Genomic DNA, 127,517 nt, shown 5'->3' on the forward strand with positions numbered 1-127,517 from the left:
ACAACGCAATGCAATGGAAACGTTCCGTCGCTACATTATTCTATGCCAAAAGGTATTTTGTCCATTGCGTTTTTGAACTGACTTCGAATTGCATTGGTAACTGCAAATATACATATGTGAAAGTCACGTGATTAATACTGAAGTACGATACCAACAGAGATGCTCAACACTGTTATGTGCATGCACGAGCATCTTTGAAAAGTACACAGGACTTGAAAGAGAAAGGGAGGGAGAGAGAGAGAGAGAGATATTGAGTGGGTGGGTATTGGTGTGTTTGTGTGTGTGTGTGTGTGTGTGTGTGTGTGTGTGTGTGTGTGTGTGCGTGCGTGTGCGTGTGTGTGTGCGTGTATGTGTGTGTGTGTGTGTGTGTGTGTGTGTGTGTGTGTGTGTGTGTGTGTGTGTGTGTGTGTGTGTGTGTGTGTGTGTGTGTGTGTGCGAGAGAGAGAGAGACTCGGAGAGAGCATAATTATGACTGTGTGGTATTGTGCTTTTCTGCATGTTTGTACATGTAACGACATGTATGTGTGTATGTGTAGGGTTTACCGGGTGTTAGCGGCCGTCGTGAGTTCCCTTCGGGAACGGACACGATAATTATTTACTTTATTTTTATTTTTTATGTGTGGTACAAGATTTTATTTCGCTACCGCATTGTACATTGTAGGTTATACATTATAGCTGCTTTTCGGGTTTATTTCTAACCACTAGTAATGTCGGATTCGCTTCTGATGAGGTGTGGTTAAAGAGTTCAAGGCATTGTGGATACGGCCTAGGGCACAGGCAGTGATAATGACTGTAGCCGCAGGTTCACATTCCAAACCTATGGACATTTGAGGCTAGAACTGGTCCAACAGTTTGTAAGTAACCTTTAGCCATGTACTGGCTCTCAATTGCAACGCACCGAGTCTATCTCATGTGTCCTAGGCCCTGGCGTGGACAATGGTAGCTGTTGGCCCTGGTAGCCTCAAGGCGCAATACGATGGTTAACCTCGTTGACGAAGCTTGCAGTAACAAATAAGGGCTAAGTGCTTGTCGCTCAGTATGCTATCGCTGAACTGCCTCCAGATCGCCAAGAACAGCCCTGGCATGTTGACACGGGCGTCTAACTTTAGAGTCGGCGAGCTGCTATTTTTAGCCACCGGACAGCAAAAATAGCTACTGGAGTAGTAACAATAGACCAGCACTTGACCGAATTGGAGTAGGGGATAGCCCAAAACAGTCGCTCTGCTTCAGGACTTTGCCACAGCGATGGTCCACACAGCCCACCCACTCTGAACACAGTATGCATGCAACGCACTTGGACTGAAGATTGACTTAGACTTATAATTATTATACATGTAGTTCGACCTAGAGCACTCCGAACGACCCATGCCTGACAGACGCCTTCAAAGTATCTTCTGACGGACTTGGTGTCGCAGCTTCTGACGTCAGCAGGACACTCAACACCTAGTGGTGGCTGATTAATCTCTCGGCTCATCTCTTGAAAGCCAATCATCGTTCCTCCTCCCTTTTTTCCTGTCCGGAGTGTCTGTCTTCACTTGATATTCACCTACACTATAGCACTAACTACAGCTGTGCAGTAGTTACACAACGAGAACAGTACCCAACTGGGGAAACGTCTCTTGCAACTAATTACCTACATGTACTACATGTACTACTAGTACTACGCCACCACTGGCATACTGCACTTGAATTGCCATGTCATCCACGGGCGAGGTACTTGTATTCGTTTACAAAAAAAGTATGCCGCACACATGCCAAAATAGACGTCCCTGCAAGGGTGTGGAAATGCAGCTCTATGCACAAGCAGTCTGTTCACAACAGTCCGTCCGGGTTCCCATTGACTACAGCCTGGCCCACGTAACCCGCAGCACATGCATGTACGTACAGTGCTCGGCCAGGCTCATACCCGGTACCCGGTACCCATAGCTTGTCAGAGGCTGGGAGCATCGTTGGGAAACTGGAACGTTGGGAAAATGGCAAACTATCCGACCGTTGCAGGTGTCCAGTTCGCTCCAAGAGGGGAATGTGCTGAATTGTTACAAATGACGTAGGCTGGTAAGTATCTAGTGCCAATTTCGAAGAGAAGAAAATGTTTCCTAGGATGAGAAAATGGAAAACTTCTAATGAGCCAATTCTAGAATGTACTGTCGTCCTCAATCACTCAGCTTCGTGGTCAGAACACTTCTCCAAAGCTTGTGGAGAGATATGAGAGAAATGCCTGCCTGCCGAATTCCAGAAGCTGCACAAACACACTTGAAACATGAGCGATCTTGGGAAAGCTTCAGACAGATATCCTTTCCCATTTCGTGAAATAGACTTTGGAGAGACGTTAGCTTTAGAAGATTTTGCACACTGTTCCCAATTGCCTCACCGCAGCTGTTGAAGGTACCTACCCAACACCCACTCATTGTCTACCCAGCACACAGCAACTGTGCATGGAGGGACTAGACGGCGAATCTACACGAAAACCGCTTATACCATTCACCGTCTGTCGGGTTGCTCAGGTCTAAGGCACATGTTGAGCGTTTGACTTTTATGGGTGACTAAGTTGATTCTCTGCATAGTAGCCCTTGGCCCTTGGGTCGGCCTTACCTGCATCTATTTGGCCATAATCAGATGGTCCTTGTGACGTCAAAGAATACCAGCCCCAGTTCAAAAATAGCCCAACATATTATCGGAGAATGTACGCCCAATTGGACTCAGAATTCTTGTCCAGGTATCGCAGAAATAATACCAGATCACATGCTGTGAGTAAAAGGGAGCCAAGAAAGGTGGGTTGAGTTCCACCAGTCAAACAGCACGGGGAAAACGGTCGCTGTCAAACATGTACATATACATCATCGAGACGAGATAACCCTGGCCTGGAACACAGTTGCACACCAACACTCGTGTCGGAATTAGTCTCGACCGTAGAGGTATTGCATGGCTGAAGTTATGATGATGTATGTGAACATACAATAGTGCAATTGATCTAGCTCCATGTGTTATTAGTGCCTGATCGTATGATCCTACAGTGTAATTCCATGGTCATATTGCAATCCATGCGTAGCTATGTTACTTTCCGCGCACCGTGTGTAGACCTATCCAATGGACCCAGCGCAACAGTCCGGAGTATAATGTTAATGTACGTACATAACTGCACAATGACTGTTGCAGACGCCAGGAGCGCCATTGCTTCCAGTCATCCTTACAGAATACTTCAAAGTTGTCTGTTGATACGCCTTGTAGTTTGCTTTGCACCGCAGGGCGAGCCACACTAGTCCACATATCGCCAAACAACAGCGAAGGATGTCGGTTGAGCTGCGGTTAGCGATAATTATTATTATCAATGTGCGGGTGAAAGCCTCTAGCTCTACTATGCCTCCATGGCTCTACTATGCCTCTATGGCTCTACTAGCCTCTATGGCTCTACTAGCCTCTATGGCTCTACTAGCCTCTATGGCTCTACTAGCCTCTATGGCTCTACTAGCCTCTATGGCTCTACTAGCCTCTATGGCTCTACTAGCCTCTATGGCTCTACTAGCCTCTATGGCTCTACTAGCCGTTATGGCTCTACTAGCCTCTATGGCTCTACTAGCCTCTATGGCTCTACTAGCCTCTATGGCTCTACTAGCCTCTATGGCTCTACTAGCCGTTATGGCTCTACTAGCCTCTATGGCTCTACTAGCCTCTATGGCTCTACTAGCCGTTATGGCTCTACTACTAGCCTCTATGGCTCTACTAGCCTCTATGGCTCTACTAGCCTCTATGGCTCTACTAGCCGTTATGGCTCTACTACTAGCCTCTATGGCTCTACTAGCCTCTAGCGTCAGTTACACATCTACATGTACATGTATGTCTCTAGGGCATGGCCGTTGAGTGTTTTCGTGTAGTGCTTCGAAATAAATATCACGTTCAGTTACCTGAGGGTTAGAGGATGTTATGAACACAGAGCAGGAATGAAACAGACGCCAACACCCAGACGCCGACTTGATGAAACGGTTTGAAGTGTTGACTAAACCTTTCCTAAAGGGCAATAAAGAGATTCTTCTCCCAGCCGGCCAGAGGTTGCCTGATAATCATCGCTCGGTTGATCAAACTTGGTACATCAATCATATAAGTCGTGTAGTTGGTGTGCTGAATGAGGTCGACCAGAGAGCGTGCATGTTGAGGGGATTTTCGATCATGACCAGGCTGAAAGCTGCTGCTAAGCCTCCTGACTATCAATGTTGTGTTACCGGATTAGGCCACAACCAGGGAGTCGTAAAATACCGGTATTTACGACTCCCTGGCCGCAACCACACTACGTAAAAATCACAGTACAAAATTTCTTGCATATCTCAGTACAAGTCGGTACGCAACCACACTACACTTTTCAGTCTGCATAGGTAACGTTTTCACGCGACCAGCACGTGACGTTGTCGTACCAAAGCGTGTGCCATGCGCTGGAAAAGACCGGGAAATTCAAAAACAATGCTGATGCTGATGCTATGTACGACGACCAGGTACAAAACAAATTTGTACACAGGAGATGGAGCGCGAAAACGACGAAAACGACAAACGTGGCTTTCTACAGGGGTGCGCCAGTTGCTGAAAACCTACAAAGCGCATTTTGCATTTAGCACGCGTCGCCATGACGTTTTCTACTGTAATGCCGTTTGTACGTGATTTTGTACCTAGTGTGGTTGCAGCCTAAGCATGTACGGTATCACTATGGGAGTAACGAATTACAATGTAGCTTCGGTTACCTTCATACCAACCAGGGAGTCGTATAGTCTATACGACTCCCTGGTACCAACCTCGTATGCATACAGGATCTATACACGAAGGTCGTAAAGAGCCCAGATTTAGACTTCAACAGTCACGGTACATGTCCGACTAGTTATTCAGTCTCCGAACAGCTAGCGATTTCGACCTTGTTTTGTTTCATCAGTGGAGCTCAAAGTCACTGGCTCAACTGATCACAACCAAGCCTGGTGAACAACAAACGTACGGTATTTCTAAACCAGCTCTAAGCATCAGGGTTAGAGTGCTCCAACTGGGAGAGGCGCAATGAGCATTGATGATAAGGAGGCGAAACCGCCTGTTTGTGGTGCAACGTTAAATAAACTTCTACAACAACTACAACAACAACATTGGACGGGAGCAGGACTAGTTGTGTCCATAATCTTCTAAAAACCTGCCAGCATGGGTTACTGCACTGGCTCCAAGAGCGAAGGTAAATCATCCGTCATGACTTACATGTACGTCATGACTTAGGTTAAACCCCATGTACATGTAGCTGTGGGAGGTGCCATAACTTGCCCCCCCCCCCCCTGGCCTAAGGTGGCTTTGTGGTGAATCAGGAATGCAATGCACCAACACAACTTGTGGTTGAGTATTAAGCCCCCCCCCCCCCCCCCCCACACACACACATATCGACGTACCATGCAATTCTGACTGACGTCGCCATTCACTGAGCAGCAGCATTTCAGCTCCATCACAACTACATGTACAGTACATGTACATGTAGTTGTGAATTTGTGATCATGCACATGTCCCACCATAGGCCACCACAGGCGATACCGCGATTGCAGAAGTGCATGCTGAGCGGTGGCGTAAGTACACTGGCCTGGCTAAGTGGACTCAACGAATTGTTATACTCTGACTCAGTCGGAGTGACACACTCTGCATGTGGCCAACAAACTAAGTTACGACATGCTTTCTGTACGTTTCCACTCGACCTAGTTCAGTCTTTGGCTGGACCTGCATGACCACAGGCACCGATCTAGAACTAGTACAATATGTAGGAGTTGAACTCGGATGGTCAGCTAATTTAATTATGGTAACTAAGAAAGGACCCTCGTGACTCGTAACATTTTGTCCTTCTCTCTTTTTCTAACATGTAGGAGTCTACACGTACATGTATGGCAATTAGCACCAAAGCATGCACCTGCATACGCGCGCACGCACACACACAGTGACACACACAGTGACACACACATACACACACACACACAATGACACACACACACACACCACGTACCGCCACCACAACGTATAATATACGTCCGCCGCAAGAGAAGCACGCAAATCTGCAAATGCACTGAAGGTGCACCCACAGATTTTCTCTTATACATGTAGCAACGATAGCCGGGACAAGATCTGAATGAGACAGATCAAGACTAGCGCCAGATATCTGCCCAATCCACACAACCTGCGAAGCCATGTGAACCGACCACCAATGCACACCTAGTGCTCAGTGCATGGTCTTCACCGCACGGAGTACATGTAAGTACATGGGCATAGACCGGTCAAGACAGTTACCTACTCTGAGTCTGAGCCTGAGCAGACCTTACACTTACAGCATGCTGCTTTGATAGAAGCAGACACTACTTTCGTAGATGCACTGTACGTTGAAGTGAAATTGGAGTTACTTTACCAACCAGCCTCGGCTGCTGTGTACTGGGAACCCAGAACCAACAGACATACCAACAACCTCAGCTCTGAAAGCTATAATAGTAACAACACACTGAATCATGGAGCCAAAACTAGTCCAACTTCCAAATGCTTTGGTCAGAAGGTAGCCTTCCGACAGGTTGGCAATTTGGCACACACACACACATATTATGTACATGTACATGTAAATACACACACTGTGACACACTTGTACCTGTTGCTCACTGCCAAAACTGGTCACGTGGGTCTCCCCGGGTCGGGAGAGGGGAGAGAGACTCAAAAGGAACCCTGGAAAGATGACTCAATTGGCTATTGAACCGCCCAACAGCCGGCTAGCCGACACCCCCTGAAATCCCCAAACTCTGGGTACACTTGGAAATGATCCCACTTATGGGCTCACCACGCCTCAGTAAGTGGGCGAGGACAAGGTGCAGAAAAAGGATTGACGGCCTCAGGGTATCCGTCCCGGCATCCCCACCACCCCCACTGCAGGTACCCCTGCACCCAATGAAAGGTAATGCTTGCTACTACATGTAGTAGTAGTAGTACCCATATCGTGTGGATGGCTAATGATTGGAGTTCACCTGATTATCAGCTTGTTGGTTTCAGGGTTCAGAAATGGTTACATAGACAGTCATGTACTTTCTATTTTGAAATGTACATACAATACATGTACACCTGTTAAGTTACTTAACCATGGACTGCTTCTGGCTACATTAACTCTTGTGTCATCAATGGTGCTAGTGACACACACACACACACACACACACACACACACACACACACACACACACACACACACACACACACACACACTGTTACGGTATGTCGACCATCCCGGTGGGGTAACCTGGAACTGAGACTGGAAAGATTCAGTCGCTGGAATGCCGGTGATTCTGAAGCACTCCTGCCGTGTACAGTACAGTTTAGGACGATAGCCTAGTTTACAGTTGTAGGTGGCTCTCACCGCTGATGTCCGTGTCGACGTCGACTCAAGGACACAATACAGTACAGTACAGTAATATCAACTGTTCCGAATGATAATGTGCTTGTGGTACACAGACACGTGAAAGTCTTTAGCGTTTGGCAAGCTGTCCGGATAACGTTAGTCAGTCCCTCCAGGGCACGGAAGTCAACACAATAGCTCGGAGAAGAGAGGATAACCAGGAAAGAGGGGGTACAGCGTGATCAGACATGTAGGTACCGGTAGTACCAAGTGATGAACAAGGAACTCGAGAAAAGTAGGATACTATCAGGTCTTTTGTGTTGTAAGTGAAACAACACGTTTGTTTATTTTTTATGCACATACATATTATGTAGGTTTCATTGAAGTTGTCAAGACCTAGACACACCAAGCCAGCAGAAGCCACTATTGTCAGACCCCCATCAACCTAACATGCTAGTATTTTACAGGTGTTCCCCTCAATCTCCAGCAGGTATGCTGTCGAACATGATTGCCAACCTTGCTTTCTACTTCTAGCTTGGTAGAAAGTCAACCCACATATAATTCGAATAAATTGGACCGTGTCCAGTATGATCTGATGACGGAGATACATGTACATGTACCCAATGCTGTAGACAGCAAGCTCTTTCGGCCATAAAGGCCTCATCAGTACAGCTACGAGCTTTAAGCAAGCCGAACTACCAGCCACGGTGCAAAGGAGAGACCACAGACATTTTAAAGATAGCTCGTCGCTCTAGCGCCACTGGCCCAGAAGTCTAACTACCAATACCGACACCCGAACATCAGCGAACATCTCGCGTAATCCCAGCATCCTGGTGGAATTAGTCTTTCCTATGCATCTACTGGAGTAGAGGAAAGAGATATTTTACATGAGTACTTCTTTGTTTGCTCCTCGCCAGAGTGTAGCATGCAGCAGAGAGAGAGAGAGAGAGAGAGAGAGAGAGAGAGAGAGAGAGAGAGAGAGAGAGAGAGAGAGAGAGAGAGAGAGAGAGAGAGAGAGAGAGAGAGAGAGAGAGAGAGAGAGAGAGAGAGAGAGAGAGAGAGAGAGAGAGAGAGAGAGAGAGAGAGAGAGAGAGAGAGAGAGAGAGAGAAGAGAGGGAGAGAGCTTGTGTGGGCAGGCTTGTGTCCGCCATTCTGTCACGTGTATACTTTCTCTCTTTGCCACCATATTATTCTTCTTTGTTTGTCACAGCAACGCATGAACCTGCTGGACCCATATTGCTCTCCTACGAACCAACATTGTATTGATATTGTATGTTCAGTGTTGATAACACCTGGGGGATCTGGATCGGAGCAGTACTGTACATACTGTACACTGCACCTCTGAACCAGAGCGTTGAGTGGGTAACCACATTAGAGCGACATGCTGATACTAGTAATTTCATCATGTAATGCTTGGCATATTGCTGTTGACAGTTTACTCTTGTTATGCGTGTCCGTCGCTAATAATTGAGTTACAGAACATCCCCAGTGAAGTTAATTTGGTTATAGACTTGTGGTTCATTCATACCTGCACAAAGTCATAGTAATTCGCGTTCAGGGTATCAAGAGTATGTACAGGTCGTTGCTGTGCAAATGGTTGTCGAACATCATCATCAGTTCACTGCTGCAAGACAAGCAGTTCCAACAGTTCACATACCATTGCGTATTTCAACTACATTATTATGATCGATCATACATGTAGGTTCGATAGAGTACAACTGTTTACTGTACAGCGTACTGCTGAACAAGCGAAACCGACGAATTCACGACTGCCCAACGGCCATCATACTGCAAATGTGAAGGAATAGAATAATACAATCATGTACACGTTTCATAATACACCAAGTAGTGCCCTCGCTCAGCTTGAGTCTCCTCATCACGACCACAAGCACGCGTTAGTTAGGTGTCGGAAGTAACATAGCTTATAAGTCTCACTCAGCTGAGTACATGCAAATATGTTTGGTCATTTGTTCCTACACAGCCTTCACGTTGTCGACTAATTGACTTTGTAGGGCTTGAATATTTCGGCGCTATCCGATCGCATGGTGGACTAATATTATGCGATTGCGAATGTAGTCTACTAGTACATGCAGCGTTGCACGTGCCCCGCAGGATAGAGACTCCAGTACATGCGGCAGCATGATCACCACGGGCCGCGGGAAACTAACCATCATGCCCATACACAACATCTGGCAAGAACTTAACTGTACGATCTTCGAGTACATTACATGTATTATGGTTGAATGTTGAGTACTAGTATTGGATGCTCGGACCACAAGTTACAACACAAGGCCCTTGGGGGGGGGGGGGGGGGGGGGGGGTACATGCATGCTCTGAAAACAAGGTTAAACATGGCCCGAGACATCCATTTTGCCTTCGACGTTTTCTAGCATAAGCACCTTCATGTGTAGATGGCATCGGGCATCTATTCTTTGTGGGGTGTTCTCGATCTGCAGTAGACAATGCAACTAGTGCACAGTACAATTATACATGTAGTAACCGTACTGCACAACACGTCAACAGCACACTGGGTACCCCGGGTGCATCCTTTTGTGAAAATAATGTGCTCATCCACACGTGATATACATTGTACGTCAGTGATTGTTGTGTTTGGCACAAATCCTCTGAGTGCTTCCATGTCAACATTCTAAAATTGTAATCATAGTACTGAATAGCTGGTCAGTCTATTAAGAGGTGCATGACACACCACGCCAACATATTAACTTAGGCACTACAGAGTTTCCGCTTTCTCCCACCGAGTGTGTATTTCGTCTGCATAATAGCGATATTCTACTATTATCACTTGCCTGCAGGCTCTTCAGGGCATAGTACAGTACAATGTTTGTTCAGTAGTGCATGGTTAAACGGTTAGCTCGAGTGGGCTATCAACGTGATTATTTCGATATCCTAACTGACGATGTTTGGATCTAACAGTAACACAACATGCTCGTCTCCGCACCTAGCTAACACCACACACAACCTGAGGTGAACGTGACAGTTGTCCATTGCCCACGCCGAGTCTTTACGTTCTAAGGCCCTTTGAGCCTCTCTGATGATACCGTCAAGACAAGACTCAAGTCAAGAGGGCTAGAGGGCTAGGCTATTCACAAGCAAAACAAACAGGAGTACTGGTACACACTTTCAGAGCACACGCCCCCTCCACAGTTTCGCAAGAGGTTCCATGAGCATGGGCCATGTTTTCACACCATCCATTAACTTACTTGTACATGTACCGGTTAGAAGTGGCTTGCTCTATTAGTATTAAAACTAAGGTATCATGTGCGTTTTTGTGCATCGTATTTACACGTTATTTGCATGACCTGAAAACGACAAACATTGTACCGTTTTAGAGTGCATGGGACTATGGCCGTATATCTTTGTACAGTACGAGTACTGGATGATGTGCTGTTTTCCTTTACTCTTTACTAGACTTTAGCACTAAACTCCACACCTTGAGACACAGTGGACGACAATCAGCATGACGTCAGTTGGGACGCAGCCGTGAGCGCTAGGCGTGGGGAATCGTCTGGAGGTGGGAGTTGAGCCACATGTCGAGTAGAAAAATGAACAATTAGCACCATCCTAACCCTATGATTGGGATGAGCCGAATTCATGAAAAGGTATGAATGGCACTGAAGCGAAGATAAACAGCCCACTCCTGGTAATAAGAGAGGCTCAGAGGTGGAACGTCTTAGCACAATCATGTACTACAAACAAATCATCCCAAGAGGGTAGGCTACATCGCACTGCGTTGCCAATATGAAAGGATGTACCCGAGGTTGACATACACGTAATACTAATAACATGCTAACTCTCTCAAGGACTGAGTGTCCAGCGCTCGCGTGATTCTGTGTCAGCCACTTTCCTCAGACAGCCATGCTGGCGGGATGGTAGTACGGAGGGAGGTGCTATCCGAAGTTGAACACATTATACTGATGTGGCTATCTCAGCCCAAGGAAAGGAAGATGGCCACGATAGGGTCGAACACAAACTTTACTCTAGTGGTATTCATCAAGCCACATAGGGGTATCCCGGGTATGGGTTCAGTTACCATCAAGTTGTAGATTCAATCCCGAATTGAATAAGAAGGAACGTTATTATAATTATTATGTAGCAATTACATGTACATGACTGTACTACAGTTGTAAGACCTTCAAGAAATTCACCTCTTGCTGCGTGAAGTAGTTCTCGGCACAGCGCAGAAACTTGAGGAAGTACGGAATGGAATGTGTTCTCTGGTTTCATGTTTCACAGCCTCTTTTACGGGTAAAGTAAACACATTTGAATGAATATTTTTCCCAAGTGTTCCACACTGAAATGTTAACTCAAAGTTCTAAAAACAAAAACAAAACAAAAGACAAAAACCATGTGTTCTCCGGTATGCAGGAGAGTGCAGCCTTGAGGTGCTGCATGCTTGCTGCGATGAGCCGGCGGTATGCTAAGACCTCTGCCCACTTCCGAATTCCAGACTCTTGCCCTTGGCCCCGTGCAATCCTACTCTGCACTGGGAATTCCGCCACTCCGTACAGTACAGCGACTAGTTGCTGTATTTAGTATTTACATAATCGACGTGCAGACTTGATTGCCGTGATGCACACTCTCAAAGCAATACTAGTACAGGTACAAATGCAATCAATTCCACAACAAGTGCATGGCGTAGAATGATTAAAAAAATGCGGCATATTTTACTACCCTCAGAACAGTGACAAGGATACCAGGGAGCACTACACATACCACCAAGAGTATAATACTCTTGATACAACATGTAGACATCCCTGATAGATACCTCCCTCTTCCAATCTGGTCTTGGACATCTTCCGTACATAGCCGGTGTATTAAAGGCCGATCTTACAAAAGCCCTTCCCCAATTCAAACCGTCATTATAGAGAAACAGTCGTGTCAGTCAATTTTTCTTCCGGCTTTTCCCGTTTCAACTTACTCACACTTCTGAATATATCATGATAGATTGTGTAGCATTCATTCATCAATTCATTCATCAAAATAATTGAGGGGAATTGAAAAGATCGTCATGTTGGATTCTAAAGGCTGATTGGTATCTGAAGAATTTCCCCATTCATCGAAGAAACTGTGTGCCTGAGAGTCAACACTTTCCGGCACCAGCCATTTAAACCCCAGGTGGTAGATTGTCGCAACTGCCGAAACCCGCGCTTTACCTTCAAGTGAGGTACATCAGTCACTCAGTGAATGGCAGATGATCATGAAGCCAGGTCATTCAGGCAGAATTGGCTGTCGTCCAAGGGTCCCCACCTGCTCCTCGGCCAAGTAAACAGCCCCTGATCATGTGCATGTAAATGTGATCGAGGTATATAATAATTGGACTCGGATGGAGAGACTCGGATGGAGAGCCAAGGAACTGCTTTTATGTCCACTAACACCACCAGTTACTTGACAATCAGCTCATGCGATAACATTGCACAACACTGACCGACAGTACTGACGAGTGACGTTCTACAACTTACTACATGTAACTGGCTATCAGCTCTAGCACGTCTTGGATGCGCACTCCAACACTGCAACTGGCAACAGTAGGCAACAGCCTTCCAACTAACTTGGAAGGTTCTAAGTTAGTTACATGTACTAGTGTATGAAAACATAGGAGTGGAAGGTGAGCGCAACCAAGACAAGCACAAGCTGAAAGTCTCAGCTGTGAAGGACGTTGGCGGATGTTCATGCATGTCGATGACGATACTGGCAAGACCACTCGACTATACGGTCAAGCCACGATTCAAGGACGCATATCAAAATACCACACAACTTGCGTGGCTCTAAAGATGCAAAGATCAAATGGAGGGAAAGCGATGCGAACATGAACCATGAAAAACCGAACGCCTCAGTTAAAGGGCAAGCATTACATGCACAAGACGGATTCAGGATTTATCCTCGTCCTAGCTACAAATTGTAGGTAAGGACACGGTCACACAATGCCATCATAAGTTAGTAACTCTAGCTGAGCTCTGTTGAGGACGCCTAGACTAGTCTGTAGACATGTCGGTTTGCTGTCTGTAGACTTTGCATGCTTTGCATCGTTCAATCAAGAGGTTATACATGTACATGTACATGTAGACTAACTGTAGGAGCGCATGTAGGCTAGGGTGCCCCTGCTGTCTGTACCATACTAATATTATAATAATTACCTGTATAGTGGCTATGGCTTTAATACACTGTTGGCTATGGAATGTGTGGTGGAGTCATTTTGCATGTACAATGTACATTGTATGATCGGTTGACAGCATGTTACAAGGCGGATGACGCACTGTATTGAAAACAGTGTTCCTGGCTTAGACCATCGTGAGAAGGCATCATCGCCTGTCCGCTTGACGAAGTAATAAAGAATACCATAATATTATCATACCATCACCGGTTGGCAGAGCCCCGGTCTTGCGACCATTTGAACCGTATGGGGTCTAGTGCACAGTACGCTACATACTTGGACCATAGGCATACTCCTCTAGGCTCTAATTGGATAAGACAAGATGTGACCATCCGCGAGGCAATATTGTCACCATTGCGGTGACAATCGGTGTTGTCCCAGCTTCACAAGGACCAGCCCTTTGTTCAGCTCTGCAAATGCCATCGAAGACCGATAGGCAGCACTCCAATAGACCTGGCGTAAGGAAGATCTACACACCATCAATTGTGCTTTTTAGCCTTCAACTAACCACGTAACTCGTTTCGTCTGTATGTATCGCTTGTAATGGCATCGTAGCCTTCTGAGTGCCAAGAGAATGATGCTCTCTGATCTGATCTGATCTCGCGCGCTGTGTGTGTGTGTGAGTTTGACAACACACAGATGAATGGTCGTCATCGCCCTCACACCACCAGTGCCAGTTGTCACCCAGTGCCACGCTGGCAGCTCGTCTAGACTATGGCCCAGTACCGGGTACAGCGGACTGAAGCTACATGTAGGTGGCACTGGCAGTGTGTGACAGCGACGAGGCACGTCTCAGGCTCTCTCTCTCTGCGGGTAGTAGGAGCAGCAGCAGCAGAAGCACGAACACCGTGTGGCCGCGTGGCAGTGTGTGTGCCACTGAGCTGCTGTTTTGATGCGTGTGTTGTCGGCTTGTCTGTCATCGGTTCTCTATCGACCAGTTCAGCTAATCTAAATGGCCGGATTGAAAGCCTGCCTGTTGCGGACTCGGCTTGTCAGCTCTGTTTTCAGTAGTTTGATACCTAGCGCATACGGGAATAGGACTGCAAACTACTCCGCGGAATAAGCGTGCCCTCTAGCTACACGTAGCTAACTCTCCGCTTTCCCTCAAATATTTGGAAGCATTTTTCGAATGCGAATACGCTCGGTCGAGTGCTCCTCTCAGTACTGCAGTGCCAAGCAGTTGCCATAACAGCGGAACGCGTGAGGTCAAAGGCCAACTGTTGAACTTTCATACTTCCTGAGCGGCGAGGTAACCCCGACGTGTGGTCGTGTCTCTCACAACAAGGAGCGCTTGTACTTGTAGCTGCGCACGAGACCAGGAAGTGTGTTACTGCCTTCGTAGGTTCAGTAAACCCTCCCAAAAGAGATGAGGCTGGATTCAACTTCCCTGCGATCAATCGTCTTCCTCGCAGCGGAGGTTGCAGTGGTCCTGTTAGCCATCTCGGAGATCGCTAGCGCTATCACTGGTGCTACACTTACGACCGCAAGTGAGGCATCACGCCGCCGTTGTCCCAAGGAGTGTAAGCAATGGCTGAACAAACGAATTACCGTAAGTTTTAGCAGGGAAATTACAGTGCAAATGGTCGTTTGGTACCGGTTGTAACCAATGTTTCTTATACGACATTTCGGTGATGCCGTTCATTAGCTGTGTTCTGTTTGCCCTGCTGTCACGTTTGTCTGTGGTACGGATACTGTCTGACAATGACTAGAGTTGATGTTGTTGTCGGCCCTGCTGGCAGTGGGCACGACTCAATGCGAACTGGTCTTCTTGTGCACCCAGAGATCTCTATCGGACTTCTCGGCAACGCTGGACACCAGCCTGCGCGGCCCACCCGGACCTACCGGCCAGGTACGAACGCACACCTAACCAGCATACGCCGAGTTACGGCAGTGCCTATCGGCTGTTACAATACTAGTTTACGTAGGCACAACATTCTGGGAATATGTGACTGTTTATCACTGTCTAAAAGTTAAACCTTATGTGCACGCATATCAGCTACCAGGCAATAACATTAGAACCAGTAAGCCTTATGCCAGTTGAACAGATCCACGAAATTTCGCAGAATCCCGTAAACCCGGTTGTGTGTTGAATGTGCAGGACCCTATTGTGTTTTCTGCTATTTCCACTAAGAAATGGGCCCTGAAGGCATTTCATACGAAAACCTTTTTTTCTGACAAAGATCTAGCTAGTCAATAGTTCTAACCAAAGTGAAGAAGCTTGAAAAGCGATTGCTTGCCATTTAATTATGAGGCTAAAATTGGTCAAATGCGCATACATTGCACACAATGAACACCCAACAGGGTCTATGGGATTCTACCGGGTTTCGTGGATCTGTACAACTGGCATAAGGTCTGTTTTGTCGGGCTGTCTTTGTTGCCTGGTTATCCAGACACAGACGCGGTTGTTGGGCATTTGATCCGTCAACGTTTACAACCATTCGCTGCGCACACCTTGCAGCATACCTTTCACATGGATGGATAGTTAACCAATTTGCACACTAAATTGGCTTACTAAATCAATATGATAGGCTGTACCACAGCAAAACGCTTCAGTCTTGCAACAGATCTCCGATACACTGGAGCACAGTGTTGAATAAACCCATTTCTACAATGACAAACAAGGCTTTTGTGTCTTGACAGGTTGAAGAATCACTGTGTGGAGACCTCTTCTAGCCTGAGAACATGCGTGTAATGTAATGAGGTGTCCCACATCCATGGCCATAGGCCATGCGCGTGTGTGTGTGCCGGGGGGGGGGGGGGGGGGGGCAGGGGCAGATTCAACTACAACTAAAGACTGAGTACTGTGCAACATGGCTGCATGACCCACAATGAAGTTTTGTATTGTATGCAGCACTTTTATTAGTTTTACTTGGGCATTCCCAACAGACGCTAAGTTCGTACATACCCACGGTATGCAATGTGTTCAAGGCATAAATGGCTGACTAAGAATGTAGTCTGAAGTTAGAAAGGATCCAGCGCAGTCCCTGACCACCTGTCGGCTCTTCAGTGGCCGCTTTGAACAGTCCCGGTGTCAACTACATGTATTTGCCTTCACAAGGTGTACCTTTAAAAAAAGGGCATATACAATAGGCGCCGGACTTGAAGCATGGAAATGTGAAAAAGAGCACTGACGTATTCACTTTCCGTTGTGGACATTGGTCAAACAGAAAATCACCTTGCATAGAAGTCTGTTTGAATAGATGCATGACCTGAACATGGGCCTACTCAGGCCATGAGCACTGTTTATTTTTTTGCAACTACGCTTTGTCTTGAGTGTGATGTATTATTTTGCGATCGGAACAGGTTGGGTCGCGAGGACCGATGGGATTTCCTGGCGCACAGGGACCTAGAGGCTGGCAGGGAGAACGAGGCATTGCGGTGAGTGGCACATAGTATGCATGCATGGCGAGTGAGGTGGCATTACCACAGACAGCTGCACAAGTTCGTGCATCAACCCTTAAGATATGATCACTCATCTGTTTACGGTCCAATGCCGCTATGATCTTCTACGGTGTGAGTGAGTGGTAAGAGGTGTAAGACTTTCCTACAGATAGTCAGCAGTCCATATAGTGTCCCGTATGTAGATAAACTTTGACCAATGCTATGAGTTCTCAGGGTGAGTAGACAAATACATGTTGGCTTCAGTAAATGTGTGATCTAGTGCATGACTATGCAGCCTCTTCTCGTCGTTTTGTACATTGAAATCCACTGCACCAGGGTCGATCAGGCCGCCCCGGAGCAGATGGATTCCCAGGATACAACGGCGCTCCTGGTACCATCGGACCGGTATGTTGGCACCATCTGTCAGCTAGTCGCATGCCCTGTGTGATCATCCATGTACTGTGTGTAGACATCCATGTACACTATAGTGTCTCAACACGAAATGGAAATACAATGGTCCTGCCATGAGCATAACCAATCACATTGAATTTTCTAGACTAATGTTGTATTCCTCTCAAATCTCGACATCCAGGGGATTTCCGAGGTGGCTTTAAGGAGACCAACCGCAGTGCTTCTAACCAGCAATACCTTTTTAAGGTTACATGCATGTGAAGTCAATGTTTGATTGGAATAGGTGTAGTCAGTGGATCATCTCTCTCTCTCTCTCTCTCTCTCTCTCTCTCTCTCTCTCTCTCTCTCTCTCTCTCTCTCTCTCTCTCTCTCTCTCTCTCTCTCTTTCTCTTACTTTCTTTCTTTCTTTCTTTCTCTCTGACTCTCTGTCTCTTTGGCTGTCTCATTCTGTTGTCTCATTCTGTCCATCTGCCTGTCTCTCTGTCCCTCTGTCTCACTGTTTGCTTATCTGTCTCTCTGCCTGTCTCTCTGTCTGTCTGTCTGGGAGATAGTTGACGACCTAAACGATGACAAACCGGCACTTGATCCCATCAAGAAAGTAGCACATAATTACGAAAAAAAGTTACAGGACCACTGCGTAGAAGGACAGAAGTGATCACAATTGAGTTGACGTTTCGACCATACTGGTCTTCTTCAGAAACCCCCTCTGAACTTCTAATGTCTGTCTGTCTGTCTGTCTGTATGTCTGTCTGTCTGTCTGTCTCTCTCTCTCTCTCTCTCTCTCTTTCAGTCTGTTTGTCTGTCTGTCTGTCTGTCTGTCTGTTTCTCTCTCTCTCTTTCTTTCTCTCTCTCTCTCTCTCTCTCTCTCTCTCTCTCTCTCTCTCTCTCTCTCTCTCTCTCTCTCTCTCTCTCTCTCTCTCTCTCTCTCTCTCTCTCTCTCTCTCTCTCTCTCTATGTCTGTCTATCTCACTGTAATCCTGCGATCATTGTGCCTATTATTAGATTCTGTTTCTCCGAATGGAACTGTCATTTTCTGTTTCGGCTATGTCTGGACTTCCCGCTGCATGCGTTGTGTTCTGCTCTGTAGCCGGGCCAGCGAGGTCAGCGTGGTGAAAAAGGCAATTCTGGTGATAAAGGAGATCTTGTAAGAGTACTGTCAAAGCTCTTTAGGACGAACACCAACTTAATTAAGGGACCGATGGTGTTTGTAGTCAATAACAGGAGTTCTTCTTATCCATATTTCATACCCAGTGATTACACAGCAATTCAGGGGCCAATAGAACTTGGAATGCCAGTTCTTCTAAAGCGAACGTTTGTCTTATCTGTGTTCTTGCTAACGAGGTTGCACTGTAGTTGCAATACATTGACATGCAACATCAATGAGCTACTGGTACACGTGTCTAACCCAACAGATTGGTTGCGTTTTGAAGTGACCTTGGCATATTGTCCTTTCCACCCTTTACTGGTGTCACTCGCGATACTGTCTTTTCCACTGGTACATCACCTGGTCACTGTCCATTGTCCGCCATCCCCTAGACCTATGACTTTCATTCAACTTACAAAAGAGCCCCTTGAAGGTACCACGCCACCCTCGACACTGACCAGCAACGTGTCATCGAGCTTGCCTCTGAGAAGGGTGCATCGAGCTGGCTGACGTGCAGGCCTCTGGCGCGCCATGGCTTCTCCCTCAGCAAGGGTGAATTTCGGGATGGTGTATACCTCCGCTACAACTGGCTGCCAGCCCGCCTGCCATCGGATTGCCCTTGTGGTGCCAAGTTCACCACCTGTCATGCCCTTCCATGCCCCACAGGTGGGTTCCCTTCCATCCGCCACAATGAGGAGCGCGACATCACCGCAACTTTGCTGAAGAAGGTGGCGTACAATGTGGCAGTGGAGCCTCACCTCCAGCCGGTAACCGGAGAGCAATTTTGCCTTCGCTCCGCCAATGTTCAGGAACAGGCCCGCCTGGATGTCGCTGCCAGTGGCCTTTGGGGTGGCCGATTTGAGCGCACGTTTATTGATGTCAGGTTGTTGAACCCGTGTGCGTCCTCTAATCGAGCCATTTCACTGGCCTCCACCTACACTCGGCAGGAGAAGGAGAAGCACAGGGCTTATGAGCAACGTGTGCGTGATATCGAACGCTGATGCATCGTTTGTTCCAGCAGTCTTTGCCACAACGGGTGGGATGAGTCGGCATTGCAATGCACTCTACAACAGGATTGCCTGCCTGCTTGCTGATAAAACCAGCGAGCCTTCCAGCACCGTCATGGCATGGGTCCGCTGTAGACTCAGCTTTGCCCTCCTCCGTGCTAGTGTGATGTGCCTCCGTGGATCCCGCACTCTGTGCGCCCCTGTTGGCTCCAACTCCCTGCCTCGCTTGTTGCAGCTGAGGCAGTGATCCCAGGACACCAATCATTTACTTTTATTATCAGGCTGTTTTCGGTTTGTTATGATTTCTTGGTTTTCCATATTAGACTGTTTTCGCGGCCATTTTAGCTCTCTCGACTGTGTTAGCTCGTTTTCTTCTGGTACTTGAAGGTACCATTCTGTGTAATCATTGTTGAGATGCTTGCGTGCATTGTGGTTGACGAGGTGGCCGAGTGGTTAAGGCGATGGACTGCTAATCCATTGGGCTCTGCCCGCGTGGGTTCGAATCCCATCTTCGTCGTGACATTTTTTTCTTTTTCCTCATCTGATGTATTTTTGTGTATCAGAAAGCGAGAAAATTCACTTTGAAACTCGTACTCTCCTCCATCATGCAATGTCAAACCCAGACTGTCTTCTAAGGGTGCGTTCTTATATTCTCTTGCTTCTAGAAGAAGGAGAAAAGAGAAGTCGAAGAAACTGGGATTATTCAAGAACGGGTCTCAAAGAATTCGGAGATATTTTGCACATGTCAAGCAAAATGAAGCGCCAAAGGGGCCGCGATCTTGAGTGATGAATGTAGTATGCACGTGTGCGTATGCGGCGAAAAGGTAAATGCGTACACTCATGATGAACACGTGGCTTTTAGTCGTAGTTCGCATGCGCTGATCCCAAACCGCGGGAATCTCCAAGTTTCAACCACCTCTGAAGCTTGGAGAGCTTTGGAGAGCCTCCTAAAAGTCGGAGAGGATATAAGAACCAGGGAGTAATACAATAATTATATGGTATTGTACTACTCCCTGATAAGAACAGCTCTCGTACTTTTCGGAGAGTCTCCAACTTTTCCGAGAGGATTTAAGAACGCACCCTAAGATTGATCTGCTCAAGCACACAAACTACATGTACACCGTTTGCTTTTTCCTCACAACTGCAGGGTGACATTGGACCACTGGGACCAAAGGGGATGAAAGGCGAACGAGGCAAGCCCGGGCAAGCGTTCTCACTACCGCATTGCAGAGAAGGCCAATATCTTTCATCCAATGGAGCCTATCTCATCTGCCTGGACTTTCCCCGTAAGCTCGATTTCACATCGGAATGTGATCTCGTGGCCAACCTTTCTATTTAAAGGATTTGCAAACTCCACTACAACTATCTGGACTCTACTATTCTAGAAAAGTAATGTTGTGATTGCCGGGGCGGATTGGAAGCATTCAGTCATGATTTCTTTTGTTCCATATAATGAAATACTTCCATTGCAGGGTGTATTGCCGGCATGGATGCATCATGTGTCAGTTTTTCCTGTGCTTGTTCGACAGATCGTGACCGTGTTTAAAAAAAGTAGCCTTGTGAGAGTTAGCTGGTGCCAAGGTGTCCATCCCATATGCGGCACTGAGCTCTGCTGGGTCCAGCGTATTAGTGGTCACGAGCTTTCATGATGGCCTTTGCCATTGTGACACAAAGCATACAAACTTGAAAGGAAGGCTACGCAATTGCCATTCCATACTTTTTTCGTGTTTACTTGTTCAAGATTGGCATACATCTGTGGATGGTTCTTTTTGTTCTTCTTTTCTTGTACAAGTAAGAGAGAGAGAGAGAGAGAGAGAGAGAGAGAGAGAGAGAGAGAGAGAGAGAGAGAGAGAGAGAGAGAGAGAGAGAGAGAGAGAGAGAGAGAGAGAGAGAGAGAGAGAGAGAGAGAGAGAGAGAGAGAGAGGGAGGGAGGGAGGGAGGGAGGGAGGGAGGGACCCGGAGGGAGGGATAAATGAAATTCTCTTTGTTCCAGGAAAGTAAGATAATGATGATGGTTGAGTGGTAATGGCGCATTCTGGACTGTTGACTGCTTTTCTGGCTCAGATCGACCTTGTGATTGTCCACCTCAAGCACAACCAGATACATCACCTGAACAAGACCGTGAGAGTCAAGCAAAGGGCGATGCACTCGTGACGGATGTGCAGCCTACTAATCAGGCTGATGTAGCTGTTCTGCCATCGGTCCAGCCCGCCAACAATCCATCTCACAGTCCTGGTATGATCCTGAGTAATGCCACCACAGATATGGGCATGTTGGGAGCAGTTTGACTTGCCGCACAAACAATATGTGGCTTGGATCATCATAATGAATGTACTAATGTTCTGAATGCTCGGTGTGAGCATACTAAACGCAAATCCTATCATAGGCCTCGACACAGCATTAGTATTTGTTTTATCGTATCAAGGCTCCCACTGTAATCTTTCTAAAATTCCTCCAGCTATTGTCAGCCGATAGCGGCGAGGCCCAAGAACTGAACCAATGCACTGAAATGTACTGTACATGTACACGCATGCATGGATGCTAGGCTAGACTAGAGGCTGTGTAGTTTGACATTTTAATGCTTTGGATCCGGATGTTGGATCTCCCTTTACACACCGAACACCTTACACGTGTTTGTAACTTGTACACCCATCACCATTCACCAGACTCAAGGAGTGGATTCCCAAGCAAGTAGCACGGGACAATTACTGCTTGCCTATAGACTTGCCCAGCCTTCTCCTTCAGTTATTTGAATCAGAGCTCGGAGACACCAGTAAACAGCATTCAGCTAGCAGCAGTGTCCATCCAAGAACATTGCCATTTTCTCTATTTTTGGGCAATTTTTTGAGTATTTTTGCGTATTTTCCGATCAAAGTCAAAAATCCCCGGTATGCCGGTAGTTACCCTAGTTTTCAGGTAGTACAGGGAAAACCCGGCGGTATGGTTGGCAAGTACATGCATGACATTGGCTCTGTCAGTTTGTGTCTTGTGTGTTAGCTACATCGCATGATGCCAGTGTTCATCAATACTGGAATAGAGTATGATGTGGACATGCGACTCCATTGCCCGGACTAAAATTTTCCACGGGCTGTAGACTGGTAGCCGACGGTTTGAAACTTTGAATCCTACAGGCACTAGTTTGAACATTTTCTTGCTTTGCTTGCGAAGTATTTAGACTAGGATAGGGTTATTGCCTTCAACAGTGTTGATGGTTTGAAAATAGTATCGGGCATGTATGCACGTTCTGAAGATGTAGGTCTTTGGATTGCCTAATCCAGACAGAAATGGGTTCGAGTGATCCCGCCACATTGTAGTAGCTGGGGCACTGGACGTTTCCAGATCAGAATTTTCCCCTGAGTGTTAGCGGTCGGCATGAGCCAGATGCACAGTGACCCACCGGGAGGGGAAGGTTGCCTTGACCTCGAAAGGCCATGTCTGTCGGTGGGCCTCAGAAGTCAATACGTGACGACAACACTGATGGTTCCAGTACGAAAGTCAGGAGCTGCTTGCATTCCGCTCGTTCCAGCACTGGGCAGACACCCAGCAGGGTTGTTGCAGTTCATGTGTGACTCCGAGGTAGCCAGCAATACTTGTCTGGTCAACAAGCATACCGGTGCAAGTAATGATTATGACTGTCTAGCAGTGGAGGTCGAGACTCGAGGTGCGCCTGTCGTCCAGCTCCACACTTGCCGCGTCTTGGCCTTGGTGCTGAGGACGCGGCCTTTGGCAGCGAGTAGCTTACCGGTATTTGTAGCGATATCCCACACAGCCACGCTCGAGTGTACGTACCGGTACTGCCGGGCCAGCTACCGTTTTGTATTTGTATTTTTCTCCACAGGCTTTGGCCTAAAGGGAGTCTCCGTCAACGGATGAAGAAGAAGCCGAAGCGAAAGTAAAAAATTAAAAGGGAAAGGATAGAAAGATACGGGGGGGGGGGGAGCAATTATTTAAGTTAACACAGTGCTCTATGACAGCGCTACTCTACGTGGAATGATAACGGAGGGCTCATAACGGGTGGTAGCAAAGTGGGTGCGGACAAGAGAGAGAAAACATTTTGGGCTGGGTACAGTACGAATGGCAGCTGGGAGGAAGTTCCATGTGGCAGTGGTTGCAAAGAAAAAAGGGGCACCGTTGTGTGTGCTGGCTCTAGCAGGCAGTTGCAGGTGTCTGGTGCTGTGTGACATTGTATTGCCCATGTCCTCCAGGGTCGTCATCTGGCTATGGATACGGTGGTGGAGCTCAAGAAGGCACTGAATGTGCCTTCGCCATGCGAGGCTGGGCCACCGTTGCGAGACTTCTCGTGTAGGCGGCAAACAGCACCGCTCGCGTAAGCTGATTTCCTCTCTAGCTCTGGTAGTTTTCGCCTTTTGCGGTGACCACACTCTGGCGTAGTGCACGCATGTAGTCCGCGAACCAGTCCAGTTGGGTAGAGGAGACATCAAGTTAGTTGGAAGAGGTCGTGGAGCAAGGTCTGGTGTTGGACACAGTCGAATGCTTTGCTCATGCCTATGAGTACAGCGTCAGTGTGCAGGTGCTGATCTGCCGCTTCGTAGAAATCGATCCACTGCTACTAAGACGGCATCCTCTGTCGAGTGGTGTGTTCGGCGAGCAAACCGCTCGGCAGGAAAGAGGTCATGTTCGGTCAGGAGCGCACAGAGCCTTTTGTGCACAGTCCGTTCCAAGATCTTTGAAGCCGAAACCGGAAGCAAAGATTTAGATCGGTAGTTCTTTGCAGTCTCGGGGTCTCCCGCCTTGAAAACGGGGTGGATACGGGCCAATTTCAGCATCGTCGGAACCATTCCCATGGCTAGTGACGCGTTCATTGCAATGGTCAGTAGGAAAGTACAAGCAAATGTACACACTATACCTATTTCCTGCTTACAAGTATACATGTAGTTCAGAGCCCTAGTACAACTCATCACCCCACATAGTAATCTCAGACTCGAACCAGGAACCCTCGCTTATGGCTAGGCCCCCGTGTAATATGCCGGCATTTTTTTGAGCATTTTCGGTACAATCCGCGAACCCAGCACTTTGGGCTCGTGATGCAGCATTTTGGGGGAAACGGAGCACTTGGCCGTTGTGTATCAAAATAGAGAGAAGAAAAATTTCCCAAACACATGTACCTGGTTCAGTGATGTGTGTGTGTGTGTGGGGGGGGGGGGGGGGCATTCTGCTGCATTTTTTTTTTTTTTTTTAAATTTCGGCCAGTCGGCTACTATCATTTTCGTCTTGGGGGCTAGACAAGGGGAAGTAGCCATGTCGGGGCGTGAGCCCGCCTTTCGGCACCGGGAGTTGCAGCTCGCTCGACTTGACTCTGAGTGCAGAGGACCCACACCTTGATCTGGTGAGCTGCGTCGTGGGGATTTTGCAGTCAGATGCACATATTATGTGCGACTGCGGGGCTCGAACCCGCGACCTCTCGGGTCGCAGGCAAGTGCAGTACCCAATGTACCCAATGTACTACCGGGGAGCCCCCGCTGCATAGTAAAGTTCCCGGGGGTACAAACACTGATGAGGGGTGAATTCCCCGAAACACTGTGCATTGAGCAGGGAGTGGTGCTTTCTTGCAGGTTTGCCGAGTCGAAGGTTCGATGGACTTCTCGTGTGCTCTGGATGGCAGTCGTGAGTCAGTCCAGTGTCAAGTAAAGTCGGCGGAATAGCGCGAGCTCCAGTGTGGGGAGCAAACCCTTTCTTACAAATAATCGCCGAAGTCGCAACCACTACTTCGTACTGTTGTGCCCAGCGCGGGCTTGCGACTAGTTGGTTTGGAGGTGACAGCGTTGCGAATGACCGAGGGTCCTCAACGTCTGGTCTCACCGTCCAGGAGCGACACTGACTCACGCTGCTATCTGGTGTTCACGAGGTGTTTGTCGCGCTGGAAATGGAGCGTCTCTGTAAGTTTGTATCCCTGGTGATGTTTGTGCCTGGACAGCACTATATAAGTGGTGCTCTTCAGGCACAATCTTCCTCAGCCTACTCAAGCTCAACTGATGAGGGGTGAATTCCCCGAAACACTGTGTATTGAGCAGGGAGTGGTGCTTTCTTGCAGGTTTGCCGAGTCGAAGGTTCGATGGACTTCTCGTGTACTCTGGATGGCAGTCGTGAGTCAGTCCAGTGTCAAGTAAAGTCGGCGGAATAGCGCGAGCTCCAGTGTGGGGAGCAAACCCTTTCTTACAAATAATCGCCGAAGTCGCAACCACTACTTCGTACTGTTGTGCCCAGCGCGGGCTTGCGACTAGTTGGTTTGGAGGTGACAGCGTTGCGAATGACCGAGGGTCCTCAACGTCTGGTCTCACCGTCCAGGAGCGACACTGACTCACGCTGCTATCTGGTGTTCACGAGGTGTTTGTCGCGCTGGAAATGGAGCGTCACTAAGTTTGTATCCCTGGTGATGTTTGTGCCTGGACAGCACTATATAAGTGGTGCTCTTCAGGCACAATCTTCCTCAGCCTACTCAAGCTCAACTGATGAGGGGTGAATTCCCCGAAACACTGTGTATTGAGCAGGGAGTGGTGCTTTCTTGTAGGTTTGCCGAGTCGAAGGTTCGATGGACTTCTCGTGTGCTCTGGATGGCAGTCGTGAGTCAGTCCAGTGTCAAGTAAAGTCGGCGGAATAGCGCGAGCTCCAGTGTGGGGAGCAAACCCTTTCTTACAAATAATCGCCGAAGTCGCAACCACTACTTCGTACAAACACTGCATAGTAAAGTTCCCCGGGGGTCCAATCACTATTCCGGTGCATAGTACTTTTCCCCCGGGGGCCAAGCGCTAGGGGGGAATAGTACTACTAGTATGTGACACCCTCACTGATTACCATGATTGTAATGATGTGTACCATTCATGATTGCCATATACATGTACCGTACTGGCAATATATGTTGCCGCGTAACGCGTAACGCAGGGGGGTGCGGCGTAACGCGCGACCAGGCTAGTGCGACAAATTTTCGTTGCGTTCGTAACGCGCGTCCGGCGGGGTGCGGCGATCTTTTCATTGCAAAAAAGGCTGAAACTGTGAAAGCACGTGTACCGCGTGGTGAAAACTTCAAAACTGGACGCAGCAGGAAGTCCTGCAATAGCAAAAAAAGGACTGCGGCAATATAGAAACCTGTGTAACGGCTCCTGTGCGACTTTGCATGTAACGCCCTGCGTGCGGCAAACAAGTGCCAATGTAACGCTTCATCATGGCCTCACTAGATCACTGCGGCAACATAATTATATTGCCAGTACGGTAGTGTACCATGATCACTGCACTGGTGGCCCGGTTTGGACCAGGGAGTAGTACAATACCGGTATTGTACTACTCCCTGGTTTGGACTGTAGGCTGTAGCCGAGAAACACTTTGCCGGCGGCCTGCGCACTTCGACACGCCGAAGTACACTTCGTAGACGAACATTTCACGGAGGGCATCTGGGGAGGGGAGGATACTACAACAGTACAAGACAAGTCTATAGCTGTAACGAGTTACCAGGTGTCGAAGTGCGCAGGCCGCCGGCAAAGTGTTTCTAGGCGACAGTCCAAATTTTTGTAGACTGTTGTGTTTTGTGAACTCTTGTATCGTGTTTTTTTTGTCTTTGAGTTTGAGTTCATATTCAGTTTCTTTTAGCTGTTTGGCTCATGTAGCTTTCTTCATTGTGCTGTTGTTCCTACAACAGTCTGATAGAGGTTTGGGTGTGGACGGCCGAGGTGCCTGTGGTTGGCGCCCGAGGGGGATTTTGTATAGCGATTCCTCCTCGCGATTGCCATGTCGGCCAGTCTTGTTCAGGTCAGTACTATTGATTTTTGTGAAGTATTTTGCCTGGAATCATTCCTGATCTCGTTACTTTTGAGTTATCCATCTGTGGTTCCTACGACTTTGGAGATGGATAGAATGGAATGTGTAGTCGCAATAATCAGCACACGAATACTTACCTCTTCATCTTGTCCAGATAGTCATCCCGAGTGTTGTGAGCTGAACTGGAAATGAAAACTCCCCTATCATATGAGTCCTCGAATACAGTAGTGTAACAGTTACAATATAACAATGCATTTCCAGTAGCTGAGCTTTCCGTCTCGGCGAAACGATTTCACGTCATGAGTATGATAACAGCTCGGTTTTTAATTTGAGCATGTATGTCGCTGCGAGCTTTGGAGCATTTCTTTGGCATAGTGGTCGTGAGCAACGACAAGCTTTCATAACACCAGACCACTTCATGAGTAACACGTATGATCACAGGTGTGAGTGCTTGATGAGCACGACTATCTAGTGATCCGTGTAGGCAAGTAGGCACTTGCGTCAACTTCTTCCTACAAAAACTCTTTTTGTGGAACAAGCCAATTCTAAGCTATAACTAAACAAAGTCATACACGTACAGTGTACCAAGTGTCCATTTGGATGCACACTTTGACCCAATCCTTTTATGATACTGTTTTCACGCACCGTATTTACCGAGTACAAGCCGCACTTTGAACACTCTAAATCCACCGCAAAAAAAAACCCGGTGCGGCTTATACTCCGGTGGTAAATGAACGGGGGCGCGAAGTATAGAGCTTTTTCAAGGACGCCTTTCCCGCCGCCGCCCCGGCGATCTCCCCGAGATAGTGGTGAACAGGTCGCATGTCATCAAAGTGCATTGAAAAGTATGCGAAATGTGACAGGTTCGTCTCCACCTGCACCAGCGCTTGGAGCGATTCTGAAGCTTGTTCTTTTTTGCCCAAGCCATGGAAGAGCCTCTTGGCAACTGCTCTGACTCAACACGAGTGTCGGACATCAAGTGGAGCGCCATTCTACAGCTTCTTTCACCTCCACGCATTCATTTCCCATACAAAGTGAACGTGAACTGGGCTTCGCCTGTTCACCAGCGATTCAAAAATTTCTCGCACATGACCCCAAAATGTGACCGTTTGTACAACCTTGAAAAAGCTCTATAGTGTGGTAGCCTGTGTGGCTGGCAAACAAATGCAACAGCGCGCCGCAACAGCCGTAATGTGTGACTACGTATATGCGCATGTCCAACGCACATCGGATATTCGTGCTGGGATATTCGTGCAAGGAAATTTTGCTACGAGTCACTTGTCTTTCTCTCTCGCTCATGGTTGTTAATTCTTCTGTCGATATTCAAAGCTGAATTATGGCGCCGTCGAAGCGTTGCAGCTATGATACTCACTTCAAGCTGCTTGTCGTTGTAGCTGCCGTGGAAGTAGGCAGTCGAGCTGCTGGCCGTAGATTTGAAGCCGCATAACAATCTGAAGGAAGATGGTCTTGACGCACGTACACACACGTACACACACGTACACACGTACACACATTTATTTATTTAAAAAAATGTCAAATTACGGATGCGGCTTATACTCTGAGTACATGATGAATGCCTATATGTCGGGACAAAAACACGGGGTGTGGCTTATACTCCGGAAAATACGGTATAGTATAGGCAAAATTGGCCGGTAAAACTCGCCTTCAGGAATACAGTAACGTCACTTTCAGTTCATCTCCTAGTGCTAGCCCCATGCATTGGCCTGTGCTACTTCATTCATGAGGGGAATCCCCTGGCCTTTACTGTAGTTTAGTTCCGTATTAGAAGCCCAACTATTCAATATGCATTCAGAAGGAACGTATCACTTCCTACATCGAGCAATGTTTGCGTTCGTTCGTGCTTGCCTGTGTGGTGTGTGTATGTGTGCGTGCGTGTGTGTGTCTCTCTCTTTGTGTGATTCCCTTCTACAGCTGCTGACCAGCCGCTCGGCATTATGCACATTGGGACAGTCAACACCACGTGTCCAGCCGTGAGTTTTGTCATGTCTATCTGTGAAATCTGCTGCTCACTCCCACAATGTAGGAAGCTACTGAAGTATATGCTCGCTTCTCTTGGCATGGTCAGCTTCAAAGTTAGCTAACTGTGATTTTCTGTTTCGCTTGCTCTTGGCATCCAGAACGGTTTCCATTTCCAGTAACTGCCTTGAAGATTGATGTATTGTATCATTTTCGTATGATGTGGAGGTGATCTTCCTCGTGAATCTGTTTACCAAGTAGTGCACTATTGTGGTGGGGACATATGAAGAATTGCTGTGTGTGTGTTTTTGTTTTGTTTTTGTTTTTTTTGTGCTGGCAATATGGACACACGCTGTGCTTGCAGTGTTGCGGCCTTGGGACACAGTCTAGTTGGGCAGGTCCGTCACAAGCCTCACAAAGTCATGATACATGGTACCAAGAAGACGGCGCCAGTGCGAGGCATGAGGGCGAGATTGTTCAAAGCAAAGCTGCCAATGCGTACTGAACTTCATCAGGTGCTGGATGTTATAAAGCCGCTTAAGAACCTACATCCGGATGAGCTTGCCAAATTAAAGGACGAAAATCGCTTTCTGCCTCGCTCCGCGGAGGCTGCTATTCCTCTGAAGCCGCTGGAAGAGGGAGAAGTTGGCTTGACTGAACCAGCTGCTCGCGCCGATTTCTTGATCGACCATACCCTTGTAAGTGCTGTTGGATCATGCCCGGGTCACTTAGCGGTGACAGTCTTTACTAATAGAGTTCTCTTTGGTGCCCTGTCGAATCTGAATTGGTATTTACTAGACACCGACATCTGAGAGCGAGAGACGAAGAGAGACAGAGACAGACAGGGAGAGGCAGATGGAGAGGGAGGGAGAGAGACAGACAGGCAGACAGACACAGACAGAGGTCCAAGTGGAATTTGTTGAATAATGTTACTATTCATGCGTGAGTCTTGACACTAGATAGTTGGTGGGGGGGGGGGGGGACTTGTGGGTATTACCCCACACGCAAATAGCTGAAGAGTGGAGATTCTAGGACTTCGCCAAGCATAGCATACCGATACATGTATCCATGTACGTGGTGACTCAATTGAGTATAGACTGTACTGAAGTAGTATTTGAAACATAAGAACGCTCAAGGCTATGAGACCGATCCCCCAATTCTTCGGCACTAGACAGTACTATACCAATCTTGGCTATGCAGGGTAACTTGTGATGCAGCTGTTACTGGCTTTTATCGTGTCTTTTAGGTCACACCAGGCTTGAAGTTTCGCGCCGTGGTAGCGCACATATAGGCGCATGTGCAGGCGCATGTGCCTGTATTTGGATATAAGCGCACTCTCACTTATAAGCACTCTTATAGGCGAAGCACTACCAAAATTCTCACTTTGACAAAATCACAGATAAAAGCCTGCAAGCAGCATACAGGAACCATGAAACTGACTGACACTACGAGACCTAGTCAAACACAACGACTCTGGCAAACGAACTCTGACCGCACATGCGCGTTTAGGTGAAAAACATTTCATTTTTGAAAATTGGATTTTTGTTGGTTCACAAGGTAAATTCTGGCTGTCACAACTGGCAAATGACTGTACATACTAGGTACACATGTACATCGTTTCTAAGGTAACAACTTCAAAATTTAACGAATTTAGTAGTCCTACAGTATCTTATCCGTCATGTTTTGGCAGCTGCAGGGTCTAGTTATGGGTGGATTTTCACCCAAATGTAGCTCACACCCACTGTCCACTGCACGAAATACAGAGTCCGCGAATTATGGTGCAGTATGTGGGTGCGTGTGTGTGTGTGTGTATGTGTGTGTGTGTGTGTGCATGTGTGTGCATGTTCTTGGCCATGTACTGCATGTAGATTAATCAAAGGCTTAGAAAGCCACATATACTGAAGGACTCGCCGACGCTAGCGAAGTTTTCTGGTCTCCGTGTCCGGGTAAGTGAAATTCAGTGGAGTTCTAATGTCTTAAAAGCAAATAGAAAGTTTATTAGAAACTAGTCCTTGGGTCACTGAGTTGAATGTCCTTGGCCTGCTGACGCTGTGATGCACTGTTCCGAAAACAACTGGGCGCCGAAACTAGCCTTTTGCACTTGGGTTGTGTGTATGGAATTCGGGGTGGGGGCTTGTCTCAGTGCCGTCATCACCGGAGTCTGTCGCTCTGTGCAATGTACGAGTTTGATTGGGAAATCTAGCAAACGACTCGGACCAAGACCATTTGGCTCAGCATCCTTGACCTTGACTCTACAGACCCTGGAGATGTCATCGTTAGGGAAGATCCCCGCTGAAATGTATGTCCCCTACTCCCTAGTTTCATGCATCGGAGCAGCCTGCAGGGCTAGAGGATATTTGTCTTGTCAAAGCATAGAGGACTATGTGTAGTAGTGAGTAAGGTACCGTTTATCCGGCCCCTGTTGCCAAGCTGTGAAACAACTTTTGTGTATACGGCGAAATACTATGTTGAACCTGTTGAACCGACGCATGCACTGCTGTACACAACACATGCCAGTGCCTGTATGCCTGTGGATCCAGTGCTACAAGTCTGACCTTTTGCGTTGTTGTACATCGTACCCTCCCCGTGCCGAAAAAAAAACAGCTGGGAAACGACACAGCGTGGGGGGGTCAATGGTAATTTACGTTACACTGCAATAGTTGTAACACAGCAGAACCTCTGTTGTGTGGACCTCTCTCTCTCTCAACTGGGCAAGGTCTCCACAGTCGAATCTTGAAATGTTAATTGTATTCCTTTTTACAGTGGTCAGCAGAACTGCATGTGCTAGTGTTTCTCTTTGTGAAAAAGAAATCCTGTGGTGCACTGAAGCTGCACCTTCTAGTCTTCTAACGCTCTTGCCGGTTCAATTTCTGCAAAGAGATGTGGCGTTGGGGCTATTTAGATATTATGTGACGAAATTCGAGGGTTGGGAGCCCTTTGCGGTTATCTGCTGAGCCTTTCTTTTCGGTTTTTCTGTATTGCGTGTGTGTGTGGGGGGGGGGTGTTATGCTATGCAGGCCACTGGAAGTGACAAGATCGTCTTGGAGACGTTCATAAAGGACGTCCGGCGATTTGCAACCATTATCGGTGTTCCCCGACAAGGCATGTAAGTACATGTACAGTGCGTGTGTGTGCGTGTGTGTGCGTGTGTGTGTGCGCGCGTGTGTGTGTGTGTGTGCGTGCATGCGTGCGTGCGTATTGGGTGGCTCCTGTGACCTGTATGGGTGCATGTGTGTATGTGCACGTGATTGTGTGTATGTGCACGTGCTTGCGTGCATCCATGTACGAAATTCGGTTAATTGGATGTGCCGCTCTAGATTTTCATCCTAATAGCATAGTGATAGATGTGTGTGCACGACGTCCTGTAAATCGACTTGTTTCTCCGATGAGAGTGTGGGTTCCTGTGCGGTGGTCCCATGCTATGCTACGCTGAACCACCAGGCAGATACCAATGTAGTGAAGCTGCTGTCATTCCATTCTGCCTTTCAAACCTCCAATACGTTCACCTGTGGTAACTATACTAGTAAACGTGCATGGGAGTATCATTTTCCATGGTGCTGTGCATTATGGATGATTGGATGTTTTGCCTGGAGAATGGGTGTTTGGTTTGCAGTACAAGGCTTCCCTCCTGTATGCTGTTCTCAATGCAGGCTTGGCTTACCTGACCAGGAGAAGGAGGTCCGAGTTCTGAAAACTCGAATCAGTGGAAAGCGCGAAACAAGGGTCGTGGCCTACAACCTTGACGTCTTCACTAGAACGATACAGGTGGGTCAGTCCGTGAGCAACGACAGTGCGTGAGCATGGTAGCGGATGCGGTTGTTGCACACTCTTGGGGTTATCTTCTCTTGACTGTACCTGTGCATGAACAGCCTGTGTAACCGCATATACCAACGGGTTCATACCCACCTGCAGTCAGCGCCCAGACGGCCGGTTATCTGGCAGGGGAGTCGGACACAGCGCGGTGCATGGACTTGGTGTTTTGTTAAAGGGGAAGTTAAGGCAAAAATCAAAATTTCACCAGTTGTAGTTTTCGGTCACGTGCTCCTGCGTACGCCAGTCACCTGGTCACCGTGCCTGCAGGGTACAACTTACTAGCCTGTTTGACCTTTTTTGGGTGCAGTCCTGTCACTCGAGTTGAACCTTGGTGTGAAAGTTGTCGCCTGCTGGCGTGGTGACCAGGTGATTTGGGCAACCAGGAGCACGTGACCGCTTGTTCAACCATGTTCGATTGGGAATAAAGGAGGAACGCTGCATCGCAGCTTTTTCGGACCAAAACCAGTCGACTCAGCGTCCAAAAGACTACAACATATGGGCCAATCGCGGTCATCCGTGCGTTTATAAGAACGAAATGGCGCTTTTAGTGACATTTTGCATACAAATCCCCATCTAGTAGGGCGCAGTCACCCAGTTTCGGTGGAAGTGCGCAAGTTCGATTGGGATTCAAGTAGGAAGGGAGCGTCTCAGCTTTCTCGGACCAAGACCATTCGACTCAGCACCCCGAAGACTACAACTGGTGAAATTTTAATTTTTGCCTTAACTTCCCCTTTAACTGATATTCCCTATGCTGTTGCATGGAAAAGAATTCATTGTTATTACCTGACGATGGTCAAGTGCCGAAACGTTGTAAAAATAACGGAACTGTTGCATGGACTTGGTGTTTTGTTAAAGGGGAAGTTAAGGCAAAAATCAAAATTTCACCAGTTGTAGTTTTCGGTCACGTGCTCCTGCGTACGCCAGTCACCTGGTCACCGTGCCTGCAGGGTACAACTTACTAGCCTGTTTGACCTTTTTTGGGTGCAGTCCTGTCACTCGAGTTGAGCCTTGGTGTGAAAGTTGTCGCCTGCTGGCGTGGTGACCAGGTGATTTGGGCAACCAGGAGCACGTGACCGCTTGTTCAACCATGTTCGATTGGGAATAAAGGAGGAACGCTGCATCGCAGCTTTTTCGGACCAAAACCAGTCGACTCAGCGTCCAAAAGACTACAACATATGGGCCAATCGCGGTCATCCGTGCGTTTATAAGAACGAAATGGCGCTTTTAGTGACATTTTGCATACAAATCCCCATCTAGTAGGGCGCAGTCACCCAGTTTCGGTGGAAGTGCGCAAGTTCGATTGGGATTCAAGTAGGAAGGGAGCGTCTCAGCTTTCTCGGACCAAGACCATTCGACTCAGCACCCCGAAGACTACAACTGGTGAAATTTTAATTTTTGCCTTAACTTCCCCTTTAACTGATATTCCCTATGCTGTTGCATGGAAAAGAATTCATTGTTATTACCTGACGATGGTCAAGTGCCGAAACGTTGTAAAAATAACGGAACTGTTGCATGGACTTGGTGTTTTGTTAACTGATATTCCCTATGCTGTTGCATGGACTTGATGTTTTATGCTGTACTGATCACCTTCCTGCGTACCAACTCGTTGTGCCTGCAGTTACCGAGCTTCCCTGGCTTTTATACGGACATTCTCACCATGATGTTGATGAAGTATGCCCCGGCTGGCATTGACATCGTCATAGAAGTGGTGAGCAGAGGATGTTGGTTTTGTGTGTGCGTCTGCTGCGTGTGTGTGTGCGCGTGCGCGCATTGCATGTGTGTGTGTGTGTGTGTGTACGCGCGCATTACGTGTGTGTGTTTAGGAGCGTTGTTTGCATGTGTGTGTGTATTTGTTTGGGGGGGGGGGGTATCAGTTTTTTCAAGAGTACATGAAAACCAGAGTGTGCAGCTCCGATGGGTGGCTGTCACGGCGGAATTCCATGATTACATCATTTTAGTGATGTAGTGCGTACAAGCAGGATTCAAGCAGGTCTCTTTCTGCACAACTGCAGCTCAGTTGTACGCACTACGCCATTTCCCGCCTCAGATCTGCGCCAAATATGATGTAGTCACGGAATTCCGCCGTGACAGACACTCATAGCAGAAAAGGTCCCAAGCTGCACACTCTGCTTTTCATGTACTCTTAGTTTTTTTTACATGCTGGTTTTGCCATACTTGTCTTGATGTACCGTCCATAAAGTAATCACACGATGAATTTTGCTTTCTCTCTCTCTCTCTCTCTCTCTCTCTCTCTCTCTCTCTCTCTCTCTCTCTCTCTCTCTCTCTCTCTCTCTCTCTCCTCTCTGTTCTTAGAAATCAACTGGTGCTGTAGGTGCAGCGTTTGCTACCAAGGACATGAGAAGCACAGCTGCCAAGATGGCCAAGAAGGCAATGAAGGGCAGTGGCAAGATGAGAGTCATGTAGCTGCAGCACTAGGGCACAAACTCACCGTCGTTATGCCCAGCTGGCGCTCCGTGTTTGCCGCCTCTTGTGTATGGACACAAGCAGCAGAGGGTCACAGTGACCTTCTCTATGTGAGGTGCTGCTGTGCTTGACCCATTGGAGCAGCTTGCCAGCTTAAACCTATTGGAGCGGCGTGCCAGCTTTCTGTCTCTCATCTCCCTAGCAGTGCGATACCGTGTGATCGTGTCGTTATCGGCTGGACCTCGAGTACATTTTGCCTGCATGCTCATGCGCTGCTCGACTTGACGATCGATGGGTGTAGATTTATTCGAATTTGTTTGAGACTGAAGTTCGGTGCACTGTTGGTGTATGGTGTGTGTGTGGGGGGGGGGGGGGGGGGGGGAGTAATTATCATGTACAGTTGCACTATGAGTAGTTGAGATCCGACCTAAAGTGCAAAGCTAGCAGCCTGGACTACTTCCCATAACATCACTGTATTAGTAGGTCTACTTATGTACGTCCTGCAGCATTCATACCACTTCCAGGGCTTCAAGGGCTGTACAAACCCAGCGTGCCAAATACGCACTGGGGTTGGATTTCGCCTTGCACAGTTGTAGCAGGGAGTAGTCATTTTACTACTCCCTGGTTTGAAACTTTGTAGCATCTAGTGCGACAACACGGGCAAACGGGGTGTGAAACGATTATGTGGGTGTTGCCCCTGTGCTGACCATTACAGGTGCCCTTGGAGCAGAACCTACTTATGCCTGCTCGGTGCTCATGTACTCCATCACTGGTCTGGACCGTGTTCTGTGCTTGGGGTCGGTAGGTTGCAGCTGCATGCGTGTTTTATAGATCCCGGACCGAGTAGAACGTCCAAATCCTGGGTCGAAATGCATGGCATTTCCCGTACTATGGTCTAGTGGTGTCTCCCTAAATGCAACCCTCGTGGAGATAATTTTGCTTCCTCTGAGTTCCTACGTGCCGTCAGTCTATCTATAATTATAATCATCATAATGCGGTGTGTGTGTGTGTGTGTGTGTGTGTGTGTGTGTGTTTTCATGTGTATGTGCATGTGTATGTATGTGGACACGTTTATTGTTGTCTGGTGATTGACATTTGGCATGAAGCTCAAAGCCCACAGCAAATTTCTTGCTCCTCTCTGCCCACATGTTGTGCACATTATGTATAGAATATAAGCTGAGTCCCGAGTGTTTACGGGAAATAAAAAACCGAGGCAAAGCCTCGGTTTTTTGCCGAGGGTTTTTTCCCCGCAAACACGAGGGCGAAGCTAATATTCTATTTAAATTATAGCATAAAAAACCTCCAGTCATTTTCCTAAAAAAGTGGTTTTTTACAGCACCAGGTTTTCTATACAGGTTTTTTTATATGAGTGATTCGTACCAGAAATATTATCTGCTTTTCAGAACATGCAAATGACTGGAGGTTTTTAATACTACATTGTACATGAATGTACTTTGCATGCACATGCAAGCAGCAAGCACACATCCGTGCATGCATGCACGGGCGCACACACCACGCACGCACCCCGTCCCGTGTCAGCGTAGTTTCATGAGTTGTTGGGTTTTTTTTTAATTCTGTCTTACGAGCAACAAGCATTGATGATGAGTAGTGTGTGTGTGTGTAGTAGTAAATCAAACACCTTGACTTCTGGATTTGAATATGTATACCTGTTGAACCTCAAGACTGGAAGAGTCAAGCAATATATCACTACTGCATGGTATGCTAGTCTCAGATTCTGCTATGTACAACATGAACGAGATGTCTGCTATGTACAACATGAACGAGATGTCTGCTTGTATGCGTGGCCAACATGAATATGTACTGCAGTATACATGCTTATACTTTGTACGTTAGAATGGTAGTGGCGTTCCTACTCTGCGACAGCCACGCACAGAAATATCAGTAGGACGTGATAATGGCTGGTGTTTGCAAGGCTATAATTATACGCTACGTTTGTAGGCATTTTGACTGAGGTGCAAAACTGTTCCTACTGTCACTACAGTGCGGCTTCGAAGTCACCGCTCTGTTGTTCTATCGGTCCTTCAGTGTGAATGGTCTTGCAGGCCTATCTGGTCGTTCACAGTGCTTTACCCGCTGTAGACTGTGTAGTAGTGGTGAGCTCCAGCAAGATAAACGGCTTGACAAGACCGATACGAGCAACTTTGATTTTTCACGTGGGGGGGGGGGGGGCTGCTGTGGCTGCTGAGTGCAATGCTGTGAGTTGAAATGAGCGCTTTTTTAGTTTTACCACCAATGCCATGCGCTCTACTGCCTGGGATGACAGGCCGGTGACAGCCCTAATCCTCGAGTAGTGGTGCTCTCTTCGTCAATGTTGACTTCTTTGTCTGCAGCCGCTCTCTGTTCCGAGTTCACAAACAAAAACATGAAGAAGAATGAATAACTTGTGTAGTCCTGAAGATACCCACTGAGTCGAAAATTTGGAATAAATGTATCATTTTTGCGGTGACAGACCCGCAAAGAGCTCTTCTTCTACTCCGATACTCCGATAAAAAGAAGTCATGGGACACATAGATACCAAGTTTGTGCCTAGGTATCCACACTTTCTGACTGCTGATTATCTAGTTAATTTGAACCAATACAGTGATGGACAAATACTCGTGACTAGTATCCATGCATCCTTTTACTTGTGACCCAAGGGCCCTGTGTGATGTTGTTTGAGGCTGCCATAGCTGAATGACTGATCTCATCGAAAGGAAATGATTACGGTACTGACCTTTTCAGAACATCTTTGGCATTGCCCGTCGGTGGAATGTGTTCATGTGCACTGTTGAAGACGTAGGTGTGCCCGTTGATATGCCGAGACTCGTGGAACTTGTTGATGTTGTCCCTGGCAACCGATGTCTCCCACTGGCATTGATATCATACAGGCGAATGTACACATGCACACGCACGCACACGCACACACACACACACACACACACACACACACACACACACACACACACACACACACACACACACACACACACACACACACACACAATGATCCAAACAGTCGAACACTCGGGATCTACTAGATAATATCCGACTAAGAGTCAGACGACTAGCTTATGCAGCTGCAATAAGGACCTCTTGACTTCCACTGCAAGCTAGCTACATATGCATTATGTACAGAGTGAACTGCACATGCATGCCTGTGTAGTATTGCGTACACAAACACATATACCCCTTAGAGCTTGCTGCTACCATCTGTTTCCTTTGGACTGGTCCATAGAGAATCAATCTGCTACTTCGGGTTAAAGACAGTGGTTTCACCCTCTCGTTCAACACGGTGCCTTTTGATCAAAACCTGTCACTGCATGAGTGGTGATGAGCTACGTGTTGGTGCATGATGAATGGTGATGATCCACCATATGGCATTGCATGATGAATGCTGATGAACTACCATAATTATGATCATGTCATTGCATGATGACTGCTGGTGAACTGATCACTTACAGGACTTGAGTGGAAGCATCTCTTTGCGATGACATCGTCATAGCGATTGGTGTTTGAGTGGAACGGCGCACAGTTGCTCACTGTGCGATGGTGCTTGGCTCTCTCTCCAGGCTCTGCATAGTAGTCACCCAGAGAGTCTACAGCAATCGAGAGCGGAGCGCTCTTGCTGCGTGGCTTCCTAAAGTAGAATGGTGGTCCTGGCTGCTCCTGTACACAGTAAACACCCGTGACAAGGGCACAGACAGGAGTTTGAAACAGCTCTCTGAACTAATTTCATGCAATACCTACCAGCCATTGTATTTCCGACGTAGAGCAAGCAACTTCTTTGTGGAGTTATCTTCATCGTTTGGCGAGAACTGTGGCAATACGCCCAGTGAGAAGGCAGATTTTGCCTGTGCTTATGGTGAAGTAAAATAAAGCTACACAAACAGTTGCAGAGAATGCTTTGCATGAGAAACGGGCGGGGTGGAGGATTACAAGTGGGCTTGATTACCACAGAGCAGCCTATTGCTCACATACCATAAAGTCGCGGATAAAAGCCGGGCTTATAAGCACATAAGCCGCTTTCTGCATCAGGCTTCATTGCAAACCAGGCTTGTATGCAAACCATGCTTATATGCACCACTGATATTTTTGCCAGGCTTGTATGCACATCGGCCGATCCGGGCTTGCATAGAAGCCAGGCTTCTACGCGCGACACGCGTAGATCTACCACTGACTCCCGGTATGGCGGCAGTTTTACTATGCACTGTACATAGCGCATGCACTCTTGACCTACCCGATCCGCGCTTGCATAGAAGCCAGGCTTCTACGCGCGACAGGCTTATATGCCGCGGCATAGGACCCGTTTGATTTTCAGGCTTCTATCCGCGATGTGCTTGTATGCAAACCCGGTTTTTATCCGCGACTTTACGGTACTGTAAAGTCGCGGATAAAAGCCGGGTTTGCATACAAGCCTTGTTTGCATTAAAAAGCCTGATGCAGAAAGCGGCTTATATGCTTATAAGCCCGGCTTTTACCAGCGACTTTACGGTAACTATATGAGTGGGTGTGGAGTAGGTGTATAGACTGTAATGATCTGTTTCATGATGAACTTCGCAGGACAACTTGCATAAGCGTAGATCTACACAGACCCGCGGGAACCGGTCCGGTTGGTCAGGTCATCACGGGACCAACTTGTTGGCCACCAACGCATGTTTGCTGCTGAGGAGGCCATGCATGCGCACTCGTTATATCATACACAAGGTGTGAAAGGCTATGGTATGACCTGATCAATCAAAAGCTGCTTCCGGCGGTCCTGCTACATCATAGTCGTGTTGCAGGTAGGGGTGTGGCGGTAGACTGCATGCAAGATCACAGCTATGTGTACCGTATGTGTACTGTATGTGTAGTGTATAAACATACTATGGGCACTGTATGTGTACTAGGATGTGGATGAGTGGTGTGAAAGGCTGTGCAAAGGCTGTGCGGCCTACACTGGGAAAATCCCGTACCGATGGTGGAATGACCTGAGGAAGGTAGCTCAGCTCTATTCTCTGCGTTGGTGGCTGCGGGGCGCGGTCCAGCTTGCTCATTGCACCCTTCTTGACGTTGTGCTTGTCTGCCATGGCATAGCACAGGTAGAGACACAGAGAGACATGCAGGATTAGACGGGCTGATAACGTCATAACCAGGGAGTCAAAGAATTTGGTATTTTTACAACTCCCCGGACATAACATTGGAGGAGGAGGAGTACCTGTAGGCGATGCGTTCTTGTCGCAAAGCAGAGTATAATACATGCAGAGAAGATTCCCATGCAGTGGAGAATCTGTGTTCTGTGGAATCTTAGAAAAACGTACAGGTACCTCGAAACGACGTAAAAACCAGCTATTTATCATGAGCTGATGTACGCAATATCCAAGGCTATGCAGGTGACTGGAAAAGGATGCAGAGGGTCGTAAAAAAGTACTCTATATCTGATGCACAAAACGGTATCTATCGAGGGCACTTCACACTGACGTTTCCATGCTTCTTATTTTTCAGAACTCGTGGAACTGCTCACTATCTTGATAGCACAAATAAAATCTTCGCTGTAAGCACTTTCACTCTCTAGTGAATGTACACGTAGTCACACTCAGTTCGACAAAGACTGCATGGTATGTGGTGTGGAGAAAGTGATCGGCCTCACCTAACAAGTCAGCTGTAAATGAGGTGTAGTTGTACTGGCCTGGTCCAAGCTTGTTGCGTCGCTGCATGCAGTTACAGGACAACGCACACATCGATACAATATCACATCTAACACTACAAGAGGGCATGTTTCAAAAATCAAGGGCTGAATCACGTACCGTAATTACAGTGCAAGCCGTGCTGGCATACGGGCCGCACCATGATGTGACATAAGGAATAAGGATTGTTTTGTTTGTTTTTGATTTATTTTAGTTCGTCGTGTCACCAGCACAATGGACAACTTCAAAGAGGAGCGAACAGGATTGAATTAAAGTACACTCACGGTACAATGTCATATACTGCTGTGTAAGATGTATGTTTGTACTCACCGGCTGTGCCATATGTCCAGTCTTGATGGGACCGATCTTCTTCTCCGACGACATGTCGATGTAGCCCCGCTTCGGTCCATGGTCCGGGAAATGACTCGCTGGAAACCGCTGTATGGCATACTTATTCGGTGGGATGTCGTGCTGCAAAACAATCACATAATCATTATTTAAAACGGGTTTGATCCACACAGTGCATGCATACGGCAGTCAGTATCAATGCATACGTATATGAAAAGGATGGAGATGCATGCGCTGATGCAGCACAGCTCGTACAGTAAATGTGTGGAAATGACTCGCATGAACTCGTAGTTAGAAGCTGCACAGTCAGTTTAAAAAAAACAAGATTTCACCGTGATTGTATGCGCACTCACCTTGTCGTTTCCTGTCAGGGCACGGGACGTCTGGCCTATACTTCTTGTCTTTGGATCACCTTGACTCAGCAAGCCCCTCGTCGAGAAGCACTTCTTCTCGAGCTGCTCGACCATCGATTCCTTGGGAGCTCCGTAGCTGCCGGGGCCGGGCAGATTTTCACGAAACTGCAGCCGGACACAATGGAGCGAGATGTGAGCAGCAGCTAGACTACACTGACTGAGTGACTGACACCTGCAGTGCCAGTAGGTACCTCACAAGTTGGACCATAAGCGGTCAACGTACAACTCGAAGGAAAAAGTAAATGGGTATGTGTAGATTTCTGAACTACATAGTATTCTGACTGTGATTGTGCATGCAGATCAAACGTGACTATCCCGAGGCTCAATGCCAGCAGAGAGTTCTCCTGTGTCTAAAAGCAGCAGCATGACAAGGTCATGTACCTGAGAGCAGTACAATGACATTGCAAGTGCATTTAAGCAGCTTCATCGTCGCTTACTCTGTCCTGTGGACCGAACCGATTGGCTGTCCTCTTAAACACGCTGTCTCGCTTGCCAAACGTTCGTGTTGCTTCCTTGTCGATGAAATCCGACACTGGGTATTTGCCAGGGCCCATTTCCTCTTCCTGCACATTGCACAACATAATAATTATTATACATGTATAATTATAGAGGACAGGAAGGATGATAACTGATTAGATATTCCCATACTCCATGCCGATGTAAATATAATTATGTTACACCATGATGGTGGAAGCCATAACTGTGCACACCCATGCTACATACCAGCCTTTCAAGGTTCTCTTTCTAGCGGCACGACCATCCACGTGTGTTTGCCTCTGGCCTATACACTAACTTTTAAGCTTAGGGTGCGTTCTTAAATCCTTTCGGAAAGTTCAAGACTCTTGGGAAAGTTTGAGACTCTTGAGAAAGTTTGAGAAGTGTTCTTATATTCTTTCGGAATTTTAGGAGACTCTCCAAAGCTCTCCAAACTTCAGGGAAGGTTGAAACCTGGAGATTCCCGCGTTTTGGGGTCAGGGCATGCGAACTACTGCTAAAAGCCACGTGTTCTTCATGAGTGTACGGCATTCCCTTTTCGCATACGCAAAGTGCGTACTACATTAGTGTCACTCAAGATCGTGGCCTCTTTGGCGCTTCATATGTGCAACAATCTCCGAATTCAGGAGAAATTTCCCCGAGAAGCTAGAGAAAGTAATAACGAGCCCAAGCAACACAATACACTTTGCAAAAAGAGAGGCATAAACTCATAAAGTGTGGACTAGGAGCACGGTTTGACTGTGCACTGCTGGCAATGGTAAATTGCAACTGCATGGTTCATCGTCACGAGTCAACCGCAAGTGCTGCTTATACGCCAGCAGTACAGCAAACCAATCCAAGAGAAAAGCTGTTCATGCACATACGCGACCCCTGCTGTGTGAGTGATGAAAGACGAGCCAAATAATTGACGGCAAACTTACCAAGCGCTTTTGTTTGTGCCATTTATCAGCAATGGCCGTGCGGGGGACAGCGGCCTCTTGCGTCGTCTCCAATTGCTCAAACCATCCTGCATGGTATAAAGAGAAGTGAATCAAATTATGCAAGTCACGCAGGAATGAAGGGAGGATGCGAGCACCCAGGATGTGGACCTCCAATGATAAGATATGGAGCCGGTCAATGACGGTTACCTTTACACATTGTATCCTACATTGGAGAGGTGCACTAAGATGTTTATGGTTAGGGTATCTGAGTGCAAGACTTGACCGATAGCTTTTTGGGAGCGTATGCATTTTTGACGATGTGCTATAGGAAACCCTCGTAGGCACAAACTCAGCCAATTGCTGGCATTATAGGAGGTCAACACAATCACTCAATCTTTTTTGTCTGCTTCAAGCAGTTCATCCACTACATACCTGGCCCTTGAGCCCGCTCCTCCACAGCATCCAAGGCAAAACCACCTTTCTCAATGTTGTAACGGCCTGGTGCGCGCATACGGCTCTAGAGAGAACGAAGCACACGTGCACACGTACTAGTAAGAACTGAGCAACCTCCAGTTATGGTGATTTCAACCTTGTTGGGCTGCCTATATACCCTATTGTAGATACGTGTGCTCAGAAGTAGTAGTGAAAGTTTCCAGTAGAGCATTGAATCGTGCTCCGCAGTGGATCTTGTCACTTACCGGGTCGTCATCTCCTAGATAGGAAACTTGCAGATACGAGCCAGGTGTCCTGTTCTGAGGATGAATGTTTGCCATGCTGAACCTATCAGTGCAGCCAGAGTGTAAGGAGATGTACACGCACACACAGAGCACAAACCACAGTGCACACAACACAGATTCACTGGCCCGGCTGCTATACAACACACTGTGCACACAACACAGATTCACTGGCCCGGCTGCTATACAACACACAGTGCACACAACACAGATTCACTGGTCCGGCTGCTATACAACACACAGTGCACACAACACAGATTCACTGGCCCGGCTGCTATACAACACACAGTGCACACAACACAGATTCACTGGCCCGGCTGCTATACAACACACAGTGCACACAACACAGATTCACTGGCCCGGCTGCTATACAACACACAGTGCACACAACACAGATTCACTGGCCCGGCTGCTTGATGATACAACACACAGTGCACACAACACAGATTCACTGGCCCGGCTGCTATACAACACACAGTGCACACAACACAGATTCACTGGCCCGGCTGCTATACAACACACTGTGCACACAACACAGATTCACTGGCCCGGCTGTTATACAACACACTGTGCACACAACACAGATTCACTGGCCCGGCTGTTATACAACACACTGTGCACACAACACAGATTCACTGGCCCGGCTGTTATACAACACACTGCACTGCAACTGTCTGTATATATGTGGATAGGAAATTATCAGAAGTGCAGACTGGGAGGGTTAAACAATGTTTTCTAGTCCTACTCCTAGTGCATGCAACTCTCAGCCCTGGCACTAGTCTCACGCCTTCATTGCAACGGGAACAAACACTGCATAATACACGGACCGGTATATACATTGTACCTGCAGATTGCATTGTGTTGCTCAACTGAGCAAGGCTCAGGGTAGGTCATAACGCATGGCATGCATGATGCCGGCATTCTTGATAATCACATTTGCTGGGCGTGCATGTGCCTACCTGTTTGCTGACGAACCAAACGCGGTGGGTCGTTTAACCACCGCCGCCTTGTGCTGTTCTCGACTGGTGTCAGAGTGCATGCTCGTCGTTTGAGTCGGGGTTTCCTCGCCGGCAGTGCCGGTGGTGGTCGGCGGGAATTGTGGCATGCTCATTGAATGTGCGGCACTGCTTGTAGTGAATGATGTTCCACTGCCAGTAGTAGTGGTCACCATACTCCTCACAGCAGCCGGTGCTGCCGATGCGTGCTGCACAACTGTCTGCGACATCTTGACCCGGATATACTGTCTAGTATATGTACTCCGGCAGCAAACAATGTTACCGTGGTTACCGTGTACACTGATGATACGCCTCCTACTTGATGAGTGACTGCAGAACTGTCTTCAGTGCTATGCTCTTCACCCGACACTCGACTTGTCCACAATCGACCGGAGCGGTCACACAGTGTGCGATTGATTGCAGATAACAGATGACGTGTTTAGTGTCGGGCTAGCTGATCTCTCTTCGTCGGTTTAGCTGAGCAAGACGGAAACAACTCCATTGACTTGAGCAAGGCAGTGTGACGACTGGTAATATTGCCCTGTGGTCGAGACTTGAGGTTTGTGTCATCTATAAGTCACTACTACTCAGTGCGTGTTCAATGAGACGTGCTGTACGTCTACTAGCATCGCCGAAATGAACATTACCACGGTTCATAGACTCAGTGCGGGCCACTGGAAATAAACAATTACCGCGCCAATGTCACTACAGTACAGTACAATCTCTATCCGGTATATGCTGCACTGTCTGAGTGTCGACTCGACTAGTGTTGGTGACTGTTGCACCAGAACACGTCGTCGTTACCTTCTCAATGAAGTGTGTTTGTTGCTCTCCACGCCGATCCGGCTGCACAGTCAGTTGTTGCTGATCTAGTCGATTAGCGATAGTCACACCCACAATTACTAGTCTCACCCAGGCTCTGGAGTCTGGTAACGATACGTCCCCACCAGACCAGGTGCTGGGCTTGTGACCTGCAAATTACTTGTACTTGTAGGGCTCGTATCACACCTTGGTAACCTGTGGAGCTTGGATTCAAGTAATCACCGTTCCGTGTAACATTTTGGTAACACTTTCCCCAGTGAAGTTCTCACCGTGAACACTAGTGCACAGCTGTACTGCACTGAGCCTCTGAGGCTGCTGATTGAACTGACTTGTTAGCGGGATATCATAGCTAGAAATGTTGGATGCCATGGTGCTCTCCATGGAAACATCAACAGGTGGTAGTAAAATTATCACTCATCGCTAGTAGTATTTTTTATACCAGTTTCGCGGGAACGACGTGCACGTCACCATGGTCACGAGCCTTGAGCTAGCTGCACGCAGCGAAGCAGTGCGTGTTTCCAGATTTTCAGCTTTGTCATTCACAGTTTTTGTTTGAAACTGTATGCGAAGGGAAACTACAGACTAGTTACTTTGAAGAGGGAAGTGATCCGATTGAACTGTTTCAACGCATCAAGTGCCGGAGGAGACGATTTCCACGCCCTTGGTGGACCGAAACGAAGAACTAAGTGTTACTTTACGCTTGTCGAGTGAATTCATTCGTAACAGGATGGAGTGGGTAAGTGTTCATCTAATCACTGTCACAGCTTTTTTGGGGTGTAAAACATTCATCAGAATCGTCTCTGTGTCTGAGTAGACCTGCGAAGAGTGTTGTTTGATTTGTTTTGTTTTGTTTCTGATTTGTTCAGACTCTGGTCGCGCTGTCAGGTGCCGCTGGCCTTATCGGCGTACTTGCATTTCTCTTCCTTCGTCAAACGCCGTCCAAGAAAAGCTCCAAGTCTAAGATAGCTCTGAATCCAAAGGAGAAGATTCCTTTCAAGCTCATTGAGAAGGAGGTATGTACCAGTAACTAACTTGCAGGTACATTGCATAATTATACACGTATGGTATAGTGACACGAAGAGTTGGGTGCTAATATCATGGGCAGTCGACTAGCAATCGAGTCTGGTTGTCTCTGCAGCAACTCTATCATGCAGTGGTTTGTGTGGACTGATTGCATGAATATTGTTAGCTGCCCTCAACTCGTGCAGTGTACAAAACATCAATAAAATGAAGGGGGGGGGGCATGATCCTGGCAAACGATGGGGGAATTCTGTGAGCGCAAGCTCTGTGAAATTCGGAATACCCTTCACTTGAGTTCTGACGGTGCCTGCTTCAAGTACAGTGCTGGCAACTGAAATCCGACCCCTGAGCGGTGCGCTCACGTCGCAAAGACCCAACACGGGATTGTAAAACTACGAAATAGAGACCGCTAGAATGTGAACGCACCGCTCAGGGGTCGGATTTCAGTTGCCAGCACTGTACAAATCATGTACATGTAAAGGCGAACAACAGCATCAAGTAGAGTACTCGATGAGTTGAGTCTTTTTTTTGGTCGGAAGCCGTGTTCGTATAAGAGTTTTTCAACCTGTGTTGAAGCCGACAAACATGTTGGATGTAATGTTGCTAACACACCTCAACACTACTGTAGCAAGAAGGATCCACTAGCTGGATTCAAACCCAGTACCCCTGTCTTCCCAGGACAGTGCGCTACCGATTAGGCTACCGGGGATCACACACACCCGTGGGTCCTTCTTGCTACACTGCTCCCCCGCCCCGACAGGCTGCGTCCTCACCCTGTACCTACTCGCGGGTCGTAGGTTCGAGCCATTGCCAGGCGCCAATGTTGCAAAAGAAAGATCCATGAGCGGGATTCGAACCCAGCACCTCTGTCTTCCCCGGACATGTCAACATTTTTACGTTCTGAGGGGGAGGGAGGGAGGGGTTGGGTGACTAACATAATTCGTTTGGTAAAAAAAGTTCGATATTTACGGACAGCCCCTATTCAAAAGCACCTCAAATGGAATGCAAATATCCTGGAAAGGACACAGGAGTTGAACGGTAATAATGAGTACACTAGCAAAAGTGGATGACGTCTAAAGTACGTTGTACTGATCGAGTACTGTACGGTACACATGTAATGTCATTTATGCAGAACATAATAGTTCACATAACATGCGAGCATAAAACAATGTAATTTCAAAAAACACATCGAAAAATTTCTGTAAACGAATAGTCAAAGCCGAGAGTTTATAGCAATTCACTAGATGTTCTTACATACCGGTATCCAAGGTCAGGCAAGGTTGAATAATGTTTCATATATACTTGTAATATCATAGATAAGACTCACCGGGGCATATGGAAGTCGTGTGATGCCCTCTGATGTTTGTGTGGGTGCTTTGGGTTTTTTTCGTTCATCTTTGATTGAAGGTCATCACGAGTGATACGCGGCGATTCCGCTTTGCTCTGCAGACTCCCGATCATGTGTTGGGTCTGCCAATCGGTGAGTACGTACATGATTTCAATTGATTTGTACACTTCAGTCTGGACTACATTGTAACTATGTGCAGCCCAGCATACATGTACTGCTTGACTTGTAGACTTTCTAGACAGAGGAGGTGATCATCAGTAGACTAGTGATTATAGGTGACTCTTGTGCAGGTGTTTTGACATTGGATGTGTATGTGTACTGAAGTACAAAGCACTGGAACAGCGATCATACATGCAGCCATACTGTAACTTACTTATTACTGTTATATCTCGCTTCCGCTCCTCACACAACTCCCACTTCCTGTCGCAATGGACCATTGCTAGCAAATTGGGAAATTGAATTGTGTGGGTGCTTGTGTGTGTGTGTGTGTGTGTGTGTGTGTGTGTGTGTGTGTGCGTGTGTGTGTGTGTGCGCGCGCGTGCATGCCCTGTTTGTTGTTGCTATGTTCAGGCCAGCACATGTACCTGAGTGCTATGATTAACGGCCAGCTGGTGGTGCGCCCGTACACACCGGTCACGTCTGATGATGAAATCGGTTACTTTGACTTGGTCATCAAGGTGAGCGACACGTTCCGGTGACGGCCGGCCCGTGCTCGGAGCTGACCTCTGTATGATTACGTGCATGGTATGTTTGGTTTACTGCACACCCAGATTACTAGCAGTATTCACAGCAATGAACATTCATTTTCATATTTACACCCCGTGCATACATGCATGTACCCACCATCACCACACACACATACCACACACCACCACACACCACCATCACCACACGCGCACACCACCACACGCACACATTCGCACGCTCGCACACATCCCTACTTCAATGTATTATTCTCTTGTACGTAGCTTCAATCCAAACTGGGTTGATGTTTGTCCTGTGCGGTGGCAGGTGTATGCAGCCGGTGTGCACCCCAAGTTCCCAGAAGGTGGCAAGATGTCTCAATACCTTGATGGTCTGGGTATCAACGACACCATTGATGTGCGTGGACCATCGGGCAAGCTTACCTACATGGGGCAAGGTGAGACTCCATGCAATGCTTGTAGATCATGGGTGTTTAGTTGCTTCAATGGATTTGCTGGTACACTCTATCCCTTCTTTGTGCTGTTGCTGTATCGTTCAAGTAGCAGCTGCTGGTGGACTTGTAGTCTCCTGTTTTTACTCACTGTGTGTGTGCGTGGGCAATGTGTGGTCTGTGTGTGTGTGGGCCAATGTGAACACAGGGCGAGTGACTATCCGGACTACCAAGGAGGAAGAGACGCGTGTGTGCAAGAAGATTGGAATGATGGCGGGTGGAACCGGTATGTTGAGTCGTATGCCACTCCAGACATCTCTCTCTCTCTCTCTCTCTCTCTCTCTCTCTCTCTCTGTGCACTAAATGAGCAAGTTCCCTTACATCTAGTGTTTTCGCGTTTTTCCCCCACTTTGTAGGTATCACTCCCATGCTGCAGGTGGTCAGGCAGATTCTGAAGGACCCCGAGGACCAGACTGAGATGTTCTTGCTCTTTGCCAACCAGGTAACAGCTATGGAAGATGCATTCGGTCATGTAGATACGGGCACTCTGGTTTTCTGTGCATCCATGCCCGTGCACTGTTCTGATGGTGGACACGCATGCTGGTTGTTTGAGTTGGCTGTGGTGTTGTCTTGCGCGTCTTTCTCTAGACTGAGAATGATATTCTGCTGCGTGATGAGCTGGAGGAGATTTCTGCCAAGTACCCGGAACGCTTCCACCTCTGGTACACTGTCGACACCCCACCAAAAGGTAAGACAAGTTTGTCCCGGCGTAATCACTGCACATGCATTGTCGCAGAATCGATTTGCGCTGACAAACGCTCTTAGTTCTGGCACAGTTAGGCAAGGTCAAATCGAACCCGAAGTGCAAGGCTGCCGCCCAGAATCCGTTTCCATTACATCACTGTATTTTGCACACGTGTTAAATACTGGTAAATAGTCCACTCATTACACACCTATACATGTAGTGACATGTTGTTGGTTGACAGCATGTAACTAGGTGGAGGACACCGTGTTCGGAAACAGTGACCTTACTACAACACATGGTTTATCTAATAACCATGTATTGACCTGAACCCAGATAGTACCATATTTTCTGGAGTATAAGCAAGCTGCACTCTGAACACCAGTAATTCACCCCCAAAAGGTCAGTGCAGCTTATACTACGACGGTCAAATTAACGGTGATAACTAGGATACCGGTAGATGTAGTTTGTGACAAAAAAAGTCTGGCTACAGCTTATACTCCAGTGCGGCGTATACTCGGGAAAATATGGCACCTCATTCACTGCCTTGGTGGCACATGGGCAAGTTGGGTTGGATCTTAGCACAGCTGTACATTTGTATGGTGAAGTGCTTATCTTTCCGGAGCAACTTATTTGCAGAATCTGCTACAGGTACATGTTCATTCAATGCGTTATGCGTGTACACCTGTCACCATGCCACTCTGATGTGGTTCCTGTGTGTGTGTGTGTGTGTGTGTATGTGTGTGTATGTGTGTGTGCGCGTGTGTGTGTGTGTTCCCCTCCATTGCAGAATGGCGCTACAGTTCTGGTTTCATTGACGAGTCCATGGTCCGCCGTCACATGCCCGCCTTCGACAAGGATGTGCAGATCTTCATGTGCGGTCCACCGCCTATGATCAAGTTTGCCTGTGTGCCAAACTTGGAGAAGGTCGGCTTCACTGACAAGCAATACTTTGCTTTCTAAACCAACTACGTGTCCTGGTCTGGAAACGCAGGCTTTGCTGGTACGCACCGCGTGCATTTTGCTTTCTGGGTAACTGCAAAGCACGAGGAGCAACAGTATCTATATTTCTATTTTCCGGAAGATTTGTTACCGCTTTGTAGCATTTGTAGCTAGGAGTTTGGTGATGGCACTCAGGAGTGTCCCTGGTGTTCAATGGTTTCTACTGCGTTGCCAGTATGCCATGTCACGTGCGCAGGTGCATCGCTGAGGCTCCAGGATGGACTGTGTCTGTCGTCACGATTAGCTTTTGATCTTCTAATCATTGGCTGGTGCACGTGTCTCTTGCTTGCCATTGCAGTCACCACAGCCATTCTACAGTAGTCTTCTTGTCTTAGTGGGCTTAGTTTTCAATGTCTTTTACAAACATTTTTGTAGAAAGTTAGCATATTATTGTGCTGTTGCATGTGTAGTCAACTCGCATTGAAACATTGTTTTCACACGAAAGGAGGCATTACCCCCCGAAAACCTTTTCAGTGTAAGACCCTTCCTTTCTTCTTCCCTTTCTCGCATCTATTCTTATTTCTATTCTGTTTTTGGTAACAATCGTTCTTTGTGGATATGACTTGTACTACTCTCGTCGACTACCATTTGGAACCTTTTTTAGTTTGGCTACTACGACTAGAACCGAGCCCCAGTGCTCGTCACACAAAAGTAGTGATGTCGTTTGCCCTGTATCAGCTCAGTAGTGAGACCTACGTCGGCTTGTACTTGAATCTTCACTGGGTCAGCTTTATTTCAAGATCCAATAGCACGGTCAATGTCAAGGCTTGGAGCTCAATGTGGACAAGGAAACTGGACTTTGTGAGGTTATACGTTATTACAGTGGCGAGCGCAACGTTACGTATGTGTGACTGGAAGGTTGGAGTTGGCCTCAGCTCTACTTCTCTGTCAGGCTCACAGATTCGCCAGCAAGCAGCGTGATGTTGAACCAGGTGTCGTCGAACGCGTAAGCGCCGTGCACGCCAGCCACGGTCACCGAGTCGGCGTGTAGCGCAGGCGTGAGCAGGGAGACTTGCATCTGTACGTTGGTGTCCGCTGAGCTCCTCAAGTACATGGCAGTGGCATTCTTTGCTGCTGTGCTCTGGGTTTGCGTTGCTCCGCTCTCAATTTGATCTGCCAACCAGAATACCATGACGGTCGCTGCCGTTGCACCTACCGGCTGGAACAGCAGCTTGCTACCATCGCCGGCAAACCCAGGTGCGACGTCAGCAACGAACAGGGCATTGCGCGTTGTGAATGTATACGCCACGTGGACGCCAGTACTTGTGGGCCGCACGTTGAGCTTTGCCTGCAGTTCCGACACGTGCTTCATTCCACTGGCGAACGCACTCCCAACGTACTGACTGAGAAAGTCAGTGCAGTAGGCGAGAGGCTTGGGACGCCCTTGCGGCGAGCCATCGTACCAGAATAGTCCAAAGCGAGACTCGCGGATGTAGGACTTGTGTATCTGAACACAAAGGGACGTCAAATACATGAAAAAAACCATAACATTATCAACTTGAATGACGAGCCAAAGTCAAAGACAAATTTAGAAATGAAACTGGAAGCAGCAGGGCACCAGTTTTACAGTCCAGCAACTATTTCACCAGCTCTCGAACGGTCAGGATGTGGACGAATTTCTCGGTTTGCAGGAAATCTTTCTTCTACGTACTTCAGCAGAGAAACTTCCCGGGCTGTGCTAGCATAGTTGGATGGATGCCTGGCTCTGGTTGCAGGCTTGTGAATTCAAAGGGCACTGCCAAGGTTTCATTGCACAATGCCGTGAGTCTATATCCTGAGTTTTACAGAGCAAACAAAATACTACAACTTTAAAGTATACACAATCTCTCCAGTATTGCTCACTCACCATTGGATCGGAGTCATTGCCTCTCCAGGTGTCTTGCTGAAGGCTCAGAATGTATGGTTTGTCATTCACTCTCCACCGGAGTGCTCCACTGTAGCCCTGACTCAGCATGCGCAGCCAGACAAGCATGTCGTAGAGAGCTGACGTCTGGAAGTCGACGTACTCCTCCGTGCCGTCGGGTAACTCCAGTATGTCTCCATTAGATGTGGCAAATTCGCCATAGGATATTGGCCTGGTCATATCATTGCTGCTGCTGCTAGCGGCAAGGTTGTCCCAGACATACGCCAGCCTGTCCATTGTCGTCGGCACTGCTAGGCTCTGGGTGTAGTTCTGCAGCGTGAACGTGTAGCCGGGCCCGTTGGGATAGGCGTGGTGGCTGACAAAGTCCAGCTCTTGGTTGTACGCCATGAGGCCATACAGTGTGTTGTAACCAACGGTCAGCAGGCTGTGTTGCTCTACCGACCTAATGGCAGACTTACGCCAGTTCAGCCATGTGGAGTAGATGCCAGCCACATCATCCATGACCGGTTTGTACTTCTCTGGAATGGGCAGGCCATGGTGCAGGTTGGGAAACGTGGACGAGTAGCCAGGATTGAGAAAGTCAATGTAGTCAGCCTCACTAACCGGTTGCTTATTATAGTTAAACAGGTCTTTCAGCTTGGTAGTGGCATTGACCATGATCTCACCCAAGTCCCAGTAGTATGGTTCATTACACAGGTCATAACCCAGAAGCCAGGTTTCATTCTGCAGCAGGGTTGCAGTGCGCTTGGCTGATGCGGCTACTCCGGCGGCTGTTTTCTGCTCCGAATCCTTTTCAGGCTTACAGCTCATGTCCATGAGCAAATAGAGACCGTAGTCATTGGCCACCGTGCGAATAGTCGGTAGAATGTCTGGCTGTTTCTGTAGTGCATCTTCGTAGCCAAACATGCGCAAGGCATTGAGGCCCGCATCGGCCGCTTTCTGCATGTCAAGAGTGAGTGTTTCTGCATCGAACGAACCGAGAATGGAGCGATAGAAATCAGCGCCGAGCATGAAGAATTCCTGCCCGTTTGGGTAGACAATGCCACGCTTGTCTTTACTGAGTGCCAGGAACTCCGTCCCATTGGATACCGATGCCAGCGTTGGCAATGGCTTGACAATGGACTCTCCATGCTTGAGGTTGCTAGGGATGTCCAGCAGGAGACTGGGCTCATCCAAACATTCCTCATCTTTGATGTTGACCACTTCGGTCTCGTTCTGAAGAGCCGAAGTAAGAATGCGAAGAACCGGGTTCAGACCATAGAACGACATAGGACTTACCACGCCCGCCACAATCCATGTTGATCCCTTGAAACTGCCTCTCTTATGCACTGCTTGTCCGATGGCCACTCCTTTCTGTCGCCCGTACGGGTCGTAAACAGACAGTAATGGTGCATAGGTTGTTTCGCCTGGGTTTGGCCACACCAACGCAGACAATCCAGATAGACTGTAACTTTCAAGCTCTGCTTGCCATTTCGAAGAGCTGCCATCAGGCAGCTTCTCTGCCAGAGACTGATCCAGGTTCATTGTTAGCAGTCGCCTCAGGCTTCCTGCTGGTAGTTTGGCTATTGTATTTGTGTACCTATAGGGTTCATACTCGCTCATCACGTTGATTCCCATATCTTTCAGATTGCTAGTTCGGATGAACGGGGGCTTGCCACCCAGTAATACAAGATCTCCACCATTTCCCAGGAACTGGATGTAATTGCTGATGAACCCACTGACGTTGACAGGTAAACAGCTGGCTTGGGTAATCGCTAGTACATCGAACGTGCTCCTACTGAAAACTGAGCTCTCGGAGAGCTGCTCACCAGTTAGCGAGCTGACGAGGAAATTTCCTGTCGTCTGCAGCGTTTGTGCTACGACTTGCGCCAGGGTGTTGTTGAATTCCGAGCACGTTGCGGCTGCATTGAGAATGGCAACTTTTCTCTGAGCTGCAAGCTTGCTGTTTTTCCTGGCCCTGATGCGAATGCACCCCAAAGTCGAGGAGTCGGATTCGCTCGTCGAATCTCCCCACTCGCTGGGATCCAGTGGTGGACGATAAACTGGCTTTGTGCTTTTGACAGATCGAGGTTGCTTCTCGTCAGCTAGTCCGCAGTGAAACATGGCCCCAAGAACAAGTAGCCATTCTAGCGTCCGAAGCAACTTAGGTTCAGAGTTCATCGCTTGTTTGGGTCAATTGGCTTCTAAGGTCTGAAAATACATTTGTAGCATCACGTAATTCATTCATTCACACCACGTGGCAAGGGTTTAGTTGTGGAAGCTACACGATAAGGAGGGTGCAGAGCTTGTTTAGGTTTTGAAGCTGATTATTTTTTCCAGCAGTTATCACAGTTGCTTGTTCAGGTCCTGGAAAATTGTGGAAATAATTGGCATCATTATTTTTTACTTCACCACTCATGGTATCTACAAAGAAAAAAGTAACTTACAATGTACTACTGTAGTTGGTCACATCGTGTGTCTCGTGATTTCTACCATTGTAGATAAGACCGTTGGCTTGGATTTGGCAAGCTCGTCATGCTTCTGCCCCTCTTCTACTGACGCAGTGGCTGTTTTTGTTCTGAGTTGCTCTGCGGCTGCCGTCCCGGTGTCTGATCCCGGACCAACCGTCAGTGACTCACATGCCTGGACGTGCGTCATTGCAATGGAAGCAACGAAAATCGCTTGACTGTGAGTGTCGGAGACAAATCTAGTTTGTGCTAACTGCTAAACTGCTGGGCCGGAAGGGCGAGATATTCGTCAATTCGACATTGCTGTAATGCTGACGGTGGAAGAACTTTCTACGCTCTTCGATCTGGTCGTTCCTTTCTTGGAATCCGAGAGAATACGGCAGTTTCGAGAAAATCAACCACTACAGACAGTCTAGACAGTGATTCCGGTGAGGGCGTCTCTTGCGGAACATGCTAGCACTGGCTCGTAGCTGGATTGTCCATGGTGACGTGTCGATGACAACCTGAACGAAAAAGAAGGCGCTGGTGTTTGCGGTTCACAACACGTTATCTGGTTATAAAGGCTTGTCACATGCTGTGCTAGTGGAGACCGCAACTCATTCCTGGATATGATGTTTACACAGATGCAGGGAATCATGAATTATTAATTTTACCGAATTACCACTACAGTACCACGGTACAAGTAATCTACATGTACATGCATCCACTCTCGCCTCTTCTGAACATGTACTTGTAATTACTAATTAGTACGAAATAGTGGCAGCGACATTCAGAGATGGTTTTATAAGGAAACGGAGCGTCTCTGTAAATCTCTGTCTCTGTGCATGTAAATCTATTATTATGACTACTACCACGCACCAAGTATATGTACAAAGTTAACTTAATATGAAATGAGCACTGGTAGCATATCCAACACTTACGTGTTCGATCATGTAAGATTCGCCAATGTCTAGTGTCTGAGAGCTCAAGTGGTGAATGTTTCCTTGGTGTAGTTGTGTGTGCTGGCAAACACTAATGTATTGCCATGTACAGTAGTCAAGTTAGTTGTTCCACCTTTGCGGTGGGTGGTTTGAGGCGAATCATCCTCCCACTCGACGTGTGGTGGAAATGCACGTACTTGTAGATAGATACACCCACGTATACAAGTGAGCTGGCACATGTCCGTGTATTGTTGAGGCCCTCAGCTTAGTCCCCGCCAACAGCAAGGGTAGGACTAGGAGCGATGCTGGTGGAAAATACTTCTTTAGTTCACAGTACAGAACATGTACATGACTGTATAGCAGAAAGTCGCCATACACACGAGTCACAAAGTCAAGTAGCTAGCCTTACAGCCTAATCATGCAGGAGGAGTAGTTGAAGGAAGGTTAAGAATGACGTTAATGCTCGTCCTATGAGGCTATACAATTCGATTGGAATGTCTCCGAGTCTGCTTGGAGTAAGCAACAACTTCTACACTTTCGATACAAAATCATGCTCCCAAAACTCAAGCTTCCCAGTCAAATGGATGGCTGAGTAGGCCAGAAACAATCGTGCTATCTTTCTCACATGCATTGAAAAAGAGCTGAACATTGTTTCCCCCGACACGCCATTTTCACGACAAGTGTCGGCCGTGTGGCACTGGCCAAACACGGTGCGGGGGAATGGCAAAGCTTTACACAGCGCAAAGTGACTGGCATTCGCAAACCGGATGTGCTAGCGATGGATAAGGGAACTAGATCATGGCCGATGGTTCACGGCGTAAGAGTCGCCACCAGAGAGGATACATACCCCTGCTACTTCACCAGGCCGCAGTTCACGATGATGCTGCAATAGGGCAAAGTCAGCTTTTCGTTGCTGGCTTATCAGCGACCCCCGGTCACCGGCTGAACTACTACACTATACAGTATATTCCCTTGCCTGTGCTGCAGCTCTTCATCAGCTCCAGCTTGCTCTGCCACCATAGCATATACTGCGCCCAGCGTCATTTGGCTCCAGCATATGATGATGGATGCGAATAGCTCGACTTAAAAGCATCGTGTCGGCGCCAGGCCAAGGCTTAGTGCGTGTCGTGAATGCAGCAAAAACATTGACAGTAATCTATGGCATACACTTTGTACAGATTGAGCTGCTCGCGGAACTAACAACACGATCGTCGTGTGAGAAAGACTCAGAGTAATTATGACTTGAAGGTTTCAGTCCGCTACAGGTCAGAAGACGAAAAAGACTGTCACCCTGAAGTGTTAGAGTTTCTGCGCTTCAGTCATAATGATGCTCTCCATGCCATCCTCCGCTTGGCTGTCCTCGAGCTACCTCTATATTGTGCTTCATGTTCTAGCGATGTGGCTATCAACGGGCTTGGTGCAAGGCTCTCCTTCACGGAAGACACTTGTGAACAGCAGACATATTTCGCCTACATCGAGATCAAGTGTTCCTGCTACAACTCCAGGCGATATCGACCGGCAGCAGACCTACCTACTAATGGATGATAAGTCAGTGCAATTCGTCCCGGACAAACTGGACGAAGCCTGGGATTGTATATGTCGACCGCCTCGAAAGATGGCTGCGACGCGGACCGAGCCTACGGCAAGGACAAGAGGCCACAGAAAGCGAGTTCGCAGAAGTGACGACGATTCCAAGTCGTGGTCTGATTCAGGAAGCTCCAGTGACGATTCCAGTAGCGACGGTGGTTGTCCGCCCGCAATCAGCCAGCCTGCTGTGCAGCATATCACATATCAAGGCCGCCCCGGACCTCCAGGTTTACCGGGGCTCTCCGGTGCAAAGGGGAATACTGGACCTAAAGGCGATATGGGCATGAGAGGCGAGACGGGTCCTATAGGCGACACTGGACCTGTTGGACCAGTGGGCCCAGTGGGTCCTATGGGTGAGAAGGGCGAGAAAGGAGAACAAGGACAAAAGGGTGATGCAGGTGTTCCCGGTGGATTCTGATGGAAAGTCGCCAGCGCATTGACAGGAGGCAGGATGTACGAATTGCGCAAGTTGACAAGAATTGAGCTTGAAGTGACTGATCGCGTGTCCCAGGTAGCACAATGTGGATTTTCCACACCCCAGCCAAGATTTCTTCTTCCATGCTTGAGGACAAGGATAGGTGGTATTTCACACCTCTGATCTGTACTATGTTTTGTTGATGTTTGGATTTTGCCAGCACACCCCATAGGCATAGAGTAGTTATAGCTAGGCATCCTTTTGCAGCAAAGGATCTGATGTTTGCTATACACTTCAATACCCATGCGATCTCCTCAGAGCACAGTTGACTATTACTACGTTGTATTCAGACTTCAAACCTTGATATGATTTTGCTATTTTGCCACCATTCTATCCACAAGAGTGTCATCAATATTGGAATGTTCACAATCACGTACAGTTTGGACTACGATGGCCCCATTAGTATTACGGTTGTCCCGTCACGCTATGAAATAAATTATTCATACCCATTAAATAAAAAGCGATGGCAGCGATCATCACCATCGTCAAACTCCACGAGAACAGCATCGTGATAAAGTCTGGTTGAAAGCTGCAGTATAGTGTTATGCGCAGGATCTAGCCAATTATCCTCGCGCGACCTAAAAAGGTGGGGGCAATAGTGGATTTCCTCAGTAAAGCACACCTTCAAGCATGCCCTTTTCAACTTCTGCATAGCCAATGCCGAGTGGTGATGCAAAGCATCGTTTTCATCTCGCCTTGCTTGTAGATCTACATGACTCAGTTGTAGGCATAGTTCTCAGTTGTTGATTTGGGAGCCATGTGCCTATAACAAGCAGCGCAAAAAACATACTAAGTAGCTCACTGTTCGGCTCGTGCACACACACATTGGTACCAGTGCTGGCACATGCAGTTATGACTTCTGCCTCTGGTAGCACAGGCATTGCTAGTGCTACACAGGGACAATAAATAAGCTCCAGACCGTTTATGACCATAAACCACTGAGAGCTTCAGAGAAATGCAAACAGCAAAGAGAGCCTGAGAGTGAGATGCCCAGGAGCGGAGAAGGAGAGCTGGCGATGAGCTCGGGAAGCGGTGAATATTATTTACGTCTTCCGGGTTTATGTAAGCACCGCCTGTGCAGCCTGTGATCTAGTCTAGTGTAGATGCGACACCATACACAGTCACGTGGCGTGAGTTGTAATACCTAGCCTGGTGTCAATCGGTGTGTCGTCCACGTTGTCGGGTGACCGGCAGGCAGCGGTTTCGACCCTGTTTACTCGACTCATTCATGTCAGCTTCCGCCAACATGACCGAGCGGAAAAACTATGAAGTATGAAGCACATAGGCACATCACTGAGCGGCTTGGGTCTACTCCCACTGGTCCACGCATATACAGTAAGCATACGGAAGAGAGAGATGGCTGCCACGCTAGCTGCATGGCTTGTTTTCAGACGACCCGAAGGTCGAAGAGGTGTGCATGTGAACGGACCACCATCACCGCCACGCACACATGCTAAGATCTGCTCCCCACTGGCAACGCCGCTACAGTGTAGCTAAAACCGCCGCGTTGAGGATCGCTGTCTTGCACACACGCTGTATCGTACCGCTAGTGTTACGAAATCATTCCAAGTCCACGGTGAAGAGGGCAAAATAAACTGCATGATTCAGTCGCGACTTAGTCGTTTGGAATTCCGTGGTAATTGGTCTGGCAATTGGCATGTCGTTTTAATTGGCAACGCCTGTGTTCTGTGACAGTTTGCATTTCATCAACTCATGTAGAGTCATGCGGTAGAGCTTAGGAAGATACCAACTTTGAATAGAGAAGACACTGGAATACAGTCGTGGTGAAAAGTGAAGGCAAATACGACGAGGGCCATTCAATGTCCTTCTCGCATCTCCCGGAGGAAGCTTTTCTCAAAGGTGACTTGACAAAGATCTCGTCTTGTCGTAAGTCTATAGTAACTGGGACCTTAGCTATGTCTGTCCAATACTGGACTCCACTAGTGCTGCTGGTCGTTGCCTGTCTAGCTACAATATCAAACGCGCGTGGTGGCCAAGACGGAGCTCTGTCGGGCAATGACGACAGTGCAGCCGGTCCCGCTGCTGCACCCAAGGCAACTCATCTAGCTGCTGCCACTAGTAATGATCGGACAGTTCGTGTCATCATTATGCCAGGACCGCCTGGACCAGTGGGGCCATCCGGTCTGAGCGGACAGGCGGGAATGAAGGGGCCCAAGGGAGATACTGGCACACTTGTGGGTCTGTCCGGTCCTCTTGGCATGGAGGGTCCACAGGGCCCCGAAGGTCCGCAGGGCCCCAGAGGAGAGAGGGGTCAGAAAGGAGAGGTTGGAATACCAGCCAACTGCTCACCTGGAGGTGACATACCAGGTAAGCCACTGGGCGCTGGAAGTATCTACATGTACATGTACTTGCAAGTAAATGATCCAGACGTGAACATTCAGGTAGCATTATCTACACACAAGACATAGCGTTAATCTGCATGCTCTGTTACCAATAATAATCTCCACTTACATTTACTTGCGATTAAGCCAAGGAGATCTAGCAAGGAGCCCCCCCCCCCCCTCGGAGACGCCATACCCTCTAGTAAAGAGGGCCACGGATTCTGTCCTAACCAGCCATAGTCACACAGACCAAGGCCCTACACCAACCAGTTTCTGGTTGTAGTGCTAGTACTAGTCAGGGGCACTGTCTCCTTACAGCGTGTCCTCTGCCTTGTGCTATATGGTGCCTAGAGTCGTGCCCGGGTTATGGTCGTGCACTCTTGATCAGGGAGCCAGAAAATGTTATAACCCCCCAGGCGACTGGGGGTTATAACATTAATTTTTCTGGCTCCCTGATCAAGACTGCACCACCATAACCTGGGGTATACACGTACAATGCATACGCTTGTTGTCATACATACACATGTGTAGGGTTCCTGCTCTGTACGTGTACAGGACACCTCAAGTAATGGCGTAATCTTTTGACCTGTATGATTCGATTTCTTTCTTGTTTCCTTCAGCGGAATGTCCCAATTGAACACGTACAATGTAGCCTGCTCTGGACAGCAGTATGTCATAACACATAGAGACATGCTGATCTGCTACGCTGCTGCATATTGGAAACCGGTCGACCAAGGAGTCAAGGTGCTAACTAAGGTGGCAGCACTACAACCTAAGATTGTACTGTCCAGTTCAGTATTGTTGCTATCTAGAACTGATGCCAGTGATGCCTCAGATGTCTCCCAGGCCCATTTGATTTCTCATCCACCACTTACAAGTATCTTGTCTATGGAGAGTGCACATTGTGGAAGGAATACATGTGTACCAGGAGTTGAGGAATCTGGTTTGCACAATCATGTCACAGTGCATTATTTGTCAGGGGCCTGTTGCTGAGATCTTGGCAATGCAAAGCAGTACAATATTATTGCAGTGCTCCACGCCATAATCTCTGTAGCTGGCTGCCATGAGAGAGAGCGAGAGAGGGTTTTCGATTTTGCAATTACGTACGTGTAATTCTTGAGTTCAACCAGCTAGCCTTGGTTATACAATGCTATCATAATTGCTAATTTTGAGGTCCTGAGTTCAAGACATGTCTCATCTTCACTGATTCATTTCGCCAGATCAAATTTCGAAACTCACAATGAAGGATAGCGATGATACTGCTTGAAGCGACTCTACTTTGCTTTAGACTTCATGGTGCTAGTCACGTGTTGATATGATGTACATGTGTACTTAAAATTAGCCCAAAGCTGTCCTCAATTCAAAGACGACTTCACTTTGGAGATTAGACATGTACATACATGTATGTACGCAGGTTGAGTGCCTTTGTATTCTCAAGTGTCACGGTTATGAAAATTCCACAATAATGACAGGGCTACTAGTGTGCAATGAGGAAATGGTCTACATCGTGCATGACTTATAATACTAGTTATACATGTACAATATGTTTCTGAGGTTCAGGGGAAGCTAATACCACCGGCTGCATATGAGTACCGGTAGTTGTTGAGTGATACAATCTGTATGACTCTGAAGCATATTGAAAATAGGAATTCAGGACAGTAACAAGCCGAGTCTTCAAGAACATGGAGTTCCTGCATGATGCAGTTCATTGTGAGGTGAACTTCGACATACACTTGCACATCATCATAGAATTCCATTTTTGAAAAGAATTGACACTAAAATGGTCCGAGTTAAGTTTGCCGAACTGTGCATGTGACATCAGTCCACTTGTTTAGATGTGAGCATACTCCATCGTTGCTTCTCGGAGCCAGCGATCACCGTAACTATATCGTCGGATTCTCGCTCGACTTTATCAGCTGGGTCTACTCCGATCCTGAAGTTAGCAACTCGACAGCCAATGCTGACATCCCACACATGGACGATAGCCGGGAATGCTTCTTTCGGCAGGGACGCAAAGTATCCTCCTCCGAGATCCGCTAGCTTCCAGAAATAGGAGATGTCTGGCCAGTCTCCATTGTCGTCCTCAGTTTCGGGTTCCTCTCCCAAGTCGTTGACTGGCTGCCATTGTCTGGTTTGAAGATTGTACGCATAATGGCTCTCAGCATAATCTCCAATCATCAACGTCTCGGCCTTGACCAGGTTGCAATATTCTGGCTGAAACGTGTCGGGGAAAGGGAACGGAATCACATCCAGTACAGTCTGATCACACACCGACCAAATCACAAAGCTACGCTTGCCGTCACGCACCTCCAGGTCGACCAGACGACCGCCAGGCAGCATGGCAAACCCAAACTCTACACCTTCCATTGGTTGAAACGCCTCGTCATGAACGTACTCGAGCGGAAGACGCTTGGCACCGCCGTTCCTCAGATTGGACAGGTCCCATGCTTCCACCGCCTCTCCAGTTCCTACCACCACAGACTTACGGTCGCGCAGCAGGACTCCCGTCTCAAAGTAACTATCTAACGGGACGCTGAATACTTCCTCTTTGCTAATGACGTCATAACCACGTAATGTCCTGCTGAAGAGCACGAGTAATGTGGTCTGATCAAGCCAGTCACTCCACGCTAAACACTGTGGAAATGACCTAGATGTAGCACCAGGGCCATCAGGATTATCCTCCCTACTATCCTGTGGAGGTGTGGGCCATTCAAACTCAGCCACCACCTCTCCTGTTGACGTTTCGGTGATGACGAGCTTCTTCTCGCCTTGCTCAACGCTGTACTTTTGACCTCCTGATACTTCTGCTGCTGAACTACCTGTACGTGTTGCCATATTGCTACTGTTCCAGTCCGGCACTGAGTGAGTGCTGCCTGTCCGCCTGATTACCTAGGCTTGTAGCACAAAGTAGCCTCACACACATGGAACCGGCGCTACTGACTAAACCTCTCAGCGACCACGGTGGTAATCAACAGCAGTGACCGTTCTGAGTCCACAACCAAGAGATGAGTCCACAACCAGGAGATGATGAGTCCTCAACCAGGAGATGATGAGTCCTCAACAGCAGCTCGGGATCTTCTTGCCAGCCTTGCTCCTTGGCTTGAGCCAAGTATTAGTTGAGGTTCGAAATCACCACCAAGTCGGAGGAATACCGCTCATGATAGGACGAGTGAGTCGTCCTCCGCGAGTTGTTTCAATGAAAAGTACTATTAAGCCAGTCACGCGATCGACAAGTCCGCACTCGTCCGGACAAGACAACCAACCCGAACACGGCAAGTGCACGTGCCAGACGCGGGAGGCCAGCCAGGTACGTCAGATCACGTCACGTCGACGCGTCATGCGTCAGCTGGCCGTGTCCAGAAAGAAAACAAAAGAAAACAAAAAAAATCAGCAAACAAACGCAAAAGCAACCAGATCAGAACAGAGAAAAGTGTGCATGAGAGATTTGCGTTCTCAAGAGATTTCATGATTATTTTCGTCACTCACGCCCGCGCGCACGTGACGGCACGACACACAAATCATCGACATCGATGCATCGAGTTCGACTTCATCCCGCGGCCCGGCCGGCCCCCATCTAGCAAATCTGAAAACCTTGTAATTGTTTTATAAAAATGCTAGCTGTTTCTTTGTCGGAAACATACTACCGGTACTAGCACTACTCTTGCTAGTCACTGACATAGGGACCCTATTAGATAATCTTCTTTATTTGTCGGATTCGAAAATTCATACCGGTATCTGTTGTTGTTGTTGTAGAAGTTTCACTGGTTGTTTATCTGCAACAGGATTTGATCGAGAGACCGACCGCGCCTTTTTAGTTGTGTTGTGTTTGGGGAACCCTAGGACAAGTCAGCCGCCGGAGGGACGTCGTAGCTTGATGATCAGGTCATGGCGGACGTTAGCGTCAGCCCAGCGTCGCTGCCTGACTTCATAAAGTCAACAGAAAGCGGTAGGCGATGTCTGGCTCGAGTCCATGGACTGTGCCTGGAGTCGATGCAAGCAGCCACAACGGGAAAGGAGGCAGATAATACACACCGGAGAAGTGAAATTCACAAACTGGTGAGGTTCTTAAATTAAAAAAATTAATGGAGTCAGCTCTTATTTCATGATCTGTTCTACAGGCAGACGCCTATTAATTAGTAGTGTTCGCAATTCTCCCATACAGCCGCTAAGCCGGGCACAGTCAGCTTCAGGATAAAATCAAAATCTAAAGAACCCATGGTCTTCTGGACGCTGAATTGAATGGTCTTGTTCCGAAGCAGCTGGACCACACTGAGTGTTTGTGAGAGAAGTTGTTCATAATGACGTGCTCTTCTCCTCCACATTTGGATGAGCGGATGCGTTTACCCGGCAACGCTGGGGATGAAAACGCAACAAAATTCTTTCGGATACGAGAGAGCTTGGAAGCTCAGGGCCCTACGCTATGCTTTTTTGCCTTGATAACCTAGACAAAAAAGCATAGGGATGTTAAAATTTTTTTTTTTTTTTTAAGACATAACCTGGGATGCGAACCCACACTATCGCGCCCCCTGCATGCATCCCCCGATACACTTCGCATACATACTAATTTTTCCAAGTTGCTTCACGTTATGATCTTGCATTTGAAAGCCCTATTTGAATATGCATTGTGGCCAGCCGTCTTTGATGGTACGGGATAGGTACGGGACAGGTACGATCGAGGGTAATACGACACCGTCTACCGCCTTGATGACGTCAAAAAAAGCACAGGGATGTTATAAATTTTTCAATTCTCCTATTTTTTTCAGGCATATCCTGGGATTCGAACCCGCACTATCGCCCTACATGCATTCCCCCATACACTTCGCATTCATACCCATTCTTCCAAGTTGCTTCACGTTATGATCTTGCGTTTGAAAGCCCTATTTGAATATTGCGGCCAGCTGTATGTGGCCAGCTGTGTTTGATGGTACGGTACGGTACGGGACAGATACGGGATAGCGCCAGGCGTGACACAAACAAACAAACACACAAATACCAAATTAAAGCTGTGTGGACCCTGGCTAGCGCCAGACGTTACTGAAGTAACGTCTTCTGCATAGCTACGGGAATTAAATGGTTCATTTACACGGTACGTGGAGCAATACGCAAAAGTTGTACACCAAAACGCTTGCCACGGTGGAAGGGTTTGAAAACACAAACCTTCTGCCGGGAAAATTCGTACATGTATGTGTGAACTGTCGAACGGCCTGCTGGGCCTCAGTACGATCACGGTTGGATCATTTTTGCACGCCTACATGGAGCGCAACGGATCCGTGAATGTTCGTCGTGTAAGGAGTGTTGTCACGAGGAGTGTTGTCAACTATTACTTCATTGTGATTGGTGATCAGATTGCTCACACAACAACACTGCTCACATGACGAACTTTCTTGAATCCTTCGCGTCCATGTACATGTAGACACGCAAAACGATACAAACAGAGAGCAGGTTAGATCAGCTCTGATCGTGTGAACGTACCAAAACGTAAAGGTGCCGGTGAAAAACACAGGATTGAAAACGGAAAACTTGCCGTTCGTTGTCGTGTACACGCAGCCTAAGCCTGTGTCCTATGGGCACTCCAAAGGATGTCATGGAAGCATATAGTACGGATTGGAGAGAATGACATGGAAAGTCATTGTTCCCTGGAATTCCGGGATATCACAACGGCTTCAATTGGGAACATCTGGCGAACACTACGTATAGTCCTGCGTTGTAGGCTCCATGACTACAGCTTCTGAAATGCTGATTGTATGCCAAAGTTCCACCTTGAATGATACAAATGTTACTGAACCATAGCCAGTAGTGTGTAGGGTCCAGCGGATAATGCTCCGAAAATGTTTGTATAATGCTAATCATAATGCTCCAAAAACTACCCTGTAATGCTGATTATAATGCTTCAACAAGGGCTATAATGCTCTTGGTTGGTATGGTATTGATTTATTTGAATTCGGTATCTCAACAGTACAATGTACAACTTGGGAAGGTTTGGAAGGTTTGGAACAAAAATGGAAGAAATGCTGCACATTGTCAAACTTAATTCCAGGAAAGGATGCATTTAGCCAATCTGCCTCTGAAGCTGCTACAATATCTCTCACGAACTCCACCACTTCTTAGCACTATAAGACATGATCGCGCCTCCATTGGCTGCTCTCCATTGCAACTTTGATGCAGGGCTGTGGCTGAACAGTGGGTGTATCAAATCTTTTACCTTGCTTATCCATGTAGTGAGAGGTGAAACCATTATTGCTGGTGATCATTTGCATGCTGGAAGCCTATCATGGGAAGTTGTATTCATGCCTGCAGACAAGCTGTCACTGCTTCCACTCTGTGAAAAATGTCTTCATCTGAAACACCTCACGTGAGGCCAGTTCCTGAGAGCCGGACAATCTCAGATCGAGATCCCTCCCATTTGCGGAAATCCTGAAAACACGTGGTCAGAAGTTATTTTGCCGCTCTACATTCTCTGCTTGCGCTGTCTTCTTCTCCTGCGGTTCCGTGGAGACAAATAGTTGGCCATAATACTCTTCTTTTCTGATAGCACTTGACTGTACTTGTAGGCCTTGCATTACAATCGTCCACGACGAACTGTATGTGCTTCACCAGGAAAGTAAGACACGCGCTCCTGAGCACTCAAATCGACTTGGTATCGCGTCCATGAGAAATTCTAGTTCTTTTCGAGCCTGCTGAGCTGGACTTGGCAAAGGTAGTTGTTTGGAACAAGTTCTTTCTGTTTATAGCCGCTCCTTCATCCAGGTCCAAATTTTTCAATGGATCAGTGTTTACTTCAGTATCGCTAGAGAATAGTAGAGATGCTTTGGCCAGAGCCTATGGCATAACAGGAAATCTCCTCTTCGTCTGTTTGATATTCACTTCGCGTACGTCTAGTCTCCTCCATGGCTCTCCATGATTTCTAAAAAAAAGAACTCCTCGTAAATCATCGTTACGGATTCTGTGTAACAGCCTCAGTTGTAATTTGGGCATGCTACATCGCCTCAGGGCCTGCTGGAGAGCCGGGTCAGCCGGGTCACGCGCCCGGCTGGGGAACTGCACGACCTGGCTGAACAGATAGCACCGGGTCCAGTCTGACCCGGCTGAAAAATGTCTCAAACTTACTTACAATGGATTCCTAAAATACCGGTATTTTACGACTCGCGGATCCCATCTGTTGCAAATCTAGCGCAACCGTACACACTAGTACCAAGAGTACATAACCCCCCAGAGTGTGCAACGCCTGATCCAGCTCTGCATAGGGTCTTGGTATGTACTCTTGCTAGTACACTACAGTCTACAAGCGACAGAAACTCGGCTAGGGTCAACTGGGGTCAACTGGTTCGAGCGCGATCTGGCCAGCGGCGAGCAGGAAGTCAGGACATTGAAAGTCGATGGGGCAGGCAGTCAAAAGCGTAACTTTGGCTATAGCTTTTGACACAGTTGCAAGTTTTGAGCAGGCTTTTTGTTTGTTTTTCTGCCGGATGATCTGACCCGGCTTGACCCGGCTGGCCTGCATGCGCCAGGTACACTCTGACCGGGCTGTGTTGAATGTCTAGAGCAGGCCCTGCGCCTGTACATTTACCTGACCACATTGCTACATAAAGACTTGATGTAGCAATGGCATTACATGTATGTAGTCAGGTAAATGTAGCGTTGGTGCCAAAGATGTTACGTGTCTACACAATCACAAAGTCATGTGCGGGTACAATACATGGCGTTGCACCTCATGACTTTAGCCGATTGTTGTCAAAAACCTTATATTTTCCGACATTATCCACTAAGAAACTCGTTATGCCGCTCAAACCTCACATAATGCTCGTCTTGTTCCTTTCTAATGCTCCATAATGCTCTGATGCTCGGATACTCTCATAATGCCGAATATAATGCCGGCATTATCCGCTGGACCCTAATAGTGTGTGATGCTGAACCATAGCCAATGGTGTGTGTGTGTGTGTGTGTGTGTGTGTTGAGTGTGTGTAATTGTGTTTGTGTTGATTAGGTCAACGAACTCTGCCAGCCGTATTGCAAGGCCGTACTGCTGGTGTCACTAGCATCTCCGGTGGCATGTTGCCATGGAGACCAGCCACCACAAACACTGCCAGACGCACAGTTGGTTGTGGTTGTTGCTGCACGCGACGCAGACGTCTTCGACACGACGCTCAAGCCGAACGCGTTGTTCCGGACCACGTACGTTGAGCCGTGGATGCAAGTGTTCGAGCTGGGTCATTACCTAGAGGAGTGCATGCGCTGTAACCTGCGTCTTGTGGAGACACTGCTGGCATTTGACAAGGTAGATGCGCACCGTGATGCTGTGTTATCTACACTGAGAAGTCAAGTAGCGTGGGACGATTTTGCATCGAAAGGTAAATGCAAGAGAGATCATTATTGTTTTCAGTATTTTGGGCACGGACGCCAACTGCGTAGTGCATTGTACTATTTTATAATTGCTGTGTCTGCTCACACCCACACCTCAAGTATAACAGCAGTGCTCTACTGCACTGGGCTTCAATGTGTAGTTATGCTCAGCGCGGAGATAGTATGTTCTGGAGCGAGGAGGTGCGTTGCTCAGGATAACGTTATTTTATGGGGTTCAAGATCGTGGGCAACACTCTGTGCTTTCTATGTTGTCCTTGATTTTATAGGACTTCGGTTACTGGTGCTATGTTCTTATATTTTTACCAGACTTCTTCAATCGTAGCCTGGGACAGCTTGAGTCTCTTCTCTCAGGACGTGCAAAGGATGGAAAGAAGGATGCCTCTGCCGAGACCGGGGAAGTCACACTCGCACCTGGCGCAACCGAACACAGGTGAGACAGTCGGCCACCGGGTGCAGCATCATTCCTACACTGTGACTGCCCGCTCTGAGTGAGAAGGGTCTGAGTGAGAAGGGTCTGAGTGAGAAGGGTCTGAGTGAGAAGGGTCTGAGTTGCTCAAATGTTCAGCAGTACCGTTTGCCAGCACACAGGGCCTATAGCTGTGAAATAGGCCTCCTTTCCCCAAACTACACAGTACTCAAGCAGCCTGTCTAATTGCTCCTCAAAAAGATTCAAGTTGACACAGGCAGTACATATACTAAAATGCCGGGGCCAGCGAGTGCAATGCGGCAGATCATCATTCATGGCCACTCACTTCTGCCGGATAACATTCCGTAGTAACTGACGCTCAGGCACGTATACCCAGTAAAGCTACGGACTACGTTGTAATGCATGGGATTCCAGGTTTACAAGGTTGAATTTTGTTTCCAAGCTTCAAGGCACTGGCATTTGTAATTTGAATCCCTAGATTTTGCTGTTCACAGGTTACTGATGTACTCCATGTGTATACTGGACAAGAAGCTGACATCCGAGCAATTAACGGTGAGTACGAATTATGGCCCTGTGAATATATCATCAGTGTATCTTCATTCTTCTCTAATTTTTTAAACGACCCTGCCTGTATCAGGGTTCTAGCCAGGTCGAAATAGTAGGGGGGCGGGCATGGGAAACAGCTACCCCCGTAACCCATTTCCCACTTTCCTACACATGTATTGTCTTGCCACGCTAAATGCAACGTATGGGGCGAATCCCCGACTTCGCCCCAGACAAATGTGCCTTTATGAACCATTTAAAATGACTTTCGACTGCATTTTCGTTGAATTGCATGAAAAGCACGAAAATCGGAAAATAAGTATGGGGCGGCACTTTTTCACGGGGGGGGGGGGGGGGCGCAAACAGAGTAGGGGCTGCTGCCCCCCCCCCCCCCCCCTTGGCTAGAACCCTGCTGTATACAACATTCTTTTCATTCTTTACTAGTAGTGGATGATCATGGCACTTCTATCCCCAGATGTCGCTCCTGTTCTTTAAAAGTTTCTTTCCAACTATGTCTGCTACCAAACCAGGCCAAGTTGCAAGTGCCACTGTCCATCACGAATGTAAAGGAGCACCTCAAGCAACTGCGGACGGACTCACAGAAAGTCGAAGGTCTAGAGAGGCACATTTCCAGCCACCTACGAGAGTCTTGCCTCACGTGTCTGGAAGTGATGAGACTTGACGGGCTGCAGCTACCGGAGATAGAAGGTATGTGTATGTGTCACGTATTCTATTCAGTGTGTTAGCCTGATGCTCACCGAGTAATGCCTAGTATTGTCTCAAATCGGTGATTGAAGCTGGTCGTCCGCGAGGCTGGCAAACGGTCAATTTCTCGTTGGTGAAGTTATGATTTCGAATTGACTTTTCTGTTGGGCTTAACCGCCTTATTTCTGGGAAGATATGGGGGGGGGGGATGAGAACAGGATAGTGGCATTCTTCACTGAGACTGGAAATAGAGACTGAGTTCGTCTCAGAGGGGAGAGAGTTTTTCCTGTGTAATGCTTCGCTCTTCGTTGTGCACAGAAGCGGGCAGTGAAGACGTGGAACGTGCACAGTCACTGCTCACACAGCACGGTGGGAATATTGCTGCAGTTGACCCATCACACCTGCTGCTCATGACTATCACCGGTAGCAAACTGTACCGGTTGAACGTTGCAAGCAGTGATGATGATTTTCTCGGAATCTATGCCATCAGCAGAAAGGTAAGCTGCGTATAACCGTTAAAGAGCTGCGATCATGGTTCAAGGAATAGGTTGTTCCAATCAGTGATGTCTACACGTGATGTTGTGAATGTGAACTGTGATACCGTTAGTACATGTACCCCCGCTTTCTCTGAATATACTATAGTTATAGGTAGAAGTAGAAAATAGGACCAAAGAGCTACAAGTTATGCTATAATATCCACTAAGACCACCAGTTACTTTACAATCAGCTCATGCGATAGCACTGCATGCTACTAACCAACGGACTGACGTTCTACACCTAACTGGCGATCAGCTCTAGCACGTCTTGGATGCGCACTCCAACAGCCTTCCAGCTTGGAAGGTTCTAAGTTATAGGAATAACATAAGGAGGGTAAGGTGAGCACAACCAAGACAAGCACGAGCTGAAAGTGTCAGCTGTGAAGGACATTGGCAGATGTACATGTATGTCGAGGACGATACTGGTAAGACCATCAGACAAAACGGTCAAGCCACAATTGAAGGACGCATAGCAACATACTACACAACTTGTGTGGCTCTAGGATCCCCTCCCTGTGTTATTTCCGTAACTTCTATAACTTAGAACCTTCCAAGCTCGAAGGCTGTTGGAGTGCGCATCCAAGGTGTGCTAGAGCTGATCGCCAGTTAGGTGTAGAACGTCAGTCCGTTGGTTAATGCAGTGCAATGTTATCACATGAGCTGATTGTAAAGTAACTGGTGGTCTTAATGGATATTATAGCGTAACTTGTAGCTCTTTGGCCCTATTTTCTTTCTTATAAATGAATCCTTGGCTATAATTATAGGTTGCACCTTTTTACACTCTAAAGCCCAAGGTTGAAGAAGGGGTGCGACTTATGATTATTGAGTGTGACTTGTGATGTTATTAGTAGTGGTGGTAGAACACGCTGAGACTATAGACATGACAGACTGTGACTGTGTAAGACTGTCGCATCATCATGACTAGCTTTGGTTCTTCTTAGACTAGGCACGGTGGTTGTAGTACATGGTGTATTGTAGATCATTCTCTTCCTGCTATGTTACGAAAACTGATGATTTCTCTGTTTCAATTTTCTGGTTCTGCAAACAGGAATATGTGCGCGACTACAATCAAGTTCAACGCAAGGTATGTGCACTATTGTTCAGTGGTTGATGCCGTATCCAGTATCCACTGTACTGAATAACGTCAATGAAATTAAATGCAGCATCTGGCTAACAATTGGCAGCGAAAAGACTCCGCGCTGTAAATATTTGTGAAGTCTGATAAAATTGTTGAACAGTCTCTGCTGGGATAGCGCCTATACCGTAGCTTAGTGGTGGAGCACTGCTGACCGAAAGTGATGGCCCTGCTTGGAGTACTGGTGGTGGTGGTAGTCAGCTTTTTCGTCAGACTTTCCTTGTTTCAACTCCCTCAAACATATCTACTCCCCCCCCCCCCCTCCCCCCCCCCCCCCCCCCAGGTTAATTTAGTTATTTTTGGTAACTTTGAAAAATACGTCCTCCACCTGGTTTTTCACAGGATGCACTGCAATGCGGCAATTGTGCACGGAACCTTGTGCACCAAAGTGCTTTTCAAGTACTAGTAGAACTAGTGCAGTCACACAGCATCAGAGTCATCTATCCGGGGTGCATAAACATTCCCGCAAACCACACAACACTGCTAAACCCCGACAGCAGCGTTACTGCTACAATATGACCGTGACTGTCATGTAGGGTATGCACATATGCAGTGTGTGTCTCCTTCGATAGCTCAGTTGGTAGAGCGGAAGACTGTAGTGCGCGCATCACTGGGATGTGCAGTCATCTTTAGGTCGCTGGTTCGAATCCGGCTCGAAGGATTTTTTGCATTTTTTTTCTCTTGCTCTTTTTTTCCACGAATACATTTCTTTCTCTGGTTTCTATTGCATGCACAGACAGTATTGGACAACCGTGGCAAGAAGCTTGACAGTGGAGATATTGCCCTGTATGAAGCATCGAAGTTTGTCGAGGCATTGCTACACGGTGGTGTAGAGGTGATACAGGTCAGTTTGTATGTCGATTATTAGGCGTTTGGATAGGTTGATTGATTGGGATCACTTTCCTCAGGACCTGGCCCGAAAGTTTGGATAGAACTTTTATTATTTTTTGTGAGGAATTGTAGCCAAGAAACCTTTTTGGGTAGTGGTGTAAGCTTTGGATCAATTGATTTTGAAGAGTTGATCAAAGGGTGTGGGAGCCGAGTGGAACAGACGTACGAGTACAATGTAGCATGACCAGGGTCAACAGTATATACTACACAGGATTTCTGAAAGATTGACTGATGTAGATTGCTGCATGGGTACAGCTTGAGATCACTCCATGATTGTATGATGATTTGTTGTTGCTGTGTAGATGCTGTTCACCAATGATCTCCTGTACGAGAGCAAGCACTTCCAGGTCAGTTTCCCGGACAATCCATTTCAGAAAAAAACAGCAGATACTTGGTTTTCTTCTGGCAGAAATGTTCGATTGTCCCGCAATGTTTCCTGCCAAATCTCTTGATCATGAATGTCCATATAATTTTTCCTATCAAATTTTGGGACAAGAAAAGTCAAAGACCCATGATATAATTTTTCCATCCAGCTTCACAAAATTCGGACAGTTTTTTAGTGTTTCCCAATGTGCAGTGTTGAGTCCAACTGATTTCAACATCAAGCCTAAATTAGACCGAAGTAAGGCTTTGCAAAGAGCTGTGTCTCGTCGTTTTTCGTACGGTCTGTGTCATTTTTTGGCTACTCAACAAAAACCTGTATCGGTAACTGACATGACCGGAATGGAGCGTGTCAACTCCCCGGCGCCCTTGATCCTTCATTACGGTAACGTTGTGCTGGGCATATCGCCTGGTTTCTCTGTGCTTCTCATCACAACATGCACCGCCGTGTAGTTCCTGAAAACACATCGCATGAAGCTGCTGTCGGAGAAGGTCATCACCAACTACTGCGGCTACGTCGACAAGCACTTTGACTTCCTCAAGAAGCCGCAGAAGACGCCCAGCAAAGTCCTGTATCATGTAAGTAGTCTAACTGCAGTGACAGCACCGTCCTCAGTGCAGATTATGCACACTCACTGGTGAATAATGAAATGATGATGTCGCGTGTATGCAGGAATGGCTTGTACACACATAGTAGCATAACAGTTTGGTATAGTTATGTGAATTGCCCTGGATATATAACTTACCATGGGATACCATGGGACACCATGGGATACCATGAGATACCATGGGACACCATGGGACACCATGGGATACCATGGGACACCATGGGATACCATGGGATACCATGGGACACCATGGGATACCATGGGATACCATGGGACACCATGGGATACCATGGAATACCATGGGACACCATGCGCTATAAAGCACTCTTTTGAGAACCTGTTGCTCTACTGTACAGTCATCAGACCTCAGGTGTTGAGTGCCCTCGGCTATAAAGCACAAATGTGTATGGTACCTGGAGGTACTGTAGCTTCACTGTAGTCGAATCGGATATCTGCCTGCAGTTGCAACATGTTGTCTTGCGGTGGTGACAGTATTGAACGGCTGATGTCATCTGGTGTTTACTTTTCAATGTGCTATGTAGATCTATCATAAGCTTGGTGAGCTGGAGAGGCTGTGCCGTGGCGAGGGTCCTAAAGTACAGGTCGATGGCGAGGAGAGAGACTTCATCTTACGAATTCGAACAGGACCTATGGAGGTACATTGCATAATAATTGTTTCGCAATATTGCGTAACTCTTGTCTTGGTGTAGTGTTTTCGCTGTCAGATAAGAATCTACCGACCAGTCTTGAAAAGTAAGTCTCCTTTGCACATGTTCCCAATACGCATCATCATGAATGGCTCTAAGCGTTTTCTGTGTATATGTGCCTGGCAGGGGGAATTTGGCTACGAAGCACTGCTGCAGCGGGCGCACGAGAGGTTCGACGAGATCAAAGCCGCGCTGAAGGCACGTACCGTGCGTCTCCCGGAGCTGGGCGACGTTCAAATTCTCAGAGAATGGCTACTGAGCATCTATGGCATTCCAAAGGAAGTACTCCTGCAGAAGCCTCTTATCGACACCACTGCTGAGCTGTAAGGAGAAAGTGCTGTTCTAGCTCTTTCATGGACCGCCGGCATCCAGGTCTACTAATCTACTTCCGCGATCAACTATTTAGAACTGCTAAATTCCTCTGGTGATTGACCTCGTTTACAGCGGTCATGGATGTCTCAGTCGCCCACTAACCAAGCTGACAGCACGTGTTAGCATACGATCAGCGGTCACCTTTCTGAGAAACGAGATCTCGACTAATCGCCAGGCGAGATCAAATATATGTGTGCATCCAACAGGACTTGGTTCTCGGCCCATTACGTTCCGTGGCGCAAGAAACTGCATATTTAGTACACTGTATATACTTTGGGGGGACACTTGACTAGTTTTTTTGTCCTTATCAATTCGTTTATAAATAATGGTGTACTAGCTGTGCTAGTACTTGTTAGCAACAATCCGAACTAGCGCACACACTGCACTGCATTGCTTTGTACTGCATTCAAGACTGACGTCATGCGCTTTGTTTTGCTGCGTAATCACAAATGGCACCAGCCCATTTTGCGGAAAAGAAAAACAAATCTTGCTTGCCCTGTTGTGCTCTTCCAGACAACGGATCGTGCTTCAGCAGTGTTTCTTTTCCTTTCGTAGCTTTGCTGCCAGCCCGAGTGTCACCTCGACACTGTATTTCTTCAGTATGTCTGACCTAACTGTCGACACTGTCAAGGCAATGCCTTGCCAAGCCCCCGCGGCGAGCCTTCTCAGCGCGGCTTGAATCCGAAAGGAAACTTAGTAAAAGTATTTTACAGGACCGTTTGCTGGCACAACTAGCCCTTGGTAGTGAGGTCTGCTCCGGCCAGGAGAACCAGCAACATGACAGTGCGGACACGGCTCGCGAGCCCAGAAGCCCGACTTGCACCAATGCCTCCTCCGCCAGCTCAGGTGACGCGGGCTCAACATGGGATCTGCGCTCCCGTAGATCTACGTGACGAGGTGTAGTCGGCTTTGTCGGCCGCCATTTTATTATTATCGGAGAGCATTGTGCCGCTCCTCACCCAAGGCCAAGGCAATGCGGCTGCTGCCGTCACTACGCCAGGCCAAGCCCTTGTAACCCACCCGATCAGCCACCTGCACCAGCTGTGCCCAAGGCTGTGCAAGAACGTATCTTGCGAGGGGAGTTCGTAGATTTTTCAAGTTGGTTGCCTGAAATTCTTGCACACTTCCGGCCCAACATTCCGGCTGGTGCACAGCCCGAATAACGATAGCCAGCTAAATATCGTTGAGTCGGATGACCGTACGCGAAGCAGGTGCGTCGCAAGGTTCACGATAATTATACAGTCATGTAACTACCCGGCTCGAGGCATGGACCACATACATGTCTGTTATCACGGCTGCTGCCCTACACCGCACTGCTGAACTGCTGAACTGATTGCGTACCAGCAGTTGATCCTGACTGCTAACCGCCAGTTCTTCCCAAGCGCGTGGGTAGAGTACGACCGCCAGCTGCGGCTGCTCGTGGCCCAGTAACCAGGCACGAAGAGGTTGGACACCATCGACGTGAACCTATGGCAGATAGCTGTCACAGGCCATGCACACCCAAAATGCGCTCAATGTAAGACGGCCCATCCAGGGGCGGTTTGTGTCCTTTTCGTCCCCAAGCCAGCAGCATTTACCTCCAGTGGTCGCAACCATACCAGCGACAGCCAAGAAATCTGCCGCAACTTCAATGGAGGTCGCTGTTCTTCGTCGTCGTGCCGCTTCTCCCACACCTGCAGCCAGTGTGGCAAGGACCACCCATGCATCATGTGCAACCAGCAGCAGCGCGGAGCCAATCGGCCACCCCGCCGCTCCTAGCAGAATGGCTACTGAATAGCTTGACTCGGTACGTAGCTTCTTCCCTATACACTCTGCAGACACCACACTGCTAGCTGACCACTTTGCCCGCCTGTTACGTAACCACTCATATCAATAATGCGTTGCGTATGTTCTCCATGGGCTGCGCCGTGGCTTTACTCTTGGATCTGCCGGCCAACACGACATTTCGGTTTTCTCTAATAATCTACCCTTGGCTTTCACTCACTCGGCATTTATATCCGAGCAATTAGCTGCTTCCTGCGCCCGCAGCGAGACCACAGGCCCATTTCCGTCACCTCCATTTCAGTTCATGCGCCGCTCTGGTATTGGTGCCATCCCCGAAAAGAACGGCAAGCTGCGAATGATCCACCATCTGTCTAGTCCGGAAGGCACCGGCGCGAACGACAGCATTCCTGCCGAGCCGCTCTCTCTGCACTACGCGAGCATTGACAACGCGATCAACATCATCATGTCATGCCCACAGCCTGTGTATTTGTCCAAGCTCGATGTACGCAGTGCATTTCGGCAGATCCCAGTCCGCCGTCAGGACTTCGCTGGGAAGGCTCCTACTACTACGAGCGCTTTCTGCCTTTCGGCCTCCGCTCCAGCCCAGCCGTCTTTGACTCAGTAGCCACAGCAGTCAACTGGATCATGCAGCACGAGTTTGCTATAGATCACCGGCTTCATTACCTCGATGACTTTCTCGATATCTCCACTGGTTTGGCTGCAGCCAACCAGCAACTCACCACCCCCCTCCGGGCATTCACGTATCTCGGCACTCCTCTTTGCTCCATCCCAGCTCGAGGGCCATCACCATCATTGACCTTGGTATTTTCCTAGACTGCGGCTACCAGAGGACAAGCTGTCCGAGATCCGTGCGCTACTCATGGCTACTATCAGCGAGCGCAGCATCGGCCAGCGTCAACTCGAGTCCCTCCTGGGGAAGCTCACTTTTGCTGCCCGAGTCATCGTTCCTGGACACACATTCATGCGTGAACTATGATCAGCGTGCCCTGAACTGTATCTGTGTATGCGAGTGCGGCGCATAAAGCCCACCTTGAGAATGGGTTTGCCGGCCCCTTAGTAGATGCGTGGCTTCTGGAGAGGGTGTTGAAGGGCATCCAGCGATGCCATGGTACGGCTGTACTCACCCCTCGCCTTCCTATAACTGCCAATCCTACGACACCTGACGGATGCACGCCGGAAAAGTAGTATCCTGAATGGCCATGACAAGCTGCTCTACCAAGCCGCCATGCTGCTTCTTTGGATTTCTTCGGTGTGCTGAATTCACTAATGGCATCACACGGGGCTGTACTAGCTCCCCTGGTGACGGACGCTTGCAACTCTTCCTGCTTTCATCCAAGACGGACCCATTCGGTAAAGGCGTTACTAGTGACATTGGCCCGTCTGTACCGCCGTACTGCCCGGTCCGTGCCATTGTTAGCTACCCATTTGTCACTCGTCGCGAGGGACCAGAGCAACTCTTGTTCGTACTCTCGAACAGACAGCAGCTGACCAGGCAGTCATTCACAGTAACAGTATGGTCTCTTGTCGCTGCGGCCGGTGTACCATCCCAGTCGAACTACTCCGGGCATTCAGTCTACATTGGTGCAGCCACCACCGCTGCTATGGCTAGTGCCCCGACTCCTTCTTCCGAGTGGCAGGTCAGTGGAAAGAGCGATGCGTGTCTATGCTACATCCGGACTACAACAAGCGCTAAGCGCCAGCTATCGTCCCGGCTTGCTGCCGTGCCATGGATGCCATGATCCCCAACTCGGGTGAGTAATGAGCCACTGAACTCTAGCTGCGCAATGCTTGCCTGTGCTGACATAAATCGACCCTTGCTGTGCGTCAATAGTGCTTAGCTAACGGAGTGCTGGTTTCATGGGTCCACTCTCACAACTGGTGTTATCTAGCTATTTGCTGCGGCTCTGCCTTGCGCTATATTACATCCATTTAGCATTGCAGCTCTACGTTGAGCTAACAGCAGCTCTACTTTGAGCTAACAGCAGCTCTACTTTGAGCTAACAGCAGCTCTACTTTGAGCTAACAGCAGCTCTACTTTGAGCTAACCGCAGCTCTACTTTGAGCTAACAGCAGCTCTACTTTGAGCTAACCGCAGCTCTACTTTGAGCTAACCGCAGCTCTACTTTGAGCTAACAGCAGCTCTACTTTGAGCTAACAGCAGCTCTACCTTGAGCTAACAGCAGCTCTACTTTGAGCTAACAGCAGCTCTACTTTGAGCTAACAGCAGCTCTACTTTGAGCTAACCGCAGCTCTACTTTGAGCTAACAGCAGCTCTACTTTGAGCTACCCGCAGCTCTACTTTGAGCTAACAGCAGCTCTACTTTGAGCTAACAGCAGCTCTGCTCTGAGCTAAGAGCAGCTCTGCTCTGAGCTAACACCAGCTCTACTTTGAGCTTCAAACCAGTTGTTTCGAAACCAGCACTCCTCAATCCAAAGATGCCTCTTTGTTGACTTGTTTGTGTGAGGGATGGGGCTAATGGTGTACTAGCTGTGCTAGTACTTGTTAGCAACAATCCGAACTAGCGCACACACTGCACTGCATTGCTTTGTACTGCATTCAAGACTGACGTCATGCGCTTTGTTTTGCTGCGTAATCACAAATGGCACCAGCCCATTTTGCGGAAAAGAAAAACAAATCTTGCTTGCCCTGTTGTGCTCTTCCAGACAACGGATCGTGCTTCAGCAGTGTTTCTTTTCCCACCATCCCTCCCTATCCAACTTATTCACACCATCATAATTATCGTACCCACTAATCGGGTCCACTCTCACAACTGGTGTTATCTAGCTATTTGCTGCGGCTCTGCCTTGCGCTATATTACATCCATTTAGCATTGCAGCTCTACGTTGAGCTAACAGCAGCTCTACTTTGAGCTAACAGCAGCTCTACTTTGAGCTAACAGCAGCTCTACTTTGAGCTAACAGCAGCTCTACTTTGAGCTAACCGCAGCTCTACTTTGAGCTAACCGCAGCTCTACTTTGAGCTAACCGCAGCTCTACTTTGAGCTAACCGCAGCTCTACTTTGAGCTAACAGCAGCTCTACTTTGAGCTAACAGCAGCTCTACCTTGAGCTAACAGCAGCTCTACTTTGAGCTAACAGCAGCTCTACTTTGAGCTAACAGCAGCTCTACTTTGAGCTAACCGCAGCTCTACTTTGAGCTAACAGCAGCTCTACTTTGAGCTACCCGCAGCTCTACTTTGAGCTAACAGCAGCTCTACTTTGAGCTAACAGCAGCTCTGCTCTGAGCTAAGAGCAGCTCTGCTCTGAGCTAACACCAGCTCTACTTTGAGCTTCAAACCAGTTGTTTCGAAACCAGCACTCCTCAATCCAAAGATGCCTCTTTGTTGACTTGTTTGTGTGAGGGATGGGGCTAATCTCTTTTATCGAAAATCACCAGATTTTACCTTATCATATTAAACAAGAGTCAACATAAAGGAACATGTGCAAAGGACAGCAGATATACCTACTTTGTCAATACACATGCACACATACACACACTGAACACGCTTCATTTAGAATTCTCTTCAGATAAAAATACAAACGCATGGTGTACATTAATCTTCTGAATGGTTCAGCACAGTATTACACATGCAGAAATGATACTGTGTTACCATGTGATGCTGCCATGGTGTGACAAGGTGTGCCATGGTGTGCCATGGTGTGCCATGGTGTGACAAGGTGTGCCAAGGTGGGCCTACTTCAGAAGTATACTAGGGGTAGCATTACTCGTGTAGAAGAAGTGCCACTGATCCTTTTGACAACCAAACGAAAGTACAGTCCTAAACCGCGAAGTGACCCAAATCGCAATTTTCGGGAATATTTCTCCCTGTACAGTATGTTGCCCCGCAGCTTTTGTATGTTGCATCATGCATGCCATTGTTGTGGTACCAAAGAGCTTAGGAAGTGTGTGTGCTACGACAGCAGTTAGATAGATCATTGCATGGTGCCCATGCATCTTGTAGTGTACGGTAAGCACAGACACCTTGCGATCCTGAAACGTTCGTGATTTTCGCGATGGGGGTGAAGTCGCGAAAGTAAGTGGGTGCGAAACGCGAAACTGTAGACTCAAGTCAATCATCAAATTGGCTCCGATCGCTAACGTTTGCAGATACAACGTGGTCTGTCATCGCAATTCGCCAACTAAAACGGGCGCAAACGATTGCAGGTTTAAAGTACTGGTGGTACTCTGGACTGGTAAGGACTAGTCCTTGGAGTAGATCACCACTTTAGTGACTTATCGGTAGTGAATAGCAAGAGGAAATGAGCTCTGGAGAGTTTTAAAATCTGGGTACTACGTGTGGCAGTGTCCCAGTGTGGTCGTGGTGACTGCATACGCGTGGCCTGCATGCCACTGCATGAGGCTCGTGATGAAATGAGTGCGAATCCACAAAGGAGAGTCATAACATAATTATTTTGATGAGGCAACGTGAAGCTAGTATTAACTATTAAGAAACTGTGGGGAGTTTCAGTATAATTATGTTGGTGTGTCCGATACACAGATATTGCTGTGTTGTTGAATTAGCCCGGGAAATGGTCATGTATAGCGGGCACATGGGCACATGGGGAATTCCATACATACTCTTTACATGCTACAGTAGTCATTACACATACCACCGTACTTACCTGTTTTCCATAGAATTAAAATTATTTCCACATGAATGAATAGTATCTGGATTCATACATCGTAGTATGACACACCATGCACATACATGTATGTGCGACTGTGGAAGTAAGTTAGTTGTCACTGATTATCAAGAGGTGTGTTGTGTCGGGGGGGGGGTACATCGTATACATTTGTTTGCACCTGTATGTGATTCTTCAACGCAATTTATGTACAAAGTCATGTACATGTGCTAGCCAGCACTGAGTCCAGGGTATTAAATATGGGGTGGCTGCCGTATTCGTAGCATGCCAGAACCCTACACAGTCTAGTGCCATCATACAGGGTGATACAGGAACATAATAATTATAGTACAGGCCGCGTGACACTGCATGTGCTAGGGGTGTGCAGATAATGCGCGAAAAGGTGGTAGATTCTGCTTGGAAAGCAGTGAAAATGGCAGAACCATACAAACCTTATGGTGGGCAATTCCTCGAATTCTGCTCCATTTCTTTATCCACATACCAAACATGCATGAAACTTACCAGAAAAAGTACCGAATTCTGCCAATTTTTCTGCCGGCATTATCCGCATTTGCCTACACTGTGCACTGTACATGGGCACAGTGTTTGTCCTTGTGCTTGTGCTTGTACATGTAGGTCATTGTGTCACGTGGCTTGGCGGTGTCCACTCTTGCAGGGATGTCCATACCACAGTATAGACTAGAGGTGTAACTCCCGTGGGGCCTACCGAATGAGATAATACAAAGTCGAGCTCGAACCCTAATCCTGGCCCCTTATGATCGTACAGCAGTCTGTATCATTCATGAATAGTAAGGTGGGGTGAGGTAATTGTATTGTTGGTTCATCAGTTCTACCCGTGACAGTGATTCACACAGCCCCTAGATAGTACAAGCAGACATCAGTCCAATCATGTACATAATTATACCCTGGGACATGCTCAAGATGCTGCGGAGAATATTGTCTTCAGAGTGCTGTACCCCAACTCAGATCCGAGCAAGGAAAGTGGGCAGGCACGTTCAGGGGTACCAGCACCACCAAACTCTATCACGCTGGGACCGTTACTCCACGAAGTGGTCCATCTGAAATCTGAATTCCATTCCGTGGAGCAAGAATTATATGCGCCTCGCGGATCTTGTTGTAGATTGGAAGAGTCCACGTGAACGCTCGGAGTTGGTTGCACCATTGTGTAGTTGATACCTAGTCAATCCGTACACGTGCCCAGTCACGTTGCATTGCCCATAAATGGTAGTAATACTAAGCAATACGCCGGACAACACACCAAGTACACTGTAGGCCTGCACCGGCACCAGGGTCCAGGGAGTTGCATAGACCTCCAGCTTCTTGATCTGCACCACTTCACTTGGTACTATTGGCCTTACTGCAGTACCTGTTACTTACTGGTTACGATGATGTACAATGTACATGTAGGAGTTTGTGCTCAGGGCCTAGGGGTTTCTCTGAACACCAAATATGTTCATTTGTTGATGACGGAAGGACCGGAGGTGTTGAAAACTGCACTTTGGAATCTTCGGAGAGTACAACCTTGTCACACTTATCTTCACATGCAAGCAATGCGACACACAGCAAATACTTGACTCAGCATGCAGGTCTGTAACCACCGGCGACTGTCTCGGCGACTGAATATGATGTACGAAGAGTTCTTCCGTGTCCTCTGTGCGCACTTATTGACCTGTGTTAGGCCGGAAGACACCAGTGTAGTGTGACACTGTATTCTGACCGATGTACATGGTAAAGGCTACATCTAGTAGATGTACATGGTAAAGGCCACATCTAGTAGATCTACATGGCAAGTCATGAGCCACGATGACTACTCTATGTGGTGTGCAGGTCCAAAGAAGGCACACCGTACCGGCTCGCTGCTTCACTTCCGATGGCGATGGTGAGCTGTACCGGTATACGCGGATCGACCCTGCATGCATAGTCATGCTCTGGCGTACCGGTTGAGGGTGGCTGGAGAACGACTGATGATACATCACGCTGTCGAATGCATGCACTTGCAATTACTAAGAACCACTTTTATTTCACCTGAGAAATATCAAACGTATTGACGGTGGTCCGCTCTTTAGGAAACCTCGTGAAAGGACCATGGGGCATTGGGACTGCATGAGGCAATCTGCAGTCAAAGAACTAACGTGGTTACTTTGCCAAACAAAGTACAGTTAGGAAACCACGCAAACCTTGCATGGCTCTTGAACTGGCGACCTTTTCTTTACCTATTAAATCTATCATCGAGAGCATATTATGACCGCCCGCCCCTGCTATCATGAACATTAGGCTCATACAACGTACGCGGCATGTGTCTCCTTCGATAGCTCAGTTGGTAGAGCGGAAGACTGTAGCGGGCACATCGCTAGGATGTGCAGTCATCTTCATGTCGCTGGTTCGAATCCGGCTCGAAGGATTTTTTGGCACTTTCTGTATTACTATTAGCATCAGCTTCATCAAGTCCTCCTTTTTAGTTCATGGAGCTTTGGACTCTTGTTTACTGTAATTACATCACCCGACGATGTAGTCGTGCAAATGCCCCATATCCTCAACGTGTGTGTGTGGGGGGGGGGGGGAGGGGCGCGCACTGGGGCGGGGGGTATAATTATTGGACTTTTTGGACTTTGTATTACCAGGGTGTAATTCAAATTCAATACAAGTCTACGACTTCTTTTGTATAACGGTTAAACCAAGAGGTGTGGACTGAGCAAGATTGACACAAGTACAAGTGCTGTTGTTCGAGTATACAATAATTATTCTATAAAATCACACACATGTACATGTACCTCAAAGCCTTCTATTATGGCTGACAACAAGAACAACAACAACAACAACCAGCAACAGCAGCAGCAACAACAAGAACAACAACAACTTATCTCTTATTGGCCACAGGCCATCGTGAGAATAACAGATTTCAAACAACAACAACAACAACAATCGTGAGAATAAAGAATTCAAAAAACAACAACAACAACAACAACAACAACAACAACAACAACAGCAACTCTTATTCGTCACAGGCCATCGTGAGAATAAACGATTTCAGATTTCTACAACAACATAATAATAATATCCCGAAGGCTAGACTGTCTAGACATAATTCGCGATGGCAGCGAACCAGAATCCGATCATGCTTGGCCTGAGCGTAGCTTGGAATACCTCGCATTGGCTGCCCTTTGTGCCACGACCACCTGCCACCTACATGTACCTTGGAAATAGGTCTGGCAAGGTGGGCCACATACCAATATCCCGTGGAGATACGGAGGAAAGGCGGCATTGGCTGCAGTGTGAAAATTTATATCCATTAGCACCACTGCTTCTCCACGTCCCCCTCCCCCCCCCCCCCCCCCCCGGAGTTGGTTTGGACATTCCAGCGGCCAACCACTGTACAGTCACATTGTATTGATAACTTGCCGCCCCATCCGCTGCTAGTCTTCCGTGCCAACACAGTCATAATATGGTACGTGGTATGGCGGGGTGACGGCATTACTGTTGCCTTTGTTGCCGAAAGGCGGTGTCATACTAAATCATAGGGGTGATACTAATAGCAACAATGCAGTGCGTGTACACGTGTACGCGCTGAAGTCCGCGGAGGGAGAATGTACATGCACGTACATGCTGACAAAGATGATAAGCCAATGACGGGACAGTTCTGCCCTGCCATATCATTCTCTTTACTTCTGAGCCCTATCTCCACCGATTTCTCCGTCAATAGGCATGTCGCATCATGACAATTGCACCACCTTTGTGCAGGAATCATGGGATCCCACGCGATCATCGGATGCCTGTGAATCTCTCAATATCCTCGATCGAGAGATTTCATTTCTCTCCTTCACGGTTCGGTGTATCCTTCAGCTGAATGCCTATTATTGCACAGTACATACATGTAGATCTGATGTTTCCTTGACCTTCGTTCATAGCCCATGGCTCTCTTGTTTGGCGACTGCGCGCGGAGTGAATCAGGACCAACATTACTGAACACTATTGACTTGAAAAAAATACTTGAACTTTTTGAAGTAGTTCCTAGTTCATCAGCTTCTTCAAAGCACACTACGTCACTAGAGTTTAGACTGTATTCACTATAATTATATTGTGTATAGCATAGTCTTGTTCCGTCATACCGCGCACCGTGGGTAGAAGTCATACCGTGTAGTAATGGCCTGTCTATGCTGTCGCTATGGAAATGGAAGGAGGCTCCGCACGCGCGCCAAGACTTCGTGCGTGGCCTACACGATCATGATGATTGTAGCTGATATTCTACGCACGCACGCACGCAGTAAGGCAGTAAGATGGAAGAAAGAGAGGAATGTGGCATTATAAGGCCCCGAAGAGACGAGAGTGGGAGAAGTCCCTCTACAAGTGGATCACTTTGCTCTTCTCAATGGCTAGATATGGAAAAGGCAATTGAGCGCCGAGCGCTTTCGAGAGGCCCTCACCGGTTGCTGAAGTCGTTGAAGCGGGGCGATACACCATCAACATACTGCTCACAGCAGTGCATGCCCATCTCCGGACTATGCACAGCAATGCTAATAACATGAAGCAGACCGATAGACGTGGGCTGGAAATTAGTTTCAGTTGGAACTGAAGTTCGGAGTCGCATCCCACTTGCACATGTGCAAGTGGGATGCGACTCCGAACTACCATCATTGTGGCCAACACGCGGCCAAAGCACATGTTCAGATCATGCAATTCTAAGGCGGTCACCATTCCTAGCGTACACTGTCCGCTGCTACTCGACTCAATAGATTGGCCCTGTTTGGGTGTCGCTTGTATTGACTGAACCGCTGGGTCGGAGAAGAGGCAGCAGATCTTTGTCAAATGAAATAGAGCTGCTGACAACGAGTCGCACCTATCCAGTCTGCTTGCGGTTCGTCTTCTTGCTGGTCACCGATCAGCCGTGGGGCCAAGGAAGAGATTTCTTGTTCAGCTGATCAGAGCCAGCTAGGTGCTGTTAGCGTAGGACTTGTTCAGCAGAGGAGAATGGCGGGAGCACGGCTGGCCACGTACATTGGTCTGCTGGTGGTGTTATTGGTCGGAAGAAGATGCGCGGGGCAGTCGCCATCAGGTAAGAACAAAGAAAGACGTTCTGGTTGTGTTGGCGCAATGCACATGTACGTGGCTATCAATATGCACACATGAGCACTACATCTCACATCTTGCCTAATACGTATATAGTATGGTGAGGTGTGACTGGGAATCAACAGAAATCCAGCATTAATTCCGGGCATAGACCCCTGGTGTGGACGCGGACAAAAGACGAATTTAAGTTCCATTCCCGACATTTGTTCATTGAAGAGAAACAAAGTTACGTATCCTCCTCCCTTATGTTTCGTAGATCAGTGCACACGAAGTGTACCTTGATGCCCGTAACTTTGTAAGCTACTCCACACTACGGGGGCGTGTGGGAGATGTCAGACTGTGGTAGTCCCGTACAATGTACGTGTGCACTAACGACGTGGGAGGAACAGACGCGTATGTGATAGTCCGAATTATGGAAGGGCAATCATATACCACTATTGAATACTGTAACCAGACGCACTCAGTCAGTGGGCAGTGCCGTTTGTCGTTCATGGACTCAATACACGTCACAGAGAATTGAGGATGGGCCTCATAGTGACACGATGGCATTGGGAAGTAGTTGTCTCAGAGGCAGAACTGGCAGAAGTGAAACCAAGGATCGCGTGACTCAGAGTATACCTTGCCAGGTTGCAGGGTGTTCACTGCGACATGCACAGACGTAGGTAACAGTTAACGATGATCGGATAACGGCTTCTCACCCTGAATCGTATGAGAGCTACCAGTACATAATAATATTATGCTGGGTATGTGGAGAAAGTTGAGAAACCCCTCGGCGGTGCTCCTACAGTGCTGGCAACTGAAGTATACCCCATAGCTGTTAACTTAGTATGCTGCTAATCACTGCCCGCTGATCTGATAGAATAGGTGGTCATCGCCGGGTACTAGTATTATATAATATTACGTATTAGCTGATGTTGTTGAATTTTATTTAAAGTCACGACACAAACAGGCGATGGCGCCTCCTTTTATACATGCTAGCGACATGACAACAGATGCCGAATTTCCGTTCAGACCTGTGCTGCTGTCACTACCATGGTGCTGATACCGGTGCACGGGAGGACATGGCACATCATCACAATGCTTCTTCCGGCTTGCATCCATATGCAGGCAAAGGGTCCAGAGTCTCTACTAGGCTCTAGACGCGGCATAGCGACCATGTACACCTTTCAGACTATAGTCTATACTGCTGTGTTCGAACTAAAGTTTGTTGACGGCTCCGTCCGAGTGGAATGCACAGCAAGGAGTAGCCTTACACGAGCAGTACAGACTGCTCTCTGCTCGCCATTAGTAACATTCACAATGTATGCACGATGGCTACGGGTACTATTGGCAATCCACTCCTTGGATTGCATTAACACTGTATCCGCTCCTTGGTGACAGTGTTAGTGGTAGTAGTGGTTCTGTCTAAAGCGGCGCCTCCGAACATTTCGGCCAGCACATGACAAGCATTGACAGCCAGTGGCGGCATTACAGCTTAATAATTTTGTAATAGGGTTGCAATATCGCCTTGGTTCTCTTGCCTTCATGTAGTGAGACCGTATAATTATGATAGTGTGGAAGTGATACTGACAGTGGTACCGACTACACTGTAACTAGTATAAGCTAGTCACGAGTCAGATTGTTCACTTTCGGGAATGCGGAATATGTACCGTTCGTGGACTAAACACCGCTAGTGGTACATGTACATGCTATATTTCACACTTGCTTGTAGCGACACCTAAGGGAGCAGAGACTCTACCTCTGGGAATCCAGAGTATTTCGCAGTTTAAGAGCTAGAGTAAGTTACAGCGAGAAAGAGATATTCCTAGACTAGAACTCCAGCTTCTGGCACCTTCCAGTGGGTGGAACGTAATGGTCGCATCGGGTTCAATAAATTGGGTAGTGCAGAAAACACTACGGGCGGAGAGAACTACAGTATAGTACTGTACTGCACATCATGATACTATGACTGCTGCCTAAGATCACGTGACTAGTAAAGTTCTAAGTAAACGCTTGATCAGGTGAAGGGTGAAAACAATGTCAATCTGTCAGTTTTGCAAAGTACTACAATAGTAGGCGCCGTCTCTATTGCAATGTACATGTATATACATGTACATCCTGACCTGGCTCTGATCGAAGATGTCAGCATATGGATGGTCATGACAACATACCCTCCAGGAATGTGGCGGGAGCACTGCTTTTCTTCGGGATGTCCCGATGCGCGCACTGACTGACTGACCGAGCACTAGAGCACTAGAGCACTAGAGCACTAGAGCACTAGAGTGGATAACAAACGGAAACCTAATGGAGCTGTATCTTTAGGGACTCAGGGGAAGATCATTTTGCTGACCTCTCCTCAGGCTTCTGCTGCCGCCAGGAACCGACTGCTGGAGCGCTCAGTATCAGTCTGTGTGAACGAACGGTAGCAACTAAGTTGCAATGCAATCCGAATCGACACAGTTCAGTTATGTGTCGCTTATCATGAGCATCAAGGATGCCGGCGGACTTTGCGGAAACTGTCAATGCTGCCGGTGATAGTTTTCACATGGGCAAAGTGAGAGGCTTGCAAGACATTCGAAGCATAGTTACGAGTGCAGCACATTGTAAACGGACAGTCGGGCGTCTCCTTTCCGAGTACTACCCTGTCTCATTCCCAGCTTTGTACAATGCCTCCCCAAAGTGCACGGGGGAAATGAGAACTGACAGTCTTCCGTCTGCTGAGTCATGACAGCGAAGGCACTTCTCATTGTCTGCTACCAAAAGCTGTTATTTCATAATGTCCAGAAAGGGGATTCAACATTCTGGTTTGGTTTTCACTGAGATCCGCCTGTTAAGGATCATCAATCATTAGGCAAATTTGGGCTATACCTTATTGTAGATGCCGGTATAAATTTAGTCATTTACATTATACAAGACCGGTAAAGTGAAAGATAGGGAGCCCCCCTCCCCCCCCCCCGATATACATACATTCTCTGTTTCCTCTCTGCTTCTTCTTCCTCCTCCTCTCCTTCTCTCTCTCTCTCTCTCTCTCTCTCTCTCTCTCTCTCTCTCTCTCTCTCTCTCTCTCTCTCTCTCTCTCTCTCTATCTATCTATCTATCTATCTATCTCTCTCTCAGAAGGTCTCTCACATTTATCTTTAATATAGTCTACCACAACTTAAGAAAAGTTGGAACCGCGATTCAGGCTGCTTGAGGAAAGTGAGGATCCCTTTGCGTGAAGCTCTGAGTTGCAACCAGGGAGTACTAGTAGTACAATACAGGTATTGTACTACTGCCTGGTTGCAACCGAAAACTCGAGAGATCTGTTCCACCTCCTCAGCGGCGGCTCCTCTTGTGTAAAAATAAAATAAAATAATGCCCAGTTGGGTATCGAGCACTCTGTGAGCATTGGGAGACGTCTAACGTTACGTTTCTAGCAGGATTGCGCAATACCATCCTGAAGTAATGAGACATAGGTATAATCATGCTATTATGTCCTGATGTCATGACGTAAATCAGCCATTGCTAGTTCTATTGCAAGTAACTGGTTTGCCAGCAATGGTCTCACGGTAATCACAATCGCCACGTGTTTTGTACGTGTCTTGTTGTGTGCGAAGTCTCTGCGACGCCAACCGTGTCATTGGTTGCACCGACGACAATGGTAGCGCCAGTTACCACCGTCATTCAGGCCACCAGCGCAGTGCCTGAAATGACTACCATGACTCCTGTGATGTCATCATCTGTAGTGCCAGCCACCACGCCGGCACCGGCCACTACACCCACGCCTGTGGCTACGACACGTAAGCAATTGTTTGTTTTATTTATTAAAAAATCATGATGTTGAGGATGATGATATAATATCCACCAGTTGAGGTGAGGTGAGTTGGTAATAATTATTACAATTATGACATTACCTAATGGCTGAAATTGAATTGGAAGGAATCTGCTTCATACCGGTATGATAATATAGATAGCATGCACATCTAAATAGTATTGAGTTATGCGTGTTTGCTTCTCGGTACTGCAGAGCCGACAACAGGCCCAACAACCGGACCCACTACTGGACCCACAACTGGACCGACTACTGGACCCACAACTGGACCGACTACTGGACCGACTACTGGACCGACTACTGGACCTACTACCGGACCGACTACTGGACCTACTACCGGACCGACTACCGGGCCGACAACTGGACCTACTACTGGACCTACTACTGGACCTACTACTGGACCTACTACTGGACCGACTACTGGACCTACTACTGGACCGACTACTGGACCTACTACTGGACCGACTACTGGACCTACTACTGAACCGACTACTGGACCTACAGCTGGACCTACTACTGGACTCACTATGGGACCTACCACGGGACCGACTACTGGACCGACTACTGGACTTACTATGGGACCTACCGCGGGACCAACTACTGGACCTGCTACTGAACCTACTACTGGACCTACAATTGCACCTACTACTGGACCTGCTACTGAGCCAGCAACTGGTACAACAACGATGGCACCCTCTGCAGAGACAACATCAGGACAAGCAACAGTTGGAGAAACAGTGGAGCCTACAACTGCAGGCCAGCCAACAAACTCTACTGTTGTGCCGGACCCGACTGGAACTGGTGGATTGCCAGGTAGGTTGTCTCGCGGGTCGTTCTTATAGACTGACTAGGGTTTAGGACTTGTTCAGACACAACCTCCTAGTAGTTGCCTAAGCCCCCCCCCCCCCCCCCCCCCGTTGCTGATATACAGCACCTACCTGCACATACATGTTCAGTTGAGCCCAATGAAATCCGATCGCATGAAGGAAGTCCTAGTATGCGCCAGGCTCTCTGCAGCTCTAGACTTGCGACCGTTAGGCTGTGCACTGGTGCAGGGCGCTGACTTTGCTCACACAATCAGACTTCATTAAGCGGCACTGCATATAAGCAGTCAACATGGACCTACAGTTGAACCTGAGAAATGCGGACACCCATACTGGCCATAGGTCTGCATGTAGTCGAAACTATCCTCATTTTCGAAGGTATCCTCATTGTGGAGGTTCGGGTGTCCTCACATATAGGCTGTGCATGTGAACATGTACGTTAGGTCGGACTGCCGAATGGCGTCCGCAAATTGAAGGTGTTTGTATTTCTCAGCTATCCTTGAGGAAAGGTGCCGCTGTATATTAGTGCTGCACTGCATCATGCCTATGTGTAACCTGAAAAGTGTGTCATCCCTGAAGAGAACATCGTTCATTTCGTACTAGGACTCCCCACCCCGAAAGGAATGCAGCATGCTATGCTGGACGACGCAAATCGCATGCATGTACATGTACAATGTCAGTTGACTTGCTATTTTGACCCACAACCCCTCCCCCCCCCCCATCCCTCAATGCACAATGTGCTTTTCAGGGAGGACAACAGATTTTGCCGAATGACCCTGCTGATCAGGCTGATGATTGGGGTGAAGTAAAAGATGACAAGGCTGCAATGAAGTTCTTAAAAAGACCTCCAAGTCCATAGTAAATTAAGCCAACAAAAAACAAGTCTCTAAGTCTCTCTGATGAGTATGACTTTTCCTTGCCTTGTTGCTTGTGCCCCTGCTCCTCTGTAACAGGCACAGCAGCTGCTTCATCGGATAGCGGCCTGTCAGATGCGGAGATTGCCATTCTAGTTGCTTGCCTGGTGCTTGGTGTCTTGCTGATCCTGGTTGTCATCATCATCATTAGACGGTAAGATTCAGAATGATCACGTGATCAATGTGCTTGCACATATTCTTGAATTACTCAAGTTAAAATAATACAATATTACCATGATACCATACCATACCATGTTCACATTCAACTGAACATCTTTTGTGGTGTGGTACTCGGCTACAAACTCGGCAGGATTGCATTCCTTGTTCGGGCACGATCAGATCTGGTTGGCATGGCCTGAGTTTGTACCGCATGAACCAGTTGCCAGGGACACCCTGCTTCTTCATGTACTAGTATCTGGCCAATTCAGCTGAGGTTACCATGGTTACTGAGCACAATTCAGCTGAGGTTACTGAGCACAATTCAGCTGAGGTTACTGAGCACAATTCAGCTGAGGTTACTGAGCACAATTCAGCTGAGGTTACTGAGCACAATTCAGCTGAGGTTACTGAGCACAATTCAGCTGAGGTTACTGAGCACAATTCAGCTGAGGTTACTGAGCACAATTCAGCTGAGGTTACTGAGCACAATTCAGCTGAGGTTACTGAGCACAATTCAGCTGAGGTTACCATGGTTACTGAGCACAATTCAGCTGAGGTTACTGAGCACAATTCAGCTGAGGTTACTGAGCACAATTCAGCTGAGGTTACTGAGCACAATTCAGCTGAGGTTACTGAGCACAATTCAGCTGAGGTTACTGAGCACAATTCAGCTGAGGTTACTGAGTAGGTTACTGAGCAGCCGATTGCAGGGTAACTAAATACAAACGCTTTCATTTGTTAGCTGACTGTTGGGCTGTTGTTACCCATGCATTGTTCTGTTGTACAGGCGTAACCTCAACAAGACTGGTCACTACGCACCACCGGAGGGCAATCTTCGCAGCGGTTCCTGGGCAGAGCAGGCCAAGTTTGCCATCCGAAACCCAGTGGCCGATAAGGATGAGCTGATGATGGCGGACAAGGAGCCAGACCGTAGCGTCGATGGCGGACATCTCGGCATGGCGTTCCCGAATGAGTCGGCACTGGCTAACGATGATATGCAGGAGAGATCGACCAACGACGGAGACAGCAAGAAAGCGAATAGCACCAGCAGCTCCCAACGAGACTTGGAGAAGCTAGAAGGGGAGGGCGGAATCCAGATATAGAGTGTGGGGGGATCCACACAGAGAGCCCTCTTCTCGGCGAGATCGTCCTTGCCAGGCTGAATACCAGCTGCTGGATTCAAGGCACAAGTAGTACATATTTAAAGATGGCGACCAGGAGGGACTCTAATCTACTTGTACACAATCATTGTCTCCTTACATTCTCTTTACATCTTATTCATAATAATCACGTGACATATTTTGACGTAGTACTGCTTTTCACGTTGGAGCAGAGTTGGCGGACTACCTGCTCTCGTAACAATTTGGTGAAAGCAATTTAATTCCAATTGCTGTCCATACGCCTATACGTTCATATTACGTCCAAGTCACGAAATTATCATACTCCCTCTGGCACAATAGCATTAACACATGCGTGCACATGTCTTCGATTGTGTTTCTTTCTTTCCGCTTAGTCCTGTATCTTTCCACAGCGCATGACATGAGTCGACAGGTCATGGGCACAATTGAAGCTTTAGATGTCGGACATGCACATCTAACTGTTAGAACTCAGCATCACAGGCCCGTCTATGACTAAAGATATCATTCTGTGGGGATACATTAGATCTATGTGCAGTGCACCAATATTCTTGAAGCAGAAACGTGTACACACGATGTACACAGTAGATCTACGTTTATTGTTAGGACACTCGTACTCTACATGTACATGTACTTGACGTGTTTCTTTATAATGTCTTACTTTCCTAAAGTCAAGAAGAGGAAACTACGTGATGTGACCATGTATGGTATTGGCAGGTCCTTCGGCAGCACTACGGAGTTCCAAACCCAGGCTGGATTTACATCTGGTCCGGAAACGGGCGAATGTACATGCTCTTGACCTGTGTACCTGGTGTACAGTATTGTCCCTGGCTGTATCCCCTACGCCTGCGCCCTAGCTTGGGCAGTGTTCCACGGCCACAGAAAGAGGTATGGATGTGTGAAACCCGTGCTTCGCTACCTGCACTGTAGTGTAGGCTAGCCAGCATGTCCTCTTCATGCGCATCGCAGCAGTAGATCGGATTTTTTATCCAGCACCCTCCCTATTCCAGCAGAACGGCTTTTACGTGCAAGTAGCCCAGTGGCATTACAAAGCGGGACCAATGTACAGGCATTCAGCACTCCTGGAGCAGGGGCTGCTTCAGTGGAACACCCTACTAAGTACTTGCTTACCTCCATGCAGACGAGACGCTCAGTGTCATAAATATTGCTCAGTGCTGCATACCACTGACAATGTCCCCGCGATCAACACTTCCAAATTCGGATCAAGTTCGCCGAGCAACCGACAAGTGGGATAATCGATAAGTGAACCACGGATACATAAAGAACAACACACCATGGTGTAGAGCTACATGACATTGTATACTCCTATTTCATTTTCGATGGGAATATCGTCCTGGCAACAGTCGCGTAGATCGTGACCCTAAATGGCTAAAAACTAGTCCCGAAAATAATACGACTGAATAGACGTGGTAGCGACTTCGGTGATCCCCATACAAGTTAGAAGTACAAAGTCAAGTAATTTAAATTCGACAGGAAAAGCGCGAGCTTCACTGTTTTGAGCAACCAACTAATACTCCATTACGACATTAGTCATTTCTCTACTCTCATGTAGTGTGTTACTTTTATTTCCTTGTAGATCCTATGCATAATAAGCAAGAGTACATAACCTCAGGGGGTTGTGTACTCTTCCTAATACTATTTTTACCAGTACATGTACATGTATGTCCTCCTTGCAAGCCAAGCACGCCGTCATACCCGCTGGCCGTACCTGGACCTAAGCCAACCGTAGCTCCGGGCACCAACAAGGCAACATTCACACGCGCTTGGCAACTTGGCGGCTTGGCCAGTTTGCGGGCTCGACTGGTACTGAGTTGTAGACATACAATCATCGCCATGTAGACTACATGATGTACTTGCAACTATGACTTTGTACAACTAGTTACTTGAGGCTGAAGTCGACAATCGCTGGGATTTCAAAAGCACAGCACTGCAGGCAGTACCAAGAGTACATAGTTACATTGTTAGTCATAAGACTCATAACCCCTAGTCACTACAATGTCAATGATTATGATTGTAGTAGTCAGTAGACTCAGTCAGTCAGCACGAAGAGGAAATAATAGAACCAGGCTAGGTTGGATATCGAAGACAAGCAACCATTGCCCGCATTGGTAGTGTGCTATCGGGCACTTCGCAGTTTTACTCCCACGTCATGACTGTATCCGTTGCACCACACCGGTTTCGTCTTCCATGTAGCAGGTAGTACGGCGACCATCTGTGACTGTGTCCAACGTCAGCTGGTAAGTAAAAAAAATAGTCAGTTTGGGATGTTGTTGTACGTGAGGACAGTGGGTGTTGTCCTTACCCCGTCATGGGTCATTGTCGTTCGGTATTCGGGTATCCATACCTCGTGGACTACAGCCAATATAATACGGGACCGTGGCTCAGTCTTGCTGTGACTGCGAGGAATGTCCCATTTCACAGCAATACTGCAGTAAAGTGGGGATAGTGATAGGAGCGCAGAGCGGCTAGTTCACACGTTCCCGTTGCCACCAGCTATACAAGTGTGTTGAGAAACACACCCGTACCCAGCTTACACAGGTACTCAGTACATGTACATGACTGTACAGTTCACTCCTGATTATAGCAAACACCAGTGTGCACGAGAGTTAGTTCTTTATGACCGATGTTCGTTATAACAGAAATGCACTCACACTATACAGGCAGGAAGTCATGACTGGCATGTGGCCCATGCCTGCATGAGTGCACTTGGTTTACATGCGGCCCTTCAAGATAATAATTATGGTTCGTTACAAGCCGGCGTCAATTTTTTATGGGTTCGAACAAGGACAGGGACAAGGGTTCGCTATATCACGAAATTCGCTACATGCGAGGTTGTTATAAGTGGAGTCGAATGTACAGTGAAGCACGGCATGAAAGCCAAAAAGCTAACCTTGTCTTATCTGGCCTCGGTAATGTACTCGTATAGCCATTCTTTGGTACACTTGTACCATACTCAGTGATGTTTGAAGGCAAGATCTCGAAAGACACGACAGCGGTGGGTGGCCCAGGTGTACTGTGACCTAAAATGTACATCGTAAATTCAAACGTCATACGATCACATGTTATGCCGTGCATCTAGCTTTAATGTGAAGGACCCGAAAATAGTTCCAATCATCGATCATGGAGAAGCGGAAAATCGAGAAATGTCCATATCGAATATAAAGTTGTCCACAAAACTAGAAGCCATGAGTCTGAAGGAAATTAGTGTTGAGCTATCGAGGCTCAAGCAATATGGACTGCATCAAAATGGCGTGGATCAGCTCACTGTCTACTAGTATGTGGAAGTAACTAATTGCTTTTTAAATTGCTCACAAACCCCGCTGTTGGAACTGCTGGGCTAAATTACGTTATGATGAAGAAATATCTACATTGGCTTACATAGAGAATAGACACCTTGAATAGAACTGGTTTACAATGCAGCAGTGGTGAATAATCTTTGACTGCTGCCTATGTAGTTTTCTTGTGCAGTGGCTGGCACTTTGCTCGCTTGGACAGGCCAGTTCTACGACGTGGATGTGCTGTTGGCTTGTTCACGAGAAACCAGCGTGGCTTGCGTTCTGTGCACCAACGCACAAAATAGAAACAGAATAAGAGAGGCACTGTCAGAATGTGTTCTGTTACGGGTGATTTTTGAGATATTAGGTACCCGGCACATTGCACATTCTTTGTCTGAGGCCACCTGGAGGCTCACCCGTATACAGAAACTATTTGATTTGAATGCCAGCCTGACTTCGATAGAACCCTAGATATCACATCAGCTTGTACAGATATGTGAACAGCTTTAGTGCACAACTTCACTGCATTTCCTGCAATAGCGGCTATTGTGCTACAGTTTTGTTTAGACATGACACATTTCCTATTACTTTGTAAGCCAAAGAGAATTATTATCATCATCATCATTTGGAAGATTGCCATGCACCGACTAGGCTCCAGGCGCGAACTGATGGTTGTGGTGGTGAGAAGGAGAGCTCTGTGCCAGAATAAATTTCCAGCCTAGAGAGCGTGCGTGGACAGGTGTGTATTTACCGCCGTATTTCCAGGTGTGTTTACCACCATATTAATCAACCATTTGGAAAATTGCTCACATTATTATAGATAAAAGTTGCCCCAAACAATAGGATGGTATCATATCAATACACTCACCTGCACCTTTGCTTGCCTGTATGTATTGAACAGCTGGAGGGCTGCTATTGCTCAACAGCTGTGTTGGGTGATTGGGAACTGACAAAATGATGCCTGAGTCTGTGCCAGAAGGTGTGAGCGAGTCATCATCACACAGGCCATCATCGATGAAGGTACCGGTAGCACATGGTAATGTGATGGCAATGTCCTCGGTCTCATCCACTCCCTCCAGCTCTACTTCTAGCACGGATATGTCTCCAGGTGACTGCACCATCGCTGGTCTGCACATATGTTGCTCATGGCTCGGCTTTGCTGGTATAGTGTCACAATTGCTCCCATGCATCTGTCCAGGGATCACAACATCACCTGCATGAGCACTGATACTCTGATCGCTACTCCGTTGATAATCCGGTGTACTTGCATAAAAGCTAGAATCATGAACTGGTGCCGAAGATTCACCAGAGCTGGCTGCTTCTGCATCAGCTAATGCCATTCCGGAATTCACAACCTCTGCATTCACACATGTAGACGAACAATACCAGACATCAGCACTCTACGTAAGTAAGTGACACCATCACCACACGCTGTATTGGGCAATCTAAAACGTTTTCCCCATTCTGAACTATGCTAACAGCCTTCTTCCAAGGAAATTCTGCTGGATTAGGGAGGGTGCTGGAATTAACAAATCTGATTATTGTGGCAGCGGGCATGAATGGGACATTCTTGCTGCTGAAAATTATGCTGGTTTATACTAGAGGGTTAAAGAGGGACGACTGTACTTCAGTTTATGCCCATGGTTCACTTGCTGCATAGAATGTTCTAGAGCCTAACAACGGAATTGCATAATATTGATCTGGGTACTATTGAAGGACAACATTGGTGCTTATGGCAAGAGTTCATGCAACCATCACTGCATGTATTATTGGAAATCATTACAGCAAAACAACTCGAACTACACTGTGTATGAGAGTGCTTGAAACATGTAACATGTAACTAAGCATAGCCTTACCAAGATTGGAATGGATGTCTTGGTCATGTGCTTCTCCTTGTACTCCCGGTGCGACCTGTAGCATCCTCGCATTGGTCTGTTGACATCTTGCAATCGCGGGCTGTTCACTGGTACTCGGTACTAAGGTATCCTGGGCATTGCACACCTCTGTAGTGCTGTCACTATGCCGCATACTGAATAACATGTCCATATTGCTAGTGTGATACTCATAGGTATCTGGATCTATGGGTGTTGTGCTCCTCTTTCTAGCTGCAAAGCCACAGCTACTACTGCTACTACTGCTGTGACTGCTGCTCTCTGCGACATCCACTGGTGAATGTCTGATGTGATCATTGACAAGGGTACACCCTGGGTCTATACCAGCTCTGCTACTTGTCATATCGTCCATTTCTGCATCTGAGCTGGGCTGAAACGTAGTAATTGGAGAAGATAACCCCACACCCAGTAGTACTGGTTGTGGTGCTTCGATGTCATCTCTGTATGTCCGGCACTCGGCTGGAGCAGTATCCTGGAGATTCCGAAGACCCTGTGTTGTTGCCACTTCTGCTGCTGACACTGGTATCGGTGCTAGTGCTGATACCAATGTGACTTGTTCAGGTAAGCACTGGCTTGACATCACTGCAGGCTGATCATGGTGGCAGTGTTCTTGCTCTTCTTGTGCAGATATGGACTGGCTGTGCTGTACTGGTGATCCTGGCCATGGTACTTCAGCTAGGCGTGTGTCCACATGCATAGCACTGGCACCTGTGAGGATGACAGTGGGACAAGTAGACGGGCAATCACTGCCACTAAGACTGTTCAGCGACACAGCATCACTTGTATCATCAACACTGCGCTCACTGCATGACAGATGGTCCTGTAGCTCAGCTACGTCATTGGGTGATGGTACCTTCTGGCCAGCACATATTGGTGAGCTCGTCACAACTGAGCATGATAGTGTATCATCGGAGCTTGCATCACTACTAGCAGCTGATGGGCCAAAGTTGGTAGCATTTTCTGGATGGCAAGGCGATAATGATCTGTTGGCTATTTCCTGATTCTCCTCCTCCTCCTCATCTTCATCACTACCGTTGGCTGGCCACTCAGGAGTTAGTGTTGAGCCTTGTTGTTTCTCTCCTGTGTCTGAAGGGTCCCACTTCTGAGAGTCATATGAGTTAGCGTCTGCATGTACGCTATTTGTACCTGGCATATTACTTGTACACTCAGAAGAACATGAATTGCCTGCTGATGTTGCGCCATGTTGCAATGCAGTGCAGTCTGCATCAACACTAAGCTCTTGGGACAAATGTTCCTCTTCCGGAACACAAAACATAAATTTTACCCCCGCGTCCACGGTTTGTGTTGATCGAATTTCATTTACTGATGATGGCTCGTGAGTGCCAGTTCTGTTGCCCTCTTTGTTCTCAGCAAAGTCACAATTTCCGGGACTTGTCACATTTGAGGACTCCAGTACGTTGGTCGTAGCTTCATTGTGGCAGTCGCCACAGTCGCTAGACTCTTCGCTCTGGGTGGAAACAAAATCACCTGTCTCCCCCGCATATCCAGCAAGCCCAGACTGCACAATTTGAAGTTCTCTGCATGTGTTCTCCGTGACGCTGTCAGGATGAGCTGATTTCGTTTCTGGTGTTGGCGGTGACAGCGTCGGTAAGACGCCCAATCTGGGACTGTGTGTGACAGACAAGGAATTCCCATCCAAGGCCGAGTCTTCCGACTGTGTTTGTAGTAATGGCTCGTCGTTGAATATCGGGGATGGCGTCGAACACGGATAGACAGGCTTGGAGATCCTGGTGCCTTGCGTGATTTCACGAAGGGATTCAGGTGATTGATCGTACTCATTTTCACGACTCTCGATTCTGGTAGCATCGTCTTGCCCAGCGATAAAACCTTGCTCTGAACAGTTGGACAGCGGGCTGAGCGGAAGATCAGAGTCACTGATAGCTGGATCGAAGTGTATGTCAGTAGCTTCTCTGGACGGCCCGGTACTGTTGGCCCCCTCGCCTTTCAGCGACGTCTCTTGGTCGGATAGCAAGTTAATGGAGCAACTTTGCAGGGTGAGTTTTTTTGGAACAGATTCATCAACATTATGCTGCAGTTTGCCAGTCACACTTGGTGTGTGTCCTCCTCTCAGTTGGGGTGTAAGTGGTGGTGACAAACTTGGATCGTTTTCGAGATCTCCTTCTGGCGGAGTCTCCTCGACTAGAGCACGATTATCAATATCGTTGGCGGACATTGCAAGCTCACCTGAGCACCGTGTATCCTAAACTATTCCAAGTAAAATAGTTTGCGTAATGACCCGACCAACGAGCCAAAGAAGAATGGCACATTGAAGTCCAGTGAAGACGACCAACAAGACCATCAAAATAGTGATACCCAAGAACCAAGACACATCTGTTTCTCGGGCCAAGCCCAGTTATTTTGCCAGTAAAAATGTCATCTACATGTACTTGCGAGAGTTCCGATCCGAGCAGGTCAAAGGTTAGTCCATGACCTCTTGTCTAGTGGCATACCGGCAGTAGTAGTAGATCTAGTAGTGGTGAAGTCTTGTACAATGTCACATAGTTGTGGGGTAGCATGATAACTCTACACTCGTAGATCTACTCTGTGAGCTGTGTAGATCTACATAATGTCATTGTAGAGGAAGAGAACGTGTGTGTGCTTCACATGAGCACGTGTACAAAATTCTACAATGACTATAATTATTGTAATGTGCTTCTTGAAGTGCCGACGTCTACAGCCTAGCCTAGGGCGAGGTGTAGATCTACATGCACAGTAGTAGTCAGTTATCCAAAGAAGCTCATTCAAAATAATACTAAATAGCCACACAAGAGGAGGCACCATGCGCTATAACCAGGGTGTCGTATATACGACTCCCTGGCTATCAGTGAAACGGTCACACAGACTGGGAGTGGGAGTGGTGTCGAAGACATGACTCCAATTCATGCACTCAGAGAAGGACTCTGGAATCCAGAGCAAATGAGGAGCATGTCGAACCTTCTATTCAGCAAACCTGCAAGAAAGGGCCACTCTCACTACACTAGTGGAAATCGTGAGTTAGTGGAGTGCCAGGTTCGGCAGGAAGCGTGCGCTCCACGTTCGATCAACCGATAGTTACTTCATCTACTAAGAATTCCTGTCGAAGTCGCTACTTCTACAATTGTATGTTCATCAGCAATAGCCAGGTCTATGAAGTAATTATGGCGATGGTCTGCCTTTCTTTCTTTTTTTACAAGATAGTCACAATCTATCATGGTACAAACGCCAGCGAGAAAATTAATAGCAGGGAGTCGGAGCCGAGTCGAAGGAGGTGCATATTTTCCGCCAGCCCACTGCATCCATACCGGAGCAGAAGGTCACCGTGCTGCTCCACTGGTGTTGAATACAGCCTGCTTCACAAAATCCTTGATGATGGCGGAGAACATGATTGGATGGAGAGGTGGGGATGGCGTACCTGTGATTGGTGCGTTATCTTGCAGGTTTTCAGCTGGCGACAAAGTAATAATATATTATGCACGTCCTTCGACTCGCGGATTCCGATGACCTGTGCAATGTCCTAGCTCTGAATGCACGTCGATTAGCAGCGTATCCCATCGATCCAGCTTCACTGGAAGCTTACTCGTACAATGCCAGGCGCCTCATTCCCCTAGACTAGCAACCAGGTGTGTTGTTGTTGTTGTTGTTGTAGTTGTTGTGGTGGAAGTTTATTTAAAGGGGAAGTATACCCTAAAATCAAATTTTCACCAGTTGTAGTCTTCGGGGTGCTGAGTCGAATGGTCTTGGTCCGAGGAAGCTGAGACGCTCCCTTCCTACTTGAATCCCAATCGAACTCGCGCACTTCCACCGAAACTGGGTGACTGCGCCCTACTAGATGGGGATTTGTATGCAAAATGTCACTAAAAGCGCCATTTCGTTCTTATAAAAGCACGGATGACCGCGATTGGCCCATGTGTTGTAGTCTTTTGGATGCTGAGTCGACTGGTTTTGGTCCGAAAAGGCTGCGATGCAGCGTTCCTCCTTTATTCCCAATCGAACATGGTTGAACAAGCGGTCACGTGCTCCTGCGTACACCAGTCACCTGGTCACCGTGCCTGCAGGGTACAACTTACTAGCCTGTTTGACCTTTTTTGGGTGCAGTCCTGTCACTCGAGTTGAACTCGAGTTGAACCTTGGTGTGAAAGTTGTCGCCTGCTGGCGCGGTGACCAGGTGATTTGGGCACCCAGGAGCACGTGACCGCTTGTTCAGCCATGTTCGATTGGGAATAAAGGAGGAACGCTGCATCGCAGCCTTTTCGGACCAAAACCAGTCGACTCAGCGTCCAAAAGACTACAACATATGGGTCAATCGCGGTCATCCGTGCTTTTATAAGAACGAAATGGCGCTTTTAGTGACATTTTGCATACAAATCCCCATCTAGTAGGGCGCAGTCACCCAGTTTCGGTGGAAGTGCGCGAGTTCGATTGGGATTCAAGTAGGAAGGGAGCGTCTCAGCTTCCTCGGACCAAGACCATTCGACTCAGCACCCCGAAGACTACAACTGGTGAAAATTTGATTTTAGGGTATACTTCCCCTTTAACGTCGCACCACAAACAGGCGATTTCGCCTCCTTTTGTGTGCACCCTATTGGCATTGGGGGTACGCCGTGTTCCAGGGAAGGCCATCCTGAAGGCGGTCGGTACGGCCATAGAACAAACAGTCGGCTCTGTCCAACTCTGTGCCGGCCAACAGTGTGGCATCGAAGCTCAACTACCTAGTAGTAGTAGTCACTACTCTCCTCAACTTCTGCTGCTCACCATCCAAGCTCTTTTGGCGAAACAGTTCCGTCCTGCACCACCCATGGCGACCCACTCTCCATGGCTAGTATGTATGCCCTTGGGACGGTACCCCTCATACAAAGAGCCAAGTTCAGTGGCGTCCTTCAACCGGCTTAGCCTGGTTCGCAGACGACTCAACAGTGGGTGGCAAACTGCGGACACTGCATATGTGGTGGTCTATCCTAGAGGAAGAGGGACCAGCTTTTGGCTACTTTCAACGCCAAGAAGTTCTGTTCATTCTTCTTACAAAACCAGATCATGTTGACCTAGCAGCCGAGTTCCTTGGTAACACCAATAGTCCATGGACTCTTGGTAACACCTTTGTGGACATCCGTGTTGACGGTCGCCGTCGTCTGGACGCAGTTCTGGGCAACCCACAGTGACCCATACTGTGCGGACTTTGTTCGATTGAAAGTCCAGGAGTGGTGGGCAGAGATTACAATCTTAGCCCAGTGTGCTTGCACCCAGCTCCAAGCAGCGTTTGCCGCATTCGAACAGGGCCTTCACGCCCGAACCGTGCCTGGCACCGCACACTACCTTGCTCCCTCGGAGGACGGCATCTTCCGCACCAAGCTCATTCCTGCCATTACCAACCGACCCCCTCCAGGCGGTCTTGAAAGGTCCATCTTCGCTGTACCCTGCAGAGACGGTGGCCCCGGGATTAGGTCTCGTCACCCGGCCTCCCTGTCAGCCCTACATCGTGACTCTAAACATAATTATCAAGAAAGCGCTCGAAGAGCGTATCCATCACCATGCTTTGGGTGTTGGAAATGGCTTCAGAGAAGGGAGTCTCTGCAGCTTATGTATATAAAGTCATATGCTGTCCTCTCCGCCGCTACGGTTTCATCCTCCACAAACAAGCTTTCCGCGAAGCGCTTCTCTTGCACTATGTATGGCTGGTTCCCATCTGGACTGCCCTCAACCTGCGCAAGCGGCGCTTCCTTCACAGCAGAACACACGTTGTCCTGTCCCACTGGTGGCTACCCCTCCATGCATCACAATTCGGACCTTCGTGATCTCACTGCATACCACCTCAGAGACGTGGCCAGGAATGTGAGCACGGAACCTTCCCTGCAACCCCTCACCGGTTAGACTCCGCACATCAATCTCAGCTGGCAGTGCCCGCCTGGGCGTGGCAGCATCTGGTATATGGGGTCATGGGTGGGCGTTTTGAGAAGACGACCAGCCCTCGTCATCCGCGTCTAGTCCGCATGCGCGTTTCACCAGCAGTCACTTTCGGCAATACACCGAAAACACGAAGCTGATAAACGCGTGTATGAGGAGCGAATCCGGGGAATCGAGCACGGCACATCATCTCTGCCGATACTCGGTAGTGCTGAGTGCACCTGGAGGGTGCGGGAAAGCGGCAGCTTCTGCCCTTTACAACAGAGTTGCCTCTATGCTTTCGGACAAAAGCAAGGAGCCCTATTTCACCGTACTGGCCTGGATCAGATCATGGGTCTCTTTCTCTCTTCTCTGCTCACAAAATGCTAGCCGCTCTCGGCGTGGTCATCGTGCCGCTAACCCGAGGTCCAACCGATCTTTGGCTGTTATTCCCGCTGTGCTGGGCACAACAGAATGCCACTTTTGATCCTCTTGTTTTGGCAATCAAGCCCAGGGAGTCTCATTAATTTTATCGGTTTACCACAGAGTATTTTACGATTTCCTGTTTTTAATATTAAAGGTGCACATTTATTTTCATACATCACAGTACCAGGCCCTCCTTGGGGATCCAGGGAGTCGACTCCCTACTTGTGGATCCGGATATCCTTGGACAACAAAACGCTGCGTCTACGTAACTCGTTTAAAAAAGAAGGGTGTATTGCGAGGCCCCTCGGCCTCGTACATGCGTAATGGCTAATGCCTTTATTTGTAGATCAGTCCGGAAATCAGGGAGTACTCCCTGATTCCTTTTTTTTTACTGTACTCAACAGCCTCTTTTACGGGCAAAATTAAAATTAAAAGCAACACAATGATGAGAAAACAAGAGGGGTAAACACAATAACTCTATCAAAGCTGTTGACTCACGCATACACACACACACACACACACACACACACACACACACACACACACACACACACACACTAGATAACAATGATACTCAGTACTTAAACTGCAGGAGTTGCGAAGAAAGTTAAATCAATGCAGCCTCCGCGTTTGCGAGGGCAGCAGACTGATCATTGACGCGGCGCATCCGCCGGGCACCGCGAAGGCAGGCAACACTGGCACGCAGGAGACCAAAACCAAGACGACAACGCAGCAATGCCATCACCATTGCGTATGGCTCTCCGGTTTTCTCTGCAGACAGAGCAGCAATTCGCTTGAGAAGAGCGGAAGCAGCTCGACCGGCTCCACCTGTGGCCGAGAATACGACAGGTACGAAGGAGGCTCGCTCAACTTCTTGCACCCTCTGACCATACCTGCGACGCTTCTCACGCTCATGGCTCTGGTAGCGAGCAGCGAGAGAAGAGGAGCGGTTCGAAGGAGCGAATGGGTTAAACACCCGTACATCAAGATAAACGCGTTCCAACCGTCCTCCCCACACGCCACTCGCCGCCACATGCAGACGGGCCTGATCCTCGGTGGACGCCGTCCGGTATCGGAAAAGCTCGCCGGTGAGGGGTTGGAGATGAGGCTCTACTTCTATGCTGTGTGCCACCTTCTTCAGTTGGCCAGCAATGATGTCCCGTACCTCATTGTGGCGAAGCGTCGGGAAACCACCGGTGGGGCAAGAGAGAGCATGCTCAACAGAGAAGGTGGCACCACAGACACAAGTAGAAGGGAGCCGTGCCGGGTGCCAGCCATACCGCAATGCCAGACCATCGCGAAATTCACACTTTGACAAGCTGAACCCATGCCGACTGAGGGGGCGACACGTGAGCCAGCTGGACGCACCCGCCTCCCTGCCAAGGTTGATGGAGTGCTGGAGGGCAGAGGAGGCTCGGGCGGTGAATTGCCGAAGGGATTCCGTGGCAGCTGCCTTCACATCCTTGCGATTAGAGGCCTTCAGGCTGGCGACCTCTGCCAAAGAGTCTCCCAGGTTGAAACTCTGGGTGAGGATGTTGGTAACCATAGGAGCAGTGATGGCACGCGAGGATTGGTACTGGGCCGACAGAGAGGTGGGATCCAATATTCCTAGACCACCATTCCGGCAGGGGAAGGAGAAAAGGGTGCTGAGCTCAGAGCTGATTTCCTGGCCTGTGAGAGCTGGGAGGAGCTTCGTGGCAATGACCCGCTCCAGTGAAGCAAGGCCAGCAGACGCACTTTCGAGTACCCGGCAGAGGAAAGACCAGCGGCTGGAGAGGCCTCGGGTGAAAGCAGAATAGGCTGCTTGTGGCTGAGGCAGGGCGGTTGATGTCAGTGATTCGACCTGCCCACACCAGTCCCGGGCTTTCCCGTGTACGTAGTCTTCGACAAACGCAGGTGTGCCTATGGCTGAACCCAGGTAGCGGTTGCCTGTGGCGGTGATGTGGATGCCTGTGCCTTCGAACAGCTGGACAGCTTCATCGTAGTCGTCAGGCTTCACCACGAGCACAGACGTTGCTGGGTTGAGGAAGTATCCGAAATCAGGCCCTCTGTCGTGCAGTTTGTCCCACCAGGTTCGGAGAGGAACGAGTCGGCCACCTGCGGACGAATCGTCCGCATACCATAGCTGGCAGGCGCCGGGTGTTACGATCTCCCGGATGAGAGGGACTACGCCGATCGCATATAACGGCATCGCAATGGGGTCGCCCTGTGTCGTTGTGGAGGGAGTCATTTCCGCTGGTGACAAGCAGTCTAGCAGCATCGGCTTCTTCCTCGGCCGCGGTGCGCTGTGCATCGTGGTGCTGCTCCAATAGGTCCCAAGCATGTTCTTGGGAGCTAGTTGGCAGTCCGGCCTTGGAGGCATGTGCGCGCAGGGTTGGCCGTAGTAATAACAGCTGACTCAGTAACTGATGGCGTATCATGGCTACCTCCCTGATTCCTACCAGGGAGTAGTACAATACCGGTATTGTACTACTCCCTGATTCCTACAACCGGTCATGATATCAACAGTTCAGATACCACCGCACTGCATGCACGACAGTCCATGGGGATCCAGTGAGCGCCCGTTATGTCATTCTGTCATTTGATTGCCATAGCTAGAGTCTACGGGATACGGTGGATCCAGGTCAGGACCTCTTGTACGTGACCAGTGACGCGATAAGATCAACCACACAGATTCGCCAGACTCTGCATGCAAAGCTGTATCATGTCTATCATCAATCGTATTCTGGTATTCGAGGACGAAAGTCGAAGTAAACGTCGTTGTCTCGAAAACCAGAGACACCTGTAGGCTGTAATAAGTGGAACTGAAAGGTGACGGGACCCAGTAACTGGTTGAAAGACGTTTCTTCGCCCCAGTCAAACAATCTTAGACACGGAAGAGGTTTTCGTCAGCTCAGAGTTGCTGCAGTCCGCTGTTGAGGACAATGAACTTCTTTCCCAGCGATCCTCGCTGTGTTGGTCAAGTAAATAATTACTAGTAGTCCATTCAGGAGCCGTGCTGAACGACATGCCGAGTCAGGATGGTGAGTTCTACTGCTTTGTGGAAAACATGGGTTGTGGGAGACTTTTTCCTGAAACCATCCAATGACCCAGCTGTATTTCTGTTGCGTTGGGATACCATCCCGCTTTCCTTTCGAATGACTCGCGATATCCGCATATGTCAAATTCGTTACACTGTGCTCCACTTTTTGCTTCAAACATTCCTGGAGACTTAGATAGAATGATGATGCTGGCTAAACCCTGCACTACGCTCTGAAGTTGATAATGATGAAAACCACACAGATACTCGGGCAGCTCTCTCCGTTAGCAAACAAGTGACCACCGACTTGCTCTGTCACTTCAAAAAAAATTATAATTTACTTGAAGTCTTTGGTCGGGAAAGCTTACAGGCTTGCCTGAATATCGCTGAGGTGTTGATCACACAAACGAGGACTAGGTTGGGGAATAGCTGAACCTAACTTCGCCACAGAAGTTAGTCTTGGGGCTGCTCATACTCAGTCATAGTCAAGCTTCTAGCTGAGAATGTAGCTAAGGAATTACATTCTAAATGCTGTTTGGAGAAAAAATAGAAAAATTGAATATCATCCCCAACAGAAACTGGCGAAATACTTCTCTTGCAACAGATGATATTCCATCTTGCAGTCGCTGAAGAGTTTCATATTGTCCTGAAAACTGTGCATTTGTGTGTGTGTGTGTGTGTGTGTGTGTGTGTGTGTGTGTGTGTGTGTGTGTGTGTGTGTGTGTTTGTGTGTGTGTGTGTTTGTGTGTGTGTGTGGTTGACTGCGTTTTGGCAGACTGGCTGCTCAACGGACATCACACTGCTTATGCTTTGGGCGGCTTTCTAGGAGTGCTCATTGTGTCCCTATTGCTATGTTTGAACTTCAAGCGACTGGGCAAACGTCAACGGGTAGCACTCGAGGTGCATGCGGCGGAGAGTAACTCCATGCCAATTAGCCATGGTGGTACATCAGTTAGCACCCGGTCATCTCATGCTCTTGCAGGCGATGACCCGACTCTGGACACTGCCAAGGTAGAAGAGGGAGAAGATTTGCCCATTGACGACGGGGAGAGCAGTGCTGCAACATCGCCCGTCACTGTTAAAAACAACATAATTGGAGGAGCTGATGGTGGTCTGTTGGTAACGGAAGACCCTAGCAGTCCGTATGCCCAACTATCAGGCATCAAACTGGACATTCAAGTGGAGAACATTGAAAATGAAGATGATGTGGACGGTACTGCAGTCAGGATTGGGTCACGACGTGGCTCATTCAACAAGAGTTCTTTGAGAAGCTCAAAGAAGAAAGACAAGAGAAATAGTGTTCAGAGCAGCGGCACACTGAATCTAGGCGATGACAAAGGTGATTATGCAAGTGTGTCATCCGTTCTAACTAGTGATGTAGCATCCGATTATATTGTAGAGGGCGACAACCATTCACTCAGAAGTCGCGGGTCGATCAAGAGTCGGCGCAATTCGTTGCGTGCAACACGAAAGCCCTCTTCTAGCCTTCCCTGCGCTCCACAGTCACCGCTGTCACCAATACCAACATGTAAGCCAACGTCCTTGTCATCGGGAGTAGCTACTGCATCTGGCACATCTCTTACTGCTCCTGGCGCACCACCCGGTGCACCTAGTGGCGGCGGAGCCAGTGCTAACAACCAGTCGACTTATGCATGTGTTTCACCCGTACTCACCAGAACAACCTCTCCAGAAGTTGACATGAATGATGATGCCTCAGTACAAAGTCCTTGCTCTGTGAGGGACTCCACCAGCAGCAGGGCATCCCGGCGGGATCGCATTGCCAGCCTACCTCTGGTTTCGGCTGACTATGCGAGCGTGACAATCGTACGGAATGGAAGTCCCGTTGCAGCAGGAGTGGACGGGATCGACGTTCAAGAAACTGAGCCTGCAGAGGGTCATTATGCAGCGGTTCTGCGTGTGAATTCGGACAACGAGGAGGACATGGGCAACGCAATCATGGAGCTGAATCGTCTGCAAAAGTCCTGCTCCGTAGGCGGCGACTATGCACAAGTTGATTTAAATGCTGTCATGAGATCTCGTGACAAGTCACTCGGTGATGATGCTGATGTGAAAGAGTTGACTGGTGGGAAAACAGACGCGCACAAGCGGATCAAGCGTCTGCAGACCTTACCCGTGGATCAGTTGAGCAAAGATGTACCATACGCGCGTCCCAAGAAGCTTAGTATTGATCATGGTGACAGTAGTACTATGAGCACGTACGCTCAGCCAATCAAAAAACAGTCACTCACCAACGCATCCGAGCCAACCTCGTCGTCGGCTCCGACAACTCATGAAGATGCATATGCCATGCTTAGCCCCTGCGAGTCACGTAAAGCAGTGCCGGAAGAGAACCCTTATGCTCACCCGGCACTGCCAGAGAGGACAGCTGATGCGCTCTCCTTGTTGTCCTCTGATCTTGTCCTGTCCAGCGATGAGCCATTGATGGAAGTGCCAAGTTAGCTTGTCAAGTCCTTCTTATAGTTGTATCTGCATTGCCCGCTGCTTTCCAGGAGGGTTTACCGCTTGCGTGAACAAGCGTATCTGTGTGTTTATGAGACGTTGGAGTAGGTCTACTAGTAGCACTTGTGATGCACTGACCTACTACTCTCCGGCTTATTCTCCAGCGCCTATCATGCTCCGGCTACTGCATGTGCACGTGCCATCACACCAGTGCTGCGGCAAGCAAGGCGACTGTGACTCTCTCGCACTCGCCAGATATAGTAGCAGGTGTGCGCCCCGTGCCCAACTGCTCGTGCACGCAACATGCCGACATGTACTGTCTCAGACCTTACAAGGGCAAGTAGCTGGTGTCGATGTAAGGTTGAGTGGTTCACCAAGATGAATGCTTACGTCCGTTCACATTCTCCACAGAGCTGTGAAAACAACTGGAATTTCTCCTATCTTCTTTTCCTATGTATGTGTTCGACCTGAGAAACTTCTACTTCTTAACTTTGGGCTTTCCACGTCCTCCTTTTTTGCTGCTGCATCCGTCCAACCACTCTGCTTCCACACATTATCAGCTGGATACCTTTTTACCTCAGCGCTCATTTTTATTGCTCCGGCTTTTATCTTAGATGCCTATGTATTGCCGGCCGGCAAGTTCTGCTTTTGCTTTACCACTTTCTCTGATGTTATTTACAAAAATTAATAATCTCTTCATATCCTGAGTTTTCTATTTGTCTCTCTCTCTCTCTCTCTCTCTCTCTCTCTCTCTCTCTCTCTCTCTCTCTCTCTCTCTCTCGATCTCTCTCTCTCATCTCTCTATCTATCTTTCTTTATCTCTCTTTATCTTTCTTGTCACATTAGTGTTCTGTCCATCTCTGAACGAACATTAGGAAACCACCATGCCATGTGTCCATTGCTTGTGCATGTATTTATGCGCTCGTGCATATGCATGGATCTGGGTGTGGGCGCGAGTGTGTACTTGTTCTCTCTCTCTCTCTCTCTGTCTCTCTCTCTCTCTCTCTGTCTCTCTCTCTCTTTCTCTCTCTCTCTCTCTCTCTCTCTCTCTCTCTCTCTCTCTCTCTCTCTCTCTCCCTATCTATATCTTTACCTCATTCTGAATAGTGCCATGCGCTCATACAGGTGCATGGATATGAGGTGTGGGCGCGAGTGTGTACTTGTTCTCTCTCTCTCTCTCTCTCTCTCTCTCTCTCTCTCTCTCTCTCTCTGTCTCTCTCTCTCTCTGTCTGTCTCTCTTTCTCTCTCTCTCTCTCTCTCTCTCTCTCTCTCTCTCTCTCTCTCTCTCTCTCTCTCTCTCTCTCTCTCTCTCTCTCTCTCTCTCTCTCTCTCTCTCTCTCTCCCTATCTCTCTCCCTATCTCTCTCCCTATCTATATCTTTACCTCATTCTGAATAGTGCCATGCGTTCATACAGGTGCATGGATATGAGGTGTGGGAGCTATACTTTGTAGTGTGCACTTTTTTTTCTCTCTCCCCTAATCTCACCGTGAATAGTGCCATCCTCACAGAGTTGAAAGTAGTCACCACTTTGAGTGGTTGTCCATGCATTGCTGGACAAAACCCGGGGTGTATACCGTACAGTACATGGCTCTCATGTACAGTAAATACGTATGACCACTCGAAAGATCAGACTTGCTGTGCTGGACTGTGCAAATGTTCATCCACAGGCATACCTGCACTGGCGCGTATTGCCTACAGCTGTGCATGCATCGGTTCAACACCGTATTTTTTTTATTTACGTTACTACGTAGTACAGGTGGAATCCTGATAATTCGAATCTCCAAATGCCAGTAAAAAACTTCTAATTATCCGGACAGTCTAATTATCCACACATGAACCCACAACACAATAATTATGTAAGTCAAAATGCTCCCATGGTCACGCGGAGTTGCGCTATGGACCTTTTAGACACAGATTTCACAGATACGGAACTGACCGGCACAGCCTGCTCATGCAAACTGAACTCACCAGTACAGTGTACAGTGAACTTCGAATTACACTTTGCTAACTTCGAATTATCAGCACAAATCCCACACATTTTCTATGTACATGTACGTGGAATCCGTGGAATTTCGAATTAACCTGACATGTCCGGTCCGAGGTTCGAATTATCAGAACATTTTATGTGGGAATCGTATTGACAGAAATCGGTCCTGGAAAAACTTCTAATTAAGCGGTATGTTCAAATTAAGCCATATTCGAATTATCAGGACTCCACCTGTAGTATTACTTCGAAGTATGTTCAAGCCGCTTTACAGGTAGAAATTCGACAGTGGGTTAGATCAGCTGTACTTTATTGCAGTGCACTGCCGTTTTTTTCAGTTCTAATTCTATTATAATACCTTTTCACCGATGGTAGTAGTATAGACCAAGGGGGTACTGGTGGACCACGCTTCGGTGGTCCAGTATCGTCAATCTCGGACTCCCTTCGGGACAACTCGATCGACTCCCCCTCGATCAATACTACTGTAGGAATATGTGTGATAATGAGTCTTACCAGGAGATTAGTCTTTCATACAGTTTTCCCTCCCCTACCATAAGGTCTCAATCCTTTAATACAAATCTTATTAGCAATTTAAAAAAATGGGGATTACCGGTACATGGTATGTACCGGTAGACCTACTATGTACTATGTATGCACTCTTGGTGATACTAACTGGTTTGAGGGAAAGAGACAACTTGGTGATACGCATGCAAAGACTGAGAGCTGCTTATTAGTACATCATGAAAACAGGCGTGAGAGCACCCGAACAGCAGCTGCTGCACACTCAAGTCATCATGCAGAATGCGCTGTGGAAAACACATCATGCAGAATGCGCTGTGGAAAACACATCATGCAGAATGCGCTGTGGAAAACACACATCAGCTGGATGACAGGCACAGGCTAGGTGCACAGCTAGCAGTAATGGCCAGTCACTTGCCTAAGCATCTGCACCAGTGAGAAGAAAAATGCTATACTACAGTCTACTCCCTGATTTGCACTCATCATCCACAACTGCCTGCTGCGATGCGGACACTGAATTGCAGGTTCATCCAAGGCAGGTGTATACAGTAATACAACAAGCTGACAATCAAACCACACCTGCTCAAACATTGCACAAAAATGTATTATGCTACTGTAGTTTGGCAATTGCTACGTACATGTACATGCATGCACAATGTCTTGCGAATGCTGCTGGGTGAACAACAGCTGTGCGCAGATGTTACAAATCCATAGTAACAATAAAAGAATGGACAATTTCACTATTACAAGCTCCAAGTACTAGTATGTACACATCAAAATCATAATATTGAACTACAGCCAAGACACACTACACGTTTCAAATCATGGGGAAATCTGCTTGTAAAACGAAAGGAAGTGTTTTAAAACCCACAAGTAATACGCAACACAATGATACTCTAATTAAAATTGTGAGAAAAACTGAGAAAATAGAACTCACAATCAGCAACAGATAGCCATGTACAGCAGCAAGTAACTATAACAGTGAACCGATGAGAGAGAGAGAGAGCTGGCTGTGTGGAACTCATTGTATTCGTCTACAGAACATCATCACTGGGAAAACAGACATCGGTGCAGTCCGTAAAGACTAGAGCACGCATTACACCGTTGGAATGACTTCGCTCAAACCAGGAAGGATAGCATCCCAGGATTTCGGCCAGCGTATGCCACCTGCGAAACAGTGAGGAAGAACAAAAAGATGTCTCCATTGTGAAACATATTTTAAAGCAGAGAAACACTGTGTACTGTTTGTGGCTTATACGAGGGGTGCCAAATCTCACAGGTAAACTGCGCAAACTTTTAACGTTTTTCGAAGTACAGAGAAACTTCAGTTATAAGGTACCTCCAAGGACCGTAACAATGTGTATTCAAAGCCCATAGCAGGACCGGTGGAAGGAATTTTCGATTGGTCTGGCCATACCCTATCGCCTTTTCATACAGTTTGTGTACGGTACGGTGGGTACACATGACCTCCTCAGTAGTAAACACATACTCTGAAGTACTAGTATGTTGGCGGCCAAATTGTTTTGGTCATGGCCTGACCAAGTCGGGCTGGACTGGCTCCACCGACCCTGCAAAGCAACAAAAGCTGCATTCAGACTCCACCATACAGTGGCGCAAACTGGTCTAAACTTCAATAGAGCAAGAATTTCTTGTCGCAAGTAATATCCATTTTTACAGTAGGCGCAATGGTACACCACACAACTATTATAACATTCTTTAGTTGGACAGCAACAGTACAGATATGGACAGCAATCTTTAGTTAATACATGCCATCAGGAGTTCTATCTTCTTTTCCCCAATGTGAACATGAGTGAAACAGAAGAAAGAGTGGCTTTGTGAACATATCGTACTTGCTTGGTGCATGATGATGTGGTGTACGTGTATTTGTGTGTACGCGTGTACATGTGCACATCTGTGTGTGCATTGATGTGCATTGACTGGGCAAACTTGAAAGTTACAAGACAGTGCTACTTACCATTCTCATCCTGAGAACAGAAGTCCAGCAAACGAGATCAAAACATACACATGCATGCATGCACGCACACACGCACACACACGCGCACACACACACACACACACACACACACACACACACACACACACACACACACAAACACAAACACACACAACACACACAGAATCGAACGTCAATACAAGCAATTCATTTCGCATCACCCTACAAACTCACAATTATCTACTGCAACAATGGCATAGGTTCAATGAACGAATGAAACACCGAACTCACAAAGGATAGTACACAACCGTCGCACATACACATCACAACTAACCGGAATGATATGCAGCCACTGGTTGAGTCGATACGTAGCCATCAACGCTTCCCTGCATTGCATGCCGGGTTGGCAGAACGGTAGTAGCACAGTGGTAGCTATACCCGATTCGGTCCTGCTCGTGTGCAACAACAACAATGGTTAGACAGGGAACACAGAAAACGCAGTGCAATCAGGATACTGGCATGAAGAAGTGATTTATGACAAACACAAACCAGGGGCGAAAGTGCACCGAGCATGGGGCTTGCATAACACCTACTAGTTCTGGAAACATGCAGTAGGTACATGCATAGGGGGTGAAGCATACCTTGTCAACGGCTTACACTACACAGACTGTTACACACAGCACTACAACAAGAAGCATGTTAGTGCCGGGTGCGAGGTGACTGCATACAATATTGATCACTGCAATAACCCTCATGCATAGCCGTTCGATATCTTCATGCAACAATCGGTACACAGAATAAGACTGCTCCAAACCAATTCCCTATTTCAGTGGCCGCCAAAGAATTTCCTTGCGTAAGTGAGCCGGAGAGTGTGAGTGTGGTGTGCTACCGGTTCAAAGACTTCCAGCACTCCTAGGTAAATACTCTTGAATGTGCTAGGAACGTACAATGATGTTAGAAGCCGCTTTGCCAAGCCGCTGCCCAGCATGTTACCGCTGCCGGCTGGTGTGTCGGACGAGACGACGACAGCCTCCAGAGCCGGCCACTTCAGAGAAGCCGGCGTCGGCGTATCATCCAATGACGCCTGGCGATCCTCTGCCGTTGAATTGTGTACGTACCGGAACTGATCACTGAGTGGATTGTTGAAGACAGAACAGATAGAAATCAAATCTGGTTAAACAGGCTCCATGCAAAACGAAATAGAGGATGAAAGTAGGGCTGAAACGATCGTGGATTTTCACCTATCGATTACTCTTTAGCTTAACGATCGATTTATCGATCATAACCGTTAGCAAATAGTGTCAGAATTTTGTGCAAAAATAACTCTGTTTCCAAAAGATAGGCCTTCATAAGACCAAAATTTTGCATTAGTGACAGGGTAGCTCAAAAACATGGCAGTTTAGAAGTCAATTTAACCTCAAAATATGCACCATGTCCCTGGCAACTGCATACTCACAGTGGAAACAAATTCAAACTTCACAAAAACGAGGGTTTTCAGTACTTTTTGATCTCAAAATCCCTAACGAGTAATCTTTAACGTAACGATTACTTGATTGATAAGGAATTATTGATCGCTTACCGAGTAATTGGTATAATCGTTTCAGCCCTAGATGAAAGGTAATTCAACTATAGGTAAAAGAAAAAATAGTTCTAAAATGACTAAGGATGAAGCTGTACAGTGAAACCTGGTGTAAGCGACCTCTGATTTTAGCGACCACCTGCTTTTAATGACCATTTTCCATGCATGGACAGTTCTACACAGAAACTGCACCGAATACAGCGACCACCTGCCTTGCGCGACCAGCGACCGACTTTTAGTGTACCAATCGCCACCTTGGAACTGCACGCAGCGACCAAAACTAGCCAAAAGTGCCATCTTGGCTGGCAGGGTTGACCGCAACAGGGTTGAAGTGCGCTCTGAAGCAAGTGCATGCAGTCAACAGAAGTGACACGTGACAGTGCAGGATGCGCTGCATGCACTTGGGTGAGGTGTGCTTTGCCTGCATGAAAGTATTCTATGCTCCACACCTGTCAATATGAGTACATGGAAGTACAATCATGTACATGTATGTACACGATCCAGTATGCCACAAATGTATGGGACCTGGCTCTAAAGACCACCTGGCTTTAACGACCGCTTTTGCTTGCACCGTGGGGTGGTCGCTTAAACCAGGTTTAACTGTATGTGAACTTCTGAGATAGTATCACTTTTAGAAGGATCAAAACGTCTTAATCTGGGTGGCAGTACTGGTAAAGTAGATCAGGAGTTGGATAGACAGACGGACAGACAGATAGAGGGAGATAGAGGGAGAGAGAGAGAGAGAGAGAGAGAGAGAGAGAGAGAGAGAGAGAGAGAGAGAGAGAGAGAGAGAGCGCTGGCTCACCCTTGAAGCTGCATGTCGACGCGAGCCTGACTATCCAAACTGGAGAGAATCACAACTTGCTGGAAGTTCCGTGCTTCGATCCACTCCTTGAGGTTGTTGCAGAATTCAGCCTGCCTACCCTGGAGAGAAAAATAAATATCCCAATCCTTTCAACTAAGCAACGGCAGAGCTTGTTCATTCGCTGTTTTGGTTGAATTGCTGAGTTTCACATCATTTGACAGTGAAAACTGATAGGTATTGACGACGATGAGTAAACACACACACACACACACACACACAGAGATCCTAACAACTCTACATCACAAACAACACTGGCAGCTGTTGCCGCTATCAGCTACTCACGGGAATGCATGGCGACCGTTGCTGCATCAGAACGACCTTCTTCTCATTACACGCATACACTGAATAGAAAGAAGTACATGCAGTGATAGAAAAGCACCCGTATCCCCAGCTACAACTAGCCTGATGTGTAACAGTGAGATTGCCTACACTGAATCAACACTCCAACATAACTACAATACTGTACTCGATCTTCAAACAAACAAAGTGCGTCCTTTGTGGACTCCTCAGTGCAGCACAGAGAACTTAAGACGAACCTAGCAGCAATGAAAAATCTATTTCTCACCACCAGAACTTAAACCAGGCCCACAAAATACCCTGCCAGATTGCTCAAACTGACAAGTCAGTAAGCCATGCAAACACTAGTCAGGCAGTGAAACACCAACTACAGTACACATTTCACACATCCAAGTTAAAGTTTGTTTGTCATTGAACTACCTTCTAGTGAGGTGTTGAGTGAGGCGTTCTCCTGTTCGACTACATGATCATAAGCGCCCACACCAGCTACAGGATACAGGGCTGGATGGTAGAGAGACGTGATGCGCTGTGCTCGTAGCGACGTGATCAACACATCGACGGCAAGCTGCCCCACATGACCCACCGATATGCAAGGCTACAACACACACGTGCACACACACACATGCACACACACACATACACACACACACATGCACACACACACACACACACACGTGCGTGCACACACGCACACATACATGTATATGCACACACACACACACACACACACACACACACACACACACACACACACGCACGCACGCACTCGCACACACACACATTTTCAGCATTAAGAAGGGGAGTACAGTCAACTTCGCTAATAACGACTGCGGATATAACGACAATTCGCGAATAACGAGAGAATTTCCATGCCCAGAGCAAAGTCCCGTCCAATTGTAATACATATATGAGACTTCGGTTATAACGACACTTTGTGAATAACGACACTTTTCTGATGCCCCGCCGATTGTCGTTATAAGCGAAGTTGACTGTATATAATAGGAATCACACTTTATTTATTTCGAAAAGGTGATAGACAGTTTTGCCTGGTTGAACTTTAGATGTTCATGGCTTCAAACCTAAAGTTGAAGTCATAGTCCCATTAGCTAAAATTGCAATGTATGCTACGAGCCCAGCAGTATTAGAGTGATTTACATGTATATCAATTGCCTGTGGTGGACAGTCTCCACAATATGTGAATCGCTAAACTGTAATGAGTGATCAGAGATCACAGTCATGTGCCTTGGTCGCACCCTCCTAACCCCTGGTAACTATCAAGGCACACTAGGTACTTCTAAGAAATTAGTACTCGTACCATACGGCATTCCACTTCAAATCTGACATCACGTTCACTGGATGAACTATTATGGATTTTGATGTGCTCTCACACACATTGAAAATGATCAGTGGCATGAAGCTAAAGATACCTGAACAAGTGTCCAGCCAGTCCAGTCGGGGTATTTGGCTGTGGACGAGTTCAGCAGCTCCATAGCACGATTGGAGTTGATTTCTTGAAGCAACCTTGTCCCTGGTACGAGTTGAGAACCAGCGACTGCTATTGGCAATGCAACACTTCGTTTTCAACTAACTAAATTTAATTACTTACTTCTATCATTCAAGATCTCGACTTTTTGATTTTTGAAATCGAACCAGCCAGAAGCATGACAGCCGGCACGTGCTTGACTATGACGCGAGACCTTGAGGCGAAGACCACTTCTGTGCAAAACTGCATGACACACACTTCAAGTAAGTAAGGCAAGAGTACACAGTACAGGTCATGTTTTCGATTTTGACACCATGTTCGAGGTATGCTGTTGCGAACCCAGTACAGTGAATAGTGCAACATTCAGTGAATTATTTATGCGTGTGTGCATCATGTGTGTCCGGGTGGGAGCATGCGGTGGGGGTTGGTGTCGTATACTGAAAGCTACTGCACAGGTGAGCAGCTGTTCATGGCTGTGAATAGTGGATTTGGGCTTCAAAATGCTAGTGCCAGTAGTGGGAAACTGATGCAAATGCAGGCAGAACACACTGAGAGTGCTAGCTCCAAGGCAACAGTATTCACCTTGACCCTCTCACACCTATTGTAGTTCAGTATAATGTCATGTTCAGTGAAAGTTCAAACTGGCTGTACATCATACATTGTAGTTGCTGCTGCTCCTGCTGTCAAAGGCAAGCTCAACATCCTTCATGAGCTGCATGAGTTCAGTGGGTTGTCTTTGAGACTAAGGTTGGCAAGCCAGTAGCCCGGCAGTAGCCAGTAGCCCCGTATCATGCCTTGTGTTGCTCCTCAACCTGCCCTTGGGACCAATGTGCAGGCCATTATGCATGGACTGTCCCTCGGTAATAGCTGATTATGACAAGAAAGATTTGATTAGCGACTGGGAGGAGAATATTGCTGCTCCGAATACGTCCGAGGTCAGAAAACAGTGAAGCACCACAACGCGAATTGTAGTCATGCGTCAAATCGTGATTCGTAACTGACCTTGACTTGGCAGTTGTAATATCAGATCACCTCATCACACAAACAAGCTAGGTCATTGCTTATTGCTTCTTCTCCTCCCCTTACACAGAGGATACACAACCCTGGGGGGAAGGGGGTTGCGGAGGAGGTGATTATAAGTATTGTATTGAGCAGTAACACCAGTACGTTATCATTGAAATGGCCTGGGGGAGAGAGGTGCTCTTTAAAACACTTCTCCTCGGTACGTACACCTAGCAAGATGGCGGATGGGAAGGAAGGCGCTCCCACTGACCTAGCCTGTCTGCTGTGAGCTGTCAGCATTTCAACCCATGCATGGCCATGATGGTGAACGCGTGACAAGTTAGATAATAATAATAATATCTCTCTGTGCTCATCCGTACGCCAAAAAAATCAGGACGCCTCCTTGCGCAGCATCTTTGATATGTCGCATACCTGATTGCCTTCTCACGTCTCACCTTATTGTGGGTGTGAGAGAGCGCCTGTTGTTCAGAGTGAAATAGATGCCAAAGATTGCTCAAGCGCGTCACCATAAGATTAACACAATGAATGGTTGTTTGTGATGATGAACGGGCCCTGGGAAGGTGAGATTGGGAGAATACGACCGGTCAGAGCTGCTGTTCGGGGGCACTGTGGCAACAGGCCTGCACCAGAAACGACACAAAATATTATCATTACTAGTGTTAGCAGCATGACTGGATTGCTATCAGCAGCGTGACTAGTGAGGTTCCTCACACATGCTCCACGGGTCATGATCGATAGGAATTGCGGCAGCAGCCATCAATCCTTTGCTGCGTGTTTTCCTCACTGTCCACATTTATAATCATTGCCCACGGATGCGCGAACTTTACTTTATCAACAATGTGCTGATAATAATGCGTCAGGTTTACTGCTCCACGATATGAAACGTTACTGGCCGATCGAGGCTACATTTCCGCCTCCTACGAGAAGTAGGTAGACTTCAACACCAAACAGTAAGTTAGCCTGTGTTGTCTTGACGTGATGAGATTGAGATGCGAAGTAAGTTAACTGTTAAGAATGTTTACAACATCCGCTGCCCTTTCCTATCCTGGATAAGTTATCAATGCAACCAAGAGGACATTGGTGTATTGCAGTTATGTACTCTTGATATGATGGATCTGTTTTAAACGCACTACGTCATGCACAGGCGGTACATTACCCGGCATGGCTGCGCTTTTCAACATGGTTCGGACGGTATGTCCAAAAGCAGTGGAGTTCGAGGCAAAGACTTTGATCTGGCAATGCAGCGGGGAGCCTACATCAAAAATACCTGCCTGGCATGCGTCAATATTACTCCGTCAGAACAGCTTGTTCGTGCGACATATTGGAGCGCGATGCTGGCCGAGGAAGAATGCAGTTCTAAAAACGAATCTCGTTGCTCCCGTGCACACGGATGGAAGAGTTACTACACGAACTCACTATCGTGAAGATTGGTTTACACACCGTGTCGTTGTGTACCAGGTTTGGCGGTTCGTGATTCAGACAACTCAACTACGCCTAGTCTTCCGTGGTCGTCAAAAAGAGTGTGTCAGCATTGCTCTGCACAGCTAGATGCAGGGCGGTGATCTGGCTGCTTGGTGACGTGCGACTTTGGTTATCTTCGTCCATGGCAGAATGTGGCGTTCACGAATAGGGAGATGATCTTCCACAGTAAGCACACAGGCCCTTCACTAGCACTGTGCTGTGACGTCAGGTGTGAGTGTGATGGCGAGGAAACATCCTTTGCTCGGAGGGAAAATAGCTGAGCGATAGGGGGGGCCGGGGGTGAATACTTGAAGAAAAGATTCGAACACGAATACTTGCGCCGGATCGGAAGTCGAAGCGATCGTGTAGCCATGAACAATGGAATGCCTGCCAATGACCTTACCCGTCAGGTGGGAAACAGTGCCTTTCTCTAACGTACTGCGACTAATACTAGTAGGAAGAGTATGGCGTGCGGTCGGGGAGAGGGGGAAACTCTAGCTGTGACCCATCCAGTGTACAGGAGGAGTGAACAGTAGTATACGTCATGTGCATGTGCATGTACATAGCCGACTCAGGGAAGGACGCTCAGGTTGGTTGTAACTCTGTGCACATTGTATGTACATGTATGTGACTTTGTATAGACCTTGTATACATGTCACATGTAGGTGGCCTATTTTGGTTGACAGCATCCTGCAGCTGCTGTTACACAGACCCCTCCCCGGACATGTCATGAGATGATGGTAAAGTGCCCACTGCCACTGTGCCAGGTGCAGAACGCACCCGTACTGTGCACTGTGTACTGTGGATGATTTGCATGTTGGTACAATGGCAAAGTCCTACAATCTACAGTTACACGTACAGTAACTGTACTGCATAGGCTCGGTGAATCTTGCTATGCCTCTAGGCTCTACTCTACTCTCTAGCCTAGGCTCTAGGACCCGGTTACAGATTCTGTGCTGCACCTACAGCTTAGCCACTTGAAATCGTCAGTTCAGCATGGGACTATCGTTCTCGTGCATGTACAATGTGCTTTTGTATAATAGAGCAGACTGAAAGCACTTTACAGCACTCTATAAAGACTAGTATTATACTCCTTGGCCAGTTGGTATGATGGCGTGCCCATCGATACCACACCTGCCCTGCTTCGCCAGCAGTAATACTATACAATGTTCCTGCATTGCACTATGACTTCAAAACGATGACTATGATCATGCTATAATACAGACTGTATAGCGTAATGGCCATGATCTTCGAATACAATGTAGGGTAAAAGATGGCCAAACATGTCCAGAACCAATGCACCATTGTACCTGATGACTACTAGTATTTCAAGCAAGAAACTGATCGCTTTAGAACGAAGGCAACTGGCCGCGGCGGTCTAAGAATTACATGCTGGACCCAAGTGCCCCTGCCGATAACGAAGAACTGCGTTTTGACTGACACCGACCATACCCGCTATGTGACACATGGGCATACTTTCTAGACACCATTTCAACTACTTCATTCTACCATTTCAACGTGAACTACTATACCTAGCTCCTCACCGCTGTGGACCCGAAGCTTTTGCCGAACCATGTTTGGGCAAACACCGTTTCAAAATGAAGCCATTACACAGGCCAACATACTACGCGTAAATTTACAGACACAGAACTTGGTATAATATACAGGATAAGTGGTACACAATTGTAGGCCAATACCCGGTGTTCTCTGCGTGTTTTGTCGCAGTGTGACGTTATCGTCAGTGTTACTGGCCACAGCCGCGACACTGACGCGGAGTGACGGACTGAACGACTGGCAGGCACTCGCCACTCGGCCTGTCTGCTGGAGATCGGCTGCTCTGACGGAGTCTGAGCTAGTTTGTGCCGGTCCATGCAGCTAGGCCAAGTACAGCTGTAGATCTACCTTGTACTGTACTAGGCTGTAGGCTGTACCTTGTGTTGTGTAACTATCATGGACAGACTGCGTACCAATGCACATGCATGCACATGTATAATGTACCTCCACCACCTCACTCCTCAGATCACATCTTGAACATTTACATGGCACAGAATGCCCATGGGCCATGGTCATGCCCGTTCGTTCGTGTACAGGATCAGGTGATATTATGCTGTAAATGTGTAATACAGTCATGTACAAACAGCTGTATGTCATTGCAGATCTACATGCACATGGACCAAAATGGCAGGAAGTCTTAGTGTCGGTAAAAAGAAAAGAAAGATAGCTAGTGGTGTCATTGCATAAGCTCCGAAGGTGAACGTCTCTCCCTGCTTTCACCTGTACCCGTCAAGCTGATCATAGGTTCACCGATATAACGCACCGCAATCACCGCTCCCAGTGTGTCCATGAAACAATACATTCGCCACTTTAACACTGACCGCTTCAACAACCGATACTATCGGGAGCAATATTTTCGGTATAGGCGGTTGCCTGGGGTTGGAAGTGTCCGCTGTGGTGGTTGGAAGTGTCCGCTGTGTTAGTTGGAACGCCCGAGCACGGATCGCCAAGCCAGTGGCCTCCCAATGCTTCCATACTCCATAGGTCAAGCAGGAGTCTAACGACAAAGTGCCTTCTGCCGGGGAATGAATGTTCTCAATAGACGATATGTACACTACCATGTACATGTACATGACTATATAGTCGGTTAGCTGAGGGTAACGACGAGCGTCTCTTATCGACTTCAGCAGGTCACATGACTGTGTGAGTGGTTCTGTACCCGCTCTACTCGTACTCAAAGTCTAGTTACACCGCGTGCCATGTGAAACGGAATGTAGGGGGATAGTGAGCCGATTGGACCACTTGTAGGTGGAGCGCTTTTAGTTAGTTTCTAGGCCGCTCCAGTAGTTTTCGGCCGTGTCTCGACGGAACCTCCAAGGTGTTCCAACATGACTGTCAGCACATACATAGTGTCATTGTAACGCGAGGGACATACCAGTCAATATGTAGGTATGGAACAATTATATGTGCTGCCCAGTATAGTACAGTATAGTACAGTATAGTACAGTATAGTACAGTGCAATACAGTCGTGTTTTAAATACACGGGCCGCCAGATGATGGTGTCCATGCATGCATGAATCTGCATGTAGATGTAGATCGCTCTGCTTGGTTGCACAGTTATAATGGCAGTCGCAGTTTTCCTGGGCGACCACGAGCATTGCCGAAGATACACTCGCAGCATCCTGTAGTCTATAACTATACCTTTGATGGCGATCTTCTTGCTTTTGCCATGACCTTAACAGTAAACTCAGTGCATGGCTGGAGGAAAATCAGGAGTAATCTCTCTTACAGTCTTATCTCGGATGACTGACTTCCTACCATCCAGCCCGAAGTTCAGACCTCAAGTGAATTTGATGCAGGCTATTTGGTACATGTTCGTGTATTGTGCGGGATAGCCGTGTTCCTGTGCTTATATCCATGTACGTGTACAGCATGGATTCGGTTACCACTGGCACTGCAGTGTTGGGCAGTGTTGGGCAGTCACTGAGTGTTGGGGTACGAACCGAAGTGAAGACCAACGCCAAGGTGTTCCGGTGGAGGCTCCGAGAGCTGACTCATGGCGGACTGCATCACTAGATAGTACAATGTAGATACACACACGGCACATACACGTGTGAAGGTTTGTCGCTTCGTCCTTTCGTCCTAGGGCCATATGGAGGATTGCGTAGCGACATAGTGCTCGCCTTGATGATGTTGGTGATGTTTGCGCTTACATACCACGCCGCCAGTATTGGTAGTAATGCCGCATTGCCAGCCCCAGTGTTTTGCGTCTCGTACCTTGTCTCCTGTACCTGCTTCTGGCCATGTTGGATGTAAAGTTGTAAACAAAAGCTAAACACGGACAGCAGGTGCCCTCGGCTCAGCCCCGTTATCACCATACTGCATAGCCATGTTGCAGGACACCCCTCTATTCCGCTCTTTGTCGCTGTTACGCTGTTACGTTTTGGCCAGCACAGAGTGTCAAGACTCCCTTGGTGATGGCCAGAGGGTATGAAACCATTCTGACACTAACATTACCGCCAAGCTATGAGCAAGCTGTGCGGAAAGGACAAGAAGATCGACAATAGTGTAGCGGCGATTCAGCACAGAGGCAGTCTGGCGTGTTTTTGCCTGGACGATAAAAGATTGTCCTCGCCTACGCATACTAGGTAGCAGACAACGCAGTCGTGTACTCGGTACAAACCAGAATCGTGTATTCTTCACGCAATCTTGACCCACAAACATACGACGTGGTCGTTGCTAACATCAGTCTGACGGGTACTGAGGCGCCTGCTCTCACTCGGAAACCGATTCAAAGACCTGCAGTTTTTCTCCTTGCTCATGTAGCTCGCCTGACGGCTGCCATCCTGAAAATGAAGTAGTAAAGTTCGTGAGGTTGTAGTAGCAACCGGCTCACCATTGTTCTAATAGGTTACCATTCTAGGTATTGATTTGGTCTGTTCAACTTGTACAATGCAGTGCACAATGGTCGAACAAGTGAACGATCATGTCTGCTAGAAAGCAATCATCTCGGCGAAGACTATACCTTTTGCGTGGGATACATGTACCTTCCGCGTGCTGTTTTCCCCCATGGTTTTCCCGGTGGGACTTCGGGCCAGAATGGCCCATACAATCGTCGTGATCACCTTCCTGCGTTGAGCACTGCCTATCTCTGTTGCATTCGGCAATGCTGCCCTGTCTGATCCCATGAAGTAGCCGTAAAGTGCCGCTAGGAGGGCTCTAGCTCTAGCTCTAGGAACCTGTGATCCATGCACTATGTTTGCCCACTGACAGTATTGGAAATACACCTACCTGTCAGCCTCTCCTAATCACAAGAGTAATACCGTTGACATTTGAAGACGAATACTTGAGTTGTTCGTGTACAGAATGACCAGACAGGCGGAGACACACGTGATACTGGTAGTAATGAGCTACCAGCGCTTCACCAAACGAATTCTTCAGTGGACGACAAACGAGCCTAGATTAACGCGAGGCACACGCAGTGGTAATGTGTTTGTCGTTCCTTAATGAGCCTGCTGCACGACCACTAGGGCTGAAAAACACGTTGCAGTTCCGCCGATTTGGCCACTTCCGAAAGGCCCATCGCACAGATCAACAGCTCTCACTGCCACCCAGCGGACTGACCCTGATGCACACATGCACTCATGACCAGGTTTACCCGTTGGATAACCGCACCAAACCCCAGCCAACACTCAACATAACAGCAGCAATGCATTGTCGAGCTAGTTGAGTTTAACCGCCAAGCTGCGTGGAGCGATGCTAGTAGTAGTAGTAGTACATGTAGTGGCTTAGCGCTAGCTACAAGTAGGCACACGAGCAGATGCCCCGCACTCCATTGCCATAGGAACTGTGTGGCTGACTGTCTGAGCTGAGGCTAAGAAATACATAGTGTGGGGCTGCTGGAAGATAGAGAATATGCTGATACTGATCAGCACTGGCTTATTGCTTAGGCCGGATGCAGCCACGTCCGCCGCTCAGCCTTACAACACGGTCGGTGGCGGGAGAAGCTCAGCCGAGTTGCATTGGCCTTCATTACGGCACTGTCAGTGGTACCGCGAATGGTGCGCTGGTGGACGAGCGAATGGTGCGCTGGTGGACGAGCGAGCGGGAACGGAAGTAGTGAACATCAACATAGCGCTGAACTGCTCGCTGTGCGCTGCTCAACGATGTG

The 127,517-nt window shown here is 47.9% G+C and overlaps 11 protein-coding genes and 3 non-coding genes across 15 annotated transcripts; 10 read left to right on the forward strand and 4 right to left on the reverse strand.

Moving 5' to 3' along the window:
- The first annotated feature begins 14,308 nt into the window (after positions 1-14,308).
- Positions 14,309-22,344, forward strand: LOC135813960 (collagen alpha-1(XVII) chain-like). 2 transcript variants are annotated; one of them, XM_065327005.1, is made up of 7 exons: positions 14,309-15,084; positions 15,316-15,384; positions 16,839-16,913; positions 17,253-17,321; positions 18,415-18,471; positions 20,626-20,764; positions 21,543-22,344. In XM_065327005.1, exons 1-7 carry the CDS (start codon positions 14,902-14,904, stop codon positions 21,764-21,766), a joined length of 816 nt encoding a protein of 271 aa, XP_065183077.1. In that variant the 5' UTR covers positions 14,309-14,901; the 3' UTR covers positions 21,767-22,344. The 2 variants fall into 2 exon arrangements, with proteins under 2 accessions (XP_065183077.1, XP_065183078.1); XM_065327006.1 differs by lacking the exon at positions 14,309-15,084 and adding an exon at positions 15,152-15,217.
- Positions 19,914-19,995, forward strand: Trnas-gcu (transfer RNA serine (anticodon GCU)). Its single transcript has one exon. It is a non-coding gene; the product is annotated as a tRNA-Ser (tRNA).
- Positions 22,345-27,038: 4,694 nt separating the features above from the next.
- LOC135813962 (uncharacterized) lies at positions 27,039-35,790 on the forward strand. The gene is made up of 8 exons (XM_065327007.1): positions 27,039-27,239; positions 29,181-29,239; positions 29,590-29,923; positions 31,094-31,171; positions 32,243-32,331; positions 32,876-32,990; positions 34,657-34,746; positions 35,352-35,790. The coding sequence occupies exons 1-8, from the start codon at positions 27,219-27,221 to the stop codon at positions 35,460-35,462; spliced, it is 897 nt and encodes a 298-aa protein (XP_065183079.1). The 5' UTR covers positions 27,039-27,218; the 3' UTR covers positions 35,463-35,790.
- A 1,213-nt stretch (positions 35,791-37,003) lies between these two features.
- LOC135813963 (ciliary microtubule-associated protein 2-like) lies at positions 37,004-46,109 on the reverse strand. The gene is made up of 12 exons (XM_065327008.1): positions 44,995-46,109; positions 44,000-44,081; positions 43,734-43,818; positions 43,302-43,387; positions 42,324-42,449; positions 41,827-41,991; positions 41,456-41,596; positions 41,089-41,149; positions 40,415-40,521; positions 38,922-39,128; positions 38,197-38,330; positions 37,004-37,820 (listed from the first exon to the last, which is right to left on the reverse strand). Exons 1-12 carry the CDS (start codon positions 45,258-45,260, stop codon positions 37,760-37,762), a joined length of 1,521 nt encoding a protein of 506 aa, XP_065183080.1. The 5' UTR covers positions 45,261-46,109; the 3' UTR covers positions 37,004-37,759.
- Positions 46,110-46,420: 311 nt separating this feature from the next.
- On the forward strand, positions 46,421-51,680 carry LOC135813965 (NADH-cytochrome b5 reductase 3-like). The gene is made up of 9 exons (XM_065327011.1): positions 46,421-46,588; positions 46,719-46,865; positions 48,280-48,352; positions 48,791-48,897; positions 49,232-49,361; positions 49,564-49,641; positions 49,772-49,857; positions 50,004-50,103; positions 50,888-51,680. The coding sequence occupies exons 1-9, from the start codon at positions 46,580-46,582 to the stop codon at positions 51,058-51,060; spliced, it is 903 nt and encodes a 300-aa protein (XP_065183083.1). The 5' UTR covers positions 46,421-46,579; the 3' UTR covers positions 51,061-51,680.
- Positions 51,681-51,801: 121 nt separating this feature from the next.
- LOC135813964 (uncharacterized) lies at positions 51,802-55,302 on the reverse strand. Its single transcript, XM_065327010.1, has 2 exons — positions 52,946-55,302; positions 51,802-52,546 (listed from the first exon to the last, which is right to left on the reverse strand). Exons 1-2 carry the CDS (start codon positions 55,121-55,123, stop codon positions 51,977-51,979), a joined length of 2,748 nt encoding a protein of 915 aa, XP_065183082.1. The 5' UTR covers positions 55,124-55,302; the 3' UTR covers positions 51,802-51,976.
- Positions 55,303-57,726: 2,424 nt separating this feature from the next.
- LOC135813372 (collagen, type I, alpha 1b-like) lies at positions 57,727-58,335 on the forward strand. Its single transcript, XM_065326471.1, has one exon. The coding sequence runs from the start codon at positions 57,727-57,729 to the stop codon at positions 58,333-58,335; it is 609 nt and encodes a 202-aa protein (XP_065182543.1).
- Positions 58,336-64,317: 5,982 nt separating this feature from the next.
- Positions 64,318-77,858, forward strand: LOC135813966 (uncharacterized). The gene is made up of 12 exons (XM_065327012.1): positions 64,318-64,790; positions 68,719-69,082; positions 69,402-69,525; positions 70,017-70,074; positions 70,596-70,773; positions 71,089-71,267; positions 72,355-72,390; positions 73,178-73,285; positions 73,635-73,679; positions 74,167-74,292; positions 74,864-74,977; positions 75,155-77,858. Exons 1-12 carry the CDS (start codon positions 64,620-64,622, stop codon positions 75,353-75,355), a joined length of 1,704 nt encoding a protein of 567 aa, XP_065183084.1. The 5' UTR covers positions 64,318-64,619; the 3' UTR covers positions 75,356-77,858.
- On the forward strand, positions 73,004-73,102 carry Trnay-gua (transfer RNA tyrosine (anticodon GUA)). Its single transcript has 2 exons — positions 73,004-73,040; positions 73,067-73,102. It is a non-coding gene; the product is annotated as a tRNA-Tyr (tRNA).
- A 6,272-nt stretch (positions 77,859-84,130) lies between the features above and the next one.
- Trnay-gua (transfer RNA tyrosine (anticodon GUA)) lies at positions 84,131-84,229 on the forward strand. Its single transcript has 2 exons — positions 84,131-84,167; positions 84,194-84,229. It is a non-coding gene; the product is annotated as a tRNA-Tyr (tRNA).
- Positions 84,230-86,555: 2,326 nt separating this feature from the next.
- LOC135813967 (mucin-2-like) lies at positions 86,556-94,413 on the forward strand. Its single transcript, XM_065327013.1, has 5 exons — positions 86,556-86,878; positions 90,468-90,650; positions 90,878-91,495; positions 92,460-92,574; positions 93,367-94,413. Exons 1-5 carry the CDS (start codon positions 86,794-86,796, stop codon positions 93,680-93,682), a joined length of 1,317 nt encoding a protein of 438 aa, XP_065183085.1. The 5' UTR covers positions 86,556-86,793; the 3' UTR covers positions 93,683-94,413.
- A 1,934-nt stretch (positions 94,414-96,347) lies between these two features.
- On the reverse strand, positions 96,348-101,215 carry LOC135813968 (uncharacterized). The gene is made up of 3 exons (XM_065327014.1): positions 98,868-101,215; positions 97,880-98,368; positions 96,348-97,293 (listed from the first exon to the last, which is right to left on the reverse strand). Exons 1-3 carry the CDS (start codon positions 101,095-101,097, stop codon positions 97,184-97,186), a joined length of 2,829 nt encoding a protein of 942 aa, XP_065183086.1. The 5' UTR covers positions 101,098-101,215; the 3' UTR covers positions 96,348-97,183.
- Positions 101,216-107,924: 6,709 nt separating this feature from the next.
- Positions 107,925-111,453, forward strand: LOC135813969 (uncharacterized). The gene is made up of 2 exons (XM_065327015.1): positions 107,925-108,229; positions 109,001-111,453. Exons 1-2 carry the CDS (start codon positions 108,214-108,216, stop codon positions 110,683-110,685), a joined length of 1,701 nt encoding a protein of 566 aa, XP_065183087.1. The 5' UTR covers positions 107,925-108,213; the 3' UTR covers positions 110,686-111,453.
- A 2,319-nt stretch (positions 111,454-113,772) lies between these two features.
- On the reverse strand, positions 113,773-119,495 carry LOC135813970 (proteasome assembly chaperone 2-like). The gene is made up of 8 exons (XM_065327016.1): positions 119,312-119,495; positions 118,305-118,479; positions 117,870-117,928; positions 117,528-117,646; positions 116,091-116,273; positions 115,478-115,592; positions 115,165-115,174; positions 113,773-114,356 (listed from the first exon to the last, which is right to left on the reverse strand). The coding sequence occupies exons 1-8, from the start codon at positions 119,372-119,374 to the stop codon at positions 114,286-114,288; spliced, it is 795 nt and encodes a 264-aa protein (XP_065183088.1). The 5' UTR covers positions 119,375-119,495; the 3' UTR covers positions 113,773-114,285.
- Between the last annotated feature and the right edge of the window lie 8,022 nt (positions 119,496-127,517).

Source organism: Sycon ciliatum, chromosome 4 (genome assembly GCF_964019385.1).
Source record: "Sycon ciliatum chromosome 4, ocSycCili1.1, whole genome shotgun sequence".
In the NCBI taxonomy this organism is placed as follows: domain Eukaryota; kingdom Metazoa; phylum Porifera; class Calcarea; order Leucosolenida; family Sycettidae; genus Sycon; species Sycon ciliatum.

Bases quoted from the DNA above. Each gene is read 5' to 3' on its own strand.
- LOC135813963 (XM_065327008.1), bottom strand. From the start codon at position 45,260: ATGTCGCAGACAGTTGTGCAGCACGCATCGGCAGCACCGGCTGCTGTG. The intron at 43,819-43,999 runs GTAAGTGACAAG...CGTTCTCTCTAG, and splicing joins ATCTAGGAGATGACGACCCG to AGCCGTATGCGCGCACCAGG. The intron at 42,450-43,301 runs GTAAGTTTGCCG...TGCAATGTGCAG, and splicing joins GGCACAAACAAAAGCGCTTG to GAAGAGGAAATGGGCCCTGG.
- LOC135813372 (XM_065326471.1), top strand. From the start codon at position 57,727: ATGTGGCTATCAACGGGCTTGGTGCAAGGCTCTCCTTCACGGAAGACA.
- LOC135813966 (XM_065327012.1), top strand. From the start codon at position 64,620: ATGGCGGACGTTAGCGTCAGCCCAGCGTCGCTGCCTGACTTCATAAAG. The intron at 69,083-69,401 runs GTAAATGCAAGA...TATTTTTACCAG, and splicing joins GGACGATTTTGCATCGAAAG to ACTTCTTCAATCGTAGCCTG. The intron at 73,680-74,166 runs GTCAGTTTCCCG...ACCGCCGTGTAG, and splicing joins ACGAGAGCAAGCACTTCCAG to TTCCTGAAAACACATCGCAT.
- LOC135813964 (XM_065327010.1), bottom strand. From the start codon at position 55,123: ATGAACTCTGAACCTAAGTTGCTTCGGACGCTAGAATGGCTACTTGTT. The intron at 52,547-52,945 runs GTGAGTGAGCAA...CTTTGTGTTCAG, and splicing joins GCAATGACTCCGATCCAATG to ATACACAAGTCCTACATCCG.
- LOC135813967 (XM_065327013.1), top strand. From the start codon at position 86,794: ATGGCGGGAGCACGGCTGGCCACGTACATTGGTCTGCTGGTGGTGTTA. The intron at 90,651-90,877 runs GTAAGCAATTGT...TCGGTACTGCAG, and splicing joins CACGCCTGTGGCTACGACAC to AGCCGACAACAGGCCCAACA. The intron at 92,575-93,366 runs GTAAGATTCAGA...TCTGTTGTACAG, and splicing joins GTCATCATCATCATTAGACG to GCGTAACCTCAACAAGACTG.
- LOC135813965 (XM_065327011.1), top strand. The intron at 46,866-48,279 runs GTATGTACCAGT...CTTTGATTGAAG, and splicing joins TCAAGCTCATTGAGAAGGAG to GTCATCACGAGTGATACGCG. The intron at 49,362-49,563 runs GTGAGACTCCAT...ATGTGAACACAG, and splicing joins GCTTACCTACATGGGGCAAG to GGCGAGTGACTATCCGGACT.
- LOC135813970 (XM_065327016.1), bottom strand. From the start codon at position 119,374: ATGGAGCTGCTGAACTCGTCCACAGCCAAATACCCCGACTGGACTGGC. The intron at 117,929-118,304 runs GTAGTTCAATGA...CTTTCTATTCAG, and splicing joins ACTCAACACCTCACTAGAAG to TGTATGCGTGTAATGAGAAG. The intron at 115,593-116,090 runs GTACGTTCCTAG...GCACACGAGCAG, and splicing joins AAGCGGCTTCTAACATCATT to GACCGAATCGGGTATAGCTA.
- LOC135813968 (XM_065327014.1), bottom strand. From the start codon at position 101,097: ATGTCCGCCAACGATATTGATAATCGTGCTCTAGTCGAGGAGACTCCG. The intron at 98,369-98,867 runs GTAAGGCTATGC...GTGTGAATGCAG, and splicing joins AGACATCCATTCCAATCTTG to AGGTTGTGAATTCCGGAATG. The intron at 97,294-97,879 runs GTGAGTGTATTG...GTTGGTGCACAG, and splicing joins ACAGGCAAGCAAAGGTGCAG to AACGCAAGCCACGCTGGTTT.
- LOC135813960 (XM_065327005.1), top strand. From the start codon at position 14,902: ATGAGGCTGGATTCAACTTCCCTGCGATCAATCGTCTTCCTCGCAGCG. The intron at 16,914-17,252 runs GTGAGTGGCACA...CCACTGCACCAG, and splicing joins AGGGAGAACGAGGCATTGCG to GGTCGATCAGGCCGCCCCGG. The intron at 18,472-20,625 runs GTAAGAGTACTG...TCACAACTGCAG, and splicing joins CTGGTGATAAAGGAGATCTT to GGTGACATTGGACCACTGGG.
- LOC135813962 (XM_065327007.1), top strand. From the start codon at position 27,219: ATGTCGGCCAGTCTTGTTCAG. The intron at 27,240-29,180 runs GTCAGTACTATT...TCCCTTCTACAG, and splicing joins TGTCGGCCAGTCTTGTTCAG to CTGCTGACCAGCCGCTCGGC. The intron at 34,747-35,351 runs GTGAGCAGAGGA...CTCTGTTCTTAG, and splicing joins TTGACATCGTCATAGAAGTG to AAATCAACTGGTGCTGTAGG.